This window comes from Indicator indicator, chromosome 6 (genome assembly GCF_027791375.1).
Source record: "Indicator indicator isolate 239-I01 chromosome 6, UM_Iind_1.1, whole genome shotgun sequence".
Lineage (NCBI taxonomy): Eukaryota > Metazoa > Chordata > Aves > Piciformes > Indicatoridae > Indicator > Indicator indicator.
In genome coordinates this window covers 1,837,447-1,980,901 of record NC_072015.1, presented here as the reverse complement: position 1 = coordinate 1,980,901, position 143,455 = coordinate 1,837,447, and the positions used below count along the sequence as shown (strand labels likewise).

The window sequence follows — 143,455 nt, the reverse complement described above, 5'->3', positions numbered from 1 at the left end:
CACCTCCCTGGGCAACCTCTGCCAGTCTCTCACCACCCTCATGGGGAAGAATTTCTTCCTAACATCCAATCTGAATCTACCCATTTCTATTTTTGCTCCATTCCCTCTAGTCCTATCACTCCCTGACACCCTAAAAAGTCCCTCCCCAGCTTTCTTGTAGCTCCCTTCAGATCCTGGAAGGCCACAAGAAGGTCTCCTGAGAGCCTTCTCTTCTCCAGACTGAGCAACCTCAACTCTCTCAGCAACCTCAACTCTCTCAGCCTGTCCTATAAGCACAGTAGCTCCAGCCCTGTGCTCATCCTCATGGCCCTGCTCTGGACACCTACAGATCTTTTTTGTAATAAAGGCTTCAGAACTGGATGCAGTACTCCAGGTGTGGTCTCAGCAGAGTGGAGGAGAGAGGCAGAATCACCTCCCAGGTCCTGCTGACCACACTTCTCTTGCTGCAGCCCAGGCCCTGCTTGGCTTTCTGGGCTGCCATGAGCTTCTCCTCCACCAGCACCCCCAAGTCCTTTTCTTCAGGGCTGCTCTCTCAAGTTGGTCTTGTGGGTATAACGCTTACAAGATTAAGGATGGATAGAGGTGGAAAGGGAAATGAATTTTCAAGATAGTTGTCAGAGATCAATTGTACTATGTCAATGTGTGCTAGTTCTGTCTGTAGATGTTACTTAGCATTAAAGTGACTCCAAGAAATTCACTCTCTGGGCTGAGTTCTATGGGGTTTGATGTTTTTTTGTTAGTTTATTTGGGTTTTTTTGTTTAGTTGGTTGATTAGGGTTTTTTGTTTGATTGGTTGATTTGTTGTGGATTTGTTTGCTTGCTTGTTTGTTTTTTCTTGTTTGCTTGTTTGCTTTTCCCTAGCTCCAAGATCCATTCCTTTTAGTCATGTTCAACAGATATGGGTAACAGACTACCCTCTGTGTTGTTTACACACCCGTTACATATTTAGAAGTTGTAACTTGTTCTCCCCCCTCACACATTTTCCTGCTACAACCTAGTCGCACCAGTTTGTTCACTTGTGTCAGGATAGTCCTAACAATTCCTGTGTTGAGGCATAGGAAGTTGCATAGATAGTTGGGGAAAAACTTTTTCCCTCTGAGGGTCACAGAACCCTGGCACAGGCTGCCCAAGGGGGGTCGTGGAGTCTCCTTCTCTGGAGATATTCAAAACCTACCTGGATCTGTCACTGTGTGATGTGCTCTAGGTGATCCTGCTCTGGCAGGGGGGGTTGGACTGGATGAGCTTTTGAGGTCCCTTCCAACCCCAAACATTCTGTGATTCCTCTTTTAACCTGACTTCTCCACAAGTCTCTTAAGGCGTTGTGTTCCAAAATGGATTTACTATTTTAGCTGAGCCCTTCCCATTGTTGCTTGAGTTAAAGAATAGATTTTATTTTTCTTTATTAATCCTCTTCATACATCAATCTCATTTTTGGACCCAGATGATGCTGTTAAATCATATTCAGTGATCTCTTTGCCTCACTAACAGGGTTGACATTTACTGACTATTTTTCTCTTTGTCCAAAAAGCATGATAATTATTCAATCATCAAAAGAATTTAGAGTGGAATTGGAGTGGAAAATATCTTTTTAACTCAGAGAATGCCTAATTATTCTGAAACTGCTTCAGCCAATGCCTGGTCTATTTCAGCAGTAGATTCATTAAGTGCAGTGCTTTGAGAAACCTGCAATTTGCAGAGAACAGTATGTGGCCCTTGGGCATGCCTGGCTCACATGCTGAGGTGGTTTGATTTTGTCAATGCACGAACGTGCTGCTGCTGGTCTGCTCAGTGTTCTGAAGAAAACTCACATAAGAGTCCCCTAAAATCCCATAAACCCCCCAAGAACAGAGTTGCCTTGCTCGTGACTGAGTTGCCTTGCTCATGACTGAGTTGTATTGCTCATAACTGAGTTGTACTGCTCACAACTTTGTTGTATTGCTCACGACTGAGTTGTATTGCTCACGACTGAGTTGTATTGCTCACAACTGAGTTGTATTGTTCATAACTGAGTTGCCTGGCTTATAACTGAGTTGCCTGGCTTGTAACTGAGTTGCCTTGCTCATGACTGAGTTGTATTGCTCATAACTGAGTTGTACTGCTCAAAACTTTGTTGTATTGCTCATGACTGAGTTGTATTGCTCATAACTGAGTTGTACTGCTCACAACTTTGTTGTATTGTTCATAACTGAGTTGCCTTGCTCATAACTGAGTTGCCTTGCTCATAACTGAGTTGCCTTGCTCATAATTGGGTTTCGTTGCTCATAACTGAGTTGCTTTGCTCATAATTGGGTTGCTTGCTCATAATTGGGTTTCCTTGCTCATAATTGGGTTTCCTTGCTCATAACTGAGTTGCCTTGCTCAAAATTGGGTTGCCTTGCTCATAACTGGGTTGCCTTGCTCATAACTGAGTTGACTTGCTTATAATTGAGTTGCCTTGCTCATCACTGAGTTGCCTTGCTCATCACTGAGTTGCCTTGCTCATAATTGGGTTGCCTTGCTCATAACTGAGTTGCCTTGCTCATAACTGAGTTGCCTTGCTTATAACTGAGTTGCCTTGCTCATAACTGAGTTGCCTTGCTCATAATTGGGTTGCCTTGCTCATAATTGGGTTGCCTTGCTCATAATTGGGTTGCCTTGCTCATAATTGGGTTGCCTTGCTCATAACTGAGTTGTATTGCTCATAACTGAGTTGTATTGCTCATAACTGAGTTGCTTTGCTCATAACTGAGTTGTATTGTTGATAACTGGCTGGTGCTGGTCACTTCTCCCAGGTAATTAGTGATAGAACAAGAGGGAATGGCCTCAAGCTGCCACTGGGTAGGTTTAGACTGGACAGTAGGAAGAAGCTTTTCCCAGCAAGAGTGGTCAAATATTGGAATGTGCTGCCCAGGGAGGTGGTGGAATCACCGTCTCTGGAAGTGTTTAAAATCAGACTGGATGAGGCACTTAGTGCCATGGTTTAATTGATTAGATGGTGTTGGGTGATAGGTTGGACTTAATGATCTCTGAGGTCTTTTCCAACCTGGTTCATTCTGTGATTCTGTGTAATTCACCTTTCTCCTGACTCCCTTTTTTTCTTTTTTTTCCTGTTTAATGCTGATTGATCATATCATCTTGCTCCCCATATTAATTGCATGAGCTACCTGCCTTAAAACGACTTTTAGAAGCACTGCTGCTGAGCAGCAAATCTACTGCCTTCTCCTTCTCCATTCCATCTAGAAAAGCACTATCTCACCACTGATTATTGAAATAAGGTTTTTAACCTTGCTCCCAATGCTCTTACAGAATTATTTCACCTTTGTTGTCTCTGACATCTCATTTTGTTCCTCAGCCTTTAACTCTTTCTTTGCCTCCTCTTCCTTGCTACTCCTATTTAGCAGTGCCATGAATTGATGTTCTTGCTTGCCTGTTTTTTTGAATGAACTGAAAGTAGCTCAGCCAATGTTTTTCCCAGCAAGAGTGGGCAGGCATTGGAATGTGCTGCCCAGGGAGGTGGTTGAGTCACCAACTCTGGCTGTGCTTCAGGGTGGTTTGGATGTGGTGATTGGGGCTATGGTTTAGGGGTGACCCTTGTAGAGTAGGGTTCTGGGTTGGACTTGGGGATCCTGAGGGTCTTTCCCAACCTGAATACTTCTGTGATTCTGTGGTCTGGCTGAGTGCTGGTTGTGGCTTAGTGTGAGGCTTAGCTGGGGGGGGCTGATTCTGACCATGTATAGATATCCTTTCACCTTTGTACCTTTTCTATTTGGGTTGCTTTTGTGAATAGTATTTCTCTTTAACCTCCAATTCTGTGTGAGTGTGGTGATTTGCTCCTTTGGGGTGGGTTCATTCACCCCTCAGTCCAGAGCTGTTTTCAGTTCAAACCAAGAACATTTTTGCAACCCCAAAATGGTAAGGAGAGCGTAGTACAAATAGTTCTGTGATCTTCTGTGGTGCTTCCCTCTGCAAGTGGTTTGAAGAAATGACTTGATGAAAATGTACAGGTCATCTGGTCCTTGTTATCCTGAAATACTACCTTTATTCAAGGTAGTTTTCTGTGAGGATTAGACAAAAAAAAAAAAAAAAAAAAAAAAGATGAATGCCTGGAAGGCAGTTAAGCACCACACAGCTGTTCCTTTACTCCCTTTTCAGTGGGATAAGGGAATGAAAGTGAAGGATAAAAGTGGGAAAACTCACCAGAAAAAAAAAAAAAAAAAAAAAAAAGGAGCTTAATTGAGAAATCAAAAGCTGCACTCAAAAGCTGAGTAAAATAGGGAATTCATTCACAGTTCACACTGGCAGACAACTGTTCAGCTGTTTCCAGGACAGCAGGGCTCCTTCATGTTAGCAGTTCCTTGGGAAGACAAATGCCATGACTTCAAATGTCCCACATCCTCCTCCTCCTTTCCTCAGATTTTATTGCTGAGCACTACTGTGCCCTGGGGAGACCACACCTGGAGTATTGTGCCCAGTTCTGGGCTCTCCAGTTCAAGAGAGGCAGGGTAGTACAAGAGAGACTCCAGTGGAGACACTGAGGATGATGAAGGGACTGGAACTTCTGTCTGATGAGGAAAGGCTGAGAGACGTGGGGCTCTTTAGCCTGGAGAAGGTTGTGAAGGGTTCCTGTTTATGTCTAAAAATATCTGAAGGGTGGGTGTCCAGGAGAAGGAGCAAGGCTCTTTTCAGTGGTGCCCTGTGATAGGATGAGGGAACAAACTGGAGCCTACGAGGTTCCACCTCAACATGAGGAAAAACTTCTTTGCTGTGAGGGTGCCAGAGCCCTGAAGAAGGCTTCCCAGAGAGATTGTGGAGTCTCCTCTGGAGACTTTCCAATGCCACTTGGTTGCTTTCTTGTGTGACCTGCTGTGGTGGATTGAAGTTCCCCACCCCCCCAACTTTAACTTTTCCAGACTAGATCAGTTGGGAAGCAAATGGAGCTATATTTACAAGCAAAACTCCAGTCTAGAATGGAATGCAATGAATCTGTACAAATATGAAGTATTCACAATATTAACAGGGATTTACAACTAACCAAACAGCACAAAGACCACCTCAAACTACCACACCTGCCCTAGCTGATTCCACTTTGACAGGGGGGCTGGACTTGATCTCCAGAGGTGCCTTCCAACCCCTAGCACAGAATCAGATGCCGTGGGATATGTTTTTGGTCAGTTTGGGGTCAGCAGGCACAATTGTGTCCTGTGGTAGTTTTAGGGAGGAACTGAGGCAGCCTAGTTCATTATTTTTCTGCATCTGGTGGGGCTAAGTGTTCAGGTTTCTTTGCTTTTTGCTGTAGCTGAGTGAGTATTTGGAAGCCAATCACATCCTGGGCTGCATCAAGAGAAGTGTGGCCAGCAGGGCCACTCTGCTGAGACCCCACCTGGAATACTGTGTCCTGTTCTGGAGCCTCTATTGCAAGAAGGTTCTGGAGGTGCTGAAATCTGACCAGAGAAGGGCCACAAGGATGAGCAGAGGGCTGGAGCTCCTCTGCTCTGAGGACAGACTGAAAGAGTTGGGACTGTTCAGTCTGAAGAAGAGAGGGCTCTGGGGAGACCTTCTTGTGGCCTTCCAGTATCTGAAGGGGGCTCCAAGAAAGCTGGGGAGGGACTTTTAAGGGTGTCAGGGAGTGATAGGACAAGGGGGAATGGAGCAAAACTACAAGTGGTTAGGTTCAGATTGGATTTTAGGAAGAAATTCTTCCCCATGAGGGTGGTGAGAGACTGGCAGAGGTTGCCCAGGGAGGTGGTGGAAGCCTCATCCCTGGAGGTTTTTGCAGCCAGGCTGGAGGTGGCTGTGAGCAACCTGCTGTGGTGTGAGGTGTCCCTGCCCATGGCAGGGGGGTTGGAACTGGATGAGCCTTGAGGTCCCTTCCAACCCTGACAATTCTGTGATTCTAAGTATTAATTGTTGCCCAGAAATGTTTTGTGCCCATTCAAGCTGTTAGTTTATAGTGTCATAGAATTCTAGCTGTAATACCTTAGTTGTGGACCACAGATATCTCTGTATAGTTCAGATACAAAAGTGTTTGCCTTTAAATATAGGAGAGCTGTCAAATTCCTCTTGTCCTAAGAATAAGAACTTTGCTCAAGGCATCTTTCTCAGGGAATTGAGTGGTATTTACATCATTCCTTTCCCCCTTTATGAGGCTAGGATGGGGTGGAAGTCTGTTTATCACTGCGTAGACACTTTGTTTGAGCACACTGTTGACTCTTGGCATTAGAGATTATTTTTCTGCAGTCTCCTTGTAGTTACCTATTTGTGATCTTTGCAAGAGAGGTTTCTTTTCACTTGCTTTTTCGAGACCTCTGGTAAGTTCAGAGAGAACTATTCTGTAGAGAAACATGTGTACAGTATTGCCTAAGATGGCATCACTCAGTCAGAAGTGATATTTAAATGTTGTATATAATACAGCACAAGGGAGAAGAATAAACCACTGTAAGGAACACCTTTTTCAGGAAAAAAAAAACAAAAAGAAAAACAAACAAAAAACTGTTTTGCACTAGAATTAGAATGGTCCAGGCTGGAAGGGAGCTCCAAAGCTCATCCAGTCCAACCCCCTCTGCACTCAGCAGGGACATCCCCAACCAGATCAGGTTGCCCACAGCCCTGTCCAGCCTCACCTTGAAGATCTCCAGGGATAGAGCCTCAACCACCTCCCTGGGCAACCTGTTCCAGTGTTCCAGCAGCCTCCTGCTGCACAACTTGTTCCTCACATCCAATCTCAATCTGTTCTGCTCTACCTTGAAGCCATTGGCTCCGGTCCTGTCCCTGGAGGACTTTGCAAACAGTCTCACTGCAGCCTTCTTGTAGTCCCTTCAGGTCCTGGCAGGCTGCTCTGAGGTCTCCCTGGAGCCTTCTCTTCTCCAGGCTGCACACCCCCAGCTCCCTCAGCCTGTCCTCAGAGCAGAGCTGCTCCAACCCCCTGAGCATTTTCATGGCCCTCCTCTGGAACTGCTCCATCAGGTCCATGTCCTTCCCGTATAGAAGGCTCCAGACCTGTACACAGTACTTCAGGTGAGGTCTTACCAGAGCAGAGTGAAAAGGCAGAATCACCTCTGTATTCTGTAAGCTTCAAAGACCAATACATCATCATGATAATAGTTTTCCAGTTTGAAATTTATGTTATTGTTTAATTAAATCTCTTCATTATCTGTGCACATGGTGTTGAAACACTCCTTAATTCTAAAGGGAAACATAAAAACCCCAGAGACTAGATAATAATTGACAGGCATAAAGCATTCCAGTAAGCTACAGGTCCTGTACTTCTCTTGTACAACTATTATTTAGGCACATTAAATAGAAATCATAGAATGGCTTAGGTTGGAAGGGACCTTAGAAATCATCTACTCCAACCCCAGCACCACAGGCAGGGACACTTCCCACCAGCCCAGGTTGTTCAAGGCTTCATCCAACCTGGCCTTGAACACCTCCAGGGATGGAGAATCCACAGCCTCCTTGGACAACCTGTTGCAGTGTCTCACCACCATCATTGGCAAGAATTTCTTCCTCATCTCCAGCCTAAATCTCCCCTCCTCAAGCTTCAATTCATTCCCTCTCATCCTATCACTGCAAGTCCTTGTAAAAACTCTCTCCCCAGTTTTCCTTTACCCAACTTCAAGTACTAGAAGTCTCCCTGGAGACTTAGAATCATAGAATTCTTCTCTTCTACCAGGCTGAGAGCAACCTGTTCAGTTGTCCACAAGTTCAGAGCCCTTTAGGTTTGAAGTCTCCAAACAGAGCAAAGAGGTTAGCCTGAACTCACAGGTAACTGGAGCTGCTTTTTTATTTGTTTGTTTGAATCTCAGGACTCAAAAAGATGTTTTCAAAAAGTGTTAGCACCTTGCAAATTATTGCTGAAAACACTGGTTCATTCAGGATTTTTTTTTTTTCAATGTGATATCTAAAGATGCTAATTGGTGTTGCAAGCAGAAAGCAAGAGCAGGGAGAAGTTACCAGAATAAAATATTCTGCCTGCCTTTGAATTTTGTCTCCTCTGAGGCTCACTTGCATGGCTACAGGGCAGCTGTCATTGCTCTCTTACCTTATCCTTTTTTTTTTTTTTTTTCTGTGTCTCAGCTATTAAAAAGACAACAGTGCTGAATACTTCCAGTGTGAGGGGCTGGGAGAAATCCTAGGACCTAGGGATCAAAACACAAAAATCTTCAGGAGAAAGTGGCTTCTGTTGGCATCTCTGCCTGACTTGCTGCCAGCTGTTCTGAATTTGTGAATGAGAAAATATGATGGGGAGAAAAACAAAACCAAAACCAAAACAAAACAACCCCCAAAAAACAAACAAAAAACCCACCAAAAAAACAAAACCAAAACCCAATAACCAATAACAACAAAAGAACCCACACCAACACCCTGTCTATTAACCAAATCCTCCTTTCACAGTCTCACAGTCTATCAGAGGTTGGAAGGGACCTCCAGAGATCATCAGGTCCAACCCCCCTGCCAGAGCAGCATCACCCAGGGCAGTCTGCACAGGAATGCATCCAGGTGGGGTTGGAAAGTCTCCAGAGAAGGAGACTCCACAACCCCCCTGGACAGCCTGCTCCAGGGCTCTGTCACCCTCACTCTAAAGAAGTTTCTCCTCATGGTGAGCTGAAATCTTCTCTGTTCAAGTTTGAACCCATTGTTCCTTGGCTTATCACTGTGAACCACCCAACAGAGCCTGGCCCCCTCCCCTTGACACCCACCCCTCACATATTGACAGACATTGATCAGATCCCTCTCAGCCTTCTCCTCTCCACACTAACCACCCCCAGGGCTCTCAGTCTCTCTTCCCAGGGGAGATGCTCAAGTCCCCAGATCATCCTTCTGGCTCTTTCTTGTGCTACCAAGCTTTAAGTTTGTATTTTCTACACACAGCACCTGGTGGGCTTTAATGCTATGTTGTAGGACAAATTAAGGTCAGGAAAATTTAGTAGCACAACTGTAGCTGAAGCTATTAATTCTTCACTGTGAACCATGCTTAGGCCTTCAGGATACAACCACTCCTGCAGTAACTGCAAAGGGCTTCCTAAATTTGCCTTATACTTCACATTTTTTATGGGCAAGGACTGCTCAAGGCCACACAACTTCGCTCAAGACTTCACCAGACACATAGGTTTCCTCATTTGGGGCAGTAAAGCAGATGGGTTTTGGTCACCTGCACATAGGAAGCATTTACTATTCCAGGGAGTTCAGGAATTTTTCTCTGGAGATCAATCACAGGATATTGGGGGTTGGAAGGGACCTCCAAAGATCTTCCAAACCAACCCCCTGCCAGAGCAGCACCAGAGAATCCAGCACAGGGCACACAGCAACACATCCAGACAGGGCTGCAAAGGCTCCAGACAAGGAGACTCCACAACCTCTCTGGGCAGCCTGCTCCAGGCCTCTGGCACCCTCCCAGGGAAGAAGTTCCTCCTCCTGCTGAGGTGGAACCTCCTGGGCTGCAGTTTCCATCCACTGCCCCTTGTCACAGGGTGCAAGTGAGCAGAGCCTGTCCCCTCCCTCTTAATCCCCAGCCCTCAGATATTTAGAAACATTTATTAAATCCTCTCTCAGCCTTCTCTCCACACTAAGCACCCCCAGGGCTCTCAGCCTCTCCTCCCCAGGCACTGCTCCAGGCCCTTCAGCATCCTTGCAGCCCTCCCTTGGACACTCTCCAGCAGCTCCCTGTCCCTCCTGACCTGGGCAGCCCAGAGCTGGATGCAATATTCCAGAGAGGTCTGAGCAGGGCAGAGCAGAAGGGGGAGGAGATCCTCCCTGGATCTGCTGTCTCTCCTGTACATCTCTTTAGCAGTTCCTTAGATGATTCATTCTCCTACTATTAGTGATCCTTGGCATTTTTGGTTACTAACTTCATCTCTTCATGTGTAGTCTCACAAACCTTAGTAACAGCCAGCAGCAAGGTTTGCATTGCTTTTAGTCATAGAATCATAGAATGGATTAGGTTGGAAGGGACCTTAGAGATCATCTACTCCAATCTGCCCATCATGGGCAGGGACACCTCTCAACTAGTCTTGGCTGCTCAGGGCCTCATCCAACCTGGCCTTGAACACCTCCAGGGAGGAGGCATCCACAGCCATCCTGGGCAACCTCTTCCAGAGTCTCACCATGTTTGAAAGTGACATATGGACATTTCTATACCATGAGGGGAGTGGAACACTGGAACAGGTTGCCTACAGAGGGAGTTGAGACCCCCATGCCTGGAGATCATAGAATCGTAGAATTGTCAGGGTTGGAAGGGACCTCAAGTCTCAGCCAGTTCCAACCCCCCTGCCATGGGCAGGGACACCTCACACCACAGCAGGTTGCTCACAGCCACCTCCAGCCTGGCTGCAAAACCCTCCAGGGATGAGGCTTCCACCACCTCCCTGGGCAACCTCTGCCAGTCTCTCACCACCCTCATGGGGAAGAATTTCTTCTTAATATCCAATCTGAATCTACCCATTTCTAGGTTTTTTCCACTGAGATATTCAAGGAGAGGCTGGACAGGGCTCTGGGCAACCTGATCTAGTTGAGGATGCCCCTTCTGACTGCAGAGGGGGTTGGACTGGGTGACCTTTGGAAGTCCCTTCTATCCTAAACCATTTTATGATTCTTGGTCTGTACATCCTCTCTCATGCTGGACGTGAGGAAGAAGTTCTTCTCCATGAGAGTGGTGAGAGCCTGGAATGGGTTGTGCAGGGAGGTGGTTGAGGCCCCATCCCTGGAGGTGTTTGCAGCCAGGCTGGATGAGGCTGTGGCCAGCCTGATGTAGTGTGAGGTGTCCCTGCCCAAGGCAGGTGGGTTGGAACTGGCTAAGCCTTGTGGTCCCTTCCAACCCTGGCTGATTCTATGATTCTATGTAATGCAGGGAGAAGTCCTGTAGCAGAGTTGGACTAAGGAGCTTCTGCTTGTCCCTCCATTCCCCAGCTGTTCGTCAGTGCACACTCAGTCATGTCACTGCTCCAGTACTTGACTTAGAGAGCTAGAATAATTGCAGTGCATTTATAGCTCTTCAGACCACAGTTTTATCCTTACAGGCAGGAGCTTGCTGGGGTTTGGGTTTTCTTTTTCTTGTCTACCACACACCCCCTCAGCACTGCACAGATGAATGGTTTCACTGATTCAGAGGAAGTTCATCACCACTCATGAATTTGATGGCTTCCCTTGACTAATAAGTAAGTCCATGAGTATTCATGAACTTGATGACCTTCATCAAATAGGCTTGAAACAGGGGACAGAAATGCAGGATACACCACAGAGGCCTCTCTGGAGAGAGGAAGCTAAAGAATATTCAGTACTTTACCTAGAGACTTCAAAAGATGTAAGTTGCCTCCTGGCTCTGCAGTCTCAGGTGATCACTTTGTCTGTGCTCAAGTTTTTTATTCACTCAAGCAAGAAAAACAGAGCAGAATAAGAGAAGAATGGTTTATGATTGTGTTCTGTAGGGTAATGGGAAAGAGGATCTTTCTTCCCTGCATTTTAGATGAAGCAGTAATGGATTCCTGCTACTCTCTGCACCTCTAACCACCCAAGGCCTTAGAGATGAGGCAGAGCTCTCCTACTAAATTTAAAACATTTTACCAACCTGGATGACTGGAAAAAGAAAGCAACCAACCAACCAAAAAAAAAATTCTTTTAAGTGTGGAGGTCTTTTCTGAGATCTGAAATAGAAAACTGGACTTAAAGGCTAAACAAAAGCTTAGCAGAATTTAATTTTGATTAGATAGCTCTCACAGAATGGCTTCATGGAAGGGACCATGAAGATCATCTAGTTCCAACCCCTCAGTTACATGACCTCTGTGAATTAATGCATATAGAGTTGCCACCAGTGAAAGAGAGTTGTATGAAAGGTGATGGAAAGGAAAAACAAACCAAAAAAAAAAAAAAAAAAAAGGAGGCACTTAGCTGTCAAAGGAAAGAGAGAGTTTAAAAGCTGTGGATGTTCAGATATTAGAAGGAAAGGGAGATTAAAAACTTCAGACACTTCATCTGAGTACATTTAGGCTTCCAGCAGAGTTTTGCAGTTCTGTTCCAAGTTTATCTTTGAAAATAAACAAAAAAAAAAAACTCGTGTTTTGTTGGTTTCCCTTGACAATTGGGTGGGAAAGATCAGAGGTGGAATGCCTGCTGTGAAAACAAAGTGGGGTTTGTGGCAGTTGGAGGTTGCCCTTCAGCAGTAACCTGTGCAGGATCATTCCTGTGCAAAGTGCTGATTTCCATCCAGCTATTTATCAGGAAACTTTAGAGCACAGTGTGTGAAACTATGATTATAGACTCATAGAACTGTTACCAAGTGCAGGGTCCTGAGGCTGGGTCAGGGCAATGCCAGGCACTGATACAGGCTGGGCAGGGACTGGCTGCAGAGCAGCCCTGAAGAAAAGGCCTTGGAGGTGCTGGTGGAGGAGAAGCTCAACAGGAGCCAGCAGTGAGCACTTGCAGCCCAGAGAGCCAAGCAGAGCCTGGGCTGCAGCAAGAGAAGTGTGGCCAGCAGGGCCAGGGAGGGGATTCTCCCCCTCTGCTCCACTCTGCTGAGACCACACCTGGAGCTCTGGGTCCAGTTCTGGAGCCTCTGTTCCAGGAAGGATCTGGAGGGGCTGGAAGGTGTCCAGAGAAGGGCCATGAGGATGAGCAGAGGGCTGGAGCTGCTCTGCTCTGGAGACAGCCTGAGAGAGTTGGGGTTGTGCAGGCTGGAGAAGAGAAGGCTCTGAGGTGACCTTTTTGTGGCCTTCCAGGATCTGAAGGGGGCTCCAAGAAATCTGGGGAGGGACTTTTAGAGTGTCAGGTAGGGAGAGGAGCAGGGGGAATGGAACAAAAGTAGAAACTGGTAGATTCAGATTGGATGTTAGGAAGAAAGTTCTGAAGTTCTTCACCGTGAGGGTGGTGAGAGACTGGCAGAGGTTGTCCAGGGAGGTGGTGGAAGCCTCATCCCTGGAGGTTTTTGCAGCCAGGCTGGAGGTGGCTGTGAGCAACCTGCTGTGGTGTGAGGTGTCCCTGCCCATGGCAGGGGGGTTGGAACTGGATGAGCCTTAGGGTCATCTATTTTTCTTAAATTTTATTTTTTATTTCTATTTTTTTTTTCTATTTTTTATTTCTTCTGTTTTTCATTTCTATTTTTTTCCCCAGTCCCTATAGTCCTATCATCACCTGACACCCTAAAAAGTCCCTCACCAGCTTTCTTGTAGGTCTTTATCATTAATCCTGGTGTAAAACTAATTTTGAAAGCTCCTAACTGCACCCTGTTGTGTACTGCTGTAAATCAAGTAGCATTTGGCTAAAAGTGGGAAGTGATCTTCTGATTAGGTCAAATCATCATCATGCATAGGTGGTACCAGTGATGATGGCTCCATATTACATAGACACTATCAGATGTTTGCTGCTTAAACTGAGTTCCTGGTGTACAGTACAATACAGGAAAAAGGTCCTGGAGGTTGACCATGAGCCAGCAATGTGCTCTGGTGGCCAAGAAGGCCAAGGGCAGCTTGGGGTGGATTAGAAGGGCTGTGGTTAGTAGGTCCAGAAATGTTTTTCTCCCCTCTACTCTGCCCTGTTGAGGCTGCATCTGGAATCTTGTGTCCAGTTCTGAGGCCCTCAGTTCAAGAAGGACCTCAGGGAAGTGTTTGAGAGTGTTCAGCACAGAGCCACAAAGATGCTGCAGGCAGTGGAAGATCTTCCTCAGCAGGAGAGCCTGAGGGAGCTGAGGGCTCTGGAGCTTGGAGAGGAGGAGCCTGAGGGGGAGCTCATTGCTGGGGATGAAGCTGTGCAGGGGGAGTGCCCAGAGGCTGGAGCCAGGCTCTGCTGGGGGATGCCCAAGGACAGCACAAGGGGCAGTGGTGGAAGCTGAGGCAGAGGAAGTTCCATGGAAGCAGGAGAAAAACATTTTTTCCCAGGGGGGTTGTGGAGTCTCCCTCTCTGGAGATATTCCAAACCCACCTGGATGTGTTCCTGTCAGTTGATCCAAGCCTCTCACTGAAGGTGAAGAAATGATGATCAGTTGATCCAAGCATCTCAGTAAAGGTGGAGAAATGATGATCAGTTGATCCAAGCATCTCACTGAAGGTGAAGAAATGATGATCAGTTGATCCAACCATAGCAAACCAGACAAGGAAATTATCTTGCCACCTCCTACATTTTTATTTGCTGTCCATAATTTCAGGTCATCCTGGCCCAGCAAACTGCAGCTTTTGCTTTGTTGTATAATGTGAGAACAAGAGTGGGACTTTGATGCTGGGCCCCACGGCATTCTCATGAAAACCAAAAAATGGTTGTCCTAGGCCTGGACAGGCAAAAACTCTGCTGGATCAAACACTGGCTGATGGCTGTGCCCAGGCAGGGGTGGGGAATAGAGTTAACAGCAGCTGGTGGCCAGTCCCAAGTGGTGTTCCCCAGGGCTCAGTGCTGGGGCCTCTCCTGTTTCTTCATCAATGATCTTGATGAGGAGATTGAGAGCACCCTCAGTAAGTTTGCAGATGACACCAAGTGAGGTGGGAGGGTAGGGAGGGACTTGGACAGGCTGGCTGGCTGGGGTGAGGCCAATCCGATGAGCTTTAACAAGGCCAAGTGCCAAGTCCTGCACTTGGGACACCACAACCCCATGAGTTCTCCAGGCTTAGGGCAGAGAGGAGGGAAAGCTTCCTGGCAGAAAAGGACCTGAGAGTGTTGATTGACAGCCAGCTGCACATGAGCCAGCAGTGTCCTCAGGTAGCCAAGAAGGCCCAGAGCTTGGATCAAGAATGGTGTGGCAAGAAGAAGCAGAGAGGTGGTTGACTCACTGTGCTTGGCACTGGTGAGGCTGCACCTTGAGTACTGGCTTCAGTTTGGGGTGCTGCAGCATAAGAGAGACATTGAGGTTCTGGGTGGGGTCCAGAGAAGGCCAATGAAGCTTTTGAAGGGACTGGAGAATAAGTCTTATGAGGAGCAGCTGAGGAAATTTGGGTTGTGTAGTCTGGAGCAAAAGAGGCTGAGGGGAGACCTCATCACTCTCTGTAACTCCCTGGAAGGAGGTCAGAGTGAGGTCTTCTCACAATTCACAACTGACTGGACAAGAGGCAGTGGCATCAAGTTAGCTCAGGGAAGGTTTAGGTTGGACAGTAGGGAAAACTTCTGTACTGAAAGGGTTCTCAAAGCCTGGAAGAGGCTGCCCAGGGAAGTGGTTGAAGGGCCATGCCTGGATGTATTTAAAAGCCATCTAGACTTGGTGCTCAAGGACATGGTGTAGTAGTGGTGGAGTTAGATAATAGTTGGACTTGATCATCCTCAAAGTCTTTGTACCAGTCCATGGTGATGCTGTGACTTTTGTGTAGTAGTGGTGGAGTTAGATAACATTTGGACTTGATCATCTTCAAAGTCTTTTTCTTCCAATCCATGATGATTCTGTGACTTTTGTGTAGTAGTGGTGGAGTTAGGTAATGGTTGGACTTGATCACCTTAAAAGTCTTTGTACCAACCCATGGTGATTGTGTGACTTCTGTGTAGCAGTGGTGGAGTTAGATAATGGTTGGACTTGATCATCTTCAAAGTCTTTATACCAATCCATGCTGATTCTGTGACTTTTGTGTAGTAGTGGTGGAGTTAGGTAATGGTTGGACTTGATCATCAGTGGATGGATTTGCTCATCATTCACCATGAGAGTGGTGAGAGCCTGGAATGGGTTGTCCAGGGAGGTGGTTGGGGCCCCATCCCTGGAGGTGTTTGCAGCCAGGCTGGATGAGGCTGTGGCCAGCCTGCTGTAGTGTGAGGTGTCCCTGCCCATGGCAGGGGGGTTGGAACTGGCTGAGCCTTGTGGTCCCTTCCAACCCTGACAATTCTGTGATGCTATGATTCTATGATTCTATGATCATTGATAGGTTGGACTTGATGAACTCTGAGGTCCTTTCCAACCTGCTTGATTCTGTGATTCTGTGATCTTAAAAGTCTTTTTTTTTTTTCCCCAATCCATGATAATCCTGTGACTTTTTAATGCCCTAAAATAATGACAAGAATTGAACACAGGGTGAAATTCCAAGCACTTTAAGAAACATTTCTAGCCAAAAAAAAAAAAGAATTCCACATGCAGTGCAGTTACCCCTTCTTATCACTCAAGGTGTTTTATTTATGTCAAATACAGCAAGAAAGCTTTTCAAACATGAGGAATTTTTTCCCCCATCATATTTATTAGACTAAAAGTGCCACCATGGAAAAATGCACTTTATTGTTCACAAGGTTTCTTAAAACAAGGATTGTCTCTTACATTTCAGCTAGGAAATTACCCCCCACCCCCAGCATCAAATTGCCAGCCCAGCTCAGTTGGAAAGCAAATGAGGCTGTGTTTACAAGCAAAGCTACAATCTAAAATGTGAAATGTGATGGATATGGACAAAATATACAACATTTACATATCTATGTATCTATACAATTTATAAGCAACACAAGAACACCCCCTGGGCAAAATCAGGGCGTTGCCAACAGCATCTCCCTCCCTGCTCTCTTCCCACCCTGTACATAGGACAAGAGAAAGAGTAGAAATTGGTTTGTTAGTACTTGATTGATGATCTGGAAGAGGAGATTGAGTCCATCATCAGTAAATTTGCAGGTGACACCAAGCTGGGAGCAGGTTTCGATCTGTTGGAGGGTAGGAGGGCTCTGCAGAGGGACCTGAACAGGCTGGGCAGGTGGGCAGAGTCCAAGAGCAGGAGATTTAACACATCTAAGTGCAGGGTTCTACACATTGGCCACAACAACCCCATGCAGTGCTACAGGCTGGGGACAGAGTGGCTGGAGAGCAGCCAGGCAGAGAGGGACCTGGGGGGACTGAGTGACAGCAGCTGAACATGAGCCAGCAGTGTGCCCAGGTAGCCAGGAGAGCCAATGGCATCCTGGCCTGCATCAGCAATAGTGTGGCCAGCAGGAGCAGGGAAGTCATCTTGCCCTGTGCTCAGCACTGTTCAGACCACACCTGGAGTCCTGTGTCCAGTTCTGAGCTCCTCAATTTAAGAAGGACATTGAGAGACTTGAATGTGTCCAGAGAAGGGCAAGGAGGCTGGGGAGGGGTCTGGAGCACAGCCCTGTGAGGAGAGGCTGAGGGAGCTGGGGGTGTTTAGCCTGGAGAAGAGGAGGCTCAGGGCAGACCTCATTGCTGTCTACAACTCCCTGAAGGGAGGTTGTAGCCAGGTGGGGGTTGGGCTCTTCTCCCAGGCAAGCAGCAGCAGAACAAGAGGACACAGTCTCAAGCTGCACCAGGGGAAGTTTAGGCTTGACCTTAGAAAGAAGTTCTTCCCAGAAAGAGAGATTGCCCTTCAGAATGTGCTGCCCAGGGAGGTGGTGGAGTTCCCATCTCTGGAGGTGTTTAAGAAAAGCTTGGATGAGGCACTGAGTGCCATGGTCTAGTTGGTTAGATGGTGTTGGGTGGTTGGTTGGACTTGGTGATCTTGGAGGTCTCTTCCAACCAGGCTGATTCTGTGATCCTTAGCCACAACAAAGCAAAGCCAGCATAAGCCAGAATCTAGTATCTGCTTAGAGCAAGGAAGCTGCAAAGAGAGCAAGTTAGTTCATACACACTAACTTTGTTAGCATTCTGTCCAGTGGGATTATTTAGACCCCGTCATTATTTTCCCTTTTACATCCAGTGGTGATTTCTGTACCTTCTACCACTTTCTGTTCAAGATCTGTGGGAAATCTCCTAGGCACAGCCTACAACTCCCACAGCCTTCCACAAGAAATGGCTGCTCCCTCTCTGCTAAGAATGCAATCCTCCTGCTGCTGCCTAATTAGCAGGAATGGGGTGATCCATGCTGCAGGCACAGGCACTGCCACAAGTTTGAGGAGCCACTGTGTAGACATCAATGAACAGTTTATTAAATCACACAGCTCTCTGAGCAAGCACAGGCTCTCAGTGCCCCAATTATTTATGGTTTAGTGAACTGCCTCTGCTCTCTGAAGCTGTAAGGTTTCAGCCTGAGCTGGAGATGCAAACTCCTGATGAGATTATGGGGAGGCTTTTTAGATATTTGGCACGCTTCTCTGCTTATTCTGCTGCTGCTCTAATCAGGCTTAGTGTTTGCTGGCAGGTGAAAGCATTGGGTAGCAAAGAGGAGATTTAAAATTCCACCTGCCCTGGAGGAGGAGAATGTCTTTCTCCTAACCATTCAGCATTATTCATTACAATTCAGCCTGTTCAGGAAAAGCCTTCAGAGCAGGCAGAAAAAGTATTAAATCCCCAGGTCTAGATATTCATTGGTCTCTCAGCTTTGGCTGAGATAGAATTTTCTGAACCTTTCATTTCCAGAAGAAGCCTGGTCTGTCAAAATGCAATGTGATGAGTTAGAGAAAGAAAAGCAGGTGTTAAAATCTCTCCAGCATATGCTCTTCTCTCTAGTTTACAACACTACAGTGCTGCAAATGGATTTCCTTCCTTCCCTAAATCACTGTTTTCCTCCCATTCTATAGTTTTTCAGGGAAGCAAACAACATTCTGGAACTTGCTGTTTGCTGTTTCCCATCAGAATGCATCTTTGTCCTCCTCTTCACCACTGCTCTCTTAGAATCAGATAATCATATAACGGTCTGGGTTGGAAGGAACCTCCAAAGCTCATCCATTCAAATCCCTCTGCACTCAGCAGGGACATCCCCAACTAGATCGGGTTTCCCAGAGCCCTGTCCAGCCTCACCTTGAATATCTCCAAGGATGGAGCCTCAACCACCTCCCTGGGCAACCTGTTCCAGTGTTCCATCACCCTCATGGTGCAGAACTTGTTCCTCACATCCAATTTCAATCTGCTCTGCTCTAGTTTGAAGCTATTCCTCCTCGTCCTATCACCACAGGCCTTTGCAAACAGACTCTTTCCACCCTTCTTGTAGCCCCATTCAGGTCCTGGCAGGCTGCTGTTAGGTCTCCCCAGAGCCTTCTCTTCTCCAGGCTGCACACCCCCAGCTCCCTCAGCCTGTCATCAGAGCAGAGCTGCTCCAACCCCCTGAGCATTTTGTGGCCCTCCTCTGGACCTGCTCCATCAGGTCCATCTGATTTATTTCTCTATCACACATGTTAAATATCAGAAGAGGGGAAGGTTACAATGGTGAGAAGTGGTTTGTGTGGATTTAGAATTTTGTTTTGGTCTTTTTTTTTTTTGGTGAGTTTTATTTGTTTGTTTTTAACAAAGAAAGGAAAAAGGCAAGTACAATCAAATACTAAATGCTGTAATTGGTTTTGGTTTTGGTTTTCTCTTTAATAGATGATGCAGAGGGCTACCTTTTTGTCAAATAAAAAAAAGTCTGCTAATAATGGAATCTGGATGCCTTAGAAGGCAACATGGCCATGGGCTAAACACAAAGCAGATAATCATTTAGGAAGGAGTACATTGGATTAATTCAAGGTGGAAGAAGGAAAGAGCTACCTTCACTCCATCTGGGAGAACAGAGCAGACAATTTATGGGGTAAATAAAGCTCCAAAATCTGATGGGGAGGTAACTCAGAGGACAAGGACAGACCTTATATGAATGGGAAAGAACAGTGTGGCTAAGTCTGCATCACTTGCATCACTGATGTGGAAAAGCATGTTATGTTGGTTGGCAAGCAAGAGAATTTCAGTTGCTTTCAGCCCACACCAGTCAATCCACAGCTACTTTTGAGGTGAAGTCCTGGAGAAATTGGCTGCTCATGGCTTTGGCAAGTGTAGGCTTTGCTGGATTAAAAACTGGCTGGATAGTCAGGCCCAAAGAAATGTGGTGAATGGAATCCAGTTGGCAGCTGGTGTCTCAATCCTCTTCTATGGAAGGGATTTTTTCTTTTACGGATGCCCCAAATGAAACCAAGAAGGAACTGAGTAGTTGGTTTGGGGAAAACACTTGAATTTACTTTGTTTACATATGCAGGGGGAAGAGTTAGAAATATAGAAGGGGAGGAAGAAAAAAAGCAAGGGGTAGCCAAGCAAAGATAATTATTACCATGGATATCTCACCGAGCCTGAAGGTCTTGATTGGTGGGGAAGCTTCAAACTCTCCCTGTTGCCTCTGGGATTTTATATCTTTTCCAGTCTCTTATAGAATCATAGAATTGTCAGGGTTGGAAGGGACCTCAAGGATCATTCAGTCCCAACCCCCCTGCCATGGGCAGGGACACCTCACACCACAGCAGGTTGCTCACAGCCACCTCCAGCCTGGCTGCAAAAACCTCCAGGGATGAGGCTTCCACCACCTCCCTGGGCAACCTCTCACCACCCTCATGGGGAAGAATTTCTTCCTAACACCCAATCTGAATCTCCCCATTTCTATTTTTCTCCATTTCCCCTGGTCCTATCACTCCCTGACACCCTAAATGTCCCTGCCCAGCTTTCTTGTAGCCCCCTTAAGAACTGGAAGGCCACAAGAAGGTCTCTTGGAGCCTTCTCTTCTCCAGACTGAACAGCCCCAACTCTCTCAGTCTGTCCTCACAGCAGAGCAGCTCCAGCCCTCTGCTCATCCTCATGGCCCTTCTCTGGACACCTTCCAGCACCTCCAGATCCTTCTTGTGATAGAGGCTCCAGAACTGGACACAGTGCTCTAGGTGGGGTCTCAGCAGAGTGGAGTAGAGGGGGAGAATCACCTCCCTCCACCTGCTGGCTACTCACTGTCCCTTTCAGCTGAGCACATCTGAGTGGTGTCAGCACTGGTCCCATGGGTCCTCACCTGTTCCAGCTCCAGTCTCACAGTAACACTCTTGAGAGCAGAACTTGTGGCCTTGTCTGGTTATCAGCTGCTATTGTCACAGAGCTTGTGGAAACTGCTGTGTCAGTCATCTTTGGAGAGTCCTGTCCATGAGAAGGTCCACAAGAACTTGTCCCAGGAAGCCCCAGCATCTGCTGGCTATCAGCACAGAGCTTGTGGTCTTGTAGATAAGCAGGGATCCCTCTGAGGGAATGGTGTGAAGGCAAACATGAGGATGTGCTAGTTTGGATAGAGTCCTGTCCATGAGAAGGTCCACAAGAACTTGTCACAGGGAGCCCAAGCATCAGCAGAGAGCTTGTGGTCTTGTAGATAAGTGGGGATCCCTCTGAGGGAATGGTGTGGAGCACTTTGGGAAGGCAAACAACGCTGAGGCAACTAGAGGAAGACAAACTTACATCTGGACACAAGTGATGTTGTCCAGGGCTTGGTATTGGGGGTGTATTCTCTTTAATATCTGTATCAGAGGTCCAGATGAGGGGACTGAGTGCAACCTCAGAGTGTTTGCAGAGGTGAGATTAAGTTAGGCAGGAGAGTTGGTGTGCTGGAGGGTACAAAGCTCTACAAAGGGATCTGACCAGGCTGGATTGATGAATCAAAGTCATTTGTATGAGGACCCATGAGCTGGGTCCTGCATGTTACAGAATCACAGAAATATTCAGGCTAGAAAAGACCCTCAGGATCACCGAGTCCAACCCAGAACCCTGCTCTACAAGGCTCACCCTTAAACTATAGCCCCAAGCACTACATCCAAAGCACTTTGAAACACAGCCAGGCTTGGGGACTCCACCACCTCCCTGCCCAGCACATTCCAATCCCTGAGCATTCTTGCTGGGAAAAAATTTCTCCTACTGTCCAGTCTAAACCTGCCCAGTGGCAGCTTGATGCCATTGCCTCTTGTTCTGTCACTACTGAGCTGTGAGAAGAGACCAGCACCAAGCTCTCCACAACCTCCTTTCAGGTAGTTGTAGACAGCCAGGAGGTCTCCCCTCAGCCTCCTCTGCTTCACACTAACCATCCCCAACTACTTCAATTTCTCTCCACCAGATTTATTCTCCAGACCTTTCACAGCTTCCTTGTCCTGCTCTGCCCTGGCTCCAGCACCTCCACATCTCTCTGGCATTGAGGTGCCCAAAACTGAACACAGTACTCAAGGTGTGACCTCACCAGAGCTGAGTACAAGGGTCGCAACAACCCCACAAAGGCTCCAAGCTTGGGACAGAATAGCTGGCAACTGCCTGGCAGAAAACCACAGAGGAGTGTTAATGACAGCCACCTGAAAATGAGCCAGCAATGTGCTCAGGAGGCCAAGAAGGCCAACAGCATCCTGGCCAGGATCAGGAGTAGTGTGGCCAGCAGGACTAGAGAAGTGGTCATTCCTCTGTGCTTGGCACTGGTGAGGCTTCATATTGAATGCTGTGTTCGGTTTTGGGCCCCTCACTCCAAGAAGGATACTGAGGTGCTGGAATGTGTCCAGAGAAGGACAATGAAGTGGCAGTGGCTTAGCAGCAGTGGTGGGATTGTGTGCTTTAGGTGGGCACTTGCACTTAATGATCTCAAAGGTGTTTTCCAACCTCAGGATTTCTGTGGTTCTAACAATGAAAATAATACAAAACTCTCCCATTTCCATGAAACAGACAGTTGGGAAATATGAGTAGTATTACAATGTCAGTGGCTTTTTCATTCTGCTCCTGTACTCACCACTGGTTAGGCAGTTGGAATCACCAGACATTGGAATCCATCTCCCAGGGGAAGCAATGGACATTGGACAGAGTGAAGACTCAGCTTGACAGGGTGCTGAGCCACCTCTTTTCAACTCTACTGTTACCTAGAGAGGTTGGACCAGATGATTCTTGGGGTCCTTTCCAGCCTAGCTTTCTATGATTCCTATTTCTATTATATCCTTGAGTCTGTGTCCAGTTCTGGGCTCCTCAGTTCAAGAAGGACATTGAGAGACTTGAATGTGTCCAGAGAGGGGCAAGGAGGCTGGGGAGGGGTCTGGAGCACAGCCCTGTGAGGAGAGGCTGAGGGAGCTGGAGGTGTTTAGCCTGGAGAAGAGGAGGCTCAGGGCAGACCTCATTGCTGTCTACAACTCCCTGAAGGGAGGTTGTAGCCAGGTGGGGGTTGGTCTTTTCTCCCAGGCAAGCAGCAGCAGAACAAGAGGACACAGTCTCAAGCTGCACCAGGGGAGGTTAAGGTTGATCATAGAGGGAAGTTCTTCATGGAGAGCGATTTCTTATGGAAAGGGCTGCCCAGGGAGGTGGTGGAGTTCCCATCCCTGGAGGTGTTTAAGAAAAGCCTGGATGAGGCACTTAGTGCCATGGTCTAGTTGATTAGATGGTGTTGGGTGATTGGTTGGACTTGATGATCTTGGAGGTCTCTTCCAAGCTGGTTGATTCTGTGATTCATTTCAGCATCAAAATATGCTTAGACAACTGGAAATCCTAAGTGGATCAAGGGTTGCAGGACTTCATAAAGAAGACTGAATCCTAAAGTTCAAAGGCACAGATGACTACTTTGTAAATTCCTCTTACAGTTTAATAACTTGCAGTGTGTAAATGTTTTGGTGGAGGCTATGAAATAAGCAGTTTATTGGCAATTTAGCAATTATCTCCTTAGTTCAGAAGTAGGCAATTACATTATGAGCAGCTCCAGGCAACTTCATTAGGCTATAATAGATAAAAGAGAGGATTATAGATCTATAATGCAAGGAGTGCTGCAATTAGTGTCCATTAAGAGCTGCTCATTTGAAAGAGCTCGTTTGTTGGCTTCAAGTGCACCTAAAAGCCTTCATAAAATGAAGTATTGTCTCCTTTTTTTTTCCCTTAAGGGACAACTTAACACCTGAAAGTTACTCATACAGAGGGAAACAATTTCTTGTCTTTTCAATAAGAGGCTCTTGCAAGGTGTCTGTTCTAAGTGCTTGCTGGGGTGGTTGACACACCTGCTGCTATCCAATGAGATCTGGACAGGCTTGAGAGCTGGGCAAAGGTGAACCTCATGAAATCCTATAAGGACAAATGTAGAGTCCTGCACCTGGGGAGAAATAACACCAGGCAAAGATTAGAGGACATCCTGCTGGGAAGCACAAAATCACACAGAATGGCACAGAATCAGCCAGGTTGGAAGAGATCTCCAAGATCATCCAGTCCAACCAATCACCCAACCCTAACTAACCAACTATGCACTGGCATATAACTGGCACTAAGTGCGTCATCCAGGCTTTTCTTCATCACCTCCAGGGATGTTGACCCCACCACCACCCTGGGCAGCCCATTCCAAAGGGCAATCTCTCTTTCTGGGAAGAACTTCTTTCTAAGGTCAAGCTTAAAGCAGCTCCAAAGAGAAAGACCTTGGAGTCCTAGTGGACTCCTCAGCCTCCTCTTCTCCAGACTGAACAACCCCGGCTCCTTCAGATGCTCCTCATAGGCCATGTGTCCCAGGCCCTTCCCAACCTCCTTTCAAACATTTCCTTTTTTCCACTGCTTTTTATTAATTATTTGTTCAGTCTAATTTTATTTTCTTTTTATTATTATTTTTGCTTGCTTATTTTTCACAGGTAAAGGCTATTTTTTCAGTGTAGATTAACTACCAAACTCCTCATGTTTAAAGCAGCAGAAAGCTGAAATCCACCAGGAGTCCCAAAGGAGGGGAAAGACCTTGCTGGTGCACACATCCATTAGGCAGCCCTGCTTACCCAAGCCCATGTGCATTAGCTTCCTTTGGTAACTTCACCAAGTTCCATCTGAGCTTTCTCTCCTTTTGCTGACCTAATTTAACACGAAGGAAATCCAATAACAGCTCCTAATATTTGAAGCCTTATTTCCCAAGAGGAATTTAACACCAGTCCGACATCAAATAATAATGTGTCGACTAATGGAATGTAGGCACTGGTGGCAACAAGAAAGCAAAGAAATGGACAAAAAGACCAAAAAAAACCCCACCCCACTAAACCCCATCAAAACCCTCAAACAAAGGAAAGATACAACAAAGAAAAGATACAACAAAGAACCAAAGAAAAGATACAACAAAGATACAACAAACAAACAAAGATACAACAAACAGAAGAAAGATACAACAAACAGAGGAAATATACAGTAAACAAAGAAAATATAAAACAAACAAAGGAAAGATATGAGAAACAAAGAAAAGATATAAGAAACAAAGGAAAGATACAACAAACAAACAAAGAAAAGATATAACAAACAAAAGATATAACAAAAAAACAAACAAAGGAAAGATACAAGAAACAACCAAACAAAAGATACAACAAACAAAGGAAAGATACAACAAACAAACAAAGGAAAGATACAAACAAACAAAGGAAAGATACAATAAACAAACAAAAAAAATAACCCAGAAAAATATTTGATGTTCTTTAAAACAATCAGCTTTCTGATATTTAGGCAAACTAATTATCCTCAAGAATTAATTTTAAGTTTGAAATGTTGAGAAGAAATTTGCTTAAGTATCTGAGAATAAATCTTAGTCATAGAAGCATAGAATCATAGAATGGTACAAGCTGGAAGGGAACCTCCTAAGCTCATCCAGTCCAACCCCCTCTGCACTCAGCAGGGACATCCCCAACTAGATCAGGTTGCTCAGGACCTCACTGAGCATCACCCTGAATATGTCCAGGGAAGGGGCCCCAACCATCTCCCTGGACTATTTGTTCCAGTATTCCACTACCCTAATAGTAAAGAACTTGTTCCTAACATCCAATCTAAATCTGCTCTTCTCCAGCTTAAAGCCATCATCCCTCATCCTGTCCCTGCAGACATTTGCAAACAGTCTCTCTCCATCCTTCTTGCAGCCCCCTTCAGGTACTGGAAGTCTTCCAAGTACTGGAAGTCTTCCTCTTTGATTCATTAGGCCTTTGTTTCAAAATAAAAGGAATGTGAGTTGTGAATAATAATTTCCTAGGTTGAGGACTATGTAGAATCATTAGAATGGTCTGGGTTGGAAGGGATCTCCAAAGGTCATCCAGTCCAACCTCCTCTGAGTACAGCACACAATATTCAAGATGAGGCCTCACCAGTGTCAAGCACAGGGGCAGAATTCCATCCCTAGTCCTGCTGGCCACACTATTCCTGATACAAGCCAAGATGCCATTGGCCTTCTCTTGATCAATATTATTTTCCATATGACACTTTCACAGGCTCACAGGATGTTAGGGGTTGGGAGGGACCATCAAATCCAACTCCCTTTCCATTGCCTTCTCTTGCAATATCGTTTTCAATAAGGAGATCAATTTCAGTGCTTGCCAAAATCAGTTTTTTCCAGGGTGCTTGTAGAGCAGGCCCTCATTTTTTAAACATCTCCTACATTTTACAGAGTCACAGAATCACCCAGGTTGGAAAAGACCTCAGAGATCACCAAGTCCAGCCTATTACCTAATCCCTAACACCTCCTGACAACTAAACCATGGCTCCAAGTGCCACAGCCAAGCTTTTTTTGAACACTTCCAGGGACAGGGACTCCACCACCTCCCTGGGCAGCACATCCCAATGGCAAATCTCTCTTTCTGGGAAGAACTTTCTCCTCACCTCCAGCCTAAACCTCCCCTGGTGCAGTTTGAGACTGTGTCCTCTTGTTCTGCTGCTGCTTGCCTGGGAGAAGAGCCCAACCCCCACCTGGCTACAACCTCCCTTCAGGGAGTTGTAGACAGCAATGAGGTCTGCCCTGAGCCTCCTCTTCTCCAGGCTGAACACCCCCAGCTCCCTCAGCCTCTCCTCACAGGGCTGTGCTCCAGACCCCTCCCCAGCCTCCCTGCCCTTCTCTGGACACATTCAAGTCTCTCAATGTCCTTCTTAAACTGAGGCTAAGTTTGCATCCCTCCATATTGCAAGATCATCTCAAGAACTTTTTCTGCTTGCGAAGTTTGCTCCTTGTCAGGTTGTATTTCTTCTGATGCATGTGATGTTCTCTTCTGGCATTTTAAGCACACTGGACAGCTGCTGTTTTAACATTTCCTTATTTCTAACACTACTTTGTGTAGGCTTTTCGGTTCTCCTGGTAGTAAGATTAATAAAACACTGGAATTCTTGTAAATCAATCCAGGTGGAAAACATTTGCGGCAAAGGCAGCAATATTTAATGTGCAAGTTGCAGCAATATTAATCCCCTAGTCTGTAGAAAAGAACACTCTTAGAAGTTTCTAAATTGAAGGGGTTTGGTGGGGAAAGAGTTGAGGATCTCAGGCTGCTCTTACTCTGTTGTTTTGACAGCAGCTACCTAACATATTCCCAGCATTCTCCCTACCTGGCTGACCTTTGTATTCCTAACCAGGTGGATTTCTATTCACAGATTGTGTCAGGTTGGAAGAGAGCCTCAAAGGTCACCTTCCATCCAGAGGGACCTGGACAGGCTGCAGAGCTGGGCACAAGGCAACCTCAGGAGGTTCAACAAGACCAAGGGCAAGGTCCTGCAGCTGGGTGGAGGCAATCCCAAGCACAACTCCAGGCTGGGCAGGGACTGGCTGGAGAGCAGCCTTGAGGAGAGGGACTTGGGGGTGCTGGTGGAGGAGAAGCTCACCAGGAGCTGTCAATGTGCACTTGCAGCCCAGAGAGCCAAGCAGAGCCTGGGCTGCATCAGGAGAAGTGTGGCCAGCAGGGCCAGGGAGGGGATTCTCCCCATCTGCTCAGCTCTGCTGAGACCACACCTGGAGTGCTGCATCCAATTCTGGAGCCTCTGTTCCAAGAGGGCTATGGACATACTGGAAGTTGTCCAGAGAAGGGCCACCAGGATGAGCAGAGGGCTGGAGCTGCTCTGCTGTGAGGACAGACTGAGAGAGTTGGTGCTGTTCAGTCTGGAGAAGAGAAGGCTCTGAGGTGACCTTCTTGTGGCCTTCCAGGATCTGAAGGGGGCTCCAAGAAAGCTGGGGAGGGACTTTTTAGGCTCTCAGGTAGTGACAGGACTGAGGGGAATGGAATAAAGCTGGAAGTGGGGAGATTCAGACTGGACGTTAGGAAGAAGTTCTTCCCCATGAGAGTGGTGAGAGCCTGGAATGGGTTGTGCAGGGAGGTGGTTGAGGCCCCATCCCTGGAGGTGTTTGCAGCCAGGCTGGATGAGGCTGTGGCCAGCCTGCTGTAGTGTGAGGTGTCCCTGCCCATGGCAGGGGGGTTGGAACTGGCTGAGCCTTGTGGTCCCTTCCAACCCTGACTGATTCTATGATTCTATTATCTTGTCCCACACCCCTGCAGTGAGCCAGGACACCTCCAACTAGATCAGGCTGCTCATATTGATCTTGAATGTCTCCAGGGATGGGGCCACAACCACATCCCTGGGAAGCCTTTTCTAGTATTTTCCCACTCATTATGAAGAACTTCCTCCTTGAGTCCAATCTAAATCTACCCTGACCCAATCTGAAACCATTGCTCCTAGTCCTACCACTCCATGCCCTTCTAAACAGTTCTTCCCAGCCTTCCTATAAGTCCCTTTCAGACACTAACATGCAGTTATAAGCTCTCCCTGGATCCTTCTCTTCCCCAAGCTGAACAGCACCAACTCTCACAACCTGTCCCTACAGGAGAGGTTGTCAGGCCCTCTGATTATCTTTGTGGGCCCTCTCCAGCAGATCTCTCTCCCTCTTGTGCTGGGGGTCCTATAGCTGGACACAATACTGCAAGCAAGTCTCAGTGCTTTTTATCTGCAGAGTACAGAATCAGAGAATCATAGACTGGTCTGGGTTGGATGGGACCTCCAGAGGTCTTTTTGCCCATCCCCCTCTGCAGTCAGCAGGGAAATCCTCAATTAGATCAGGCTGCCCAGAGCCCTGTCCAGCCTCAGCCTGAATCTAGTGTGAGGTGTCCCTGCCCATGGCAAGGGGGTTGGAACTGGATGATCCTTGAGGTCCTTTCCAATCCTGACAGTTCTGTGATTGTAGGATTCTCTGATTATGGATCTTGGATCTCAGATTGCAATATGGGAGGCTTCCTGTTCCAGTGGCTGGCTCCTGTGTGTGGTCTCTTTTTCTGCAGGCATGGTGGCAGAATGGGTGGCAGTTGGGTAGCTGCTGGCTTGGGCTGTGATGTTTTCTGCTGGGGTTTTCCTGTATTTCACTCTGCTTGATCTGCAAATAGGCTAAGCTGGGGTCATCAAGCACTGTATTATTGTTAGATTATTACACCTGCATTGTATCATTAGATCATTAGATTCATTAGATTGATAGCTAAGGTAATTCCACATTGTGCTCATGACATCTCAAGATCTTGTCTCTTAATCTCAGCCCTGAGTTTTCAGTGTCACTTTTCCCCTCACTTTTGTGCTGGGAGAGCAGACAGATTAGCCCTGGAGCTAAACCATTATACTGCTGAAGCCACACTTGGAGTACTGTGTTCAGTTTTGGGGCCATCACTACAAGAATCTGGTTGATTGGATAGGGCTGGGTGATTGTTGGGCTGGATGATCTTAGAGGTCTCTCCCAACCTGGTTGATTCTATGAATATCTGCAGGGATGGTGCCCCAACCTCCAGAAGCAGGGATGCTGGACACTGGGGAGTGAGTGCATTTCAACTTACATTGCCTTTTTGTTTGCTTTCAGGATTTGGCTATTATGCACACTTCAGAGATGAGCTGCTGGAGACTGCTTGGCTGCCTCAGCAACTAGAGGCATAAAGAGCAAGTCGGGAAAAACAAAACTGTAGACTCCTCCACTGACCAGCTTGGAGAGGATCAGCAGTGGAGAACTATGACTATACAGCAAGTCCTATTACTTCTGCTGCTCTGGATGTGGCTGCCACAGCCTTGCCATACAGAAATGCTGTTCAGAAGGACTCCTGATCTCAGACCCAAAAGCTTTGGAGGACGTTCAACAGGGCATGACGGGAAAACGATTCACCGCCAGAAGCGAGGCTGGATGTGGAACCAGTTCTTTCTTCTGGAGGAATACACAGGATCTGATTATCAGTATGTGGGCAAGGTAAGCTTCTGATGAAGGTTTCTGTGTTGCCATCAGCTTTACTCACAGGATGTTAAGGGAAGAGCTGACACAATAATTCTTCTCTGGCTTATATCCTTGTAAGAGTGTGAGAGCTGAAATCCCCCTCCCACACTGACAACAGCCAGGTTAGCTCAGTCTGGAAGCAAATGAAGCTGTATTCTGCAGGCAAAACTACAATCTGTGATGAAATGCAATGGATATGTACAAATAGACACTATTCACAGCATTTACAAATATGTACAATCCACAGAAAAACACAACCAAGCCCCCTGGCTTCCCCCTTCCCTCAAGGGGCTGTGCTTCTTCCCCAAGGGGTCTCCCCCACCAGCCAGAAGGACTCCCCCCAGACCTCCCTGGCAGAAGGTAGAGAGTCAAGAAGCAGAGAGGCTGTTAGCTTGTCAAGGACAGTAGGTTGTCTTCAGCCAGGAGAGAGAAGCAGCAGGCAGACTGAGAGAAGATGGACTGTGAAAATTCCTGACTGTTCCACCTTGTTTTGAGTGGTGATCCTTAAACATTTCTATCTGTCCAATGGAAGTGTTTGGAATAATCATTAGTTTGCTTTCTTACACCCAATAGTGATTTATTTACATTCTTTCACTTTCTCTGCTCAAACTTTGTGAAGAAAGACAGTCTTAAGATCATCACGATCCTGAGTGCTAGGAGTATTGAAAGTGGGGATTGGGGGGGGGAAAGGAAAATTCCATTCAATAACTGACACAGGCTGCAGCCAGAAAACTTGGTCTGCACTTTATGTACCTGCAGGTCAGGGAAAATGATTGAACAATTGTTTTGGAACAAATTGAACAAGGGTTTTTGCCTTTTGCTCAGCTACATTAGCACAATGGGGTTGTGGTTGAGGTCTCTGCATCACCCCATGGAAACACAGAGCAGGAACAATAAAGGAGCAGAGAGAAGTCATAGGATCATAGGATGTTAGGGATTGGAAGGGACCTTCAAAGACCATGGAGTCCAAACCCCTGACAGAGCAGGACCAGATAATCCAGCACAGGTCACACAGGAACACATCCAGATGGGGCTGGAAACTCTCCAGACAAGGAGACTCCACAACCTCTCTGGGCAGCCTGCTCCAGGCCTCTGGCACCCTCCCAGTGAGGAAGTTCCTCCCCCTGTTGAGGTGGAACCTCCTGGGCTGCAGTTTAACCTGTTCAAGTGTTCCACTCCCCTCATGGTGCAGAATTTGATCCTAACACCCAAAATATTCACCCATAGGTGAGTTTGTTGACTCTTCAAGACTGAGAACAGAGGCTGTCTTGTTTTCATTTCAAAGGTCCAATTCACAGACCTGACAGCAGCCTGAAGTCAGTTTTGGTAGAATACTGAAGAAGGTTTTATTTGATATCTCACTTTTACTTCTTTTTTTTTTTTTTTTTTTTCCTTACACCTTGATACTTGAGTGCAATCCATTTATCAATTTGCTAATGAGACCAAGTGGCCAATACGGTCCTGTTAGTCACTGGGGTAGGTTTCCTGCCACTGCTTTTCTCTGAGAAAACTATTTCAAAATATTTGACTTTACCATTTTTTTCCCCCTCCAATAATCCCAACAGCAGTGATCTGCATGCTGAAACTAATGCCTAACAGAGACAAATCTGCTCTGTGCAAGCACAAAGTGCAATAAGCATCAATCAGTTGCCAGGAAGATTCAGAGGGAAGGCAGTTTGAGTTATGGGCATCCTTCCAGCAGGTGTTAAGCCACCAGTAAGATGCATTTTGCTGCCTTCATGGAGAAAAGTCATGGCTCTTGGGTTGTTTCCAAACTCAGAGTTTGTACCTGATTAGGCATTGTACTCAAATTGGCATCATTCTGCAGAATAACCTGAGACACAGGGGAAGTAGTTTGCTATGAACTCCCCAGTTCCTTTCACTTCAATTTCTCTTTCAAAATTAAAATTCATAGAATTCCACATTGGTTTGAGCTGCAAGGGACCTTAAAGATGATCCAGTTCCAACCCCTGTGCCGTGGGCAGGGACACCTTCCACCAGACCAGGTTGCTCAGGGCCTCATCTAGTGTGGCTTTGAACAACTCCAGGGAGGGAGTATGGAAGTTTCTTGCAAGTTCTTACAGAAGCCACACCAGTAGCCCACTCCCCTGCTCCCAAAATGCCCTCCTGTTTGATACAAATCCAAAGCAAGCTCCTACTTTTCTTCTATTCTTATAAAAACTTCTTAATTCTTTTTATTTTTTTCTTTTTTTCTTTTTTTTTTTTTTTTTTTATGGGACACAGTCTTACATGGGACTTCAGAGAATCATAGAATGGCTTGAGTTGGAAAAGACCTTAGTGATCATAAGACCACAGATGTCAGGGTTTGGAAGGGACCTCCACAGATCATCAAGTCCAACCCCCCTGGCAGAGCAGGACCAGAGAATCCAGCACAGGGCACACAGCAACACAGCCAGACAGGGCTTAGAAAGGCTCCAGAGAAGGAGACTCCACAACCTCTCTGGGCAGCCTGCTCCAGTGCTCTGTCACCCTCCCAGGGAAGAAGTTCCTCCTCCTGTTGAGGTGGAACCTCCTGGGCTGCAGTTTCCATCCATTGCCCCTTGTCCTATCACAGGACACAACTGAGCAGAGCCTGTCCCCTCCTTCTTGACCCCCAGCCCTCAGATATTTAGAAACATTTATTAAATCCCCTCTCAGCCTTCTCCTTTCCACACTAAGCACCCCCAGGACTCTCAGCCTCTCCTCCCCAGGCACTGCTCCAGGCCCTTCAGCATCCTTGCAGCCCTCCCTTGGACTCTCTCCAGCAGCTCCCTGTCCCTCCTGACCTGGGCAGCCCAGAGCTGGATGCAATATTGCAGGGGAGGTGTGAGCAGGGCAGAGCAGAGGGGGAGGAGAAGCTCCCTGGCTCTGCTGGCCACACTCCTCTGAATGCCCCCCAGGACCCCCTTGACCTTCTTGGCCCCCAGGGCACATTACTGTCTCATGAAGAACTTCTTGTCCACCAGCGCTCCCAGCTCCTTCTCCTTGGGGCTGCTCTCCAGCAGATCACCTCTTAATCTTTCCTGCTGCAGTTTATTCTTCCTTCCCAGCTGCAGCACTCTACACTTATCCTTCTTGACCCTCATTTGGTTCCTCTCTGCCCAGCTCTCAGCCTGTCCAAGTCTCACTGAATGGCTGCACAGCCTCCAGGTGTCTCAGCCAAGCCTCCCATCTAGTTCCAACCCCTCTGCCACAGGCAGGGACACCTCCCACTAGCCCAGGTTGCTCAAGGCCTCATCCAACCTGGCCTTTATCATGAAAAAAGAAAAGAGGAAAAAAAAAAAAAAAAAAAGATATTCCAAAAAAGGAAATAACTGTTAAAACTAACCCCATTTATATTCAAAGCCATACCTCAGGGAAATAAAAAAATAAATTCCAGTCCATTACAGTACATTTCTTCACTCCAAGAATTAAAAAACATAATAGAAAAGGGAGCTCTAGAAATGTTTGACCTGCACCTTGTTTGAGATGACAAATGTGTAAACAGCCAATAGTTTCAACAGCAATTCAAAGGCTGATGAGGCTTTTCTTTTTTTTTTTTTTTTCCTTTCTTGATTTTTGTTTTGCTAAATCAGATGCAGATGACCTTTAAAATCTCCTATGCACACAGACAGCAAGGAAGAGCTGGGGGTAATACTGAGGAGAAAAACAAAATACCCATGAGGGAGAGTTCTAAGAAGTTAAAAGTTGCTGCTTACCCTTTTAAAATGTCTTCCTGCTGGAAGATTTTTCTCATTTTTGTAAGAGTGGGTTTGTCTTTGAAGATAATTAAAAATAGGAGGAAATATAAATGGCAAATTCTTTCAGTGCCTTCTGTTTTGAGCCAGTCTGTAGCTATAGAGTTGATGGATCTCAAGTAGCTGGCAGGCAGAGAGTGGGTCCAGAGGGCCATGAAAATGATCAGGGGGTTGGAGCATGTCTGCTATGAGGACAGGCTGAGGGAGCTGGAGAAGAAGTCTCCAGGAAGACCTAATAGCAGCCTGCCAGTACCTGAAGGGGGCTACAAGAAGGATGGAGAGAGACTGTTTGCAAAGGCCTGCAGGGACAGGACAAGAAGCAATGGCTTCAAACTAGAGAAAAGTAGATTTAGACTGGATGTTAGGAACAGGTTCTTTACTATGAGGGTGGTGGAACAATGGAACAGGTTGCCCAGGCAGGTGGGCTCCATCCCTGGAAATAGGTAAGGTGAGGCTCAAGAGTGCTCTGGGCAACCTGATCTGGTTGAGGATGTCCCTGCTGACTGTGGGGGAGGATGTTGGACTGGATGAGCTTTGGAAGTCTCTTCCAAGCCAGACCGTTCCATGATTCCATGATTCTATGATTCCATGATTCTATGATTCCATGATTCTATGATTCTATGATTCTATTATTCTATTATTCTATGATTCCATGATTCTATGATTCTGTGATTCTATGTTTCTATGATTCTGTGATTTGTTTGCAGGACTGAATAGACATCACTGTCCAGCTCCTCAGTGTGGCTTCCTTAAACCAAACTATTTGTGTTTTTGGAATCTTTTAATAGCTGTTTACCTGAGACTGTTAAATGGAGAACTGGATTACAGAGGGTGGGAAAAAAAATCCCTCTAATTGGACAGTATTTTGGTTTGCAGCAATTTTAAATAGAGTCATGGAATCATCATGGAATCATCAAGAAATCATCATAGAATCATTATAGAATCATAGAATCATTATGGAATCATAAAATCCTAAAAGAATCATCATAGAATCATAGAATCATTATGAAATCATCATAAACTCATAGGATCATCATAAAATCATGGAATCATTATACAGTCATAGAATCATCATAGAATCATCAAATCATCATAGAGTCATAGAATCATCATAGAATCATCATAGAATCATCATAGAATCATCATAGAATCATAGAATGGTCTGGGTTGGAAGGCACCTCCAAAGGTCTTCTGGTCCAACCACCTCTGCAGTCAGCAGGGGCAAGAAGTTACCAAAATATTGGCAGTGAAGAAGAAAATTATTATTCTAAACTTTACATCAAAAGGAAACAATATTTTATTCTCTTTTTTCCTTTTTTTTTCCTTTCTTTTTTTTTTTTTTTTTTGTACCTAAAAGGGTTGTCACAGTCTCATAGTGTATCAGAGGTTGGAAGGGACCTCCAGAGATCATCAGGTCCAACCCCCCTGCCAGAGCAGCATCACTTAGGGTAGTCTGCACAGGAATGCATCCAGGTGGGGTTGGAAAGGCTCCAGAGAGGGGAAATCCACAGCCTCTCTGGACAGCCTGTTCCAGGTTCTCACCACCCTCACTGGACAGAATTTTTTTGCAATCTCCATCCTAAATCTCCTCTCCCCAAGATTCAATCCATTCCCTCTCATCCTGTCACCACAAACCCTTATGAAAAAATCCCTCTCTAGCTTTCTCGTAGACCCCTTTCAGGTGCTGGAAGGCTGCTATAAGGTCTCCCTGGACTCCTCTCCAAGCAGAATACTTTGTCTCTGACTTCTCCCAAACCAGCTGGCTAAAGAAGCAACCTACCATTCCCTCCTCATTATGTTATGAAAATAGAATCATTGAACTGTCAGGGTTGGAAGGGAGCTCAAGGCTCAGCCAGTTCCATCCCCCCTGCCATGGGCAGGGACACCTCACACCACAGCAGGTTGCTCACAGCCACCTCCAGCCTGGCTGCAAAAACCTCCAGGGATGAGGCTTCCACCACCTCCCTGGGCAACCTCTGCCAGTCTCTCACCACCCTCATGGGGAAGAATTTCTTCCTAACCTCCAATCTGAATCTACTCATTTCTGTGCTTTTCTGTTTCTTTCTTCCTCAGAAATTTTGATGGTTTGGGGGGTTTGGGTTATTTTTTTTTTATTATATATAATTTAGAAGCAGTGTGCTGGAAGGTCTATTGGAATTGGATCTTTGAAATGAAAACAAGACAGCCTCTGTTCTCAGTCTTGAAGAGTCAACAAACTCACCTATGGGTGAATATTTTGGGTGTTAGGAACAAATTCTGCACCATAAGGGGAGTGGAACACTTGAACAGGTTAAACTGCAGCCCAGGAGGTTCCACCTCAACAGGGGGAGGAACTTCCTCACTGGGAGGGTGCCAGAGGCCTGGAGCAGGCTGCCCAGAGAGGTTGTGGAGTCTCCTTGTCTGGAGAGTTTCCAGCCCCATCTGGATGTGTTCCTGTGTGACCTGTGCTGGATTTTGTATAGTGATTAGCAGAATAAATTGCACTTGATCTGTAGAGGCATGAAGCAGTGTTAACAATTTCTTCCTACTGTATGAAGCAGCTCGTCTTCCCACAAGAACTTTTGCACATCCTTCTTCTGAGGTGTGGCATTTGATGGAAAACAGAAAGTGCAATTTCTGCACCTCCCTCTTTATGATTGCTAATTCCCCTACAGATGTGCTCCTTAGGAAGCAGAAATATTGAAGAAATACTATTTTGGAATGCATATAATAATTAGCAGTTATTACTACCTTGGTAATCATGGTTCTAAATTAGCCAGCTTGGCACTAAGTGAAAAAAAAATGGCATCACTGATATTTTAAATTCTGACTGTGAAAATAAATAAATTAATTAATTAATAAAATGTGGCTGATGCAAATGTGGGAAGAGAAGTAAACAGGGAGGTGGAAAAAAAATGAGAGTTTTATGTAAATTTTATGGTTTAAAGGGCAGGAATTTAAAGAAATGGGATGAAATAATCCATTCTGAGGAATCAAGAGAGAAGATTAAATAATGTAGCATCACAGAATGGTAGGGGTTGGAAGGGACCTCTGGAGATCATCAAGTCCAACCCCCCTGCCAAAGGAGGATCACCCAGGGCAGGTCACATCTGGAAGGCATCCGGATCAGTCATGAAAGTCTTCAGAGAAGGAGACTCCACAACCTCTCTGGGCAGCCTGCTCCAGAGCTCCATCACCCTTACAGTAAAGAACTTTTACCTCATGTTGAGGTGGAACCTTCTGTGTTCCAGTTTGTGTCCCTTGTCCCCTGTCCCACCACAGGACACCCCTGAGAAGAGCCTGGCCCCTTCTTCTTGACACCCACACTTCAGATATCTATAAACATTAACAAGGTCTCCTCTCAGGCTTCTCTTTCCCAGCCCCAGGTCTCTCAGCCTTTCCTCAGCAGACAGATGTTCCACTCCCTTCATCATCCTCATTGTCTCCATTGGACACTCTCCAGTGTACCCCTCACCCTCTTGAACTGGGGAGCCTGGAACTGGACACAATACTCCAGATGTGCTCTCACCAGGGCAGAGTAAAGGGGAAGGAGAACCTCCCTTGATCTGCTGGCCACATTTTTGAGGTGATTTGGGCTCAGTGAAATTTGAGTGGCTGTCAGAGTGGTGCACAGAGGATTTTGTTCCATCCATACACTGATCCACTAGTGACCAATAAGTTTTAAATTGCTTGGTAATTTAATTTTAACAGATTGAAGCCTAATTCTGGCTTTCCTCTGAGAATTTAGGCACAAGACGGCAAAAAGCAGGTTCAGGGTTTTGCATGCAATGTTAGGAATCTAAAGTGTTCCATGTTACTAAAGCTTAGGAAAAGTATCAGTGAAGAGAAGAGAATGGAGAAATGGTAAATTAATGTGAAAAATAGAATATACAGGTTTCAAGAGAGACTAAATAGGCAGAGCAGAAAAATACATCCATGAGGGGACAGAGCCAGGCAAATTGCATCACATTTGTAAATTGGTATTTCTTTCATTGGCTTTCACTTAAAATGTTTCACAGAACTTCCCACTCCTTTTGGAGAGCTTAAAAATATAGAGTCTCCCTTTAAAAATGAATATTTACTTCTTCACTTTGTAGCTAACAGATGTCATTTCTAAATGTTGAGAAAACACACAAAATCCTGTGTGACCATGAGCCAGCAATGTGCTCTGGTGGCCAAGAAGGTCAATGCCATTCTGGGGTGGATTAGAAGGGCTGTGGTTAGGAGGTCAAGAGAGGTTCTCCTCCTCCTCTACTCTGCCCTGTTGAGGCTGCATCTGGAATCTTGTGTCCAGTTCTGGGACCCTCAGGTCAAGAAGGACCTCAGAGAACTGCTTGAGAGAGTCCAGCACGGAGCCACAAAACTGATGAAGGCAGTGGAAGATCTTCCTCAGCAGGAGAGCCTGAGGGAGCTGAGGGCTCTGGAGCTTGGAGAGGAGGAGCCTGAGAGGTGACCTCATTGCTGGGGATAAAGCTGTGCAGGGGGAGTGCCCAGAGGCTGGAGCCAGGCTCTGCTGGGGGATGCCCAAGGACAGCACAAGGGGCAGTGGTGGAAGCTGAGGCAGAGGAAATTCCATAGAAACAGGAGGAAAATATTTTCCCTGTGAGGGTGACAGAACACAGGCACAGGCTGCCCAGGGGGGTTGTGGAGTCTCCTTCTCTGGAGATACTCAAACCTGCCTGGATTCTGCACTGCTGAGGTGACACCTTGAGTATTGTGTCCAGTTTTGGGCACTTCAATACAAGAGAGATACGGAGTTGCTGGAGCCGGGCCAGAGGAGGGCAAGGAAGCTGTGAAAGGTCTGGAGAATAAATCTGATGGAGAGAGACTGAAGTAGTTGGGGATGGTTAGTGTGAAACAGAGGAGGATGAGGGGAGACATCCTGGCTGTCTACAACTACCTGAAAGGATGTGGTGGAGAGCTTGCTGCTGGTCTCTTCTCACAGCTCAGTAGTGATAGAACAAGAGGCAATGGCCTCAAGATGTGACTGGGTAGGTTTAGACTGGACAGTAGGAAAAAGAGTATTCAGGGATTGGAATGTGCTGGACAGGGAGGTGGTGGAGTCCCCAAGCCTGGCTGTGTTTGCAGGTGGTTTGGCTGTGGTGCTTGGGACTGTGGTTCAGGGGTAAGCCTTGCAGAGTAGGGTTCTGGGTTGGACTTGGTGATCCTGAGGCTCTTTTCCAACCTGAATGTTTCTGTACTTCTGTGATTATTTAGTATATTCACAGGGAGAGCAAGCTGACACACAGGACAGGCAGGAAGTCCTCACAGCTCTCCCCCCTGTCCTTGTTGCAGTGATTTCAGATGGAGAGAAAGGCAATTCAGTCTAACGTGTTCTGAAGTGACTTGCAGGAGTAGGTGGGATGAAAAAAATATCACTGCTCTTAATGCTGTTCTGCAATTGTTCCCCAATAAATGAAATGCTTTTTATGTGTAAGGCAATTGTACATTAGGATATCTGAAAACTAATGCTGCCTTAATGGCTCTTTTGTTCATAACAAGGCTGCTTGAAGAAAATATATATAGCCTATAACGAAAAAAAAAAAAATCTAGATAAGAAAAAAGAAATCATACCTACAATTGCTTCTTAATTACCTCTTTGTTTTCATTAATGCAGAGAGCTTGAGGATTGGTGCTGACTTTTCCTTATGAAAAAAACCAAAAGTAAACAAACAGAGCCCAGACTTTCAAATACATAAAAGCTGTTTTGAATTCAGTAAGGGTTGGATTAGCATCTCAGATTTCCTAGGTCATTCCCCACATAGGGGGAATGGAGGAAAACTAGAGGCAGGTAGATTCAGATTGGACATTAGGAAGAAGTTCTTCCCCATGAGGGTGGTGAGAGACTGGCAGAGGTTGCCCAGGGAGGTGGTGGAAGCCTCATCCCTGGAGGGTTTTGCAGCCAGGCTGGATGTGGCTGTGAGCAACCTGCTGTGGTGTGAGGTGTCCCTGCCCATGGCAGGGGGGTTGGGACTGGCTGATCCTTGAGCTCCCTTCCAACCCTGACAATTCTATGATCAGTTTCCCTAACAGTTCTTACTACAAGGATTTGCAGTGATAGGGTGAAGGGCCACGGGTTTAAGCTGCAAGAGGGGAAAATTGCACTGGAGATTTGGAAGAAATTCTTGCCAGGGAGGGTGGGGAGACACTGGAAGAGGTTGCCCAGGGAGGTGGTGGATACACCCTCCCTCAAGGTATTCATTGCCAGGGTTGGATAAGGCCTTGACCAACCTGGTTTAGAGGAAGGTGTCCCTGCCCATGGCAGGGGGGTTGGAACTGGATGGGCTTTAAGGTCCCTTCCAATCCAAACCATTCTCTGACACAATTGTCTACTTTTTCTTTTCACCTGCTGTACAGACTGCATTTATGACACTAAAATTAGAAAACAACTTTCTCTTGCAAGAACTCTTTGGTGTATAAAATTCAATTGGTTCCTAGTTCACGTTAGCTCAATGCTTCTGTGTCCTCTGGAGTGGAAGCTGCCACAGTCTAATGAAGCTGAAACTTTTCTTGTTCTAGCTGTCTGAACATCAGCTAAAGACTTTGGCTTGAGGGGAGGGAGTTTGGTTATTGGCACATTAACTCAGTGTATCTCTGTGGGGTTTCCTGCTGCTCATGTCATGTGTCATAAAACAAGAAACTGCCTTTCTCTCCTGAAATCTTGGAAGATTTTGTCAGTGGTAGGACCATCTACCTTCTTCAGGTTTTGAATTCTCCCTTTAAAGGAGGGAGGCATCTATTCGAGAGAGTCCAAGGGAGGGCTACAAGGATGCTGAAGGGCCTGGAGCATTGCCTGGTGAGGAGAGGCTGAGAGCCCTGGAGGTGTGCAGTCTGGAGAGAAGGCTGAGAGGGATCTGCTCAATGTCTCTCAAGAGCTGAGGGCTGGGGGTCAGGAGGGAGGAGACAGGGGCAGGCTCTGCTCAGCTGCACCCTGGCATAGGACAAGAGGCAATGGATGGAAACTGCAGCCCAGGAGGTTCCACCTCAGCAGGAGGAGGAACTTCTTCCCTGGGAGGGTGCCAGAGGCCTGGAGCAGGCTGCCCAGAGAGGTTGTGGAGTCTCCTTGTCTGGAGCCTTTGCAGCCCTGTCTGGCTGTGTTGCTGTGTGCCCTGTGCTGGATTCTGTGGTCCTGCTCTGGCAGGGGGGTTGGACTGGAAGATCTCCAGAGGTCCCTTCCAACCCCTAACATCTGTGATTAGTTATTAATAGGTATGTGGAGTGCTGGGCTTGTAGCTGTTTTTTGCTTAGGCACAATCCTCATCTATTTGTGCAACTGCCTACAGAACAGCAAGGGCTTGAGCAGCACTGAAGACCTTTACATTTTTGTCCATTAATACATTGTAATTAACATAAACTCCCCTAAAATGGTCCTGCTCTGGCAGGGGGGTTGGAGCTGAAGTTCTCCAGAGGTCTCTTCCAACCCCTAACAACCTCTGATCCTGTGCACCAGCTCCAATAATGGGGAAAAGATGCAAGCCTAGGGATGAAAAAATCCCTTTGCTGTATGCTTAGTCTCTGGAAATTGAGAATCTTGCAGATGATATCACTTAGTGGTGAAGATTGCAGGGAGCTGAGAAAAGAGTATTTCTAATCCTGTGACAGGCATTGCTCCACTAGGGATATGTAAAGGACTCCTAAAAATATTTTTCATTCTCATTTATCTCTTCCCATTTTAAAACACTGGGAGGAACAACCAAAAATCTTGAAGAGCAAGGAAGGGCTGCAATCTGTCTCAACAGGAATAGAAATACCAACAATGATTTTTTTAGCTTTCTTTTGGATAATGAATCAATTCAGAGCAAATTAATGTAATCTGAAAATGCACTGCAGAGCAGAGGTTTTAATTTCTGTTTGTTGCTTCTCCCCAGCAAGCAGAAAGATTTGAGAGCTGTCCTCATCTTGCTTTCCTTGCTCTGCTTGCCTTTTAGGTTGCTCTCCCTTTATCTTAAAATGTTCTTTTTTTGAAGAGTGTCTCTTCCCTTTCCACCTTGTCTCCTTTGGTGAATAACACACAATAGCCCAGGACTGGCAAGGTGACAATACAGCTGAGTGAGAAAATTAAATGTCTGCCGTGTCTCATTAAAACTCCCTGCGAATTCTTGCATCACTGGAGAGGGCTGCTTTAAATCTTACCTGAAGGATAAACTGGAAGGAGTTAATCTCTTTGGTGAGGAAATCTGGCTCAAAGCCATGATAATCAATCTGGCAACTGAGAGAGAACACTACACAGGACATGAGCAGATCTGATAAAGCAAAACCCAAACCAAAGCACCACAACTATCTAGAGTAAGTGCAGCTAATGTTTAACCACTGCAACATTTAATAATTCAGTTTATGAGCCTTAAAATAATATCTCCACAGTGGCAATTTGGTATCAATTACTCTCTGATAGTTTCAGATCCAATCTGCCCACTCTTGTGAGCAAATTGTTTTTTATTCAGATCATTATTTCTCTACAAAGTAGCCAGTGAAGGTGCTAATATATTTTTTTTTTTAAATCTGGTAATAAACATGGAGATGAAAAAAAGAATTATTTTGCATGACAGCTGCAGAAAGTGTTGGAGTTTACTATCAAGGTTTTTGAAATAAGCAGGAAGAGGATCTGTCAAGGATGTAGTTCATTGCTATGCAAACACTGCTCCCAGCAAGCATCCCTGCTATTTATCACTCTTTGCCTCTCAGTTATTTTTAACCTGTTAGAATTCTCTCCTGCCTTGTTAAATCCAGACCATTACACAAATAACTTTCTGTGTGCAGGCATTGGTGAGTCATGCGATCCCAGGGATGCAGGACGACAAGGTCCACGTCTCTGTAGTGTGTCCTGGGAAGAACTGATGATAAATTATGATACAAAAGCTGATGATACAAAAGCACCCCACCTAGAGTGCTGCATCCAGTTCTGGAGCCTCTGTTACAAGAGGGCTATGGACATGCTGGAAGGTGTCCAGAGAAGGGCCACCAGGATGAGCAGAGGGCTGGAGCTGCTCTGCTGTGAGGACAGACTGAGAGAGTTGGGGTTGTGCAGTGTGGAGAAGAGAAGGCTCCCAGGAGAGCTTCTTGTGGCCTTCCAGGATCTGAAGGGGACTCCAAGAAAGCTGGGGAGGGACTTTGTAGGGTCTCAGGTAGGGATAGAACTGGGGGGAATGGAATAAAACTGGAAGTGGGGAGATTGAGACTGGATGTGAGGAAGAAGTTCTTCCCCATGAGAGTGGTGAGAGCCTGGAATGGGTTGTGCAGAGAGGTGGTTGAGGCCCCATCCCTGGAGGTGTTTGCAGCCAGGCTGGATGAGGCTCTGGCCAGCCTGATGTAGTGTGAGGTGTCCCTGCCCATGGCAGGGGGGTTGGAACTGGATGATCCTTGTGACACTGGAAGAATTTGCCGAGGGAGGTGGTGGAAGCCTCATCCCTGGAGGTTTTTGCAGCCAGGCTGGAGGTGGCTGTGAGCAACCTGCTGTGGTGTGAGGTGTCCCTGCCCATGGCAGGGGAGTTGGAAGTGGATGATCCTTGTGATCCCTTCCAACCCTGACTGATTCTATGATTCTATGATAAATCACACCCTTTTTGCAATCACATTAGTTGCATATTGTGGTGCTAGGTCATAGGCTGGGTTTGATGATCTCAGAGGTCTCTTCCAGCCTCATTAATTCTGTGATTCCGTGATGTAGGCACTGTAATCTCACCATGAGTGGAACAGACCCAAGGGGTAACTATATGTGGCATGTTCACAGCTAAGCACCACACAATCACAGAAAACATCAGGTTGGAAGAGAGCTCCAAGCTCATCCAGTCCAACCTTCCACCCAGCACTGAAGGCTCCACACTAACCCATGTCCCTAAGCTCCATCTCCACAGCTGCTTGAACACCTCCAGGCATGGTGACTCCAGCACTGCCCTGGCCAGACCATTCCAATGGCTGAGAGCCCTCTCAGTGCAGAAATATTTCCTAGCATCCAGCCTGAACCTCCCCTGCTGCAGCTCAAAACCATTGCCTCTGCTCCTGTCCCTTGCCACCAAGGAGCAGAGGCTGTCCCCTTCTCCCTCCAACCTCCCTTCAGGGAGCTGCAGACAGCAATGAGGTCTCCCTCAGCCTCCTCTTCTCCAGCCTGAACACCCCCAGTTCCCTTAGCCCCTCCTCACAGTCAGGGGCTCCAGGCCCTTCTCCAGCCTCCTTGCCCTTCTCTGGACAGGCTCCAGCCCCTCAATGTCCTTCCTGCAGTGAGGAGCCCAGAGCTGAACACAGCACTCGAGCTGTGGCCTCAGCAGTGCTGAGCCCAGGGGGATAATCCCCTCCTGGCCCTGCTGCCCACCCTGCTGCTGACCCAAGCCAGGCTGCCAGTGGCTTTCTTGGCCCCCTGGGCACTGCTGACTCAGATTTAATCCACTGCCAACCAGAGCCCCCAGGTCCCTCTCAGATGTTTATTACTAAAAGCCTAAATCAATCTTTAAAAATTAAAGCCCAAACTCATTCTATGAATCTGTGAATTGCACATGCTCTAAAAAACTTAGAGTGAAATTGTGACTGAATGCTACCACAGGTTTGGTTTGTTTTTTTGTTTTTTTTTTTTTTTTTCCTATTGGTGTTACAGTGTTATCATTACTTAGAAAATAACTAACAGGATACAATTTGCTTTTAAATTTGTCCTCAGAGTTCGGGGAAATTTCAGGATTTAGTTGAATAAAACCTCGAAGATGGAATATTTCAGGACTTTACTGAGGTCTCATTATTACAGGGTCCAGAGGAAGGCCATGAAAATGCTCAGGGGGTTGGAGCAACTCTGCTCTGAGGACAGGCTGAGGGAGCTGGGGATGTTCAGCCTGGAGAAAAGAAGGCTCTGGGGAGAGTTAACAGCAACCTTCTAGCACCTGAAGGGGCTACAAGAAGGATGGAGAAAGACTGTTTGCAAAGGCCTGCAGGGACAGGAGAAGGGACAATGGCTTCAAACTAGAGCAGAGCAGATTGAGATTGGATGTGAAGAACAAGTTCTTTACTGTGAGTGTGGTGGAAGACTGGAACAGGTTGCCCAGGGAGGTGGCTGAGTCTCCATCCCTGGAGATATTCAAGGTGAGGCTGGACAGGGCTCTGGGCAACCTGATCTGGTTGGGGATGTCCCTGCTGAGTGCAGAGGGGTTTGGACTGGATGAGCTTTGGAGGTCCCTTCCAACCCAGACCATTCTGTGATTCTATTCTATGATTATTACATTGAAATATTGACAAATACATCATGGAAGAAAGCAGGAGTGAAACGTTGAGTGGATTATGCAAACAGAAAATGAAGGAGGAAGGTAAAAATGTGTTTAAGAGAGGTAACATTGGAATAATTTTTCATTTGGTACAGATTACAAAAAGCTGAAAATCATATTGGAAACTCTCCTATACAGCCTAGAATATGAAAGTGAGAGAAAAAAAAAACAACTCAGCTTGAACAGGATTAATGCCTGCTGCAGGAGCTCCAAATAAAGTCTGGTTTGTTAATAAAGTCACAGATTGGGAATCTGAATCCCAATTGCTGAGAATTCATGGAAGACCCTCTGAATCTGCAATTCAAACAGGAAGAGGGGTGACAAATCTTCAAGTCTTTATCTGGCCTTGCCATAGATTATTTCAAATGCTTGTAGCTGTATGAGAAATGGATCTGACTAACCTAATCTGCTCTCTGTTTTGCACAGGAGCGTCTTCTGGCTTTCTCTTTTGGTTTTCTTTCTGAGTGAAAATAGGACTAACACTTTGTATGCTATGAGGGAAAATAAAGAAAAAGTTCATGACCTTTAGATTCAATTAAGAAATGTCAGAGTCAGGTGGAATTCATGTGGAAGGGTAGAGGGGGATGTGTGTGTAGAAAACCTACACTTCCCTAATGGATGGCTTTGAATCACTTGAAGTCAATTCATTCCCACACTAGGTATTTTTTTAAAAGCAAAATTACTTTATTGAGCTAAAGCCTGCTGAAAGATGTGTTAGGAAGATCTTTTGCATATCTAAGCCAATATTCAGCTGAATTTGCTGGTGGCACCTTTTCATTGGGTCATTTATGGTTGCACTTACCTCAAAGAGCAAGGTATCTTTATATTCACAGCATCACAGCACATGAGAGGTTGGAAAGGACCTCCAGAGATCATCAGGTCCAACCCCACTGCCAAAGCAGAAGCACCCAGGGTAGTCTGCACAGGAATGCATCCAGGTGGGGTTGGAAAGGCTCCAGAGAAGGAGACTCCACAACCCCCCTGGGCAGCCTGTTCCAGGGCTCTGTCACCCTCACTGTTGAGCTGAAATCAAGTTTGAACCCATTGTTCCTTGTCTTGTCACTGTGAACCACCCAACAGAGCCTGGCCCCCTCCACTCGACACCCACCCCTCACATATTGATAGACATTGATCAGATCCCTCTCAGCCTTCTCCTCTCCACACTAACCACCCCCAGGGCTCTCAGTCTCTCTTCACAGGGGAGATGCTCAAGTCCCCAAATCCTCCTTCTGGCTCTCCCTTGGATTATCTCCAGCAGGTCTCTGTCTCTTTTGATCTGGGGAGCCCCAAACTAGAGACAGGATTGCAGCTGTGGTCTCAGCAGGGCAGAGTAGAGCCAGAGAAGAACCTCCCCAGCCCTGCTGGCCACAATTTTCTTGCTGCACCCCAGGATCCCATTGGCTCTAGTTTGATTGCAACTGAAGAAAAAACAAATCCAGCTTTTAAACTCTAGTTTTCATTCTATCTTGGGTTGGTAACTCAATTCTTTTTTCAATTTCTCTCACAGAGAGAGGAAAACAAAATGGAGTGCTAAATACTAATTTCCTTCTGTTTAGCAGTATGATCCTTTTGTCATTTCTGTGAAATCCTTCTCAATTTAAGTTTAGATAGATGAACAAAATGTGCAAAATGGTCTTTCAGAACAACTGCAGTTACTACCCTGAGGAGATGGCCGGGTGGTGGGACCCAGGTTGTGGGGTGGAGGTGGAATCATAGAGTCATAGAATTGTCAGGGTTGGAATGGACCTCAGGGATCATCCAATTCCACCCCCGTGCCACATGGACAGGGACACCTCACACCACAGCAGGTTGCTCACAGCCACATCCAGCCTGGCTGCAAAAACCTCCAGGGATGAGGCTTCCACCACCTCCCTGGACAACCTGTTCCAGTCTCTCACCACTCTCATGGTGTAAAAATTCTTCCTAACATTCAATCTGAATCTCTCCACTTCTTATTTTGCTCCATTCCCCCTGGTCCTATCACTACCTGACGCCCTAATAAAGTCCCTCCCCAGCTTTCTTGTAGCTCCCTTCAGTGTCGAGGGGAACCGCGGTGGAACAAGCAGCCGACTCAATATGAGTAATGAAGCAAGTTCAAAACCTTATTGTAACAACCACAACTTTTATAACCAAACAACAACAACACATGCCTACCTGGGCTCATCCAGTTGGCCACAGCTAAAAAGTTACACTCGACCACTCACCCCACCTGCGGCTCCCGCAACAGACACACCTCCTCCCATACCTGGGTTCAGCTCCGCCCAGGTTAACCTCAAGGACAAGCTGCCCTTGCAAACTTGCCAACATTCAACTCAGGCCCTCACCCAGGCCAAGGGCCCAACTTATGCCAAGGGACTATGCCATGGCTACATGGTCATGACCACCTTCAAAGCCTGGGTTGTACAATGCCTCCATTGATCCATGCCCCCTCTCCTTAAGCCATTCTTCAACACTTCAGATACTGGAAGGCAACAAGGTCTCCTTGTAGCCTTCTCCTCTCCATACTGCACAACCCCAACTCTCTCAGTCTGTCCTCACAGCAAAGCAGCTCCAGCCCTCTGATCATCCTCGTGGCCCTTCTCTGGACACCTTCCAGCCCCTCCAGATCCTTCTTGTAACAGAGGCTCCAGAACTGGGTGTAGTACTCCAGGTGGGATCTCAGCAGAGTGGAGTAGAGGGGGAGAATCACCTCCCTCGACCTGCTGGCTATGCTTCCCTTGATGCAGCCCTCTCTTCTCAGGGAGGCCTGAGAGAGCCTGAAGTGGGTCTCATTTGTGTGTATTTTCCAACTTCTTTTTTTTTTTTTAAACCAGCAGATATCAACAATAGTGTGACCAGCAGGGCTAGGGCAGGGATCATCCCTCTGTACTGAACACTGCTGAAGCCACACCTGCAACACTGGGTTCAGTTTTGGGACCCTCACTGCAAGAAGGACATTGAGTGGCTGGAGCAGCTCCAGAGAAGGGTAACAAAGCTGGGGAAGGGTCTGGAGAACAGGGCTGGAGAGGAGCAGCTGAGGGAGCTGGGGGTGTGCAGTGTGGTGCAGAGGAGGCTGAGAGGAGACCTCATTGCTCTCTACAGCTCCCTGGAAGGAGGTTGCAGTGAAGGTTGTTCTCTTCTTCCACAAAACAAGATAGAGGACAAGAGGAAACATCCTCATGTTGCACCAGGGGAAGTTTAGGTTGGACATTAGGAAAAATTTATTTCCCCAAAGGGCTGTCAAGTCCTGGAACAGGTTGCCCAGGGCAGTGGTTGAATCCCCACTCCTGGAAGGATTTAAAAGCTGTGTAGATGTGGTTCTGAGGGACATAGTTTAGTGGTGACCTGGTGGTACTGAGTTAATGCTTGGACTCCATGATCTGAAAGGTCTCTTCCAAGCAAAACAGCTCTGTGAGTCTGATGAAACAGTTCTATTTAAAACAAAACCAACAAACATTCTGTCCTTCTATAGGGTGAGATGAAAAAAAAAAAAAAAAAAAAAAAAAGTCTGTGAAGTATCCCTAACTCTGACAGCTGGAAAGGGAAGAGTTTCTGTGGAGGAATATCCAGAAATTCCCTGCAAGGAGAATTTGCAAAATACCAGCTGCAGATACAGAAACAAACCCAACATCTTCACAGCTGCTCCCTGGGTGCAGTTGAAATTGCTAAATGAAACAGATGTCTGCTGGTTTCTCAGCTTGGCTGACATGAATCACAGATGCCCATTAGCCAAAGAAAAAACAAAAAGCCAAACCAAACCAAAACAGAACAAATACAACAAACAACCAACCATAGGAGAAACTTTTTAGTAAAAGTTTTGCCGTTTTCCCTTTTTCCTTTTTTTTTCTTTTGCCTGTTTTTTTCTTTTTTACTTTTTTCTTCTATCTTTTTTTCCTTTTTTCTTTTTCCTTTTGCCTGTTTTTTTCTTTTTTACTTTTTTCTTCTCTCTTTTTTCCTTTTTTCTTTTTCTTTTTTTTTTTTCATTTTTCTTTTTCCTTTTTCAATTTTCTTTTTTTCCTTGGCTCTTTTTCTTTTCTTTTTCTTCTGTTTTCCTTTTTTTCTTTTTCTTTTTCTTTTTTCTTTTTTCTTTTTCCTTTGTTTTTTTTTTATTTTTTCTTTTTCTTTTTTCTTTTTCCTTTGTTTTTTTCTTTTTTTTTCTTTTTTCTTTTTCCTTTGTTAGTTTTTCTTTTTTATCTTTTCTTTTTTTCTGTTTTCTCTTTTCTTTTTTTCTTTTTTCTTTTTTTTCTGTTTTCTTTTTTCTTTATTTCTTTTTTCTTTTTTTCTTTTTTCTTTTTTCTAATGCTAAAATAAAAGGGTAAAACTTTGCAGTGCTGGTTGAGGGGATGCCATCTAGAAGGATCTTGGAAGGCTTGAGAAGTAGGCCAATGCAAGCTACTGCATGAGGTTCAACAAGTCAAAAGGCAAGGTCTTGCATTTGGGTCAGACCAACCCCGACCACAAATCCAGGCTGGGTGCAGAGTGGGTGGAAAGTAGCCCTGAAGAAAAAAACCTTGGAGGTGTTAGGTGTCAAAAAGTTCCCCAAGATCCAGCAGTGCCCTCATGCAGCCCAGCACACAGCTAGAGGAGTGTGGGCAGAGGGCAAGAGAGAGGATTCTGCCCTTTGGCTCTGCTCTGCTGAGACCCCACCTCAAATAATGCCTCACTTCTGTTTTCCCCAGCAGAGGAAAGACACAGAGCTGTTAGAGTGAGTCCAGAGGAGGGCCATGAGCATGGTCCAAGGGCTGGAACACCTCTGCTGTGAGGACAGATTGGGGGAGCTGGGGTTATTCAGGCTGGAGAAGACTCTGGGGGGACCTTAGAGCTGTCTTTCAGTACTTGAAGGGATCTTACAGGAATGATGCAGAGGGATTTTTCATGAGGGTGTCTAGAGGCAGGAGAAAGGAGAGTGGTTTTAAACTGAGAGAGAGTTCAGACTGGATCTTAAGAAGAAGTTCTTCAGTACAAGGGTGGTGAGACTCTAGAACAGGTGTCCCTGCCCATGGCAGGGAGGGGTTGGAAGTAGATGATCTTCAAGGTCCCCTCTTACCCAAAACATTGCCTGAATCTATGAATTTTCCATAAAAGCTGAAGAGACAAATGATGGAAGCATATCCAAAAATCAAATGATCCAACAGCATTGTTGTACTGAACAGAGCAACACAACTCTATTTATTTATTATGTTTTGTTATGGATGTGCTGGACTGAGAGCTGGGCCCATGACAACCTCAGGAGGTTCAACAAGACCAAGGGCAAGACCTGCAGCTGGGTGAGGGCAATCCCAGGCACTGATACAGGCTGGGCAGGGACTGGCTGGAGAGCAGCCCTGAGGAGAGGGACTTGGGGGTGCTGGTGGAAGAGAAGCTCAACAGGAGCCAGCAGTGAGCACTTGCAGCCCAGAGAGCCAAGCAGAGCCTGGGCTGCAGCAAGAGAAGCATAGCCAGCAGGTCAAGGGAGGTGATTTTCCCCCTCTGCTCTGCTCTGGTGAGACCACACCTGGAGTACTGTGTCCACTTCTGGAGGCTCTATTAGAGGATGGATCTGGAGGGGCTGGAAGGTGTCCAGAGAAGGGCCACGAGGATGAGCAGAGGGCTGGAGCTGCTCTGCTGTGAGGACAGACTGAGAGAGTTGTGGCTGTTGCATCTGGAGAAGAGAAGGCTCCCAAGAGACCTTCTTGTTGCCTTCCAGAATCTGAAGGGGGCTCCAAGAAAGCTGGGGATGGACCTTTCAGGATGTCAGGTATTGATAGGACCAGGGGGAATAGAACAAAACTAGAAGTGGATAGATTCAGATTGGATGTTAGGAAGAAGTTTTTCCCCATGAGGGTGGTGAGAGACTGGCAGAGGTTGCCCAGGGAGGTGGTGGAAGCCTCATCCCTGGAGGTTTTTGCAGCCAGGCTGGAGGTGGCTGTGAGCAACCTGCTGTGGTGTGAGGTGTCCCTGCCCATGGCAGGAGGGGTGGAATTGGATGAGCCTTGAGGTCCCTTCCAACCCTGACAGTTCTATGATTCTGTGATTCTATGAATTCAGTCAGTGCCACAGGTCATTAAGAGATGAAGTTAAGCTTCATATTACTGACAATGGATATTAAATCAATAGTGACTGTTTAATAAATTGAGTTTCTTTCCTTTAGGCTATTTACATTCGCTGGTGGAATGCAAAATGCTAATTACTTCAGCTGAAACCTTCCCCACTTCAGTAGAAATGTAAATAATATCAAATAAAATCCAACAAAACTCAGGATGACACAGAACCAGTTGTTCCATTTTCCTTAATTGTCATGTATTCTGTCACATTCTTTAGCTCCTTAGTGAATTTACAACTAGCACAGCAGGTTGTGAATTTTTAATAGGATCTTTTCAAGGAAAGGAAAGGTCAATATTAACATAAATATCTTCTTTAAGAATTGGGAGGCAAAGGTTTCTTTGCAGAGAGCAGGTGTTGCTGCAGAGCTAAAATCTGCCACAGCAGTCAAGTGAAAAGATTCTTGGAGTTAGAGTTAGGAAACAAATGCCTCAGGATGACACCAGGGAAGCTGTGGAGGCTTCAAGCCTGGAAGTGTTCAAAGCCAAGCTGGATGGGGCCTTGAGCATACCCAGTCAAGAACTATTATCCGATACAAGAAGTATTAATCCAAGCTACCAGAAAATAAGGGCACATCAGTTTCACTAACAGTTCTCACAGCTTGCAGTGATAGGTGAGGGGCAATGGCTTTAAGCTGGAAGAAGGGAGATTTGCACTGGAGATTAGGAAGATTGATGATCTTGGAGGTCTCTTTCAACCTGGTTGAGTCTTTGATTGTAAGAAATTCTTTGCAGTGAGGGTGGTGAGACACTGGAACAGGTTGCCCAGGGAGGTGGTAGCTGCCCCCTTCTTGGAGGTGTTCAAGGCCAGGGCTGGAAATGACTTTGACCAACTTGGTTTAGGGGAAGGTGTCCCTGCCCATGGCAGGTGGGTTGGAACTGGGTGATCTTTAAGGTCCCTTCTAACCCAAACCATTCAATGATTCTATGAAAAAAGAAACCGACCCCCCCCAAAAAAAAACAACCCAAACCCAAAACAATAACAAGAACAAGAAGAGAAGCCTGGATGAGGCACTTGGTGCCATGGTCTGGTTGATTGGCTAGGACTGGGTGATAGGTTGGACTGGATGATCTTGGAGGTCTCTTCCAACCTGGTTGATTCTATGATTCTATGAAAACCTTAAACACTTAAACACCAAAGTTTGGTTTTTTTTTTCTTTATTATTATTATTATTACCTCTAAATAAAACTTTCTTATCTTTTTTTTTTCTTTCTTTTCAGCTTCATTCTGACCAGGACAAGGGAGATGGCTCCCTCAAATACATTTTGTCAGGAGATGGGGCTGGCACTCTTTTCATCATTGATGAGAAAACAGGAGACATTCACGCCACTCGGAGGATTGACAGGGAAGAAAAAGCCTTTTACACCCTGCGAGCCCAAGCTATTAACAGAAGAACTTTGAGGCCAGTGGAACCTGAATCTGAGTTTGTCATCAAAATCCATGACATCAATGACAATGAGCCAACGTTCCCAGAGAAGATTTACACTGCCACTGTTCCTGAGATGTCAGTTGTGGGTGAGCGCTTTAGGCCAATGCTTGCTTCATGTTACTTGATGAGTAATTGCCTCATCCTCTGAAGTCAGTCAAGCTGTGTGGGGCAGCAGACAGGCTGGAGGGAAGGGATGCCATCCAGAGAGACCTTGACAGGCTGGAGAGGTGGGGCCATGACAGCCTCATGAGGTTCAACAAGACCAAATGCAAGGTCCTGCAGCTGGGTCAGGGCAATCCCAAGCACCAATACAGGCTGGGCAGGGACTGGCTGGAGAGCAGCCCTGAAGAAAAGGCCTTGGGGGTGCTGGTGGAGGAGAAGCTCAACAGGAGCCAGCAGTGAGCAGTTAGAGCCCAGAAAGCCAAGCAGAGCCTGGGCTGCAGCAGGAGAAGTGTGGCCAGCAGGTCAAGGGAGGGGATTCTCCCCCTCTGCTCCACTCTGCTCAGACCACACCTGGAGCTCTGGGTCCAGTTCTGGAGCTTCTGTTAGAGGAAAGATCTGGAGATGCTGGAAGTTGTCCAGAGAAGGGCCATAAGGATGAGCAGAAGGCTGGAGCTGCTCTGCTGTGCAGGCAGACTGAAAGAGTTGTTCAGTCTGGAGAAGAAAAGGCTCTGAGGAGACCTTCTTGTGGCCTTCCAGTATCTGAAGGGGGCTCCAAGAAAGCTAGGGAGAGACTTTTTAGGATGTCAGGTAGGGATAGGAGCAGGGGAGATGGAACAAAACTAGAAATGGGTAGATTCAGGTTGGGTGTTAGGAAAAAATTCTTCCCCATGAGGGTGGTAAGACACTGGCACAGCTTGCCCAGGCAGGTGATGGAAGTGTGACCAGCAGGGCCAGGGAGGTGATTCTCCTCTCTACTCACCAACCCAAAACAATATTCAGGGTCAAACTTGATGAGGTCCTGAGGAACCTGCTGTAGTTGGAGATGCCCTGCTCACTGCAGGGAGGTTGGAGAAGATGACCTTGAAGGTCCCTTCTGACCTGATGCATTCTCTGATTCTAAGATGATTAAAAGAAGCCTTTTGGAAGCTCAGTGAATGTTTCCTTTCCCTTTCCCTGGAGGTCCTCAGTGGTGATGGAATTGCTGTCTCCACTGTCACTCTTTTCCATGGCTGAGGAGAGGTCTGTGTTTAACCCTGTGTTGTTGATGCACTGCCTGGAGGTAGACATGCTCTTTATTCTCTTTGCTTTCAGGTTTGTTTCTTTTTTTTCAGTGTATGGACAAATCCTCTCCTGCTATCAGATCCTCCTTTAACTCACTGAGGAGTGGCAGCTTCATAAATTTTAAACAGCTGTCTGAGTTCATCTTCCTTCCATTTGCAGTGTATTTTCACTTCTTCTAACTACAACGTTATAGCCTTGCATGATGCCAGGTGAACAGATTCATGAACAAGAGCCATTTAGGGAGAGAAGCAATTAATTAGTGGGTTCCATTCTTTAATCCTTTAGGAAGAATTTGGGAATTTAGGGAGAATTTGGGAAATCTTAAAAAATATCTTAAAAAAAAAAAAAAAAGAAGATTCCCTTATTCATTCTTTAACTGTGGGCATAATTCCAGCTTCTAAATATTCAGAAATCACACAATAACTTCAACACCTGTTTTGCTATTATGCCTATTTTAATTGCTACCACAGCCTAACCTAGATCAAAACCTGGTTTAACGTATTCTGATATGTTGACAGTTCTGGATATCCCTCTGCTCCACTCTGCTGAGACCCCATCTGGAGCTCTCTGTCCAGTTCTGGAGCCTCTATGTGGCAGTTTGGGCTGGGTGCCCCCTGCCAGTGCTGCATGAGATACACCTCTGGTGTCCTGGGTGCTCACCCAAGAGGGGTGGACACAGAAACGACGTATTTCTACCCATAAATCCTGTGCCCTATAAGGCCATCTGCAGAGTCATTCTCTTCCTCTTTCTTCCCTCTCTGCTCCCATGGGAGATGTCCTCTCTTATCGGGTAATGCCGGGGGAGTATCTCAGGCCTCTTAGGCCTGTCTAGGCCTAATGCCAGGAGGAGAATGGAGGGGGGGGGCAGTCTCAGACCTGGCCAGCCTGAGAGTTGCCTAGCAGTAGGAGGGGGGAAGAAAGAGCCCTGAGGGATTGGGTAGACCCTCAGGTGGGAAGAAGGGAAGGATTGGAAGCCTCTGGGAATTGTGTAAGGGACTCTGTATGCTTTAGGATGTTCTTTGCCACTATGCTTTGTACTCTTTTGTAGCTTCACCAATTGCTTTTCCATTTAAACTTTCCATCACTCTCCAATCCGTTTGTGTGAGTGTCATTCTTTTGTCCCTCTCGGGGCAAGAGATGTTCTGGCTGGCCTCAAACCAGCACACTCTATTAGAGGAAGGATCTGGAGGTGCTGGAAGGTGTCCAGAGAAGGGCCACAAGGATGAGCAGAGGGCTGGAGCTGCTCTGCCATGAGGACAGACTGAGAGAGTTGGGGCTGTTCAGTCTGGAGAGGAGAAGGCTCCAAGGAGACATTGTGACCTTTCAGGATCTGAAGGGGATACAAGAAAGCTGGGGAGGGACTTTTTAGGGTGTTGGGTAGGGATAGGACCAGGGATAATGGAGCAAAACTAGAAATGGGGAGATGGAGATTGGATGTTAGGAAGAAGTCCTTCCCCATGAGGGTGGTGAGAAGCTGGAACACGTTGCCCAAAGAGGAAGGTGGTGGAAGCCTCATCCCTGGAGGTTTTTGCAGCCAGGCTGGATGTAGCTCTGAACAACCTGCTGTGGTGTGAGGGATCTGCTAGAGAGAATCCAACAGAAAGCCACGAGGATGATTAGAGGACTTGAGCCTCCCCTGTGAAGAGAGACTGAGAGCCCTGGGGCTGTTTAATCTGGAGAGGAGAAGACTGAGAGGGATCTGATCAATGTCTATCAATATGTGAGGGGTGGGTGTCAAGTGGAGGGGGCCAGGCTCTTCTGGGTGGTTCACAGTGATAAGCCAAGGAACAATGGATACAAATCTGAACATGGAAGGTTTCAGCTCAACATGAGGAGAAATTTCTTTACAGTAAGAATGACAGAGCCCTGGAGCAGGCTGCCCAGGGGGTTGTGGAGTCTCCTTCTCTGGAGCCTTTCCAACCCCACCTGGATGCATTCCTGTGCAGACTACCCTGAGTGATGCTGCTCTGGCAGGGGGGTTGGACCTGATGATCTCTGGAGGTCCCTTCCAACCTCTAATGTTCTATGATTCTATGATTCTTATGTGTTCATTTCCAGGTGATTTTCTGTCTCTTATTCAGCTGTGTTAAACAGCTAATTTCAAGGCAGAACATGGGTCATTATTTCCTCCCTTTTTTTTTTTTTTTTTTCTGCTAGAAAGAGCAGAAAATTTCTATTAATTTGACTTGTTATTTGTGTGGATAAGACTTGCTCCAGGTAAATGCCACATACCTCAGCTGGAAGTAAGGGAAGGGGAATATAAATTTCCAATTCAGCTTTGAAAGGGATATTCTGTGGATTTTTTCTCCTAGTTAATTACCTCAGTGATTCTTAGCTGATATGTCTACATCATAGATGCATTACGAGGTTAAAGTCATTATTTCTTGAATGGTGTTTGCTTGCAAGAAACACATTAAAAAGAGGGCCAAATATATTAATTACTACCATTTGAAGGCCAGGCTGGATGTGGCTGTGAGCAACCTGCTCTAGTGTGAGGTGTCCCTGCCCATGGCAGGGGGTTTGGAACTGGATGAGCCTTGAGGTCTCTTCCAACCCTGACAATTCTATGATTCCATGATCATTGTACCATACTCTGGGGAGATTCAAACATTGTAAATTGAAATTATGTTAAAATCTGCCTCCTTAGAGCTGCAATAATCTGACAGATTGCAGTTTATTTCTGGCCCCAGCTCATGACCATAGCATAATAAAATTTACAAGTATACAAGGAGAAAAATTGCAGAATTTTCTGAACAACATAGCTGGGGCCAAATTCTCCAGTAGCTGTCTAAGAATAGTTGGAGTATCACAGTCTCACAGGATATCAGAGGTTGGAAGGGACCCCCAGAGATCATCAGGTCCAACCCCCCTGCCAGAGCAGCATCACTCAGGGTAGTCTGCACAGGAATGCATCCAGATGGGGTTGGAAAGGCTCCAGAGAAGGAGACTCCACAACCCCCCTGGGCAGCCTGTTCCAGGGCTCCAGCACCCTCACACCAAAGAAGTTTCTCCTCATGTTGAGCTGAAATCTTCTATGTTCAAGTTTGAACCCATTGTTCCTTGTCTTATCACTGTGAACCACCCAAAAGAGCCTGGCCCCCTCCCCTTGACACCCACCCCTCACATATTGATAGACATTGATCAGATCCCCTCTCAGCCTTCTCCTCTCCAGACTAAACAGCCCCAGGGCTCTCAGTCTCTCTTCACAGGGGAGATGCTCAAGTCCCCAAATCCTCCTCCTGGCTCTCCCTTGGACTCTCTCCAGCAGGTCTCTGTCTCTCTTGACCTGGGGAGCCCCAAACTGGACACAGGATTGCAGCTGTGGTCTCAGCAGGGCAGAGTAGAGAGGTAGAAGAACTTCCCTAGCCCTGCTGGACACAGCTTCCTTGATCCATCCCAGGATCCCATTGGCTATCTTGGCCACAAGAGCACATTGTTGTTCCGTGCAGACCAACAATGTGTGAGGAGTGTGAGGCCACATCTCAAATGCTGGGTTCAGTTTTAGCTTCTCACTACAAGAAATACATTGAGTGCTGGAGTCCACTATGAGGCTGCTTGAACATTGGAACAGGTTGCCCAGAGAGGTGGTTGAGTCTCCATCCCTGGAGATACACAAAGTGGTGCTCAACAGGGCTCTGGGCAGCCTGATCTATTTGAGGATGTCTGTGCTGACTGCAGAGGGGGTTGGACTGGATGACCTTTGGAGGTCCCTTCCAACCCAGACCATTTTATGATTCTATGACTTTCTGATCCTATGATTCTATGACTATGATTCTATGATTCTACGACTCTGATTCTATGACTCTATGACTCTAGGATTCTAGGATTTCATGACTCTATGATTTTATGACTAAGAAACTCAAGACTCTTCCCACTGAGACCTTAAAGGGAACAGGATCTAATCTACAGGGTTTAGAAGAAGTCTCTGAGAGATTCTAATTGGTCTTTGTGCAGCCATGCTCATTGCAGCAAGAGAGAAGGATGACTCAGACCATTCTCTAATTTTCTGTTTCTCTGATATGATTTCATCAGTTTCATGTTTATGTGTATTAAAATAACATTAATTCATATTTTATTTGTGCATTATGGCACTCAACTGGTGCAGCTATAACTATTAGACACGTGATTACACTGCAAATGGAGTTGGTTTTCATTTATTTTAAAGCTATTACCTCTTCTTCACTTCTCCCCCCCCCAAATTATCTGATTTTGGATGTTGCTTTAACATGAAGTGAAGTCTCATGCAATTGGCCCTCTAATAACTGCTGCTGATAGGAACACACAAAGGAGATGTGAAAATTAGAAACAAGAAATAACTGGAATATGTAATGCTGACAAAATATCACCTTTCAAGGCTTGTAAAATAGTTTTTTTGTTGTTGTTCTTTTTTTTCCTGGCTAATACATTGTGGTGTTATGATAGATGCCTTGATCATGACTGTTCTCTGGGTAGAAAATGGGGGATTTGTGAGTTTTAGAATCAGAATTGTCAGGGTTGGAAAGGAGCTCAAGGATCATCCAGTTCCAACCTCCCTGCCGTGGCCAGGGACACCTCACACCACATGCTCTGAACCACATCCAGCCTGGCTGCAAATACCTCCAGGGATGAGGCTTCCACCACCTCCCTGGGCAACCTCTGCCAGTCTCTCACCACCCTCATGGGGAAGAACTTCACTCCAAAATCTAATCCAAATCTACCCTGCCCATGGCAGCATGGTTGGAACTGGATGATCTTTAGGATCCCTTCCTACTTAAACCATTCTATGGATCTATGAATAAGGAACAGATGAATTTTTTAGGCCATCTCTAACACCCTTACCTTCTTCCATTTTAAGCAAGTCCAGCTTTTCAGTTTCAGCCCCACTCTAGATGATCACAAAAGCAATCATTGGTGCAATGGAAAGGATTTGTGATTTCATCTTATTTTTTATTGCCCCTGAGTAGCAATTTTTTATCTGTTATTAATCTTATCTGGTGTTTGAGGCTTTGCTCTGCTTAATCCACAATCCATCCTGGTTTTAATATCAGTAATAATTTAACCAGGAATTTGCCTGTGGTGCCTATTTTTATGAGGTGCAAATGCTTTCAGGGAATCACTGGAAGAAGAGTTTCTGTTGCAAAGCAATTGAAAACTGAATGAGTTTCTGAGAACTCATTTGTGATGCAGCACTTAGGGATGTGTTCATCCCATTCATATTGGTCCAATTGTTCACATTATTGGACAATGGACTTGTCAAAAGCAGATTTGCCATTTTCTTGTCAAATCCCAAACTGAGGAAGCTTAGCATTTACTTTTATTTGCCTTTCTGTGCATGTTAGCAAAAATATGCAACATTATCAAACCAGGAGAGGGAATAAACACTTGTGCCAAGTGCCTTGGTGATTTATTTCACAATATTCAGCAGTGTTTGGTGGAGGGAAAGGATTGGGATAAATAGAGAATAAACCTGATGAAGAGAGACTGAAGGAGCTGGGGAGGGTTAGTTTGGAAAAGAGGAAGCTGAGGGGAGACCTCTTTGCTGTCTACAATTCCCTGAAAGGAGGTTTTGGAGAGGTTGGTGCTGGTCTCTTCTCACAGGTCAGTAGTGACAGAACAAGAGGGAATGGCCTCATGCTGCCACTGGGTAGCACATTCCAATCCCTGACCACTCTTGCTGGGAAAAGCTTCTTCCTACTGTCCAGTCTAAACCCACCCAGTGGCAGCTTGAGGATATTCCCTCTTGTCCTGTCACTAATGAACTGTGAGAAGAGACCAGCACCACCCTCTCCACAACCTCCCTTTAGGTAGCTATAGAGAGCAATGAGGTCTCCCCTCAGCTTCTTCTTTTTCAAATGAAACAGCCCCAGCTTCCTCAGTCACTCTTCATCAGATTTCTTCTCCAGGCCCTTCCCACCTTCCTTGCCCTCCTCTTCCCTGGCTCCAGCACCTCCACATCTCTCTGGCATTGAGATGCCCAAAGCTGGACACAGCACTGCAGGTGTGGCCTGAGCAGAGCTGAGTGCCAGGGGACAATCCCCTCCCTGCTCCTGCTGGACACAGCATTGCTGATCCCAGCCAGGATGCCTTTGGCTTTCTTGGCCCCCTGGGCACACTGCTGGCTCCCCTTCAGCTGCTTGGCCATCAGCACCCCCAGCTCCCTTTCTGCCAGCAGCTTTCCAGCCACACTGCCCCAAGTCTGGAGCATTGCTTGGGGTTGTTGTGACCCAAATGCAGGACCTGGCACTTGGCCTCCTGTTGAAGCTCCTCCTGTGAATATTGGCCATGGATCCAATCTGTCTAAGTCCCTCTGTAGAGCCTCCCTCCCCTGGTGCAGATCAACACTAGATTTATGTGAAATGAGATCCTGAAAGAGGGAAGATTGTACCTAAAGTTGACTATAAGGTGATAAATATATTTGAAAAGGTCAGACCACCTCACTTGACATTTTCTTTGGGGTCTGCTTGAATGGAAATTGAAGTTCTTGAGCCTCCTTCTAGTGTGATGTGAAACTAAGTTGACTTTGGATGTTTCAGGTACTTCTGTGGTGCAAGTTACAGCTACTGATGCTGATGACCCTTCCTATGGGAACAGTGCCAGAATCATTTACAGCATCCTTCAAGGACAGCCATACTTCTCTGTGGAACCAGAAACAGGTCAGGAAAGTCATATTTTTCCTTTAATTTAAGACAAACTGTGATCTTTTTATTTCCTTTCTCATTATCTGATTCGATTGGTAGCAAATTAAAGCAACTTTTCCCCAAGTTGAGTCTGTTTTGCCCAATTAGTAGTAAATTAAAGCAACTTTTCCCCCAGTTGAGTCTGTTTTGCCCAATTGGTAGTGAATTACACCACCTTTTCCCCATTTTGAGTCTGTTTTGCCCAATTAGTAGTAAATTAAACTAAGTTTTCCCCATGTTCAGTCTGTTTTGCCCAATTGGTAGTAAATTAAACCAACTTCTCCCCAAATTCAGTCTGTTTTGCCCATATTGATAATTGCTGAGTGAGCTCTCCCTGTCCCTACCTTGGCCAGCGAGACTTTTGTTATGGTTTCTCTGTCCAGTTGAGGAGGAGAGTGGCTTTGGTAGGCAGCTGGTGTCCAGCCAGGGCCAACCCACCACAACTGGAAAGGGAGCTGTGATGTGGAACTAAGCTTTGTTCAACCCACAGGCAGCTCGTACTGAAGACTATTTTGAAAGGTTATGAGAGCTTTAAAAATGTTAAATTAAATTAAAAAACATGAAATTAATGCTTTAGAAATCTATTTCACAGCCTGATGCTACAAAAACCGAAAGCAGCAAACTGCTGCACATTCAAAAGAAAGAGGCTGTCAATAATTTTTGTGCTGCTGTTCTTTTTGTTGTTGTTTTTTGTTTTCTTCCCTTTCTTTAAGGCATCATCAGGACTGCCCTGCCAAACATGAACAGAGAAAACAGGGAGCAGTATCAAGTAGTCATCCAGGCAAAGGACATGGGAGGCCAGATGGGTGGATTATCAGGGACCACCACCGTGAACATCACTTTAACTGATGTCAACGACAATCCACCTCGATTTCCCCAGAGTAAGCTGCATTTAATAGTTTCCTTGTACTGCAAGACCTCCAAACTCAAGAGTTAAACAATTACCAGATGGTTTCATTTAGACTAAATCTAGATTACGAGGCACACATGAACAAAAGGCTTAGGTACTGATTTATTTGCTATGATTAAAGCAGAATATTAAATGTCAGAGCATTTGTTTGTTTAGGGAAAGGCTCAAATAGATCTGGAATTCTTTCCAGCAGTGTGGGAGGGGATGGTAGGTGGACTCATCAGAGCATTACAACAATAGTTTGTTTGTGGTTTTTTTTGTTTTGTTTTGTTTTCCCTGATCTACTGCTTAAAACCTACATCCCCTCCCACTGGAACAGAAAACATGTAGTAATTCTGGACAGGCAGAAAGGTTGGAAGTGGAGTCTCTGCTTAAAGGTGTAATCATGGAGGATGTGGGAAAGGAATTACATGAAGGGAATCAAGCAGATTTGTGCTTTTGCCAGTTACAGTGCTACAAAACCTAATAGAGAATGACCAAAAAGCAAAATAAATTGCATTTAACCTCTTTTTCTTTATTTATTGTTGTTTGAGTGATCATTTTACAACTAAATTTTACTAAAGCTTTTTGTAATGCTTTTAAACTTCTGCTACTACACCTGGCAAAAATTAATATACTCAACCTAAATTATAAAAGCATTAGAATCATAGAATCATAGAATTGTCAGGGTTGGAAGGGACCTCAAGGCTCAGCCAGCTCCAACCCCCCTGCCATGGGCAGGGACACCTCACACCACAGCAGGTTGCTCACAGCCACCTCCAGCCTGGCTGCAAAAACCTCCAGGGATGAGGCTTCCACCACCTCCCTGGGCAACCTCTGCCAGTCTCTCACCACCCTCATGGGGAAGAACTTCTTCCTATCAACTAATCCAAATTTACCCTCCTCTAGCTTGGAACCATTCCCCCTGCTCCTATCCCTACCTGATATCCTAAACCCCTCCCCAGCTTTCTTGGAGCCCCCTTCAGATACTGGAAGGCCAAAAAAATGGTCTCCTCAGAGCCTTCTCTTCTCCAGACTGCACAACCCCAACTCTCTCAGGCTGTCCTCAGAGCAGAGCAGCTCCAGCCCTCTGCTCATTCTCGTGGCCCTCAATCTTCCAGCCCCACCAGATCTTTCCTGGAACAGAGGCTCTGGAAGTGCACCCAGAGCTCCAGGTTTGGTCTCAGCAGAGTGGAGCAGAGGGGGAGAATCCCCTCCCTGGCCCTGCTGGCCACACTTCTCTTGCTGCAGCCCAGGCTCTGCTTGGCTCTCTGGGCTGCAAGTGCTCACTGCTGGCTCCTGCTGAGCTTCTCCTCCCCCAGCACCCCCAAAGCCTTTTCTTCAGGGCTGCTCTCCAGCCAGTCCCTGTCCAGCCTATATCAGTGCCTGGGATTGCTCCAACCCAACAGGACCCTAAAAAAAAAGTAAATTAAACTTTATAGCACCAAACTTGTTAAAATTAAGCATTTTAAGCACATTTGAAGCCTTTTGCTTCTACTGACTTTGTAACATTTGAAAGATGGTTTGGATCTGCTTAACAACTAAGGGATTCAGAGTATCCACATCTCCAAAGCTTTTTTCTACATGAATCCAGTAGTTACTGATGATCAGCCTTCAGGTCAACATAACACAGTCAGCTTCAACTGCCTCTGGTTTTAATATGCTCTTTATGGCACAAATGAAGTCCATAATTGTGTTCAATTTAATGTTGTAGTTAATATTGATCTGTTTAGCCAAGATGTTTGTCTCATAAACTGACTCAAAATAGAAAAAGCATCCTGGGCTGCATCCAAAGCAGCATTAGCAGCAGATCCAGAGAGGTGATTCTGCCACTTAGCTCTGCTGAGACCTCACCTGCAGTACTGCATCCAGGTCTGGAGCCTTCAATATAGGAAGGACATGGAGCTGATGGAGCAGGTCCAGAGGAGGGCCATGAAAATGTTTAGGGGTTGGAGTAGCTCTGCTATGAGGACAGGCTGAGGGTGCTGGGGATGTTCAGCCTGGAGAAGAGAAGGCTTTAGAGAGACCTGAGAGCAACCTTCCAATACCTGAGGGAGGCTACAAGAAGGATGGAGGGAGACTGTTTGCAAAGGCCTGCAGAGACAGGACCAGGGCCAATGGCTTCAAACTAGAGCAGAGCAGATTGAGATCGAATGTGAGGAACAAATTCTGCACCATGAAGGTAGTGGAGCACTGGAACAGGTTGCCCAGGGAGGTGGTTGAGGCTCCATCCCTGGAGATCTTCAAGGTGAGGCTGGACAGGGCTCTGAGCAACCTGATCTGGATGGGGATGTCCCTGCTGAGTGCAGAGGGGTTGGACTGGATGAGCTTTGGAGATCCCTTCCAGCCCAGCCTGTTCTATAACTCCACAATTTGATGAACCATTGAGCAGTTACTCTTTGTGATTTTACACACAGACCTTATTCTAGATAGAATTCATTGTTATTTTTGGGGTTTTTGTATTTCCACAACTTTTTTTTTTTTTTTTGAGTTATTATGTTTTCTTGTTCCTACTTGTTCAGAGAAGATTTTGGTAATTGCAGTGATGTGGTGGTGAGGAATGTTATATATATATATTTTTTTTTAATTTATTGTAAATTTATTTTTGAACCTCTTAAGGGAAGACAATTTAAGGAAGTGTCATCTTCAAAGATTTACCTGAAAGCTAATTTCAGCAGTTCAATTCAAGCATCCAACAAGCACCCAAAGAGTGGCTGTCAATGGCTCCATGTCCCAGTGGAGGCCAGGGACAAGTGGAGTCCCTCAGGGATCAGTCCTGGCACCAGGCTTGTTCAACATCTCTGTTGGTGCCATGGACAGAGGCATTGAGTGCACCCTCAGCAGGTTTGCTGCTGACACCAAGCTGTGTGGTGCAGCAGACAGGCTGGAGGGAAGGGATCCATCCAGAGGGACCTGGACAGGCTGGAGAGGTGGACCCAGGACAACCTCAGGAGGGTCAACAAGACCAAGGGCAGGGTCCTGCAGCTGGGTGGAGGATATCCCAAGCACAAGTCCAGGCTGGGCAGGGACTGGCTGGAGAGCAGCCCTGAGGAGAGGGACTTGGGGGTGCTGGGGGAGGAGAAGCTCAGCAGGAGCTGTCAGTGAGCACTTGCAGCCCAGAGAGCCAAGCAGAGCCTGGGCTGCATCAGGAGAAGTGTGGCCAGCAGGGCCAGGGAGGGGATTCTCCCCCTCTGCTCAGCTCTGCTGAGACCACACCTGGAGTACTGCATCCAGTTCTGGAGCCTCTGTTCCAAGAGGGCTATGGACATGCTGGAAGGTGTCCAGACAAGGGCCACCAGGATGAGCAGAGGGCTGGAGCTGCTCTGCTGTGAGGAAAGACTGAGAGAGTTGGGGTTGTGCAGTCTGGAGAAGAGAAGGCTCCAAGGAGACCTTCTTGTGGCCTTCCAGGATCTGAAGGGGGCTCCAAGAAAGCTGGGGAGGGACTTTTTCGGATCTCAGGTATTGACAGGACTGGGAGGAACTGAATAAAGCTGGAAGTGGGGAGATTCAGACTGGATGTGAGGAAGAAGTTGTTCACCATGAGAGTGGTGAGAGCCTGGAATGGGTTGTGCAGGGAGGTGGTTGAGGCCCCATCCCTGGAGGTGTTTGCAGCCAGGCTGGATGAGGCTCTGGCCAGCCTGCTGTAGTGTGAGGTGTCCCTGCCCATGGCAGGGGGATTGGAACTGGCTGAGCCTTGTGGTCCCTTCCAACCCTGGCTGATTCTATGATTCTATGATTCTATGTTTATACCCCTTTTTTTTTTTTTTGTTGTCTATTGTTCTTTAAGCATTTTGTGCTAAATTAATATTAATAAATTAAAGTTTGGACTTAGATGATCCTTGAGGTCCTTTCTGTCCTTGTGTTCTAACGAACCTATGAACATTCAGAATGGTCAAACAAACATCCTGGACCAATTTTACACAATTTATCTGGCAGTCTGACATCATATTTGAGTCAGATAAGATGTAGAAGTATCTCTTCTTTTTTTTTTTTTTTTTTCCTCTTAATGTCATTGTAAATCAGATTTGACCTTTGCTTTAAAGAAGCTTTTCTGATGGGTTGAGGATTTTTCCTTTATTGTTGTTGTTGTTTCAATTTTTTTGTTCTCTCTCTCCTTTCTGTCAGTAGCTTTGATAGGTAAAAGTGTGTGGTTCCCTGAAAATGAAAGATTTTCTAAAGCTGACTGATTTTACCAGACATATACAAATAAAAAATAGCTACTAACTCTGAAAAAAAAAATCTTTATATTTAATCTCAAAATGCAAATAGGCCTTAGAATGATTCTCGTTTAATAGAGATCAATGAGACTGGTGGAATGACTCCTGATTAAATTAAATTATTCTTAGTCTGTTGCATTAATAAAAAAAAAACAGATGTGCATTAGTGGCATTGCCACAATTAGATTCATGAGACGATCATATTCATACCAGACTTATAAATCACCAGGGGAAAAAAAAAAAAAGAATATTAAAAGGTCCATTTATGTTTTCACAGGGCTCAGAAAATTACAGCTACACCTTTCTGTGTTAAGCTTCTCCCAGGAGAAACTCAGAACTCGGGAAAGTTCTACAAAAGAAAGATCCAGAAGGGCCATTAATATTTGGCATTGAAACTGCAGGGCAAGGACTCTGCAGAATATTTTTCTCCTGAAAACCATAGAGATAGCAGTGGCTGCTCTTAGAATCACAGAATTGTCAGGGTTGGAAGGGTCCTCAAGGCTCACCCAGTTCCAACCTCCCATACGAAGGGCAGGAACACCTCACACTACAGCAGGTTGCTCATAGCCACCTCCAGCCTGGCTGCAAAAACCTCCAGGGATGAGGCTTCCACCACCTCCCTGGGCAACCTGTGCCAGTGTCTCACCACCCTCATGGGGAACAATTTCTTCCTAACATCCAATCTGAATCTACATGTTCCTATTTTTGTTCCATCCCCCCTGCTCCTATCCCTACCCAACACCCCAAAATGTCCCTTCCCAGCTTTCTTGTAGCTCCCTTCACATCCTGGAAGGCCACAAGAATGTCTCCTTGGAGCCTTTTCTTCTCCAGACTGAACAGCCCCAACTCTCTCAGCCTGTCTTCCTAGGAGAGAAGCTCCAAAGGTTATCTAGTCCAACTCTCCTGCAGTCAGCAGAGACATCCCCAACTAGATCAGGTTGTCCAGAACCCTGTTGAGCCTCATCTTGTATATCTCTGAGGATGGGACCTCAACTACCTCCCTGGGCAACCTGTTCCAGTGTTCCACCACCCTGTTCCTTTGAGGAAACCTGATAAAATATAAAATGTTATCTAGCTTCTGCACAGAAAGGTCACCAAAGACCTCAGATACTGTATCTTTATTTCATGGTGGAGATCTCTAGAAATAGAGAGGTTAGGTATAAAATCATCTTTCAGCCAACAGGTTTCTGGTTAAGAAAGATGTTGAGTTGCTTGAATATGTCCAGAGAAAGGGAACAAAGCTGGGGAGGGATCTGGAGCACAGCCCTGTGAGGAGAGGCTGAGGGAGCTGGGGGTGTTTAGCCTGGAGAAGAGGAGGCTCAGGGCAGACCTCATTGCCCTCTACAACTCCCTGAAGGGAGGTTGTAGCCAGGTGGGGGTTGGGCTCTTCTCCCAGACAAGCAGCAACAGAAGGAGAGGGCACAGTCTCAAGCTGTGCAGGGGGAAGTTGAGACTTCAGCTTAGAAAGAAGTTCTTCCCAGAAAGAGAAATTGCCCTTTGGAATGGGCTGCCCAGGGAGGTGGTGGGGTCAATTTCCCTGGAGGTGTTTAAGAAAAGCTTGGATGAGGCACTTAGTGCCATGGTCAAGTTGGTTAGATAGGGTTAGGTCATCAGTTGGAATCGATGATCTCAGAGGTCTCTTCCAAGCTGGCTGATTCTGTGATTCCATGATTTCCACTCTCTGTTTCCAATACCTTGTTAGCTATTCAAGAGATGAGCTCTTCCCACTTCACAGACTAAATTACTGAGTTGGCTATTGTAGTGCAAGTCAAAGGAGCATCTACCAGGCATAGCTTGGGGATGTAGTTTCATACACTCTAGGAAAACAATGTGCTCTTGTGGCCAAAGGAGCCAATGGGATCCTGGGATGGATCAAGAAAGCTGTGTCCAGCAGGGACAGGGAAGTTCTTCTACCTCTCTACTCTGCCCTGCTGAGACCACAGCTGCAATCCTGTGTCCAGTTTGGGACTCCCCAGTTCAAGAGAGACAGAGACCTGCTGGAGAGAGGCCAAGGGAGAGCCAGGAGGAGGATTTGGGGACTTGAGCATCTCCCCTGTGAAGAGAGACTGAGAGCCCTGGGGGTGGTTAGTGTGGAGAGGAGAAGGCTGAGAGGGATCTGATCAATGTCTGTCAATAGCTGAGGGGTGGGTGTCAAGGGGAGGGGGCCAGGCTCTTTTGGGTGGTTCACAGTGATAAGCCAAGGAACAATGAGTTCAAACTTGAACAGAGAAGATTTCAGCTGAACATGAGGAGAAACTTCTTTCCAGTGAGGGTGACAGAGTCCTGGAGCAGGCTGCCCAGGGGGGTTGTGGAGTCTCCTTCTCTGGAGCCTTTCCAACCCCACCTGGATGCATTCCTGTGCAGACTACCCTGAGTGATGCTGCTCTGGCAGGGGGGTTGGACCTGATGATCTCTGGAGGTCCCTTCCAACCTCTGATATACTGTGAGACTGTGAAAAAATGGTAATGTGGAGAACAGTTGGAACACTATAAAACTAAATATGTAAATTTTAATAGGGGGAAAAAAATGTTTTTTCACCATAGTCTCACATAGTCCTGAATAAATACTAAATGGGAGCAGAGGTTAGGTTTAATTCTTATTTTTAACCATTAGGAGATTGCAGAGAGATTATAACCTGCCATAACAAAGCAGAAAGGTAATGAAAATGGTAATTAGAGAAAGGTAATGAAAATGTCATTGATAAATCACTTCATTGAAACAGCAAAAATTAACTGAGCCAAAAGTAATTGCTAGGAATCGAAAGCAGAAATGTTTACAGCCATAAAAGTATTCATTCTGATCCTGTCTATCAGCTTCCTATCAAAAGCTACCTAAAACCAAAATCAATGGAGAACTTAAATTTCAACACTTTCCATTCAATATTTCATTACAAGCTGTATCTGAGGTTTGTTTGTTTACAATTTTTACTATAATCGATTTTTCTTTTTATTTATTTATTTATGTGGTTGTACTACTCTTATTTTTCTTATTTTTTCTTATTTATTCTTTATTTAGTTTTTTTAATTATTTTTTATTTTTCTTATTTTATTTTTTGTATTTTTGCTATGATTACATTTTTCTTATTTATTCATTTTTATGGTTTTCTATGTTTTTTTCCTTATTTATTTATTTTTCTGTTTTCACTATGATTTTTTTCCTTCCTTATTTATTTTTTATGGTTTTGTTATTGTTATTTTTTCTTATTTATTTCTTTTTATATTTTTACTACTGTTATTCTTCTTATTTATTTTTGTATTTTTGCTATGATTATTTTTTCTCGTGTATTTATTTATTTTTATGTCTTTTACTAGTACCATTTTTCTCATTTATTTATTTTTATATTTTTACTATGGTTGTTTTTTCTTAGCTGTTTATTTATTTTTATGGTTCTATTATTTTTTCTCATTTATTTATTTTTACATTTTTCCTATGATTACTTTTCTTCTTTATTTATTTTTATGGTATTATTATTAGTAGCTGTGGTATTAGTATTTACTTATTTTTTTCCTACTCTTATTAATTTTTCTTATTTTTTTTACTGTTATTAATTTTTCCTTTTTTTTGTTGACTTTACATTTATTTATTTTTATGGGTTTTCTATGTTATATTTTCTAATTTATTTATATATTTGTATGGCTTTGCTGTTATTATTTTTTCTCATTTATTTATTTGTATGGCTTTGCTTTTATTATTTTTCTCATTTATTTATTTATTTGCATGTCTTTGCTGTTATTATTTTTCCTCATTTATTTATTTATTTTTATGTCTTTGCTATTATTTTTTCCCCCTTACTTATTTATTTTTATATTTTTTACTGTGATTATTATTTATTTATTTAATTATATATAGATTTTTTTTGTACTTTATACACAGTGGAACTGAAAAGAATATTTCTGTAGTAAGAAAGTCTCCCATGTCCCAATGATGAATAGTTTTTTGGGGTTTGATTGTGTTCCATCAGTGCTCCCCAAATCAAAACCAATTCCTTTCTCCCTCTGTAACTGCTTTGCAATAAATTCTGTTAAGAGTCTCAAAATTCTCCCATGACTCTTCTGTGCTTTCTTGAAGGTATGGGAAGCTCATCTTGCAAATGGCCTTTGCACATTGCTCGCTCCCCATGGTTCTTTCCTGATCACCCAAACTCCCTTTCACAGAGCCACAGAATGTAAGGGCTTAGAAGGGACCTTGAAAGCTCACCCAGCCCAACCCCCCTGCCAGAGCAGGATCAGCTAGAGCAGATCACACAGGAACACATCCAGAAGGGTTTGGAATATCTCCAGAGAAGGAGACTCCACAACCTCTCTGGGCAGCCCATTCCAGTGCTCTGTCACTCATACAACACAGAAGTTTTTCCTCATGTCCCTGTGGAGCCTCCTCTGCTCTGGCTTTCACCCACTGCCTGCCCCTAGTCCTGCCACTGGAAATCACTGAGCAGAGCCTGGCTCCATCCCCTCACAGTTTTAGCACCATAAATGAGGGCACCCCTCAGGCTCCTCTTCTCCAAGCTAAAGAGCCTCAAGCTCCCTCAGCCTGTCCTCACAGGGAGATGTTCCACTGCCTTCAGCATCTTTATGGCTCTGTGCTGGACTCTTTCAAGCAGCTCCCTGAGGTCCTTCTTGAACTGAGGGGACATTATGGACTTCTTTCTACTTCTTCTTTGCAAAGAGGAATGTGTATGCTGCCTGTCTTAGGAAGAGGTTTTTCACCATGAGGGTGGTGAGACACTGGCAGAGGTTGCCCAGAGAGGTAGTGGAATCCTCATGCCTGGAAGTTTTTAAGGCCAGGATGGATGTGGTTCTGAGCAACCTGCCCAGGGAGGTGGTGGAAGCCTCATCCCTGGAGGTTTTTGCAGCCAGGCTGGATGTGGCTGTGAGCAACCTGCTGTGGTGTGAGGTGTCCCTGCCCATGGCAGGGGGCTTGGAACTGGATGATCCTTGAGGTCCCTTCCCACCCTGACAATTCTATGATTCTAATGCTTATATATTAATTTTTGCCAGGTATATTAGCAGAAGTTTAAAAGCATTACAAAAAGCTTTAATAAAATTAAGTGGCAAAATGATCAATCAGAAAACAATAAACAGAAAACAAGATAAAAGAGGTTAAACACCATTTATTTTGCCTTTTGTCATTCTCTATTAGGGTTTGTAGCACTGTAACTGGGAAAAACACAAATCTGCTCGATTCCCTTCATGTAATTCCTTTCCCACATCCTCCATGATTACACCTTTAAGCAGAGACTACACTTCCAAATCTGCTTGATTCTCTTGATTCTGTGTTGGGTAACCTGCTCAACCTTTTCCTGTGGTGGCTACCAGCCTTTACCACTTTCCCTTTTGTGTTAGTTTTGGCTGAACTCTGCCCAGGGAGGTGGTGGAAGCCTCATCCCTGGAGGATTTTAGGGCCAGCCTGGAGGTGGCTGTGAGCAACCTGCTGTAGTGTGAGGTGTCCCTGCCCATGGCAGAGGGGTTGGAACTGGCTGAGCCTTGAGGTCCCTTCCAACCCTGACAGTTCTATAATTCTATGATTCCATCAATTCTTGATTTACCTCAGGAGGTCTTAGAGTGAAGCAGAGAATTTTGCGACAACTTAACTAAGGCCTGAAAAGAAAAATGTTTTTCAGTGCAGCTTTGATGACTTGCCTTTCATCTTTGGAATGACAGCTGTATCTGAATTTATTAGCAACTGTTTTTATTTTTTCCTGAGCATTCTTCATAGTGCTTTATGTGTCCCACATGTTTTTTTCTTTTTTTTTTTTTTTTTATTCCCTGCCATATGTTCTGACAGATGGGATCAAAGATCTCAACCTTTATTTACAGTTTTCAGAGAAAGGCTGAGACACAAAGTACTAAAATATATGGTGAGATATTTACTTCACTTTTATTGCAGCAAGTCTGAATGCTGACAGTTTTATTCCTATGTTTCTGTGCCAGCTGTGTGACACAGAAAAAAAAAATGATAAAGCTGAGCTAGGGAATGTAGAAAAACCCCAAACTGCAATGTTCGTAGACCAGACTTGAGTAGGAATTAACAACTTTTATAAGCACAGCCATCCCTTCTACTCCTGGGTTTTCAAAATTCTCTCTCAGTTCCCCTCTGTTCTGCTCTGGTAAGGCCACACCTGGAATGTTGCATCCATTTCTGGGCTTCCCAAGTTCAAAAGGGACAAGGGATCTGTGAGTGAGAGTCCAACAGAGAGCTATGAGGATGCTGAAGGGACTGGAGCACTGCCTGGTGAGGAGAGGCTGAGAGCCCTGGGGCTGGAAAGGAGAAGGCTAGGAGGAGATCTGATCAATGTCTATCAATAGCTGAGGGCTGGGGGTCAGGAAGGAAGGGTCAGGGACAGCCTCTGCTCAGTTGCATCCTGTGATAGGACAAGAAGCAATGGATGGAAGCTCCAACACAGGAGGTTCCACCTCAACATGAGGAGGAACATCTTTCCTGTAAGGGTCACAGAGCATGGGAACAGGCTGCCCAGAGAGGTCTTGGAGTCTCCTTGTCTGGAGCCTTTCCAGCCCTGTCTGGATGTGTTGCTGTGTGCCCTGTGCTGCATTCTCTGGTCCTGCTCTGGCAGGGCGTTGGACTTAAGAGATCTCCAGAGGTTCCTTCCAACCCCTAACATCTTCTGATCCTGTGACCCCTGAATGAAGATGTCATTCAAATTTATTCAGTATGAGTTAGTTTGAAAGCCAAAATGTCAGTCTGTTGCTAGCAGTTGGCCAGCAAACTCAGGAGGTTCTTCTCTTTGTGTTGTTTCCATGAAAAAATAGACAGCAGCACAGAGGAGAGGGACCTGAGAGTCCTGGTGGACAGAAGGATGACTGTGAACCAGCAATGTGCTCTGGTGGCCAAGAAGGCCAAGAGCATCCTGGGGTGGATTAGAAGGGTTCTGGTTAGTAGATCAAGAGAGGTTCTCCTCCCTCTTTACTCTGCCCTGCTGAGGTCACATCTGGAATGTTGTGTCCAGTTCTGGGCCCTTCAGCTCAGGAAGGACCTCAGGGAACTGCATGAAAGAGTCCAACAGAGAACCCCAACACATGATGAAGGGAGTGGAACATCTTCCTTATAAGAAGAGTCTGAGGGAGCTGAGGGCTCTTTATCTTGGAGAAGAGGAGCCTGAGGAGTGACCTCATTGCTGGGGATAAAGATGTGAAGGGCAGTGTCAGGAGGATGGAGCCAGGCTCTGCTGGGTGATGTCCAATTACAGGGCAAGGGGCTAGAAGGGGACAAGCTGGAGCAAAGGAAGTTCCACAGGAACAGAAGGAAAAACTTTTTCACTGTGAGGGTGCTGGAGCCCTGGAGCAGGCTGCCCAGAGAGGTTGTGGAGTCTCCTTCTCTGGAGACATTCAAAACCCACCTGGGTGTCTTCCTGGGTGATCTGCTCTAGGTGATCCTGCTCTGGCAGGGGGGTTGGACTGGATGAGCTTTCAAGGTCCCTTCCAGTCCCTAACATTCTGTGATTCCGTGAAAATGGATCCCAAAGACTCGCCTTAGACATTAGGGACAAAAGGCAGAGGGAAGCCTGAAGAGAACACACAACAGCCTTTCCAGATGTTTCAGGAATGACACAGAGAAGAAAAGTACAGACATAGAGGATTCTTCTTTGAGATAGGAGAATAAAGATCCTTTAGGATCTCACTTTCCCATTACTTACTTTGTTACATGATTTTAGTTGAAACCTTCTGGCTAAAGTTTGCCTCTGCTCAGTTCTCTGCTTCATATTTTGCCCACCTCCACCCCACCATCCTCCCAGGATTAAATATCTAGAATGAAAGTTAGACAGAAATATGTAATCAGCTCTTGTGTGCCACAGTGGTGCTTAGATGGGTTCTGGGACTCACAGAGTCACAGAGTCACAGAAACATTCAGGTTGGAAGAGACCCTCAGGACCACCAAGTCCAACTCAGAACCCTACTCTGCAAGGCTCACCCCTAAACCACAGCCCCAAGCACCACAGCCAAACCACCTTGAGACACATCCAGACTTGGGGACTCCACCACCTCCCTGGGCAGCACATTCAAATCACCTCAAAGTGGTCAGGGATTTCTTGTTATTATTGGGAAATTTATTGTTATTATTGGGAAAACTAAAGAGAACTTTCAAGGTGGAAATGAATGTACCAATTTCCAGGGGCAGAAGAGGATTTTGAGAGTAATTGGCCTGAATGTTTTCATCACAGTGCTGAGAAAAGAGGTGAACCAGTTTGAGAGACTCCCTTTACCCCATTGCCTGAGGATACCTTCCCTGTAGCAGAGTACATCAAAAGGAATTTGGGTTGGAATATCACAGTCTCACAGTCTCACAGTATATCAGAGGTTGGAAGGGACCACAAGAGATCATCAGGTCCAACCCCCCTGCCCAAATCCTCCTCATATGGTTATGTGGTCCTGCTCTGGCAGGGGTGTTGGACTGAATGATCTCTGGAGGTCCCTTCCAACCTCTGCCTTTCCAACCTCTCCTGACTCCTGAGCTTCTCTTTCTGTCTTTGGCAGGTACCATCCACCTCCGCGTTCCTGAGTCTTCCCCCGTTGGGACAGCGATTGGCAGCGTCAAGGCCACAGATGCAGACACTGGGGAGAATGCAGAAGTGGAGTACAGAATTGTAGATGGAGATGGGACAGATATGTTTGATATCATGACCCAGAAGGACACACAGGAAGGCATCATCACTGTGAGGAAGGTACCCACACGAGAGCTTGCACTAAGTGGTGTTTGGTGTCACTGCTATGTTACACATGCTCTGGGCAAAATGAGAAGTGCTTAGGTGGAGGGATGGCATTTTGGTGGCATGTTCTAACTGCTGAACATCCCCCAGCTGGGGAGCATCATGAAGAATGTGTCCAGCAGGACTAGGGAGGTTCTTCTCCCACTCCACTCTCACTTGGCGAGATCACATCTGAAATCCTGTGTCCAGTTTGGGGCTCCCCAGTTCAAGAGAGACAGAGACCTGCTGGAGAGAATCCAAGGGAGAGCCACGAGGAGGATTTGGGGACTTGAGCATCTCCCCTGTGAAGAGAGACTGAGAGCCTTGGGGCTGTTTAGTCTGCAGAAGAGAAGGCTGAGAGGGGATCTGATCAATATCTATCAATCTCTGAGGGGAGGGTGTCAGGATGAAGACACCAGGCTCTTTTCACTGGTGCACAGTGAGAGGACACTGCCCAACATGACCTGGACAGGCTGAGAGCTGGCTGCAGGCAAACCTCATGAAGTTCAACAAGGACAAGTGCAGGGTCCTGCAGCTGGGCAGGAATAACAGCAGGCAGCAGTACAGGTTAGAGGCTGCCCTGCTGGAAAGCAGCTCCACACAGAAAGACCTTGGAGTGCTGGTGGGCAGCAAGTTCTGCATGGAACAACAATGTGCTCTTGTGGTCAAGAAAGCCAATGGCATCCTGGGGGGCAGCAAGAAAATTGTGGCCAGCAGGGCTAGGGAAGTTCTTCTACCTCTCTACTCTGCCCTGCTGAGACCACAGCTGCAATCCTGTGTCCAGTTTGGGGCTCCCCAGGTCAAGAGAGACAGAGACCTGCTGGAGAGAGTCCAAGGGAGAGCCAGGAGAAGGATTTGGTGACTTGAGCATCTCCCCTGTGAAGAGAGACTGAGAGCCCTGGGGGTGGTTAGTGTGGAGAGGAGAAGGCTGAGAGGGATCTGATCAATGTCTATCAATATGTGAGGGGTGGGTGTCAAGGGGAGGGGGCCAGCCTCTTCTGGGTGGTACACAGTGATAGGACAAGGACCAACAGGTTCAAACTTGAGCATAGAAGATTTCAGCTCACCATGAGGAGAAATTTCTTTCCAGTGAGGGTGCTGGAGCACTGGAGCAGGCTGCCCAGAGAGGTTGTGGAGTCTTCTCTGGAGCCTTTCCAACCCCACCTGGATGCATTCCTGTGCAGACTGCCCTGAGTGATGCTGCTTTTGGAGCAGGGTTGGACCTGATGATCTCTTGTGGTCCCTTCCAGCCTCTGATATACTGTGAGACTGTGAGACTGACAAGAACCAAGCTAGAACTCAGGAGGTTCCACCTCAGCATGAGGAGAAACTTCTTTACTGTGAAGGTGCTAGAGCCCTGGAGCAAGCTGCCCAGAGAGGTTTTTAGGAGTCTTCTTCTCTGGAGGCTTTCCAGCTTTCTAATCATCGTTGCTGCCTTCCTGTGGACCTGCTCCATCAGTTCCATGTCCCTCTCATGTTAGGGGCACCAGAATTGGATGTTCTCAAAGAATTTTGGGGCAGTGGGGATGGTGATTCCTTCACTGGACTGCATCTTTGTGCTCTTAAACAGAAAAGTTAAATTTCTGGACTGCCACTCTGGCATCTTTCATGAAGATGAATTTGTATTTAAAAGCAGACAGCTCTTAAAAACAAATCTTTTAACCATTTTGATGAATGGGAATCACCAGTTTGTTATCTCCTTGAGACCTGGTGGAAGTCTTCCTCGTGTCAGAAAAGTAAATTCTCAGCTTGCTCATTTCCTCAGTACTATTAATTAGCTCACAATTCTCATCTATGACAGCCAGAAAAAAAAAAAAAAAAAAAGAAGGAATAGAGGTTCTTTTCCATCCAAAAAATACTTTCTAATTATAGCCTTGAACCTTTCCTCCTTCCATTTTAAAAAAAGAACTGCTGACAAAAATGTCAAAACTATTAGGGAAAAAAAAAAAAAAACACAAAACTAAATACCAAAAACCAACCATAAATCTCTGATGCTAGATTCAGCAAATTAAATGAAAAGGAACAAGATGAAGCTCTTACTGTTTCTCAAGAAAACTTTGACACACACTCACCCTCCTTAAAAGAAACCTAAACTATTCCTTAATGTTAAAGCCAGCTACATTCCTTTGGCAATAAGGATACTCAGACTACTTTGAGCATCCAGGAGTTTATAGGATTTCCTAAGAAATTAAGGACCTTGCTCTGAAATGTCTACACTTCAAATCTGTATTTAAAATGTTTGAAATGTTTTGGCGTTGTTTTTTTTTTTTTTTCTTTTGTGATTGTTTCACATCCCTAATTCTTGTGAAACAGCAGCAAAGATTCACTAAAGAATTGGTGAATTTGCACTGAAAGGTTTTTTTTTTTCCCTTTGTGCGATGGTAATTCAAATAAGGAGTTAGGAAGAGGTCTCACCTCCAATCCTGCCTCCAGTTCTGGTGTCCCCAGCATAAAAAAAGAGAAAAGGAGATAGACCTGTTGGATCAAGTTCAGAGGAGGGCCACAAAGATGAGCCAAGGACTGGAGCACATCTGCTATGAGGATAGCCTGAGGGAGGTTGGGGTTGTTCAACCTGGAGAAGAGAAGGCTCCAGGGGGACCTTAGAACTGCCTTCCAGCATCTGAAGGGATCCTGCAGGAAGGCTGCAGAGGGATTTTTCATGAGGGTGTCTAAAGACAGGCCAAGGGGGAGAGGTTTGAAACTGAAGGAGAGGAGGGTTGGAGTGCAGCTTAGGAAGAAGTTCTTCAGTAGGAGGTGGTGAGACTCTGGAACAGGCTGCCCAGGGAGGCTGTGAGTGATTTCTCCATGGGGTTGTTCAAGGCCAAGCTGGATGAGCCTTGAGAGGCATCACTGCCCCCAGCAGGGAAGTTGGATTAGATGATGGGGGCTACAGGAAAGCTGGGGAGGGACTTTTTAGGATCTCAGGTAGTGACAGGACTCGGGGGAATGGAATAAAGCTGGAAGTGGGGAGATTGAAACTGGACATGAGGAAGAAGTTCTTCCCCATGAGAGTGGTGAGAGCCTGGAATGGGTTGTGCAGGGAGGTGGTTGAGGCCCCATCCCTGGAGGTGTTTGCAGCCAGGCTTGATGAGGCTCTGGCCAGCCTGATGTAGTGTGAGGTGTTCCTGCCCATGGCAGGGGGGTTGGAACTGGCTGAGCCTTGTGGTCCCTTCCAACCCTGACTGATTCTATGATTCTATGATTCTATGGTTCTGTGATTCTATGATACTGTGATTCTATGATTCTATGATTCTGTGATCTCTGGAGTCCCTTCCAGCCTAAGCCATTCTATGAAGACAAATTTCTTTTCCAAACAAAGATCATTTCTTATGAGGGAAAACAAAGCCTGTGCCATGACAAAATTTAACCGTGCTGAGGTTCCTCCAACCCAAGGTCAGATCTGGCAAGGCTCAAGCCCTCTTCACTGTCCATTATGTATCTAGGCCAACATCTGTCCCTGTCTAATGTGATTTAATCAGCTTGGTCCTCATCTTCATGTTTAGCCACTGGACTATGAGACAAGGAGGATTTATACCCTGAAAGTGGAAGCTGAGAACACCCACGTGGATCCACGCTTCTACTACCTTGGGCCTTTCAAAGACACAACCATTGTGAAAATCTCTGTAGAAGACATAGATGAGCCTCCAGTCTTCAGCAGGTCTTCTTACCTCTTTGAGGTGCATGAAGATATCGAGTTGGGGACAATCATAGGAACAGTAATGGCACGGGATCCCGACTCAGCCTCGAGTCCAATCAGGTAAAGAAATCACACATCAGGTGTTAAAGTAATTAGGAGGGTGTAGATGAATTTCCACCTTGTGCACAGGAAGAAGATGCTGATGCTTTTTTTCCTGTCCTTTGTCAGTGTCCCAGGTGCCTGCAGATACCTCAAGGAGCAGCCATGCACACAAGAAACACCAGAAATGTTTTCTAGTACTTTAACTGCCAGAAAACAGGGCCAGTGACATTCTGGGATGGATTAGAAGGGCTGTGGTTAGTAGGTCCAGAGAGGTTCTCCTCTCCTTCCACTCTGCCCTGGTGAGGCTGTATCTGGAATCTTGTGTCCAGTTCTGGGCCCCTCAGGTCAAGAAGGACCTCAGGGAATTCCTTGAAAGAGTCTAGCACAGAGCCACAAAAATGGTTAGGGGAGTGAAACATCTTCCTTATGAGGAGACACTGAGGGAGCTGAGGGCTCTGTAGCTTGGAGAGGAGGAGTCTGAGAGGTGACCTCATTCATGTTGATAAAGATGTGCAGGGTGAGTGCCAGGAGGATGGAGCCAGGCTCTGCTGGGTGATGCCCAATGCCAACACAAGGGGCAGTGATGGAAGTTGAGGCAGAGGAAGTTCCATGGAAACAAGAGGAAAAAAAACTTCACTGGGAGGATTACAGAAGAGGCTGCCCAGGGGGGTTGTGGACTCTCCTTTTCTGGAGATATTCCAAAACCTCTTGGATGTGTTCCTGTGTGATCTGCTCTAGGTGATCGTGCTCTGGCAGGGGGGTTGGACTGGATTAGCTTTGGAGGTCCCTTCCAACCCCTAACATTCTGTGATTTGGTGATTCTGAAAACTCACCCAGCTACATATGGATTTCAAGTACACTTTTCAAGACTCCTGCTTGCTTCACACTGTGAAAACAAAATTCCTGACTGCTGGCTTCCTCTGGTCAGTGTGCAGAGCTGATCTCACCTGCTCTGCTTGGTGCCTCCTGCTCTACACAGTTATCAGAGGAATTGTTGCCAGGATAAAATTATCAAACAGCTGGAGCAGGTCCAGAGGAGGCCAGGAATATGGTCAGAGGGCTGGAGCACCTCTCCTGTGGGGACAGGTTGTGAGAGCTGGAGTTGTTCAGCCTGGAGAGGAGAAGGCTCTGAGGAGACCTTGGAACAGCCTTCCAGTACCTCAAAGAGGCTACAGAAAGACAGAAAGGGACTTTTTACAAGGGCTTGTAGTGCTAGGATAAGAGGCAATCACTTTAAGCTTGAAGAGGGTATATTTAGGATGAAGATTAGGAAGAAATTAATTACAGTGAGGGTGTTGAGATAATGGAACAGGTAGTCCAGGGAATCTGTGGATTGTCCCCTTCCTGGAGGTACTCAAGATCAGGTTGGATGCTGGAAGGTGTCCAGAGAAGGGCCACGAGGATGAGCAGAGGGCTGGAGCTGCTCTGCTGTGAGGACAGCCTGAGAGAGTTGGGGCTGTTCAGTCTGGAGAAGAGAAGGCTCCCAGGAGATCTTCTTGTGGCCTTCCAGGATCTGAAGGGGGCTCCAAGAAAGCTGGGGAGGGACTTTTGAGGGTGTCAGGGAGGGATAGGACTACAGGGAATGGGAAAAAGGAACATGTAGATTCAGATTGGATGTTAGGAAGAAGTTTTACACCATGAGGGTGGTGAGAGACTGGCAGAGGTTGCCCAGGGAGGTGGTGGAAGCCTCATCCCTGGAAGTTTTTGCAGCCAGGCTGGAGGTGGCTGTGAGCAACCTGCTGTGGTGTGAGGTGTCCCTGCCCATGGCAGGGGGCTTGGAACTGGCTGAGCCTTGAGGTCCCTTCCAACCCTGACAGTTCTCTGATTCTATGAAGCTCAGCTTTGCCTGAATTAGAGGAATGATTTTAATCCTCTGGTGTGGATTGATCACCAGGGGACTTAACTTCCCTCACATCTTTCTAGGCCTTGAAAAACCAATTCTAGTGGGCAGCCTGTTCCAATGCCTGAACACTCTTTCAACATAGAATTTTTTTCCTAATCTCCAACCTAACTCTCCCTTGGCACAATTTCAGGCCATTTCCTCTGCTTCTATCACCTAAAACTAGTGGGAAGGGACTGACCCCCACCTCACTACAATCTCCTTTCAAGGAGCTGTAGAGAGAAATGAGGTCTCCCTTCACTACTGTCAGTAAAAAACAAATATTTGAGAAACTGCTTTAAATTACTCATAAAAGCTCATAAAAACATGGACAATTTTCTTCTACAAGTGTACTATCAGCCTTCTTATCTTTTTTTTTTCCTTCAGTTCCACCAGGTAGTTCAATAAATGTTCTGCTTCCACATTTAATTCCACATCAAAGGTTCCACCCTAGCTTTGAAGGCAAATGTTCCATATTATAAAACATGGAGAGCAAAGGAAAAGTTCTGATTCTAGTTTGACATTCTGCCATACTGGGTGAGAATTCAGGTTTGCCTGCAGAAGATCTGCAGCTATAGTGACACAGAAGATCCTTCCACACCAGGATATTTGTCAAATTTCTCCATGTAAACCTCTTTTTATTGAGATTTTATTATTTTTTTATTTTTATTTAACTTGTTCTCTAGTAAATTAATATACCCTGAAGTGTAGAAGCTGAGCTTGTAACAATACTTTTGAAAGGCTCATAAATTAGCTGTCAGTCTCAGTCTGCAGGAGCAGTACATCAAAGACAATTTTCCTTGCAGGATTAAATCAATTCCTTAATTATTATATTGAAATCCTGACTTTATTTTATTGTTAGTTTTTTTTTTTTTGTATACTTCTCATGCATGTCTAGAAAAGCTCAGCTCAAAAAAATCACTGTTGTACTGTATTTCTGACATTCTTAGTCTTTATTCCTTATTCTCTGCAGCTAACCTTGAGAACTGTATAAATGAGGACAGACTGAGAGAGTTGGGGTTGTGCAGTCTGGAGAAGAGGATGCTCTGAGGAGACCTTCTTGTGGCCTTGCAGGATCTGAAGGGGGCTACAAGAAAGCTGGGGAGGGACTTTTTAGGGTATCAGGTAGGGAAAGAAGCAGGGGGAATGGAACAAAACTAGAAGTGGGTAGATTCAGATTGGGTGTTAGGAAGAAAATCCTCCCTAATAGGGTGGTGAGAGACTGGCTGAGGTTGCCCAGGGAGATGGTGGAAGCCTCATCCCTGGAGGTTTTTGCAGCCAGCCTGGAGGTGGCTGTGAGCAACCTGCTGTGGTGTGAGGTGTCCCTGCCCTTGGCAAGAGTTTTGGGCCTGGCTGATCCTTGAGGTCCCTTCCAACCTTAACAATTCTATGATTCCCTGATTCTAATGTTTTTTATAAATCAGTTTGGAGATGTTACATTTTGCCAGGTGGAGTATCAGAAGTTCCAAAGCATTACAAGGCCGGGGGGATTGGAACTGGATGATCCTTGAGGTCCCTTCCAACCCTGACGATTCTGTGACTCTGTTTTCCCTTTTTTCCCCCTTCAGGTTTTCCCTGGATCGTCACACTGACCTTGACAGGATATTTAACATCCATTCTGGCAATGGGTCCATCTACACCTCGAAGCCACTTGACCGTGAGATATCCCAGTGGCACAATCTTAGTGTCATAGCAGCTGAGATCAGTAAGCCGATTTGCTCTCTTTTTCCTTGCAGTTTTGCTTAGCCTGCAAATCTCCAGCTGTGACTTCATGAGGAGAAAGGAAAAAAACCAAACAAACCACCAACAACCTCCCTTCCTTCTCCCCCCACTCTGTATCCCTCTATTTAGATATTCTGGGAAAGTAAATTGGAGGTTGTTAGCAACAGCTGTCTCCTTGCTGCTGCTGCTGCTCACCTGCTTCCACAACTGACTTGCAATGCCCAACTCAAGTTACTCCATTAAATAGTAAGAGTGGAGTAATTCTGCCTTCTTCCTTTTCCTTGATAGCAGTGTCATGATTTTGCTGTTCAAGTAGCAGAGATCACAGGATCACAGGATGTCAGGGGTTGGAGGGACACAAAGAGATCTTCGAGTCCAACCCCCCTGTCAGAGCAGGACCATGCAATTTAGCTCAGGTCACACAGGAACACATCCAGACCGGCCTTGAAAGTCTCCACAGAAGGAGACTCCCAACCTTCCTGGGTAGCCTGTTCCAGTGTTCTGTGACCCTCACAGGCAAGAAGTTCCTTCTTGTGTTGAGGTGGAACCTCCTGTGCTGCAGCTTACATCCATTGCTCCTTGTCCTATCACAGGGAGCAAGTGAGCAGAGCCTGTCCCCTCCATCCTGACCCCCAGCCCTCAGATATTAAGAAACATTTGTTAAATCCCCTCTAAATCTTCTCTTTTCCAGACTGAAAAGCCCCAGGTCCCTCAGCCTCTCCTCCCTAGGCAGTGCTCCAGTCCCCTAATCATCCTCATAGCCCTGTGCTGGATCCTCTCCAGCAGGTCCTGTCCCTCCTAGGCTGGGGAGCCCAAATCTGAACACAGCACTCAAGATGAGGTCTCAGCAGGGCAGAGTGGAGGGGCAGGAGAACCTCCCTGGATCTGCTGGACACACTCTTCCTAATACACCCCAGGATCCCATTGGCCTTCATGGCCACAAGGGCACATTGCTGTCCCATGGATAACTTGTTATCTACCAGCATTCCCAGGTCCCTCTCCACAGGGCTGCTCTCCAGCAGATCCTCTCCCAACCTGTCCTGCTGCAGTTTATTCTTCCTCCCCAGATGCAGGACTCTGCACTTATCCTTGTTGAACCTCATTAGGTTCCTCTGTGCCCAGCTCTCAGTCTGTCCAGGTCTTGCTGAATGGCCTCACAGCCTTCAGGTGTCTCAGCCAAGCCTCCCAGTTTCATGTCATCAGCAAACTTGCTGAGAAGACTCTGTCTGTCTGTCTCATCAATGTCATTGATGAAGATGTTGAACAGCACCAACCCCAGCACTGATCCATGGGGGACTCCACTACTTACAGGCAGGATGGTGATCTATGGTTTTCTCTCCCATTTTCTGTCTTTCCTTAGAAAGACAATTATCACTTCCTATAGCATTTCTGCCTACAGCTCTTGGAATCAATACAAGTTAGGTTCAATTTGGTCCCTAAGCTACAGCTTTTCTTGGAATGCTGATGACACACTTGGAGGAGTGGCTGGCACCCCTGAAAGCTGTGCTAAGATTCAGCAGGACCTAGACAGACTGGAGAGCTGGGCAGGGAGAAATTGAACGCAAGCCAACAAGGCCAAGAGTAGAGTCCTGCATCTGGGAAAAAAAAACAACCCCATGGACCAGTAGAGGTTGGGAACTGACCTATCGGAGAGCAGCATGGAGAACAGGGACCTGGGGGTTCTGGTGGATACAAGGATGCCCATGAGCCAGCAATGTGCCCTTGTGGCCAAGAAGGCAAATGGTATCCTGGGATGGATTAGAAGTGTGGCTACTAGGTTGAGAGAGGTTCTCCTCCCCCTCCACTCTGCCCTGGTGAGGCCACATCTGGAATATTGTGTCCAGTTCTGGGTCCCTCAGTTCAAGAAGGACCTCAGAGAACTGATTAAAAATTGTTTAGCAGAGCCACAAAGATGATTAGGAGAGTGGAACATCTTCCTTACAAGGAGACACTGAGGGAGCTGAGGGCTCTTTAGCTTGGAGAGGAGGAGCCTGAGGGGTGACCTCATTCATGTTGATGAAGCAGTGAAGGGCAGTGTCAGGAGGATGGAGCCAGGCTCTGCTCAGCGATGTCCGATAAATGGACAAGGGGCAAACAGGTTCAAGGTGGAGCAGAGGATTCTCCACAGGAAGATAAGGAAAACCTTTTGCTCTGTGAGGGTGAGAAAACACTGGAACAGGGTGCCCAAAGAGGTTATGAAGTCTTCTCTGGAGGCATTTTAGACCTGCCCGGACATGTTCCTGTGTGACCTGCCCTAGGTGACCCTGCTGTGACAGGGAGGCTGGACTTGACAATCTTCTGAGATCCCTTCCAACCCCTGATGTTCTGTGATTCTGTGAATATTTAAATCATCATTCTGGAGATAATTTCATGTTAAAAATACAAAGAGAAAACCAGAGCCCTTCCTACACCTGCCATTCTATTGAGGTGAATCACCCAACAGAAAGCTTTCTAAGGGACAGAGGTCTCACATTCAAAATCCCTTATGAGGACCATCTGCTTTCAAAGATGTTGGGCTTTTTAGGATTAATCTGTCCCCACAAAAGAAGAACAAAAAAATGCTGATGAGCAGTGAAACTTGGCTGGCAAGAGCTATGCTGCAGAGAACTAAATGGAACATTGTGTCCAGCCAACTGAGCATTGCTTGCCTGCATGTCCTCATTTCTGCTGTCCAGACTCATAGGCTGGTTGCCGTGAGGACTCCCTGTAGCTGTAACTTTTAAAAGGAAAAAAGAAAAATTAAAAACAAAATTCTTTTGTTCTTACATTGTCATAGAATCATAGTCATGGAGTCATAGAATCACGGAGTCAGAGAGTTATAGAATCACAGCCATGGAGTCATAGAATCACAGAGTCTTGGAGTCATAGACTCATAGAGTCATGGAGTCAGTGAATCATGGACTCATAGAGTCATAGAATCACAGAGTTATAGAATCATAGAGTTATAGAATTATAGAGTCATAGAGTCATTGAATCACAGAATCATGGAGTCATGGAGTCATACAGTCAGAGAATCATAGAGTCAGAATTAGAGTTATAGAGTCATTGAATCATAGAATCATAGAGTCATAGAATTATAGAGTCATAGAGTCATTGAGTCACAGAATCATGGAGTCAGAGAATCATGGAGTCATGGAGTCATAGAATCATAGAGTCAGAATCATAGAGTCATAGAGTCATTGAATCATAGAATCATGTAGTCATAGAATTATGGAGTCATGGAGTCATAAAGTCATGGAATCACAGAGTCATGGAGTCACAGAATCATAGAGCCACAGAATCATAGAGCCATAGAATCACAGAGCCATAAAGTCATAGAGTCATAGAATGGTTTGGGTTGGAAGGGACATCAATTATCATCTAGTTCCTCACACTGCTCTCCATTGTTGTAAGATTACTTTTCAGAGTTATTTATTTAATGGATAACCACTCTCCTGGCATGATTTGACCTAAACTCATTTCCTTGTCAGGATCTTTTGAGAACGTTGACTTTCTGGGCCTAGTTCAAGTAGAATTCTCCAAGGTATGCTAGTTTTGGAGAAAGAAGTGAAACGAGATTCAGATCTTTAAATCTTTAAGAGATATCAGCTGTGAATCATGACACAATTCTGAAGCAATATTAAGAACAGATCTTATTTGGCAATTTAGTGCAAAAATTGCAAAAAGCTCTGAAACCCAGAGCTCTAAACCTGCCATTTGAAGCAATTCAGGAGGTCAAAAGAGATTCACATCACCCTCTTTAACAAGAGCCCTACTAATAGCAAGTGAACTTAATGTCACCTACTCCCAAATGTTTACTGCTATATTTGAAGCAGCCTAAAAGAAAAACAAAATGTAAAAGGAAATAAATCAGTAATATTGAATTATCTATATAGTTGCATCCTATTCTGTTAAGGCTGTAAAATCATTTGGCTACCATCCAGCAGAATTCAAAGGATGTGTTTTGCTTTGGTTTGGATTTTTTTACTCCAAGACATTGATTCAGATTCTTAGTATGGCAACTAGATCATAGAATCATAGAATCATAGAATCAGTCAGGGCTGGAAGAGACCACAAGGATCACCTACTTCCAACCCCCCTGCCATGGGCAGGGACACCTCACACTAGATCAGGCTGGCCAGAGCCTCAATCAGTAGATCAGATCAGTAGGTGAGAACAGGGGCTCATATTCCTGTTGATCAACCTACACTAATGAGAGGGCACTGGGGTGTAGTGGGCATGGAGGTATTGGGTAGAAGGTTGGACCTGATGATTACAGAGCTCTTTCCCAACCTTAATGACTCTATGATTCTAAATCATACTAAGATTTTAATGAAAATAATAATAGTAAATAATACTAAGGTCATGCAAGGGTTGAGTAGAAGGTTGGACCTGATGATTGTAGAGGTCTTTTCCAAACTTTATGGCCCTAGTGGTCATGAAGTTGTTGGGTAGAAGGTTGGGCTTGATGATTGTAGAGCTCTTTCCCAACCTTAATGACTCTATGATTCTGTGGTCTAGTGGTGATGAAGGTGTTGGATAGAAGGTTGGACCTGATGCCTGTAGAGGTCTTTTCCAAAGCTAATGACTCTGATTCTAAATAATACTAGGGATTTGATTTAAAATAGATCTAGTAAATAATACTAAAGCCATGGAGGTGTTGGGGAGAAGGTTGGACTTGATTTTAGAGCTCTTTTCTGACCTTAATCGCTCTCTGATCCTAATTAATACTCATGGGCTGGCATTTGACAAGGGGCAGATTACTCTTTTTCTTTCTTAACCTGAGGTCTGAAAAATCTCCACCCACACTTTTAAGGCAATTTATATGTTCAAACTCTGATTGCAATCATATCTTTTTTTTTTTTTCTTTTTAAGGGCTCCTTTCATTGGCTTTGTTAGAATTTCTTCCTCCTTAATAAGGCACAAGACAGGAAAGGCAGGTTTGAAAACTTGTCCAAGACTGTGTCCATAAACTCCTTCTTATTTTTTTTTTTCTGTGTAAAACAACACAGATCACAAGCAATTTAAGAACTCAAGGTCAAAAATCTTGCAGCAGAATATTTTTGAGCTCATCAAATCATCAAATCTGTCATAGTTATGGGCACACTTTTAATATATTTAGATATTTGCATAGATTATTAACAATTGCAACTTTCATTTTAATTTAAAATCCTAATTGCCTATTAGATATCAACACTGAATTATTATTTTTTTATTATCATAAAGAAACTATTTTATTATTTATTATGTATTTTTATTATTTTTAAAACTTTTCTTTTTTTTAACATTTTTTCTTCCTTACACTTTTATTCTAAAGCAAAAATATTTATTCCTGAACAACCTAATCTAGGTGTGGAACAGGCTGCCTAGAGGGATTGTGGAGTCTCCTCTGGAGATATTCCAAACCCACCTGAATGTGTTCCTGTGTGGTCTGCTCTGGCAGGAGGGTTTGGTCCTTTGAGGTCCCTTCCAACCCTGAGAATTGATTTTATTTAGGTTGTTGTTTTTTTTTTTACCTGGTATCAATTATATGCTAAATTTTGACCAGTTTCCTACTTAACATTTCATGAGGATGATCAAAGGGCTGGAGCTTCTCTCCTGTGAGGACAGGCTGACAGAGTTGGGGTTCTTCACTTTGGAGGAGAGAAGCTTCTGAGGAGACCTTCTTTTGACCTTCCAGGATCTGAAGGAGGCTACAAGAAAGCTGGGGAGGGACTTTTTAGGGTGTTGGGTAGGGATAGGAGCAGGAGGAATGGATCCATGCTAGAAGAGGAGAGATTTAGATTAGACATTAGAAGAAGAAGTTCTTCCCCATGAGGGTGGTGAGATACTGGAACAGGTTGCCCAGGGAGGTGGTGGAAGCCTCATCCCTGGAGGTTTTTGCAGCCAGCCTGGATGTGGCTGTGAGCAACCTGCTGTAGTGTGAGGTGTCCCTGCCCAAAAATATTTATTCCTGAACGACCTACTCTAGGTGTGGAACAGGCTGCCCAGAGGGATTGTGGAGTCTCCTTCTCTGGAAATATTCCAAACCCACCTTGATGTGTTCCTCTGTGGTCTGCTCTGGCAGAGGGTTTGGAACTGGCTGATCCTTGAGGTCCCTTCCAACCCTGACAATTCCATGATTCTGTGATGTCTGTTGCTCATACAGTTCGGAATAATCCAGAAGACATTTAGTAGGACACTAACCTCCCTTTCATTCTCTTTCCTGCTGTCAGACAACCCCAAAGACACAACTCGTGTGCCTGTCTACGTTAGGATTTTGGATGTCAACGACAACGCCCCCCAGTTCGCCGTCTTCTACGATACTTTTGTCTGTGAAAATGCAAGAGCTGGGCAGGTATGGCTTGGAGAAACTACATCCCACCCTCCACTTTTCCTACAGCATTCAACAGTAGATGTTTTTTTTCCTGGAGAAACGGTGTTCAAAATAAGGCTTAGAGTAAAAGCTCAGTTTAAAGCAACATCAGCAGGGTGGCAATTACTTTTCTCTACCTAGCCCTGAACTGCTGCTAAATCGTGACTAGGTGTGTCCAAGAGACATAAATAATTCTGCTGTTACCTTCACAAAGATGTTAGAGCTAAAAAGTTGGATTTTTATTTTAAAACAATGCTCAAATAGCAACATTCAGATGTCTTTCAGTCCTTGCTGAGGGCGATTACAGACATCTACATCTGTCTTTACATTCCTTTTTATCTTTTTTCCTTCTTTTTCCTTTTCCTTTTCTTTTTTCTTTTTTTTGTTTTTCTTTTTCTTTTCTTTTTTCTTTTTTCTTTTTTTCTTTTTCTTTCTCATTTCTTTTTAGTTTTTCCTTTCATTTTCCTTTTTTTTTGTTTTTTTTTTTCCTTTTTCCTTCTTCCTTCCTCTTTCCTTCTTTTTCTTTTTCTTTTTCTTTTTCTTTTTCTTTTTCTTTTTCTTTTTCTTTTTCTTTTTCTTTTTCTTTTTCTTTTTCTTTTTCTTTTTCTTTTTCTTTTTCTTTTTCTTTTTCTTTTTCTTTTTCTTTTTCTTTTTTCACTGTCTTTTTCGGGTTTTCTTTTTTGGTCCTTTTTTTTTTTTTTTCTTTGTCCTTTGTTTTCTTTCTTTTAATTTTTTTTTTTTTTGTTTTCCTTTTCTTTTTTTTCTCCTTTTTTATTTCTTTTTCTTTCCTTTTCCTTTTATTTTATTGTTCTTTTTCTTGTTAGTTCTTATTGTTTTTTTCTTTTTCTTTCTTTTAGTCTGTTTTTCTCTTTTCCTTTTTTCTTTCTTTTTCTCTTTCTTTTTCTTTTTTTCTTCCTTTTCTCTTTTTCATTAATTTTTTTCTCCTTCTCCTTCTCCTCTATCCCTCTCTTTCTCTTTCCCTCTCTCTTTCTCTTTCCCTCATTTTTAGACTTACCTTTTTTTTTTTTTTTATCACAGCCAAAACTCTTTAAAAGGAATATACAAAACATGCAATTTTCTAACTGTAGCATAATATTTTGGTTTGCCTTTTTGACACAACAGATTGTGTGCTTCAATTTAAGTGACATAACTGCACTAATCTGCTTGCTAAATGACTGAACTAAAAATCTACTTCCTAATGGCCAGCTGGCTATTAGAACTATTTAAAAACCTGCTTTTCTCTTACAGTGCAGCATGTTCCAGGGCACACACACACAAATCCTTTAAAATGGTAACAGTAGTGCCTCAATGCAACCATTTTAGCTCCTCTAAATAGAATGTGGGTGAAGTCCCAGCTTGCCCTAACTGTTTGTGTCCTACAGGTATGGCATCCAGGTTGCATTACAAAATTTCCACCCAGGTTGCATTACAAATTTTCCACCCAGGTTGCATTACAAATTTCCTATTCAGATTGAGTTACAAATTTCATATCCAGATTCTTCTGGAACTGTTCTTCTGGAAATTTTAACAGAGCATTTAAACCCTAAATTTATAATGCATACAATACCTAAAGTACTGAGCAAGGACGTTTTTTTCTGCTATGAGAGTTATTAGAGAACTCAAGATGTTAGATAAATGCAAATCACTGGCTAAGCACTCAGAATTTTAGACAGTTGTAGTGGCTTCTATATTCTTATATTCTAATATTCTGTTATTCTAATATCCTAATATTCTGATATTCTGTTATTCTAATATTCTGATAGTCTGATGTTTTGATATTCTGGCATTTTAATATTCTGATATCCTAATATTTTAATATTCTGATGTTCTGATATTCTAGTATTCTCATATTCTGGCATTCTAATGTTCTCATATTTTGATATTTAAATATTTTGATAGTCTAATATTCTGATATTCTGGCATTCTAATATTCTGATATTCTAATATTCTGTTATTCTAATATCCTAATATTTTAATATTCTGGCATTCTAATACTCTGATATTCTAATATTCTGATAGTCTAATATTCTGATGTATCAATATTTTGTTATTCTAATATCTTAATATTCTGATATTTTAATATTCTCTTATTCTAATTTCCTAATACTCTGATATTATAATATTCTGATATTCTGATAGTCTAATATTCTAATGTTCTCATATTCTGATATTCTAGTATTTTATACCAGACTATATTCTAATATTAATATTTTATTAATTTTTAACATTAGATATGGATTAAGGAAATAGAATATGGAAAAAAAATAGAGCACTGAATTTTCCTCTTCCAGAGAGGTGGTGGAGTCCCCAAGCCTGGTTGTGTTTGCAGGTGGTTTGGCTGTGGTGCTTAAGGCTATGGTTTAGTGGTGACCCTTGTAGAGTAGGGTTCTGGGTTCGACTTGGTGATCCCAAGGATCTTTTCCAACCTGAGTGTTTCTGTGATTCTCTACAAATCTGACTCCATAGTTCCTGAAGGGAAGAAAGAAGCAAAATGCTTGGACTGCTAGAGTCCTGGACACAAAGTTCAGCTGTCCTCCACCCCTAGATGAGAAGAGACAGGAGCTAGAATCTGGGCAGATGGATTCCCACTGCTTGTGTCAGCTCCCAGCTGCCACACATCTGGCAGCTCAGCAGCCAACCCCTGAAGATCCTCTGATGTAAGAGACAGGGATCAGTGCAGAAAGCAGAAGTCAGTCTAATTTATAGAGATTTCACATGGAAGCTGAGTATATTTTTTTAACATATTCATTTTCCCCATGCTTCTGGTCAGAAGAGAGGCTCTTTTTCTCGCTTTGCAAATGAGCTGCTAAAAGAAAAGAAGGCAGCTAGGTGCCCACCCTGCCACTCCCTCCCTCCTCAACAGGATAAGGGTGGAAAAAAAAATAAGATGCAAGAGAAAATAGATTGAGAGAAAGACAGGGAAATCATTTACCAATCACCATCCCTGGCTCAACACACTCAGCGTGGGGAAAAAAAAAGATTTTTATTTACTGCCAGTTAGGATGAGGGTAGGATGGTGAGATGCTCCACATCTTCTCAACTCATTTGACCCATACAAAAACATTGTTCTTCCCACCACAACCTTGCTTAAGCATAACAAACTTTATTCTCACACTACATACAGCACTCTACCAGCTACCAGGAAGAAAATTAACTCTACTCCAGCTGAAGTTCTTCCCCATGAGGGTGGTGAGAGACTGGAACAGGTTGCCTAGGGAGGTGGTGGAAGCCTCATCCCTGAATGTCTTTAAGGCCAGGCTGGATGTGGTTCTGGGCAACCTGATCTAGTGTGACGTGTGCCTGCCCATGGCAGGGGGTTTGGAACTAGATGATCCTTGAGGTCCCTGGTAGTTGAGGCCCCCATCCCTGGAGATACTCAAGGTGAGGCTCAACAAAGCTCTGGGCCATCTGATCTACTTGAGGGTGTCTCTGCTTACTGCAGAGGATGTTGGACTGGATGAGCTTTGGAGGTTTCTTCTGACCCTAACCATTCTATGATTAATTTATGAGAACTGGAAGAGGAAAACCAAACAGGGTTAAACAAGGATGCCCCAGAGAAGGAGTAGTGTCAAAAAATCAGAAGCCATTTATGCTTGAAGACTCATTGAAGTTTAAAATGATAGATCAGAAACGAAGAATAGAAAATGACCTAGCCTAAAGATTAACCTAGTTTTGGATTTTAAACTGAAAACATAACTGAATAAATAGAAAGTGAGAATATAACTGACCTGGACCTGAGCAAAGCATCTGACACTGTCCGACACCACATCCTGGTCTCCAAGCTGGTGACACATGGGTTTGATGGGTGGACCATTCAGTGGATAAAGAACTGGCTTGCTGGCTGCACCCAAAGAGTGGCTGCCAATGGCTCCATGTCCCAGTGGAGGCCAGGGACAAGTGGAGTCCCTCAGGGCTCAGTCCTGGCACCAGGCTTGTTCAACATCTCTGTTGGTGCCATGGACAGAGGCATTGAGTGCACCCTCAGCAGGTTTGCTGCTGACACCAAGCTGTGTGGTGCAGCAGACAGGCTGGAGGGAAGGGATCCATCCAGAGGGACCTGGACAGGCTGGAGAGCTGGGCACAAGGCAACCTCAGGAGGGTCAACAAGACCAAGGGCAAGGTCCTACAGCTGGGTGGAGGCAATCCCAAGCACAAGTCCAGGCTGGGCAGGGACTGGCTGGAGAGCAGCCCTGAGGAGAGGGACTTGGGGGTGCTGGGGGAGGAGAAGCTCACCAGGAGCAGGCAGTGAGCACTTGCAGCCCAGAGAGCCAAGCAGAGCCTGGGCTGCAGCAGGAGAAGTGTGGCCAGCAGGGCCAGGGAGGGGATTCTCCCCCTCTGCTCAGATCTGGTGAGACCCCACCTGGAGTACTGCATCCAGTTCTGGAGCCTCTGTTCCAAGAGGGCTATGGACATGCTGGAAGGTGTCCAGAGAAGGGCCATGAGGATGAGCAGAGGGCTGGAGCTGCTCTGCTGTGAGGACAGACTGAGAGAGTTGGGGTTGTGCAGTCTGGAGAAGAGAAGGCTCTGAGGTGACTTTCTTGTGGCCTTCCAGGATCTGAAGGGGGCTCCAAGAAAGCTGGGGAGGGACTTTTTAGGCTATCAGGGAGTGACAGGACTGGGAGGAATGGAATAAAGCTGGAAGTGGGGAGATTCAGACTGGACATGAGGAAGAAGTTCATTCCCCATGAGAGTGGTGAGAGCCTGGAATGGGTTGTGCAGGGAGGTGGTTGAGGCCCCATCCCTGGAGGTGTTTGCAGCCAGGCTGGATGAGGCTCTGGCCAGCCTGATGTAGTGTGAGGTGTCCCTGCCCATGGCAGGGGGGTTGGAACTGGCTGAGCCTTGTGGTCCCTTCCAACCCTGGCTGATTCTATGATTCTATGAATTATGAAGTGGGAATTCAACTGAATAAATATAAACTGAAAATAAACTGGAAATCCAACTGAACCTTCATGAATATATGGTCAAAAAAAAAAAAATAAAAGCAGTTCTAGGTGTAGTATTTAATTCTATGGTAGAAAACAAAACCTCACTCTGAACTAAAGCAAGAAATAAATCAAACCCCACTGCATTTAATTTGGGAATTGACATTTTTGCATCACTTAGGTATAAAAACCTCAGTCAAAAGCAGCCACCCATTCATTTATCTGACAGACAAGCTGATGTTGGCAAAGGGCTTGCTCTAACTTTACCCCATAATACACAAAAGTTTTGTAGGCATTGCAGAAAACACTCAAAGAATTCAACCAACCCTGATTTGCTTTTCTCTGAGAACTGAGACACCAAATTCTCATCCAGCTCTGAGGTGCTGCACCTGTGAAGAATGCTACAATGGTTTGCAAGAGTTGGAAATCAGTATTCTATATATTCTGTTTAATCTAAGTGCCATTTTCCCCCTCAGGAATATTAATTGTTATCCACTAACAAGCAGAAAAACCTTGGATTAGGAAGAGACTGATCCATTTTTATTTTGGTTTTCATTCTTAGTTTTGAAAGAGTTTTATTTCCAAATGGAATTTGAAATGTGGACTTCCCTTTCAGAAATATCTTTTTGATAAAATGGCATTTTTATCACAACAAAAAAAAAAAACATAAAACAACCTCTGAATTTGTGTCTTAGATATTCTCTGGATTCTTGTCTTAGATGATCTGTGGATTCCTGTCATGGATGTTCTCTAAATTCCTGTCTTAGATGATTTGTGGATTCCTGTCTTAGAAGATCTCTGAATTCCTGTCTTAGATGATCTCTGGATTCCTGTCTTAGCTGTTCTCTGAATTCCTGTCTTGAATTATCTCTAAATTTCTAGTTTAGTCATCCTCTCCATTTCTGTCCTAAGTGTACTTTGAACTCCTGTCTTAGATATCTCAATTTCTGTTTTAAGGTGATCTCTGAATTCCTATCTTAGCTGTTCTCTGAATCTCTGTCTTTGATGACCTCTGAATTCCTGCCTTTAGATCTCTGAGTTTCTGTCCTAGCTGTTCTCTAATTCCTGTCCTAGATCTCTGAAGTTCTGTCTTAGATGTCTGAATTCCTATCTTAGGTGCTCTCTGAATTCCTGTCTTAGATGATCTCTGAATTTCTGTCTTAGATCTCTAAATTCCTGTCTTAGATAGCCTCTGAATTCCTATCTTATTCCTTAGTTGTTCTCTGAATTCCTGTTTTAAGACTTCTCTAAATTCCTGTCTTAGCTATTGATTTAATTTTAAACCAATGGATCAGAGATGAAGACTTGAACCAAGCTAGACTACAGATAAACCTACTTTTGGCATGTTTTGGCTTTTATGTATTTATAAAAAGTTGTAAGTATGTATGGTTAAAAAAAGATATGGAAGAGGACTAAGGTGAAAACTCTCCATTTTGGGATGCTGGGAGTTGTATGCCTACATTTACCACCACATAAAACATACGAATGCTCTTGTCAGAGAAGCTTATATGATATATTTGTTAACTTATGCTACAAATTAAGTCCTAAGTCAATGTCTTTATAGATTGAATCTGAAGTACTCTTAGCACTTCCAATGTTCTAGACAATTGTATAGAAACTGGAAAACTGTAGCAGAAACCAAGGTGCATTTGAGGGTTTTTGTTGTTTGTTTTCTTGTTTTGTTTTGTTTTATTTTGTTTTGTTTTTTACCTGCAGCTTATTCAAACCATCAGTGCAGTGGACAAAGACGACCCTCTTGGTGGACAGAAGTTTTTCTTCAGTTTAGCTGCTGTTAACCCTAACTTCACTGTTCAGGATAATGAAGGTAAAATTTAAGCCTGTTGTAGGGAAAGAGTTTAATTTTGGTTTAAGGAGCAAGACAGGTGTTACGGTGTGAGTCTTTAAAACCATCACAACAGGCTCTCCAACCCTTCTCAAAGGAGTTAAAGAAAACACTCTACATGAGGACTGGAGAGAAATTGGCAAGTTTAGATGGGAATTCTATTCTTATCTACATACTGCAGTGTCAAGCAGATGAAATACAAAGAAATCCATAGGCCACAGTTCTTCAAAACCTCCTTAGGCCAAAGCTTCCACAAGCCTCCCTCCAACCAGGCCAAAATCCCAGCCTCCAATGCCCTCCCCTGCTATGCCTCTCTGCACCCCCCATACTCGTGTGACTAATTCAAACTGCAAGCTCCAGGGCGAGCCAGGCTGCTCCAAGCCCAAATTGGCAGCATGAGTAAGGCTGAGCCAGGTCTCACTACCCACCACCAACCTGAGATAAGGCTCTGTGCATCCACCCAGGAGCAGAGAGGGAGGAAAAAAGGGGAAGAGACTACCTGTTTTATACTGGAGATGCAGGCATTGTGGGAATGAAATAACAAAAGATTACACTTTCCTGTCTCCCCCCTGCACCTGTCTAGCCTCTGGAGGTCTATAATTTTGTGGTTCTTAAAGGCACCCAGCCTCAAACCATGACATGGGCATACATCCCTCACCTGCATTTGGCTTTGGTGTCTGTCAATATGTTGCAAAGCCATTAAGCCTCCTCCTAGCAAGGATAATAATTGTATCTGAATGTTTGTTGTTTAAGACTTTTCTGTGTGTGTTCTATACCAAAGGCTACAAAACTGAGCATGGTAAACATGGGATAAAAGTAATAATAAAGAAAATCAGGAAAAGGGTTGGTTTGGGGTGAGGAGCCAGATGAAATGTTTCACTGAAAGAGGAAAAAAGATTTCAGCCGTGGTTTCATCTGGCAAGTTCAGATTTTTCACTGTAGCCTCCTGTCACAGAGTTCTGATTTCCCTGCTCTGCTTTTGCCTATTTCTCACCATTAATACAAATAATGGTTCTGAGTGCTCAGCCACTTTGGCTTTGCTTTTGATCCTTTGTCAATCAGAGAAAATGTTCAGCAGATTCTTTTGGGGAAATGGGAACTATGAACCAATTTTGGCCTTCATTGATCTGTGTGACTGATGGAGAGGGCTCTAGATTACAGAAGAAATAAATGAGGGGGAGCATGGCACCAAACTTCAAATGTGTTAAAGGCATAAAGACAATGGGAATAATCCTCTTTTCCTGAGGAAGATTTCAGGAAGTAGTAAACTACTAATAACAGCAGGGAAAAAAGAAATCTAATAATAGGAAAAGTGAAGAATTTACATCAAATAGTTTGGGGTACTAGCAGCAGAGGTACTTAACAGATCTGTCAGGCACATGATATTTGATGTTGAGTGAAAATAAAGCATTCAGATGTCCCAAACCAATGAAGGCATGCAATTAAAAAAAAGTAATAATAATAAATAATATAAATATTATGTCGTGACAGCCTGGTCCTGAGTGTATAGAGTTATGGACCTTGCTACTTGTTTTCTGTCTGTGGTTTCTTTCTTTTGGCACATGGATTATTTCAATTCAGTCTGAACTTGGCTGTCACTTACTTCAAAAGGTCCACAGGTATGAAAATCACATTTTCCTTCTAATGGAGACTAAATCTGGATTCTCTCTCTATTGTTATTAGAAATTTATCAACTCTAGTGTTGGTTCATACTTCAGGATTGTAGCCCTAACAACAGGAGTAATCCCTCCCTGTTATTCATTCCTTCTCTTCCTCTTTTCTCTTTGGCCACTCAGTGATCTGCTTTTGATGATGCAGCATACTGCAGACAGCTACAATTTGCTAGTTGTATGCTGCTACAAGTACAGATTAGTAAATTCACTTCTCAAAGCTTTTTAGGAATATCTACCATTTTCATATTTTCTGAATCCCCAAGTCCAATTTTTTTTTTACCCCCCCCCCCCCCCCAAAAAAAAAAATCCTACCCCATGTGCTAAAGTAAAGAATTCCTTATTCTACAGTATGTTGAACGTGATTTGGTGTGGAACATCACCTACAGATAGCATTCCTGTGGGTGTTGCCACAGAAGATCCACAGAAATAATCTTTCAGAAGAGAATGCTTGGTGGAATAAAAGGTCATTTTGTTCTTTTTTATCAGTTGACTGCTTCATTTCAGGGATTCAACCCTGAACTTGAGCTGTGTTATGCACTACCTGCATTAATCTGTAAAAGATTTTAAGCTTTCAGGATTTTTTGGTTTTGGTTTTTTTTTTTTTGTTTGTTTGTTTGTTTGTTTGTTTTTCAAATCATACTCAAAAGTGGTGCAGAGGCCCACAGGAGAGGCTCAGATGTACAGAAAAATATATAGAGAAATAGCTTTCTAATCAAAAGCTTCAGCATAAGAAAATGAGACTCATGGAGAAGATGTTAATGATCTGATAGATGGAACTGCATACAGGCACTGGGATGGATGGCCAAGGGAGGTGGTGGAGTCCTCATCACTGGAGGTCTTCAAGAGGAGATTGGCTGTGGCTCCTGGTGGCATGGTTTAGCTGATGTCATGGTGTCAGGTCATAGGCTGGACTTGGTGATCTCAGAGGTCTTTTCCAGCTTCAATAATTCTGTGATTAATATGCATATCATTAGGAAAAGAGATGTCACCATGACAACAGGAGCAACTTCAAATGCTACAAGGATGGTTTGCACCTACTGTAAATGATTTAGGACAAGCAGGTCCTGCCTGACCAACCTGATCTCTTTTAATGACCAGGAGATCTCCTGGTGGATGTGGGGCAGGCTGTGGATGTAGTCTGCCTGGACATCAGCAGGATCTTTGACACCAATCTCCACAGCAAACTCCTGGCCAAGCTGTCAGCCTGTGGCTTGGCCAGGAACTTTCTGTGCTGGGTTAGGAACTGACTGGAGGGCCGAGCCCAGAGAGTGGTGGTGAATGGTGCCACATCCAGCTGGCAGCCTGTCACTAGTGGTGTCCCCCAGGGATCAGTGCTGGGCCCCATCCTGTTCAATATCTTTATTGTTGAACTGGTTGAGGAGGTAGAGTCCACCATTAGTAAGTTTGCAGGTGACACCAAGTTTGGGGCAGGAGTCAATATATTGGAGGCTAGGAGGGCTTTGCAGAGGGACCTTGACAGGCTGGTCAGATGGGCAGAGTCCAACAGGATGGCATTCAACAAATCCAAGTGCTGGGTGCTGCACTTTGGCCACAACAACCCCATGCAGTGCTACAGGCTGGGGACAGAGTGGCTGGAGAGCAGCCAGGCAGAGAGGGACCTGGGGGGACTGAGTGACAGCAGCTGAACATGAGCCAGCAGTGTGCCCAGGTGGCCAAGAGAGCCAATGGCATCCTGGCCTGCATCAGCAATAGTGTGGCCAGCAGGAGCAGGGAAGTCATCCTGCCCTGGACTCAGCACGGATTAGGCCACACCTTGAGTCCTGTGTCCAGTTCTGGGCTCTTCAAGTCAAGAGAGATGTTGAGGTACTGGAACATGTCCAGAGAAGGGCAATGAAGCTGGGGAGGGGTCTGTAGCACAAACCTGTGAGGAGAGGCTGAGGAAGCTGGAGGAGTTTAGCCTGGAGGAGACTCAGGGCAGACCTCATTGCTGTCTACAACTCCCTGAAGGGAGGTTGTAGCCAGGTGGGGGTTGCTCTCTTCTCCCAGGCAATCAGTGACAAAACAGGAGGAGACAGTCTGAAGCTGCAGCAGGGGAAGTTTAGGCTGGAGGTGAGGAGAAAGTTCTTCCCAGAAAGAATAATTGGCCATGGGATGTGCTGCCCTGGGAGGTGGTGGAGTCACCATCCCTGGAGATGTTCAAAAACAGATTTGCTGTGGCACTTGGAGCCATGGTTTAGTTGTCAGGAGGTGTTAGGGATTAGGTAATGGGTTGGACTTGATGACGTCTGAGCTCTTTTCCAACCTGGTTGACTCTGTGAGTCTGTGATCCCTCTCGTCCCATGCTCTAAATCAGCATCTTCTCATCCACCCAGACAACACTGCCAGGATCCTGACGAGGAGGAACGGCTTCAGTCGGCACGAAATCAGCACTTACCTTCTGCCAGTGGTGATCTCAGACAACGACTACCCCATCCAGAGCAGCACTGGCACCTTGACCATCCGCGTGTGCGCCTGCGACAGCCGCGGCAACATGCAGTCCTGCAACGCCGAAGCCTTGCTACTCCCTGCTGGCCTCAGCACGGGGGCACTGGTGGCCATTCTCCTTTGCATCGTTATCCTGCTGGGTAAGACAAAGAAACTCACCTTTACCACTAGCAAGAAATGCTTCAGGCCCAAGCAGGTCGGTAAAAATAACGAGACCCCTTGTCGGAGAGTGTCCGGAGGAGGCCGCAGAGGGAATCAGAAGGCTGGAGGACCTCTCCTGTGAGGACAGGAATTGGCAGAGTTAGGGCTGTTCAGCCTGGAGAAGGGTCTGGAGAGATCTAATAGCAGCCTTCCAGTACCTGAAGGGGGATAAAAACATGGAGAGGTACTTTTTATAAGGGCTTGTGGTGAGAAGACAAGGGGCAATGATTTGAAACTAGAGTAGGGGAGATTTATATTGGATGTTAGGAAGAAGATCTTTACCATGAGGGTCATGATACACTTGGGGTGGCTTAGCCTGGAGAAGTATCAAAGGAGACCTTGGAGTAGCCTTCTAGTACCTGAAAGGGGCTACAGTAAAGCTGGGGAGGGACATTTTATAAGGTCTTGTAGTGATAGGAAGAGAAGTAACTATTTGAAACTAGAGTAGGTTAGATTTAGATTGGACATTAGGAAGAAGGTGTTCACTATGAAGGTGGTGAGACACTGGAACAGGTTGCACAGACAAATTGTGGACACCTCCCTGGAGGTTTTTGAGAGACTTGAACATGTCCAGATGTGCTGGTTTGAGGCCAGCAAGAACATCTCTTGCCCCGAAAGGGACAAAAGAATGACACTCACACAAACAGATTGGGGAGTGATGGAAAGTTTAAATGGAAAAGCAATTGGTGAAACTACAGAAAAACTACACAGCATAGTGGCAAAAAACATCCTAAAGCATAGAGAGTCCCTTACATAGTACCCAGAGGCTTCCAATCCTTCCCTTCTCCCACCTGAGGGTCTACCCCTCAGGGCTCTTTCTTCCCCCTCCCGCTGCTAGGCAAGTCTCAGGCTGGCCAGGTCTGAGACTGCCCGCCCCCCCTCCATTCTCCTCCTGGCTTTAGGCCTAGTCAGGCCCAAGAGGCCTGAGATACTCCCCCGGCATTACCCGATAAGAGAGGACATCTCCCATGGGAGCAGAGAGGGAAGAAAGAGGAAGAGGATGACTCTGCAGATGGCTTTATAGGGCGCAGGATTTATGGGTAGAAATACGCCGTTTCCTGTGTCCACCATCACACCAGAGAAGGGCAAAAAAGCTGGGAAGGGATCTGGAGCACAGCCCTGAGAGGAGAGACTGAGGGAGCTGGGGGTGTTTAGCCTGGAGAAGAGGAGGCTCAGGGCAGACCTCATTGCCCTCTACAACTCCCTGAAGGGAGGTTGTAGCCAGGTGGGGGTTGGTCTCTTCCCCCAGGCAACCAGTGACAGAAGGAGAGGACACAGTCTCAAGCTGTGCCAAGGGAAGTTTAAGCTTGATCTTAGAAAAGTTCTTCACAGAAAGAGATTGCCCTTTGGAATGGGCTGCCCAGGGAGTTGGTGGGGTCAGTGTCCCTGGAGGTGTTTAAGAATAGACTGGATGAGGCACTTAGTGCCATCGTCTGGTTGATTAGATAGGGTTGGGTGATTGGTTGGACTTGATCTTAGAGGTCTCTTCCAAGCTGGTTGATTCTGTGATTCTGTGAACTCTCCTGATACAGGGAGCTGCAGGATTATGGGATGGGATAACACATTTTCCTGTGTGCACCCCCTGGGGATGGACCATTTGGCCCCTCAAACTCTCTGGTACTTCTGGAGGAATTTCTCTCTGTCCCTCAACTTATAACAAACAGAGCCTGAGATGTTTATCCATTTATCAGACAGAAATGAATTGCTGAAAAGTAGCCAGAATAAAGCTTTCACCCTGGATGGATTTGCTGCTCAGAAATTGTTTAAGCAGAGCTCTTTATCCCTCCCTTCCTTTCTTCTCTTGAAGTGATCGTGGTGCTGTTTGCCGCTCTGAAGAGGCAGCGCAAGAAGGAGCCTTTGATCCTCTCTAAGGAAGACATCAGAGACAACATCGTGAGCTACAATGACGAAGGGGGCGGCGAGGAAGACACCCAAGCCTTCGACATCGGCACGCTGAGGAATCCTGCAGCCATTGAAGACAAGAAGCTCCGACGAGACATCCTCCCCGAAACCTTCTTTGTGCCACGGAGGACTCCCCCAGCCCCTGACAACACGGACGTCCGGGATTTCATTAACCAAAGGCTAAAGGAGCACGACACGGATCCCTCCGCCCCACCCTACGACTCCCTGGCCACCTATGCTTACGAAGGGAATGATTCCATAGCGGAATCCTTGAGCTCCTTGGAGTCAGGCACCACTGAGGGAGACCAAAACTATGATTACCTCCGCGAGTGGGGGCCTCGGTTCAACAAGCTGGCCGAAATGTATGGCGGAGGAGAAAGCGACAAGGACGCTTCGTAACCCGCGCTGGGGCCACCCTCTAAAGGAATTTTTTTTTTTTTTCCAGACACCTTCTGCACTCAACAGTATTTAACATTCAGGAGGATTTGTGGGTTTGTTTGGGTTTGGTTTTATTTTTCCTCCCCCTGCCACTCAGCACAACGGTTTCCTTTTCCCATTTAATTTGTCCGTTGCTGTCGTTCGTTCTTTCTAGTAGGATGCCACTGGGAATATAGGCAGAGCTTGATTGAGTCCCTCTCCAAGAGCCAAAAACTATGGGAATTCAGTGTTGTCCATTCTATTTTAGGAAGGAAAAGAAACAATGACACCTTTCCCTTCAGAAATTGGAATAGGGTGAGAAGCTCCCTTCAGCCACCTCATGTCCCAGCCGCTTCTGTTAGGTACACGTCCCCCAGCCTTGCAAGTGCAGCTTTTAAGATGGCAAAGAAGAAAAATAAAAATAAAATGAATCAATAAGAATAAACAAATAAACTCCAATATGTCCTGTTCTGTACATGAAAACGAAAACAAAACTGTACACGTGGTGTTAATCAGTGTAATATGCAGCTGGTTTAAAACAAAACAAAACACACAAAAAAAGGAAAAAAAAAAAAAGAACCAAGTTTGTGCAAGTTCATTTCATCAGATTCTATCTGCCAATGTTTTATATTTATATTTTTGTATTTATTTTTAAGAAATAAACCAGGTTTTACAACTATGCTGACTCTTGCCTGCCTGTTCTGCTCATCAATTCCAGGCTTGAATCAGAGAATCATAGAATCAGGGAATCAGAGAATCAGAGAATCAGGGAATCAGAGAATCAGAGAATCAGGGAATCAGAGAATCAGAATCAGAGAATCAAGGAATCAGAATCAGGGAATCAGAGAATCAGAATCAGAGAATCAGAGAATCAGGGAATCAGAGAATCAGGGAATCAGAGAATCAGAATCACAGAATCAGAGAATCAGGGAATCAGAGCATCAGAGAATCAGGATCAGAATCAGGGAATCAGAGACTCAGAAAACCAGAGAATCAGGGAATCAGGGAATCAGAGAATCAGAACCAGAGAACCAGAGAACCAGAGAATCAGGGAATCAGAGAATCAGAGAACCAGAAAATCAGAGAATCAGAGAACCAGAGAATCAGGGAATCAGAGAATCAGAGAATCAGGGAATCAGGGAATCAGAGAATTAGAGAATCAGGGAACCAGAGAATCAGAGAATCAGACTCACAGAATAGTCCGAGTCATCCTTCTCTCTTGCTGCAACGAGCATGGCTGCAAAAAGACCAAATAAAGTCTCTCACAGACTTCTAAAACCTGTGGATTTGATCCTGTTCCCTTTAATGTCTCAGTGGGAGGAGTCTTCGGTGTCTTAGTCATACAATCATAGAATCATGGAATCACAGAATGGTCTGGGTTGGAAGGGAACCTCCAAAGCTCATCCAGTCCAATCCCCTCTGCACTCAGCAGGGACATCCTCAACTAGATCAGGTTGCCAAAAGCCCTGTTGAGCCTCACCTTGAATATCTCCAGGGATGGAGCCTCAACCACCTCCCTGGGCAACCTGTTCCAGTGTTCCACTACTCTCATAGTAAAGAACCTCTTCCTCACATCTAATCTAAATCTGTCTTTCTCTAGTTTGAAGCCACTGTCACCACAGACCTTTGCAAATAATCTCTCTCCATCCTTCTTGTAGCCCCCTTCAGGTGCTGGCAGGCTGTTATTAGGAAGAGGGGATGGAATTGTCACAGTCAGCCACTAGCACTTCCCTGCTGCGGAGTTCTCCACACATCTCTTCTCTACAGCTCCCTGAAGGGAGGTTGGACGGAGGAGGGGAGAGCCTCTGCTCCTTGGTGGCAAGGGACAGGAGCAGAGGCAATGGTTTTGAGCTGCAGCAGGAGAGGTTCAGGCTGGATGCTAGGAAATATTTCTGCACTGAGAGAGCTCTCAGCCATTGGAATGGTCTGGCCAGGGCAGTGCTGGAGTCACCATCCCTGGAGGTGTTTAAGCAGCTGTGGAGATGGAGTTTGGGGCCATGGGTTAGGATTGACTCTAAACTGGGTCAAAGGTTGGCCTGGATGAGCTTTGAGGTCTCACCCAGCCAGATGTTTTCTGTGATTTCATAGTCATCTGAAGTGCTCCTGCTCACAGGGAGAAGATCAAGTTCCAGACCTTTTTGCTTGCTTAGAAGTGCTACTTCCAACAGTTGTTTTAGAGAAATGTTGGCTTATTTTGGGGGTGGATTAGTGATACTGCATGGATGTGGTGTTAGGGACATGGTTTAGCACCAGACTTGGTAGCTGAGAAATAGTTAGACTTGAAGATCCTTTCCAAAAGAACCAATTGCATGATTCTAGTCTGTTCTAGAAAGATGAACTACTGTTCTGTCTATAAACTTGAATCCCACAACTCATCCACCTAAAACACAAAGCAAACGGGATTTATTTCTTCTATATTTCTCCATTTTGACTCCTAATTGCATCAGCAGAGATGCATCCAGCTGATAAAGGGAGGTTTTCCTCCCCCTCTACTCTGCCCTAGTGGGCTCCTCATATTCAGCCTAAATCTGCTCTGCTCCAGTTTCAAACCATTGCCCCTCATCCCATCACTCTATGCCCTTCTAATCAGTCCCTCTCCAGCTTTCCTGTAGGTCTCCTTCAGATATTGCAATACAAATATGAGGGCTCCCTGGAGCCTTCTCTTCTGCAGGTTAAACATTCAGTTCCAACCCCCTTTCCATGAGCAGGGACACCTCCAACCATGCCAGGTTGCTCAAGACCTCATCCAACCTGACCTGGAGCACCTCCAAGGAGGGGGCAACCACAGCCTCCCTGGGCAACCTGTTCCAGGGTCTCACTATCTTCACTGGGAAGAATCTCTTCCTAATCTCCAGTCTCAATCTCCCCTCTTAAGCTTCAATCCATTCCCTCTCATCCCATCACAGAATCACAGAATTGTCAGGTTTAGAAGGGACCTCAAGGATCATCCAGTTCCAACCTCTTCTGTGTTGCAAGTGCCCATTGCTAGCTCATGTCCAGCATAGAATCATAGAACTGTTAAGATTGGAAGGGACCTCAAGGATCATCCAGTTCCAACACTTCTGGGTTGCAAGTGCCCATTGCTGGCTCAAGTCCAGCATAGAATCATAGAATTATTAGGATTTGAAGGGACTTGAAGGATCATCAAGTTTCAACCCCCCTGGCAGGGACACCTCACACTAGATCAGGTTGCCCAGAGCCACATCCAGCCTGGCCTTAAAAACCTCCAGGAATGGGGGTTTTAAGGTCATCCACCAACATCTCATCCATCAGCACCCCCAAGGCCTTCTCCGCAGGGCTGCTCTCAATGTCATCATCCCCCAGCCTGGCTTGATATCAAGGATTGCCCCAACCTAGGTGCAGGAGCTTGCACTTAGACTTATTGAACCTCCTGAGATTGTCCTCAGGTCATATCTCCAGCCTGTCCAGGCCCTTCTGGATGGCACCCATCCCATCCTTCAGTTTTACCAACTGCACCAATGAGCTTATATATATATATATATATATATATGAATATAAATATATAGACACACATCATTTACCTGTCCAAATATCTGAGCCTTCTAAAAACTATTTAGACACAGGGACATGCAGTGACCTGTGCAGACAAATCATTAAAAGAAGACCTTGGAAAGGACATCATTGATTGTAAAAAAATTGCCCTGAGACCAAACTAAACAGAGATCAAATAAATTCATTCTGCATTGCAAGTAGAATCTCTGAAAACTCACAAGCCAGATCTCAGGGATGTTTAAAAGGTCAGAAACTATTGCAAAAACCATTTGCAACCCAAAAATCTCTTGTAGAATTCATGTCCCTGCTGGACCCCCAGGAAACAGTGAGTTCATAAAATCTGTTGCAGGAAATTGATGAATTTCATTTCATAGAATCATAGAATCATGGAATCATAGAATTGTTAGGTTTAGAAGGGACCTCAAGCTTCCACCACCTCCCTGGGCAACCTCTGCCAGTGTCTCACCACCCTCATGGTGGAAAACTTCTTCCTAACATCCAATCTGAATCTACCTACTTCTAGTTTTGCTCCATTCCCCCTGGTCCCATTCACTAACTGACACCCTAAAAAGTCCCTCCCCAGCTTTCTTGGAGCCCCCTTCAGATCCTGGAAGGCCACAAGAAGCTCTCCTCATAGCCTTCTCCTCTCCAGACTGAATGGCCCCATTTCTTTCAATCTGTCCTCATAGGAGAGGTGCTCCAGCCCTCTGCTCATCCTCGTGGCCTTTCTCTGGACACCTTCCAGCATGTCCATAGCCCTCTTGGAACAGAGGCTCCAGAACTGGATGCAGTACTCCAGGTGGGGTCTCAGCAGAGCTGAGCAGAGGGGGAGAATCCCCTCCCTGGCCCTGCTGGCCACACTTCTCCTGATGCAGCCCAGGCTCTGCTTGGCTCTCTGGGCTGCAAGTGCACATTGACAGCTCCTGCTGAGCTTCTCCTCCCCCAGCACCCCCAAGTCCCTCTCCTCAGGGCTGCTCTCCAGCCAGTCCCTGCCCAGCCTGGACTTGTGCTTGGGATTGCCTCCACCCAGCTGCAGGACCTTGCCCTTGGTCTTGTTGACCCTCCTGAGGTTGCCTTGTGCCCACCTCTCCAGCCTGTCCAGGTCCCTCTGGATGGATCCCTTCCCTCCAGCCTGTCTGCTGCACCACACAGCTTGGTGTCAGCAGCAAACCTGCTGAGGGTGCACTCAATGCCTCTGTCCATGGCACCAACAGAGATGTTGAACAAGCCTGGTGCCAGGACTGAGCCCTGAGGGACTCCACTTGTCCCTGGCCTCCACTGGGACATGGAGCCATTGGCAGCCACTCTTTGGGTGCAGCCATCAAGCCAGTTCTTTATCCACTGAATGGTCCACCCATCAAACCCATGCGTCACCAGCTTGGAGACCAGGATGTGGTGTGGGACAGTGTTGAAGGTTGTGCTCAGTTCCAGGTCAATGATGTCAATTGCTCAGCCTTCATCTCTTCATGTTGTGACCTGTTCATAGAAGGCCACCAGGTTTGTCAGGCATTTTTCATTACTTAAAAAAAAAAAAAGAAAGGAGGTTATGAAGAAGGTGTGGACAAGATCTCATGTGAACAACACCAACAAAAATAGGAATATTTCATCACAGCTTCAGGGAAGTGGTTGATGTCATGAACTGCCTGAGCAGACTCAAAAACAACCCAGAGAGTAAACCAAGCACCTAAATCCAAAGGATCCTCCCATTGCACACCACCAGCTGCCAGATCTCTAGATGCAGAGGTTTTTCACTCTTGCACTGCTACAAGTTGCCACAATTCCACCATTTCTCCTTCAGCCCCATGGAATACCATCCTAAATCTAAACTATTTATCAATTCTGTTAATTGTAGGTCTAGGGAGGTTCTTCTCCTCCTCTATTCTGCCCTGCTGAGACCACAGCTGCAATCCTGTGTCCAGTTTGGGGCTCCCCATCTCAAGAGAGACAGAGACCTGCTGGAGAGAGGCCAAGGGAGAGCCAGGAGGAGGATTTGGGGACTTGAGCATCTCCCCTGTGAAGAGAGACTGAGAGCCCTGGGGGTGTTTAGTGTGGAGAGGAGAAGGCTGAGAGGGATCTGATCAATATCTGTCAATAGCTGAGGGGTGGGTGTGGGCCTCCTTTTTGTTTCTTTCTTTTTCTCTTTCTTTCTTTCTTTCTTTCTTTTTCTCTTTCTTTCTTTCTTTCTCTCTTTCTTTCTTTCTTTTCTCTTTCTTTCTTTCTTTCTTTCTTTCTTCTTTCTTTCTTTCTTTCTTTCTTTCTTTCTTTCTTTCTTTCTTTCTTTCTTTCTTTCTTTCTTTCTTTCTTTTTCTTTCTTTCTTTCTCTCTCTCTTTCTTTCTTTCTTTCTCTCTCCCTTTCTTTCTCATTTTCTTTCTTTCCCCTCCTTTGTCTTTCCCCTCCTTTCATTCTTTCCCCTCCTTTCTTTCTTTCCCCTTCTTTCTTTCCCCTTTCCCCCATCTTTTATTCCTGTTTGCTATTTGTCTCCCATCTCTGTTTCACTTAGTTACAAGACATTTAATTAGAACACAAAGGCTTCCAACATCTACTCCAAGCATAGAATTGACACAGCTTTCTTGATCCATCCCAGGATCCCATTGGCTCTCTTGGCCACCAGAGCACATTGTTGTCCCATGCAGAACTTGCTGCCCACCAGCACTCCAGGGTTTTTCTCCATGGAGCTGCTCTCCAGCAGGGCAGCCTCTAACCTGTCCTGGTGCCTGTTGTTATTTCTCCCCAGCTGCAGGACCCTGACTTTGTCCTGACTGAACTCCATGAGGTTTGCCTGCAGGCAGCTCTCAGCCTGTCCAGGTCATGTTGGATGGCAGCACAGCCTGAGGGGTGTAACTTTGGCCTTGGACGTTTTTTAACTCTAGAAAAGGACTGCTGAGAAGACTTCAGCACTCCTTCAGGTATCTGGCATAACTTTAGCAGCTTCTGTAGCTCCAAGCCCTGCTGTACAGGCAGTGCCAGGTGATTTTGCACATGGACACTCAATCCAAAGAATCTTTTGGTATGTAAAGTTTGGGAACATGGGAGAAACAAGAAGAGGAATATCCCATACAGAGGAGTAATGAATAACATGTTGGCCTGACTTCACTTCTCCTGCTTCTTCAGGCTGACAGAAGACAAAGATGCATTGAAAAGTGCTTGCAAGCAATCCAGAGCTACCTGATAGTGGTGGGGAGACTGAGCCAGGGAATGTTGGCTTTGGACCTGAAATATTCCTTTTGTAATAATACCTGGGAACCTGCAATTTGCCCACTCCTATCTACCAATATTCTGACATTTGCAAGCTCTAGGAAGAAGATAATAAATGAAGCCAATTTTAATGAGATGCTGAGAAGATCCCAAGTAAGGTACAAGCTTAGCCTACTTTATTTTTTTCCCCTTTTTCTGCTCTCACATTTTACTTGAATGCTTTTTGCTAGCTAATCAACTGATATTAATCATGCAGGTACCTTGGAATACATGCAGGCCCTAGGGGTGGTGGTGTCACATTTATCTTATGGTGACAGAACTGGTGCAGAACTGCCTTAAGATATCTGCAGTCCTTCAGTGTGTGGAAAGTCAGCTGGAGCTACCCCAGGAACACGTGGCAGGGCTAATCAATTCTGGGAGCATGCTCCTTCTCTGCTAAGCTGGGGCAGAGAGGGCAGAATGGAAGAGAGGAGAAATTAAGACCTTAACTCTAAAGCAAATGTGCTTGCAAGAGAGGAAAAACCTGAGGATCTCTTCCATTTATTTTGGGACTGTCATATCTATACCCTAGCTCATACATTAAAAACTAGTGCCTCTCCCTCCCTCTCCCTCTCCCTCCTCCTCTCCTCTCCTCTCCTCTCCTCTCCTCTCCTCTCCTCTCCTCTCCTCTCCTCTCCTCTCCTCTCCTCTCCTCTCCTCTCCTCTCCTCTCCTCTCCTCTCCTCTCCTCTCCTCTCCTCTCCTCTCCTCTCCTCTCCTCTCCTCTCCTCTCCTCTCCTCTCCTCTCCTCTCCTCTCCTCTCCTCTCCTCTCCTCTCCTCCTCTCCTCTCCTCTCCTCTCCTCTCCTCTCCTCTCCTCTCCTCTCCTCTCCTCTCCTCTCCTCTCCTCTCCCCTCCCCTCCCCTCCCCTCCCCTCCCTCCCCTCCCCTCCCCTCCCTCCCCTCCCCTCCCCTCCCCTCCCCTCCCCTCCCCTCCCCTCCCCTCCCCTCCCTCCCCTCCCCTCCCCTCCCCTCCCTCCTCTCCTCTCCTCTCCTCTCCTCTCCTCTCCTCTCCTCTCCTCTCCTCTCCTCTCCTCTCCTCTCCTCTCCTCTCCTCTCCTCTCCTCTCCTCTCCTCTCCTCTCCTCTCCTCTCCTCTCCTCTCCTCTCCTCTCCTCTCCTCTCCTCTCCTCTCCTCTCCTCTCCTCTCCTCTCCTCTCCTCTCCTCTCCTCTCCTCTCCTCTCCTCTCCTCTCCTCTCCTCTCCTCTCCTCTCCTCTCCTCTTTCTTTTCATAACCCCTTTAAAGAAGCATTAAAGGAGGAGCCAGGGATTTGCTGACCTCATCTCTATGCCTGGGAAGATCATGGAACAAATCTTTCTAGAAGACATCCTAAAACTCAGTCATAATGAAGTGGCAAAAACTTCTCAGTTGCCACATGAGAACTGTTCTTACCCCTTCCAGTGTCTTTAAATAGGATCTCATTCCACACAAGTATTTGGTGTTTTTTTTTTTTTTCCCCTTCACAACACAGGAGAAATTGTTAAATGTTTAAGACATTTGTATTACTCTATTAAAATTCAGTAGTTGAGTTCATGATTTGGGAGAACCTCATGAATTAAAGAAGCAACATTAAAGATTCCTTCCTGCCCTACCCTTAGCACAACATTGAAATCTTTTTGATGCATTTAGGCCACAACATTAGGGAGATCACAGTCTCACAGTCTCACAGTATATCAGAGCTTGGAAGGAACCTCAAGAGATCATCAGGTCCAACCCTGGGAATGTGCTGCCCAGGGAGGTGGTGGAGTCCCCAAGCCTGGCTGTGTTTCAAGGTGGTTTGGATGTGGTGCTTGGGGCTATGGTTTAGAGGTGAGCCTTGTAGGCTTCTGGGTTGGATTTGGTGGTCCTGAGGGTCTCTTCCAACCTGAATGTTTCTGTGATTCTGTGATCATCTTGATGGCCCTTCTCTGGGGACACCTTCCAGCACCTCCAGATCTTTCTTCTAACAGGGGCTCCCGAAGTGGACACAGTTCTGCATGTGACAGATGACACAACCTGTGTGTGACAGATGATACAAGCTCTGTGTGACAGATGACAAAACCTGAATGTGGTAGATGACAGAGATCTGATAGATGAACACAACCAGAACAACCTCAGCCACAGCAGGAAAGCCACTGAACTAATTGCCAGCCTGGTTTACACAAGAAGTTGCCAAGAGCATGTGGGTCACTGTGCAGAAGAGTGATGGCCAACAGATGTTTCTAGCAATGTGGCCATCTGCCCTGCCTGGATCTACCCCCCTGTGAAGCAGTGGGTGGCAATGGCTACAAGAGACAGAAAATCTCTCCCAAAATACAACTGTCACCAACACACAACGAATTGCTCGCTGAGATATTGCTGACTTATGTTCAGAAAACTGCAGGAGAGTATCCAGAGATGATTGAACCAAGCTGGTGAGTAGTGGCCAAGCTACTTTCAGGAGTCTAAATCGTATTTTCAAGTGGACTTTTGACATTTTAATTAAATCCTGATTAACTGGCTGCTCTCCAGTGTCTGAAGGGATCCTACAGGAAGGCTGCAGAGGGACTTCTCCTGAGGGTTTCTAGAGACAGAACAAGGGGAAATGGTTTGGAGCTGAGGGAGAGCAGGGCTGGACTGGAGCTGAGGGAGAAGCTCTTCAGTAGGAGGGTGGTGAGACTCTGGAATAGGCTACCCAGGGAGGCTGTGGATGCCTTCTCCCTGGCGGTATTAAAGGCCAAGTTGGATGAGGCAATGAGCAGCTGAGTCTAGTTGAGAGGTGTCCCTGCCTGTGGTGGCGAGGTTGGAGCAGATGATCTCTGAGGTCCCTTCCAACCTAAGCCATTCTAGGATTCTATGATTTCAGGAACTGACTAAAAAATGCATAGCAAGTAGCTGCTTACTATCCCTAACAACTCTTTCACTCTAAACTACCTTTAAAAACAAATAAACCAGGAAAAAAATAATTTTCATGTGGCCAACCTTTCTCTTTTCAGAAGGACAAATTTATGCTTCTCTCCACATTAAGTGTTCTTTATAATTATGCAGATCTTGGTTAAAAAACATCAAGCTCCTACTCTGTCTTACATATATATATATATTTCAAAATACAATTAGCTTCCTGAGCAATTTGCATGTTATCTGATTGGCAAATAATACCCAGCAAGGTCAAATGGGAGCATAACACACCCTGGAAAATAAAATATAAAGTTTTGAATCTATCTATCCTCACCCTGCATTGCAAAGCACGCAGCAAGGATATGATTAATACCCTCAAAATAAAATGTGCACAAAATTACTGAAGAGTTTGCTTGGAAGGAGCAAACAATTTGCAGGTTTTCCCACTAGATTTTGCTTTCTTTAAAGAACGGTTTCAGTTGGAAGAGACCTTTGAGACCATTGAGTTCAACCTTCCACCTAATACCACCATACCACCATGGCCTGCAATGCCATGGCCATATGTTACTTGAACACCTCCAGGGATGGTGGTTCCACCACTTCCCTGGGCAGCCTATTCCAATACTTGACTACTCTTTCCATAAAGAATCTTTTTTTACTGATCATAGAATCACTGAATAATTGTCAGGGTTGGAAAGGACCTCAAGACTCATCCTGTTCCAACCCCCTGCCATGGGCAGGGACACCTCACACCACAGCAGGTTGCTCACAGCCACCTCCAGCCTGGCTGCAAAAACCTCCAGGGATGAGGCTTCCACCACCTCCCTGGGTAACCTCTGCCAGTCTCTCACCACCCTCATGGGGAAGAATTTGTTCCTAACATCCAATCTGTATCTACCCATTTCTAGCTTTGCTCCATTCCCCCTGCTCCTATCACTCCCAGATATCCTAAAAAGTCCCTCCCCAGCTTTCTTGGAGCCCCCCTCACTTACTGGAAGGCCACAAGAAGGTCTCCTTGGATCCTTCTCTTCTCCAGACTGCACAACCCCAACTCTTTCAGTCTGTCCTCATAGAAGAGCAGCTCCAGCCCTCTGCTCATCCTCTTGGCCCTTCTCTGGCCATGCTCCAGCAACTCAATATCTTTCCTGTAGTGAGGGCCCCAAAACTGAACTCAGTATTTGAGGTGTAGCCTCACCAGGGTCGTGTACAGGGGCACTATCACTTCTCCACTCCTGCTGGTCACACCAGTCCTGATACAGCCCAGGATAATATTTGCCTTCTTGGTCACCTCATGAAGCTGCCTTTGTCTCAACCTTTTTTTTTTTTTTTTTTTTTTTCCCTATCCTATGGAAAATAGGAGTGAGCAAGAGGAAGGGGGGGTGTTGGGCCACAAGCCAGGGTCAACTCACTAAAACCAGAATAGAATCAGGAAAAAGTTAGAACTTAAATTTATATTCTCTATTTTTTTTTATCTGTCTTCAGCTGCCAGGTTTGTGGAGGTTTGCCTGTTAAATCTACAACAAGATACTGGTGGACAGCAGCTGAACATGAGCCAGCAGTGTGCCCAGGTGGCCAAGAAGGCCAATGGCATCCTGGCCTGCATCAGGCATAGTGTGGCCAGCAGGAGCAGGGAAGTCATCCTGCCCTGTGCTCAGCACTGCTTAGACCACACCTTGAGTGCTGTGTCCTGTTCTGGGCTCCTCAATTTAAGAAGGACAATGAGAGACTTGAATGTGTCCCTGGAGGTGTTCAAAAGAAACACTTGGAGCCATGGTTTAGCTGTCAGGAGGTGTAAGGGATTAGGTAATAGGTTGGACTTGATGATCTCTGAGGCCTTTTCCAAGCTGGGTGATGATTCTGTGATTCTGTGATTCTGTGATTCTGTGAGGGCAGTTGCCTTTGAGAACACCACTGAGTTACGGACCTCCAGAAGCTGTAAGGGCTGCTGCTCTAAACTACCACAGTGGTCAAATGCAGAATGATTCTCAGCACTTCTGTAGTTAACTGTGTGTGGGTTTGTGGTTTGGTTGGGGTCTTTCTTGCTACTTGTTTTGTAAAGAGTAGGATTTACTTCCTTCCCTTGACAGGAGCCAGAGTCCAGTTAGCTCACACTCATTGTCTTAAGTCTTTGCTTAGAATTATTTAAAGTCTGTGGGACATGAGGGAGAAGTTATTAAAAAAAACCCAAACAACCAAAATCAACCAAAGAAACTAAACCAACTAAACCAGAACAAAAATAAAGCAAAAATAAAACAAAACACAACAAAACCCAACCTAATCCAACCCAAAAAAACCAAACAAAACAACCCCCCCAAACAATCCAAAACTCAAAATCCTCCAAACAAACAATAAAGCAAAGCAAAACAAAACCGAAACAAACCAAAACCCCAACCCAACCCCCCAAAAAAACAACACTAAAACCCCCAAACAATCCAAAACCCCTCAAATGAAAAACAAAACAAAACAAAAATGAAACAAAACAAAACCCCAACCCAGCCCCAAAAACCCCCAACACTAAAACCCCCAAACAATCCTAAACCCCACAAAAAAAACCCCAAACCAAAACAAAAATTAAACAAACCAAAACCCCAACCCAATAAAACCCAAAACCAAAACCCTTAAACAATCCAAAACCCAAAACCCCACAAACAAAAACCAAACCAAAACAAAAATGTAACAAAACAAAACTCCAACCCAAAAAGCAAACAAAACAATCCAAAACCCAAAACCCCACAAACAAAAACCAAAAGAAAACAAAAATGAAAGAAAACAAAACAAAAATGAAAGAAAACAGAACTCCAACCCAAAAGACAAACAAGCAAAGAAAGCAAAACCCCCAACAAAAATCCAAATCCCCACAAACAAACAAAAAAACATAAATAAACCAAAAATGAAACAAAACAAACCCCCAACCCAAAACCCAAACACTAAAAACTCCTCCCAAAGTACTCCAAAAACCAAAACCCCACTAACAAAACCCAAAAGGAACAAAAACCCAACCCAAAAAGTAAACAAGAAAAACAAAACCCCCAGAAAAACCCAAAACGCCACAAAGCCTAAAATGAACAAACAAAACCTAACCCAAACCAAAATAAAATAAAAAAAGAAAGAAAGAAACAAACAAAAAAAATCCCAAACCACAAAGGAGAAAAAAAAAACAAACAAGGAGAAGAAACTCCCCCAAAAATAAAAATAACAAAACACAAACAAAAAATAAGAAGGAAAAAAGACCATAAATACATACATACATACATAAATAAACAAAAAAGAAGTATAAAAAAACCAACCCCCACCCTCAAAATCATGAAGGTTGCAAGTGTTAAAAAAGCAGAGGTTAGAATCATTGTAGAAAATCACAGGGGGGAGAGGAAAGGAAGAGAATTGAGGAGAAAAAAATAAAAGTAAGAGTGGGATGGTTTGAGTGGAGAGAAAAGAGAAGTGGAGAAGGAAAACAAAAGTGTTTAGGGAGAGGAAAAAGAGAGTAGAAATTATTTAGAGAGGGAAAGCTGATGTTTAACAGAAGTGGATAAGCAGAAATGTGGCAGAGGAGAAAGAAGCAACAGAAATATGGCTGGAGGTGAAGTAGCCCGGGAGAAATGTCTGGAGGGAAAAAGGTGTTCATGGTGTTGGGACACAGCATGGCTCTGTCAGGCTGCACAGTGGGAGAGAAAGAAAGGAAAATGGATTTGTACCAGAGGAGTTGGGAAATGCAGTGTGGGAGCTTTTAGAGTGACAAAGAAATCTCTTCCACAATGAACTCAGAAAAATTATTTTTCCCTGACATTTTTTGTTTTGGATTACGTGACCTAGTGAGTGCTCTTCTCGGGATTCTGATCCTTCCATGCTTATAAAAGAACTAAAAGGATAACAACATTCCCTAAACCATAGAATCATGGAATTGTCAGGGTTGGAAGGGACCTCAAGGCTCAGTCAGTTCCAACCCCCCTGCCATGGACAGGGACACCTCACACCACAGCAGGTTGCTCACAGCCACCTCCAGCCTGGCTGCAAAACCCTCCAGGGATGAGGCTTCCACCACCTCCCTGGGCATCCAGTTCTAGACTCTCACCACCCTCATGGGGAAGAATTTGTTCCTAACATCCAATCTGTATCTACCCATTTCTAGCTTTGCTCCATTCCCCCTGCTCCTATCCCTACCTGACACCCTAAAAAGTCCCTCCCCAGCTTTCTTGGAGCCCCCTTCAGATCCTGGAGGCCACAAGAAGATCTCCTTGGATCCTTCTTTACTCCAGACTGAATAGCCCCAACTCTTTCAGTCTGTCCTCAGAGCAGAGCAGCTCCAGCCCTCTGCTCATCCTCGTGGCCCTGCTCTGGACACCTTCCAGCCCCTCCAGATCCTTCTTGCAATAGGGGCATTGTATCATTGTGGATTGATGACACTGAATGTATTTGGAACATCTTTTTCCGTGTACTTGGAACTTATTTTTCTAGATTGCCACATCCTATCGCATTGCTTTCACACAACTTCTGCTGGCCTGCTGCTTGTGCACACCCTTTTTACTCTTGAGAGCTGAGCCATTCCAAATGCATTTTGAAGCTGGCTGACCATGGGATGCAATTTCACATTCACTCAGGCTTCTCTAGATGTGTGCACTTAAAGCAGCCATTATTTGGAGCCACTGCCTCGAATCACCGGAGTCAGTCATCTATAGGAAGCTTTAACATGGCATTACTGCACAGCTACAGAAATCCATACATTGCTCTCCTTAGGTCAATCTGGGGAACTGAACATCCCAAACTGCACAAGAAATGCCACTCTGCTTGCAGACAGCAGTGCTGCTCTTGTGGTAACTTCATTTAGTCAGAGCTGTCTTATTTGGAGCAGGCTGCCCAGAGAGGTTGTGGAGAATCCTTCTCTGGAGACTTTCAAGTCCCACCTGGATGTGTTCCTGTGTGAGCTGTGCTGGATGAAGGGACTGGAGAACTGCCTGATAACAAAAGGCCCTGGGGCTTTTTAGTCTGGAGAGAAGTCCTCTGAGATGGAATCTAATCAATATCTAAATATCTGAGTGCTGGGGATAAGGAAAGAAGGGACAGGGACAGGCTCTGCTCAGCTGCAGCCTGGCATAGGACAAGAGGCAATGGATGGAAACTGCAGCCCAGGAGGTTCCACCTCAAAAAGAGGAGGAACTTCTGCACAGGGAGGGTGCCAGAGGCCTGGAGCAGGCTGCCCAGAGAGGTTGTGGAGTCTCCTTGTGTGGAGCCTTTGCAGCCCTGTCTGGATGTGTTGCTGTGTGCCCTGTGCTGGATTCTCTGGTCCTGCTCTGGCAGTGGGGTGGGACTGGAAGATCTCCAGAGGTGCCTTCCAACCCCTAACATCCTGTGAGCCTGTGAGGAAGAATCATTTGGCTTTGCCATACTCTTTAGAGAACATCAAGAAGAAACAGGAAGAGTACAACAGTGATTTGTTTTTGTTTTTGTTTTTTTTTTTCCTAATGCTATCTGTAGGTGAAAACAAATGCCCTTAATTGCTGAAATTCAGTATGTAAACCTCAACTCTGACACCAGGAACAAAAAAATTCATAGGGTTAGCTGAGAAACACTGCCACAGGAATAAGAATAATTGAATAATTTGCAGTCTCTGTCAAGAATGAAATCTGTTATAGGAGAATGGAATGGCAAAACCTTAAATGCAATGAGTTATGAAAATGAAATTCATCTCTGTGTCCTGCTCATATCAATTCAAAATAATATTAAGGCTGGAAAAGAGAATGTTCCAGGGTTTGAACTTGAAATATGATAAACACTGCAGGAAGAAAGGTGGTAGGGAAATGGACTGATGGCAGAAGCTTTTTCCTAGGGGCAGTGTACAGAAAGAGTTTAAAGCATGGCTTTGCATGGCTTCACAGTGTTGGATCTGATAAAATTGGAAGCTTCTAGAGCCTCAAGGGACATTTCTGATGAATGCTCTCCCTTTTTTTTTTTAATAGCAATTTTAAATGGGTTTCAGAAAGCAGTCTGAAGGCTACTCTTGCCTGTTCCCATCTTAAGTGCTTAATGTAGACCTATTTAAAACAGCCAAGTGTGTGTCTCAGAGATCGTTTTGCAGAAGCAAATAAAGACATTTTCATTCACTTTCAGACAGTTGGAATGTGCAGGAAAAAATCTTTGTTCTGATAAATCCATTCTATCCTTCAAGGTGGTGATAGAGAGAGATCATTTTTCTTGGCTATAAACATCCTTTTGATTGTTTATGTTGAAACACTGATATTAGAGGGGGGGGTTGGAAGAAGGGTCAAAGCTTTGTGGGGTTCAAGCCATATTCTGTATGCAGCAATGTGTTCTGGTGGCCAAGAAGGCCAATGCCATCCTGGGGTGGATCAGAATGGCTGTGGTTAGTAGGTCCAGTGAGATTCTCCTCCCCCTCTGCTCTGCCCTGCTAAGGCTGCATCTGGAATCTTGTGTCCAGTTCTGGGCCCCCTGAGGTCAAGAAGGACCTCAGGGAACTGCTTGCAAGAGTCCAGCACAGAGCCACAAAAGTGATGAAGGCAGTGGAAGATCTTCCTCATGAGGAGAGCCTGAGGGAGCTGAGGGCTCTGGAGCTTGGAGAGGAGGAGCCTGAGAGGTGACCTCATTGCTGGGGATGAAGCTGTGCAGGGGGAGTGCCCAGAGGCTGGAGCCAGGCTCTGCTGGGGGATGCCCAAGGACAGCACAAGGGGCAGTGGTGGAAGCTGAGGCAGAGGAAGTTCCATGGAAACAGGAGGACAAAAAATTCACTTTGAGGATGAGGGAAGAATGGAACAGGCTGCCCAGGAGTCTCCCTCTCTGGAGATATTCCAAACCTACATGGATGTGTTCCTGTGTGATCTGCTCTAGGTGATCCTGCTCTGGCAAGGGGGTTAGACTGGATGAGTTTTAGAGGTCCTTTCCAACCTCTAACATTCTGTGATTCTGTGAAATTGTTTAATCTAAATAGTTATTTCATCCAGTCTCAGGAATAAAATGTTAAGTAAAATTAAAAAAGATCCCCTGTATATTCACAGAATCTCAGAATCAGCCAGCTTGGAAAAGACTTCAGAGACCATCAAGTCCAACCTATTACCTAATCCCTAACACCTCCTGACAACTAAACCATGGCTCCAAGTGCCACAGCCAAGCTTTTGTTGAACACCTCCAGGGATGGGGAATCCCCCACCTCCCTGGGCAGCACATCCCAATGGCCAATTACTCTTTCTGGGAAGAACTTTCTCCTCACCTCCAGCCTAAACTTCCCCTGGCACAGCTTGAGACTGTGTCCTCTTGTTCTGGTGCTGGTTGCCTGGGAGCAGAGCCCAACCCCCACCTGGCTACAACCTCCCTTCAGGGAGTTGTAGAGAGCAATGAGGTCTGCCCTGAGCCTCCTCTTCTCCAGGCTAAACACCCCCAGCTCCCTCAGCCTCTCCTCACAGGGCTGTGCTCCAGACCCCTCCCCAGCCTCATTGCCCTTCTCTGGACACATTCAAGTCTCTCAATGTCCTTCTTGAACTGAGGGGCCCAGAACTGGACACAGCACCTAAGGTGTGGTCTAAGCAGTGCTGAGCACAGGGCAGGATGACTTCCCTGCTCCTGCTGGCCACACTATTCCTGATGCAGGCCAGGATGCCATTGGCTCTCTTGGCCACCTGGGCATACTGCTGCCTCATGTTCAGCTGCTGTCACCCAGTCCCCCCAGGTCCCTCTCTGCCTGGCTGCTCTCCAGCCACTCTGTCCCCAGCCTGCCAAACTGCCACAGCCATAGATACAACTGCAGGGAAGTCAATGTAAGAAAAGAGGAGAAATCTTCCATTTTCTTCCATATAATTGTATCTATGCTCTAATGCAGAATGGTCCTCATCCGTTCTATAGTTTCTCTTATTTACTTTTTTTTTTTTAAGAGGGGAAAAAAGAAACATTTAAAATGGCACTGTAGAAAATGAAGACTGACAAATGCTAAGCAGCAAATATTTCTGCAATAATTCCACCATTAAGAACCCCACAGCCAAACAAAAAAAAACCCAGAAGTGTTTTGTCTCATGCTGCAAAGGCAGACAAACCCAAGAAATTATCATTTCAGATGCTCTGAAAAGGAGTCAGCTGCCATAAGCAATTTTTTTTTTCAGGATCTGCAGCTGTTCATTCAGAGATTTAAGCATCTAATCCTTTGTACTGTGCTGTGTTTTCTATTTTCCATCATTGAATTTGCATCTTTTTGGTGTTTTGCTTTTTTTTTTTTTTTTCTCTTTTGAGGGGAGATTGATGGATTTATCAAAACAACTGACCTTAATTATAAACCCTGGATTACAACTGAGGAAACTTTTCACCTGGAAGCTACAGCTAAGTCAGATGAAACCAGGCACTAATATAATTTTGGGGGGTTTCCTATACAAGTCACTGAAACTGAAGCAACAAGAAAAACTACAGGAACAGGTTGCCCAGGGAAGACACTGGGGTCCCATCCCTGGAGATATCCAGTGTGAGGCTGGAAAGGGCTCTGATCAACCTGATCTAGTTGAAGATGTCTCTGCTAACTGCAGAGGGGGTTGGACTGGATGACCTTTGGAGGTCCCTTCCAATCCAGACCATTTATGACTCTATGATTCTATGACTCTATGACTCTATGATTCTATGACTCTATGACTCTATGATTCTATGACTCTATGACTCTATGACTCTATGACTCTATGATTCTATGACTCTATGACTCTATGACTCTATGACTCTATGACTCTATGATTCTATGATTCTATGACTCTATGTTTCTATGAATCTATGATTCTATGACTCTATGTCTCTATGACTCTATGATTCTATGATTCTATGACTCTATGACTCTATGTTTCTATGAATCTATGATTCTATGACTCTATGACTCTATGATTCTATGACTCTATGATTCTATGACTCTATGACTCTATGACTCTATGTTTCTATGAATCTATGATTCTATGACTCTATGACTCTATGATTCTATGACTCTATGATTCTATGACTCTATGACTCTATGATTCTATGATTCTATGACTCTATGATTCTATGACTCTATGACTCTATGATTCTATGACTCTATGACTCTAGGATTCTATGACTCTATGACTCTATGATTCTATGATTCTATGACTCTATGACTCTATGACTCTATGATTCTATGACTCTATGACTCTATGATTCTATGACTCTATGATTCTATGACTCTATGACTCTATGATTCTATGACTCTATGATTCTATGACTCTATGATTCTATGACTCTATGATTCTGTGACTCTATGACTCTGACTCTATGATTCTATGACTCTGATTCTATGACTCTCTGACTCTATGATTCTGTGACTCTGATTCTATGACTCTATGATCCTATGATTCTGTGACTCTATGACTCTATGGTTCTATGGCTCTATGATTCTATGATTCTGTGACTCTATGATTCTGTGACTCTATGATTCTGTGACTCTATGACTCTATGGTTCTATGACTCTATGACTTTATGACTCTATGACTTTATGACTCTATGACTCTATGACTCCATGACTTTATGACTCCATGATTCTTTGATTTTATGACTCCATGATTCTACAACTCTATGACTCTACAACTCTCTGATTCTGATTAAATTCATTAGGCCTTTTTTTGTGCATGCTCAAATTGTGTATTCTACATCTTAAAATCATAGAATCATAGAATGGTTTGGATTGGAAGGGATCTTAAAGATCATCTGGTTCAAACCCTGACACCATAGACAGGGACACCTTCCACTTGACCAGGTTGCTCAAGGCTCTGTACCATCTGCCCTTGAACACTTCCAGAGAGAGGCAACCACAACCAGTTCCAGTGCCTCACCACCCTCATTGCAAAGAATTTCTTCCTAATCTCCAGCCTAAATCTCCCCTTCTCAAGCTTCAATCCATTTCCCCTCATCCTATCTCTACAAACCCTTGTCAAAAGTACCTTCCCAACTTTCTTGTAGCCCCGTTCAGGTACTGGAAGGCTTCTACAAGGTATCCCTGAAGCCTTCACTTCTCCAGGCTGAACAGCCCCAACTATCACAGCCTGTCCCCACAGGGGAGGTTCTCCAGCCTTGTGATCCTCTTTGTGACCTTCTCTGGACCTGCTCCAACAGATCCTTCTTGTGTTGGGGGTCCCAGAGCTGGATGTAGTTGTCCATGTAGGGTCTCATGAGAGCAGAGCAGAGGGGGAGAACCACCTCCCTTGTCCTGGTGGTCAGAGAAAGCTCCTTTGAATGACTATGGCCAAAAAAAAGGTCCAGGTACCTGTACAGGAACATGAATCCTGCCTTATAAAGTTCCACTCAGTGAAAATGTAATTATTTTTCTTTTGTATCTTCAATTTACTACCAAATGTCTTGCTGCTTATCAGTATTCAGGGCCACATTTCACTCTCTGTGGAAGAACAGAAAAATCTACCCAGAGATGGAGCAGCAATCAGAGGAAAAAAAATATTTTTCATTCTATTCTAGACAGAGCTCTTTCCACCCCACCCCCTCCTTCCTCTCCTGTAATTACCATATTTCAATAACATTTTAACAACAGGTGCAAATAAACTCCTGACAACAACAATTATTGCTTCTTTCTAGCAATATCCACCTGCACAGGCTTTAGACAGCATTCCAGTTTCAAGAAGTTCAGAAAGCAGCTACTCCAAGGTTATTCATAGGTGCAGGGCTGCTGGCATTCTGCAAGGTGGCTATGTGAGGGGAAAAACAACCCCAAAGTAAAGTGGGATTTGGTGCCAGTGTTGAGACACAGAGATGCTGAGATTCCATGGGCAGGGGCATCAGCTGCACATCAGAGAGGCTCCTAACCATGGAAAGTCTTAGGCTTTAATTTCCATTTATAAGATCTTCTCCTTTAATTTCCTAAAACTGGGGGTGATTCTGACAAATCTAAGGGTTGGAAGATGCACTACTATCACCTTGCAGCTCAGTGCCTCACCAAACCCCTGAGGTTACAGAATCACAGAGTTATTGAGGCTGGACAAGACCTCTGAGATCATCAAGCCCAGCCTGTGACCTACCACCACATCAGCTAAACCCTGCCACCAAGTGCCACATCCAAGCTGTCTTAAACACCTCCAGTGATGGAGACTCCACCACCTCCCTGGGCAGTCCATCCCAGTGCCTAATTCTTCCTTCCATCAAGAAGTGCTTCCTAACATCCAACCTAACCCTCCCCTGGTACAGCTTCAGGCCATGCCCTCTCATTTTGTCACAAGTTGCCTGGGAGAAGAGCCTGACCCCCACCTGACTACCACTTCCTTTTAGGTAGTTGTAGAGAGTGTTAAGGTCCCCTCTAGGTCTCCTTTTCTCCAGGCTGAAATCCAACAGTTGTGTTTGTACCACTCTTAGCAGTTCCAGTTTTGAAACTTCAGCCAATTGCCTTCTTGTTCTTATTGCAGAACATTCCACATCCTGACTGCTACAATTGTTGCTTCTTTTTGCAGAGCAGGAGATATTTTTTTCTTTAGTTTCCTGTAAGGCTCTTGGAAACTTCTTTGCTTGACAGTTGAGGTTTCAAAGAAGACAAATAATAATTAAGAAACAAAAACAAAAGGAAAAGTAAAACTAAAACCAAAGTTCTTCCTATCATAGAACCATAGAATCATAGAATCAACCAGGCTGGAAGAGACCTCCAAGACCATCCAGTCCAACCTATCACCCAGCCCTAGCCAATCAACCAGACCATGGCTCCAAGTGCCTCATCCAGGCTTCTCTTGAACATCTCCAGGGACAGCAACTCCACCACCCTCCTGGGCAGCACATCCCAATGGCAAATCTCTCTCTATGTGAAGAACTTCCTCCTAACACCCAGCCTAGACCTCCCCTGGCACAGCTTGAGACTGTGTTCGCTCTTCTGCTGCTGCTGGTTGCCTGGGAGAAGAGCCCAACCCCCACCTGGCTACAACCTCCCTTCAGGGAGTTGTAGACAGCAATGAGGTCTGCCCTGAGCCTCCTCTTCTCCAGGCTAAACACCCCCAGCTCCCTCAGCCTCTCCTCACAGGGATGTGCTCCAGACCCCTCCCCAGCCTCCTTGCCCTTCTCTGGACACATTCAAGTCTCTCAATGTCCTTCTTAAACTGAGGAGCTCAGAACTGGACACAACACTCAAGGTGTGGTCTAAGCAGTGCTGAGCACAGGGCAGGATGACTTCCCTGCTCCTGCTGGCCACACTATGCCTGATGCAGGCCAGGATGCCATTGGCCTTCTTGGCCACCTGGGCACACTGCTGCCTCATGTTCAGCTGCTGTCACCCAGCACCCCCAGGTCCCTCTCTGCCTGGCTGCTCTCCAACCACTCTGTCCCCAGCCTGCAGCACTGCTTGGGGTTGTTGTGGCCAAAGTGTAGAACCCTGCCCTTAGCCTTGTTCAATCTCATCCCATTGGCCTCTGCCCACCCATCCAGCCTGGCAAGGTCCCTCTGCAGAGCCCTCCTACCCTCCAACAGATCAACACCTGCTCCTAACTTGGTGTCATCTGCAAACTTACTGATGATGGACTCATGACGGATGATGCTCAGAGAACCTCAAAATCATTGAGTTCTAAAGATGAAAAAAAAAAGTTCCTATTTTCAGAGAACCCAAAATCATTGAGGTCTAAAAATGAAAAATAAAGAATTATTCTTATGTTCAGAGAACCTCAAAATCATTGAGTTTTAAAAATGAAAAATAAAGAATTATTCTTATGTTTAGAAAACCTCAAAATCATTGAGTACTACATTAAAAAGTTCTTATGTTAAGAAGCCTCAAAATCATTGAGTTCTGAAAATGAAAAAAAAAAAAAAGTTCTTATGTTCAGAAAACTTCAATTTCTATTCATAGTGGTTGCAAAGGAACCCTATAAAAGCATGAAATAAGGAACTGTTACTGCTGCAACTGCTGTCAAAGCTGAAAAAGCAGCCCTGGAAGCCTCACATGTGTTCAGTGTTTATAGGAACTGTGATTTGGCTTGCACCTAAGAAATAAAAGTCTGCAAAGAGCATCACAGAACCTTAGTGATTCTTCAGCTGCTCTGGACTCGACCCCTCCCTGAGAGCAGAAATTCATGGGATAGGAATTTTCTTCCTCTGCTCTTGGCAGGGGGCAGGACCAGGCAGCCTCTCCACCTAGGGGTACCAAGTCCTGTCTCCAGCCAACAAAGGACTCAAATATTAAGTGGAATTGGCCATGCAGCTAAACAGGTTTCTATGGGAACTGAAGAATCAGGGAAGAGAAAAACCCAAGCAAATAGCACCTGCCAGAGGGGGATGAGGTAATGAGGCAACTGCTGTGACCACACAAAGATTGAGCCCAGGGACAGAGAGTCCAGGAAGGAGCAGGGAGGGGAGCAAGGCTGAGGAAACATCCATGTTCAAATAGTCTGTGCCAAGAAACCATAAAATATGCCAGGGCATGAAGAGGAATTACTGAAATTAGTGGAACTGTGGAAAGCAGAGGCTGGACAGAAAAGCTATTTACTTAAAGAAGATGTTAATTGCAAGTTAGGATGTGTGGCCTGGGAGCAGCTCAGGAGAGATGTGGAGGTGCTGGAAGGTGTCCAGAGAAGGGCCATGAGGATGAACAGAGGGCTGGAGCTCCTCTGCTGTGAGGACAGACTGAGAGAATCAGAGAATCACAGAATCAGAATCAGAGAATCAGAGAAACATAGAATCAAAGAATCAGAATCAGAGAATCAAAGAATCAGAGAATCACAGAATGGTCTGAATGGGAAGGGAGCTCCAAAGGTCACCCAGTCCAACCCTCTCTGCAGTCAGCAGGCACATCCTCAACTACATCAGGTTTCCCAGAGTCCTGTCCAGCCTCACTTTCAAACTATCCTACTATTATTGTGTATTTTAAAAGAGCAATGTCCAAAGAAAAAGCAAAACAAGAAAAAATGAAGTTGTTGCATTTTTAGTTCTTTACCAGTCAGATTCCCTCTCATAAAATTGAAGAAGAAATCAGAGAAACATCAAAGGTTTCTGTAAGCTGTTTATTTTGTTATTTTATATTCAAGGATGTCTCTCAAAAGAAGAGTCTGAAAAAAAAAAGAAGAAGGTGACATCTCCAGCATAAGACAAAAAAAAAGTACGACCTGGCAGAGTCTAGCTTTTGAGAAAGGAAATAATTGCAACTGTGGTAGTGAAAGAAAGATGGCATATGAATATTAAAACTTGAGTGTAACCACTTGAGTGTAATTTCTTTACACTGATATAGAATCATAGAATTGTCAGGGTTAGAAGGGACCTCAAGTCTCAGCCAGTCCCAACCCCCCTGCCATGGGCAGGGACACCTCACACCACAGCAGGTTGCTCACAGCCACCTCCAGCCTGGCTGCAAAAACCTCCAGGGATGAGGCTTCCACCACCTCCCTGGGCAACCTCTGCCAGTCTCTCACCACCCTCATGGGGAAGAACTTCTTCCTAACATCCGACTTTAATCTACCCATTTCTAGTTTTTTTTTTTTTTCCATTCCCCCTGCTCCTATCACTACCTGACACCCTCAAAAGTCCCTCCCCAGCTTTCTTGTAGCCCCCTCCAGATCCTGGAAGGCCACAAGAAGGTCTCCTGGGAGCCGTCTCTTCTCCAGACTGAACAGCCCCAACTCTCTCAGGCTGTCCTCACAGCAGAGCAGCTCCAGCCCTCTGCTCATCCTCATGGCCCTGCTGGACACCTTCCAGCACCTCCAGATCCTTTCTCTAATAGTGGCTCCAGAACTGGACCCAGAGCTCCAGGTGTGGTCTGAGCAGAGTGGAGCAGAGGGGCAGAATCCCCTCCCTGGCCCTGCTGGCCACACTTCTCTTGCTGCAGCCCAGGCTCTGCTTGGCTCTCTGGGCTGCAAGTGCTCACTGCTGGCTCCTGCTGAGCTTCTCCCCCAGCACCCCCAAGGCCTTTTCTTCAGGGCTGCTCTTCAGCCAGTCCCTGCCCAGCCTGTATTGGTGTTTATGATTGCCCCAACCCAGCTGCAGGACCTTGCACTTGGTCTTGTTGAACCTCTTATATAGGAGGGGTTATGAAAAGAACTTTTACAATGGGGAGGGCTGGGGAAGAGTGGGGAGTAGGGGGAAGCCAAAGTGATTACTCTGAAAGGAACCACATGGACCAGAAGTTTAGTAATAGTATCTGGAACCTTTCACTTCAAGGTCTTGACTTGAAATGGAGCCCAATTTAGAACTGGCCAAAAGTTAATAGGAAGCAAATGCCCTCTGTGCCTTGTGTGGGAAATGGTAGAACCATATCATATTGCTTGCTGCTGGGTGAGTAGCTACACTTCAAAACAACCTTCAACAAGAACAACAACAAAACCACCACAGTGAAAAAATCCAAAATAAATCACAGAATCATAGAATGGTCTGGATTGAAAAAACAATGTGCTCTGGTGGCCAAGAGAGCCGATGGGATCCTGGGGAGCAGCAAGAAAAATGTGTCCAGCAGGGCTAGGGAAATTCTTCAACCTCTCTACTCTGCCCTGCTGAGACCACAGCTGCAATCCTATGTCCAGTTTGGGGCTCCCCAGCTCAAGAGAGACAGAGACCTGCTGGAGAGAGTCCAAGGGAGAGCCAGGAGGAGGATTTGGGGACTTGAGCATCTCCCCTGTGAAGAGAGACAGAGCCTGGGGCTGTTTAGTGTGGAGAAGAGAAGGCTGAGAGGGATCTGATCAATGTCTGTCAATATGTGAGGGGTGGGTGTCAAGGGGAGGGGGCCAGGCTCTTTTGGGTGGTTCACAGTGATAAACCAAGGAACAATGAGTTCAAACTTGAACACAGAAGATTTCAGCTCACCATGAGGAGAAATTCTTTCCAGTGAGGGTGACAGAGCCCTGGAGCAGGCTGCCCAGGGGGGTTGTGGAGTCTCCTTCTCTGGAGCCTTTCCAACCCCACCTGGATGCATTCCTGTGCAGACTACCCTAAGTGATGCTGCTCTGGCAGGGGGGTTGGAGCTGATGATCTCTGGAGGTCCCTTCCAACCTCTGATATACTGTGAGACTGTGAAAGGGAATTCAGAAGGTCATCCAGTCCAACCCCCTCTGCAGTCAGCAGGAGCATCCTCCCTTTTTGAGGGGGTGCATGTTTGGGTTAGCTTAATGAGTTGTGCAGCAGCAGATTCCCAAACCTGCAGTTTCATTGTGTTGGGAGGACTGCCAAGGAATTACAACAAATTCAGGTTTTCAGATGGCTTTTGCTCTCTGTTTTGTGGGGGCCTCAGCTTAACCCAAAAAGCTTAGTGTGGGCCAAGGGGACTGCAGGTTTGAATAATAGAATTATAGAATGGTCTGGATTGGAAGTGACTTCCAAAGGTCATCCAGTGCAACCCCATGCAGTCAACAGGGACATCCTCAACTACAGGCTGCCCAGAGCCCTGTCCAGCCTCACCTTGAAGGTCTCCAGGGATGGATGGAGCCTCAACCACCTCCCTGGGCAACCTGTTCCCAGTTTACCCTCAGGGTAAGAAAACTGTTCCTAACATCCAACCTAAATCTGCTCTTCTCTAGTTTGAATCTGTTCTTCTGTAGTTTGACACACAGCAAGAAACCCAAACCAAACTGAAAACAAACAAACAAAAAAACCCAAGCACTTGAGCCTTTCCTTGTGAACTGCTTAAAAAGAAAACCCAAAAACAAAGAAACAAACAAAAAAATCCCAAAAACCAACTCAGAAGGAACCTACACCTTAAATTATCAACATGGTTTTCACTCAAGCTGTCAGCTGTGGATCTCTTCTCTTTAATAAGTTGTCTAAAGTATCTTGCAGGCTGCGTTCTTCCTCTTTGATGTTGCCTCAAGTGAGGAAGATGAAAGCCTAGCTCGAATCTATCACCACTGACAGGTCTGTGACTTTGGTCCATCAATCCTCTCTGATGGGGAGATGCCAGAACAAAGTCATCCCAAATCATGGGATTGTCAGTCCACCTAAGCCACGCTGCCAAATCAGCTGCTGGAGCATAGTGTTGTGAAGTTTCTGTCCCTCCACAGGGTGCATTTATAGCTCCATGCCTTTGATTTATAATTCTCCTGAGATGCTGATATTCAGAAGGGGCAAATCATTTTGGAGTGATCTCTGTGATATCCTGAGCCTGCAATACACTGAATAACCTCAATTTCAGAAGTATAAAGCACCTGGGCAAGAAAAATAAACTGCAGCAGGACAGGTTGGGAGGGGATCTGCTGGAGAGCAGCCCCAAGGAGAAGGAGCTGGGAGTGCTGGTGGGCAGCAAGTTCTGCATGGCACAGCAATGTGCCCTGGGGGCCAAGAAGGCCAAGGGGGTCCTGGGGGGCATTCAGAGGAGTGTGGCCAGCAGAGCCAGGGAGCTTCTCCTCCCCCTCTGCTCTGCCCTGCTCACACCTCCCCTGCAATATTGCATCCAGCTCTGGGCTGCCCAGGTCAGGAGGGACAGGGAGCTGCTGGAGAGAGTCCAAGGGAGGGCTGCAAGGATGCTGAAGGGCCTGGAGCAGTGCCTGGGGAGGAGAGGCTGAGAGCCCTGGGGGTGCTTAGTGTGGAGAGGAGAAGGCTGAGAGGGATCTGCTCAATGTCTCTCAAGAGCTGAGGGCTGGGGGTCAGGAGGGAGGGGACAGGGACAGGCTCTGCTCAGCTGCAGCCTGGCATAGGACAAGAGGCAATGGATGGAAACTGCAGCCCAGGAGGTTCCACCTCAGCAGGAGGAGGAACTTCTTCCCTGGGAGGGTGCCAGAGGCCTGGAGCAGGCTGCCCAGAGAGGTTGTGGAGTCTCCTTGTCTGGAGCCTTTGCAGCCCTGTCTGGATGTGTTGCTGTGTGCCCTGTGCTGGATTCTCTGGTCCTCCTCTGGCTTGGGAGTTGGACTGGAAAATCTCCAGAGGTCCCTTCCAACCCCTAACATCCTGTGAGCTGTGATAATTCCCCTCTTTGGTCTCCCAGGTTTTGTTAATAAGTTGTAGAAACAGGGAGGATTTCAACAGGAATTAAGGAATGACTATTTTATGTTTGCACACTTTATGGGCATTCAGTTCAAATTTTAGTTACCACTTACTAAGAGTCCTTTAAGATCATCAAATTCAACCTAACACCACCATGGCCATTAAACCAAGTCCCCAAGTGCCCTCTCCACACCTTTCTTGAACACCTCCAGGGATGGGGACTCCACCACCACCCTGGTCAGCCTCTTGCAATCCCTGGCTGCTCTTGCAACAAAGAAATTTTTCCTCATCTCCAACCTGAAAGTTCTCTGGTACAGTTTCAGGCTATTTCCTGTCCTTCTATCATCTTATAGGGAGGAGAGACCAACTCCTACCTCACTGCAACCTCCCTTCAGGGAACTTTAGAGAGCAATGAGGTCTCCCCTCTGCCTCTTCTCCAGATTAAAAAAGATTCCAGGTCCTTCAGTTGATCCTCACCAATCCTTCAGACCCTTCACCAGCTTTGTTGGTCTCTTCTAGACATGCTCCACCACCTCAATGTCCTTGTAGCAGTGAGGAGCCCAAAACTGATCTCAGTATTTGAGGTGCCACCTCACCAGTGGGGAAGTATTGGGTCCTTTCTTTTCCAAGAAATTCTGGAAGACACAACAGGAGGGATGGGGGTGCTGGTGGAGGAGAAGCTCAGCAGGAGCTGTCAATGTGCACTTGCAGCCCAGAGAGCCAAGCAGAGCCTGGGCTGCAGCAGGAGAAGTGTGGCCAGCAGGGCCAGGGAGGGGATTCTCCCCCTCTGCTCAGCTCTGCTGAGACCCCACCTGGAGTACTGCATCCAGTTCTGGAGCCTCTGTTGCAAGAGGGATCTGGACATGCTGGAAGGTGTCCAGAGCAGGGCCACCAGGATGAGCAGAGGGCTGGAGCACCTCTGCTATGAGGACAGATTGAGAGAGTTGGTGCTGTTCAGTCTGGAGAAGAGAAGGCTCCCAGGAGACCTTCTTGTGGCCTTCCAGGATCTGAAGGGGGCTCCAAGAAAGCTGGGGAGGGACTTTTTAGGGTGTCAGGGCGTGACAGGACTGGGGGGAATGGAATAAAGCTGGAAGTGGGGAGATTGAGACTGGATGTGAGGAAGAAGTTGTTCCTCATGAGAGTGGTGAGAGCCTGGAATGGGTTGTGCAGGGAGGTGGTTGAGGCCCCATCCCTGGAGGTGTTTGCAGCCAGGCTGGATGAGGCTGTGGCCAGCCTGCTGTAGTGTGAGGTGTCCCTGGGCATGGCAGGGGGGTTGGAACTGGCTGAGCCTTGTGGTCCCTTCCAACCCTGACTGATTCTATGAAAACGAGCAATCAAATTGTCAGAGTCTCTCCACTGGCAAGCTTCAGTGGATGACTAACTGCTGCCTTCTGCTCATTACTTCCCCTCCAAAGATGAATTGAGGTCCTTGGTGTTCTCTGGTAACTGAAGTTTCCGTTTTGCCTCTTTCCTGTTTTGAAGAAGTGGTTACCAGGAGAAGAGAAAAATCTGCTGCAGGAATAGAGCCATGTCAGGAAATATCCTCCTCAGCTGCTCCTCAAACAAACAAACAAACAAAACCCATTTGAAAGGCCTTCTAATAGAATGCTGCTTGCCCTCAGAACATTTGTAAGTCAGTGTGCTTCAGATGCAAATTTCCTCATGATGCTGAATTGCATTAATTTGGAGAAGTACTCTGCTGCCACACACCCCCCTGGAAACAAAATCAAGTGGCACAAAGCCATGCACCCAGCAGATAATACCTGAAAATGGCTTTCCAAACATATTTCATCAATGGTTTAGTTTTAGTGGGCAGCTGATGGCTTCAGTCCCTCAGCTGCAATGAACTAGAAGCATCCTCAGAGCTGGGAAGTTTATTAGTTTGATTATTATGCCAAAGATGATGAGCACACAGAGATTTAGGAAACAAGGGGAGGAAGAAAAAAGTTACAGTCCATTGGCTTTGCCCTTTTTCAGCCTTTCAAGGCACTAACTAGAAGGACATCTCAGCAGTTCTCTTCCCAGGGATGAGGAATTTTTTTGGTAGCATATAATGATAAGCAGATAGTTTCTGACAATGGCAAAGTATCAAACTTGGGCTGGGACAAGAAGAACAAAAAAAAAAATAGGCTGAAATCATTCCTGTTCCTTAAAAATTCTTCTACACCCTACTTGAAAAATCAGAAGGCTTAGAATGGGATGGCAAGATCCCAGTCACCCTGCTTGTATGGCTTAGGGACTGAGCTGTTGGAGAGCAGGGAATGGGAAAAGGACCTGGTGGATGGGAGGTTGACCATGAGCCAGCAATGTGCTCTGGTGGCCAAGAAGGCTAAAGGCAGCCTGGGGTGGATCAGAAGGGCTGTGGTGAGTAGGTCCAGAAAGGTTCTCCTCCCTCTCTACTCTGCCCTGACCACATCTGGAATCTTGTGTCCAGTTCTTGGCCTCTCAGTTCAAGAAGGACCTCAGGGAACTGCTTGAGAGAGTCCAGCACAGAGCCACAAAGCTGCTGCAGGCAGTGGAAGATCTTCCTCATGAGGAGAGCCTGAGGGAGCTGAGGGCTCTGGAGCTTGGAGAGGAGGAGCCTGAGGGGGAGCTCCTTGCTGGGGATGAAGCTGTGCAGGGGGAGTGCCCAGAGGCTGGAGCCAGGCTCTGCTGGGTGATGCCCAAGGACAGCACAAGGGGCAGTGGTGGAAGCTGAGGCAGAGGAAGTTCCATGGAAACAGGAGGATTATTTTTTTTCCCCTGTGAGGGTGACAGAACCCTGGCATAGGCTGCCCAGGGGGGTTGTGGAGTCTCCCTCTCTGGAGATATTCCAAACCCACCTGGATGTGTTCCTGTGTGGTCTGCTCTGGGTCATGCTTCTCTGGCAAGTGGGTTGGACTGGATGAGCTTTGGAGGTCCCTTTCCAATCCCTAACATTCTGTGATTCCATCCTAGTTATCTAAACTCACAAGCAGATAAAGTGATCTTCATTGATTCTTTGGAGCTACAGTTCTGCCCAACTTTTCATGCCAGCAACTGAACTGCACATTTCACACTACACTATGTAAGGCCAGTCAGAAATAAATTCATTAAATTTAATTCTAGGCAACATTTAGCTCTGAGAGAATCCTTCACAACCTCATTGCATTCAAATTTAAACCTGGTGCTCAATTCAGCCAGCTAACCTTTGCATGGAAAATCATCACCTCTGAAATGAAATTCAATAAGGACAAGGTCAGGGTCCTGCAGCTGGGGAGAAATAACAACAGGCACCAGGACAAGTTAGAAGTTGCCCTGCTGGAAAGGAGCTCCACACAGAAAGACCTTGGAGTGCTGGTGGGCAGCAAGTTCTGCATGGGACAGCAAAGTGCTCTGGTGGCCAAGAGAGCCAATGGGATCCTGGGGGGCAGTAAGAAAAGTGTGGCCAGCAGGGCTGGGGAGGTTCTGCTCCCCCTCTGCTCTGCCCTGCTGAGACCACAGCTGCAATCCTGTGTCCAGTTTGGGGCTCCCCAGTTCAAGAGAGACAGAGACCTGCTGGAGAGAATCCAAGGGAGAGCCACGAGGAGGATTTGGGGACTTGAGCATCTCCCCTGTGAAGAGAGACTGAGAGCCCTGGGGGTGGTTAGTGTGGAGAAGAGAAGGCTGAGAGGGATCTGATCAATGTCTATCAATATGTGAGGGGTGGGGGTCAGGAGGAGGGGGGCAGGCTCTTTTCAGTGGTGAACACTAATAAGACAAGAAACAGAAGGTTTAAGCTTGAGCATAGAAGAATTCACCTCACCATGAGAATAAACTTCTTTGGTGTGAGGGTGACAGACTCCTGGAGCAGGCTGCCCAGAGAGGTTGTGGAATCTCCTTCTCTGGAGACCTTCCAAACCCACCTGGATGCATTCCTGTGTGGCCAGCCCTGGGTGATCCTGCTTTGTCAGGGTGGTAGGACTGGATGTTCTCTGGAGGTCCCTTCCAACCCCTAATGTACTGTGAGTCTGTGATACTGCGATGTACAAGTGATGTCATAGCAGGAGGATTTATTTTGATGAGCAAATGGAGTTAAGAAGTTGTTAATGAAGAAGTCTCCTGGATTAGAATTTGTCCATTCGTGATAGGTAACAAAAGGATAACAACAGCAAAGAGCTTTTGTGAGGCATTCAAGTATTGTTGCACAAAAGAAGGTCAAAGTGTTGCTCCTTGACAGCACAGAAGTAGAGAATCACAAACCAGAAGGAGTCAAAACATTCAGATTACTCCATGGCCTCGGGTTTTAAGGAGGGTTCACTGTGAGGGTGACAAAGCCTTGGAACAGGCTGCCCCGAGAGGTTGTGAAGTCTCCTTCTCTGGAGACTTTCCAAACCCCACCTGGATGTGCTCCTGTGAGATCTGCCCTGGGTGATGCTGCTCTGGCAGGGGGGTTGGACTGGATGAGCTTTCAAGGTGCCTTCCAACCCCTAACATTCTGTCAGTCTCTCTCTGCTGCCTCCCAGACCCTGATCAGGTGTGCCTTTGTAGACAGTCTCTCTCCATCCTTCTTGCAGCATCCTTAATAATATTAGAGAATAACCTAAGATAGAATTTTATATTTGAAAGTTGTGACAATTCATTAGTAAAAGCTGAAGTGTCCAAACCTGTTGTTTCACCCTGCTTTCACCTTGTCTTCACCTTGTCCTCACCTTGTCCTCACCCTGTCATCCTTTGGGATGCAATTGAATCATAGAATCAGAGAATCAGTCAGGGTTGGAAGGCACCACAAAGGCTCAGCCAGTTCCAACCCCCCTGCCATGGGCAGGGACACCTCACACTACAGCAGGCTGGCCACAGCCTCATCCAGCCTGGCCTTAAAGACCTCCAGGGATGGAGCCTCAACCACCTCCCTGCACAACCCATTCCAGGCTCTCACCACTCTCATGAGGAACAACTTCTTCCTCATGTCCAGTCTGAATCTCCCCACTTCCAGCTTGATTCCATTCCCCCCAGTCCTGTCACTCCCTGAGATCCTAAAAAATCCCTCCCCAGCTTTCTTGGAGCCTCCTTCAGATGCTGGAAGGCCACAAGAAGGAGGTCATCTCAGAGCCTTCTCCTCTCCAGACTGCACAACCCCAACTCTCTCAGTCTGTCCTCATAGCAGAGCAGCTCCAGCCCTCTGCTCCTCCTCGTGGCCCTTCTCTGGACACCTTCCAGCATGTCCATAGCTCTCTTGGAACAGAAGCTCCAGAATTGGATGCAGTACTCCAGGTGTGGTCTCAGCAGAGCTGAGCAGAGGGGGAGAATCCCCTCCCTGGCCCTGCTGGCCACACTTCTCCTGCTGCAGCCCAGACTCTGCTTGGCTCTCTGGGCTGCAAGTGCACATTGACAGCTCCTGGTGAGCTTCTCCTCCACCAGCACCCCCAAGTCCCTCTCCTCAGGGCTGCTCTCCAGCCAGTCCCTGCCCAGCCTGGACTTGTGCTTGGGATTGCCTCCACCCAGCTGCAGGACCTTGCCCTTGGTCTTGTTGAACCTCCTGAGGTTGGCTTGTGGTTCAATTGCTACAAACTGCTTTGTTAACAGAATCATAGAATGGGTTGGGTTGGAAGGGACCCAAAAATCATCCAGTTCCAACCCTCTGCCATGTGCAGGAACATCTTCCACTAGCCCAAGTTGCTCAAGACCTCATCCAACGTGGCCTGAAACACCTCCTGGAAGGGAGAATCTACAACCTGCCTGGGCAACATGTTCCAGGTTCTCACCATCCTCTCTGTAAAGAATTTCTTCCTAGTCTCCATTCTACATCTGCTCTCCTCAAGCTTCAATCCATTCCCTGTCATCCTGCCACTACAAGGCCTTGCAAAAAGTCCCTCCCCGTCTCTCCTGTAGCCCCCTTCAGGTACTGAGAAGCCACTAGGGAGACCTTTTTGGGGGAACACTTTTCTTAGGAGTAATTTTTCTGTCAAGTTATTCTGATTTGAAAATTGGGATATATGAGTGAGGTACCTGTCAAATGTTAAGAAGCAGCTGAACAGCCTCAGAGTCATGGAAAACTGGGATATGCTTCCATGATCTCCTCTGACTTTCCCTGTAGCTATATGATCCATTCATTTTAAAAATAAAACTTGATATTCCTGAACTTTTTGAACTAAATAATATCTTTGAAGAGGCTTCTAAGATCTTTGCTTATAAGAAGTTCAATTCCTACCTCATCTACTATCTAGGAGGAAGTTCTTCCCCGTGAGGGTAGTGGAACACTGCAAATAGTGTGCCCAGGAAGGTGGTTGAGACTCCATCCTTGGAGATCTTCAAGGTGAGGCTGGGCAGGTCTCTGGGCAACCTGATCTAGTTGGGGATATCCCTGCTGACTGAAGAGGGACTGGAGTGGATGAGCTTTGGAGGTCCCTTCCAACACAGACCATTCTATGGTTCTATGGTTCTATGACTCTGTGATTCTAGGATTCTGTGATCCTATCATTTGATCGTTATTCTATTATTCTGTGATTCAGTGATTCTATGATTCTGTGATTCTGTGATTTTCTGTTTCTCTGATTCTGTGTTTCTCTGATTCTTTGATTCTGTGATTCTCTGATTCTGTGATTCTCTGATTCTCTGATTCTATGATTCTGTGATTCTGTGATTTTGTGATTCTGTGATTCTGTGATTCTATTTATTGCTGGAGCATGTCCAGAGAAGGGCAACGAGGCTGGGGAGAGGCCTTGAGCACAAGCCCTATGAGGAGAGGCTGAGGGAGCTGGGACTGTTTAGCCTGGAGAAGAGGAGGCTCAGGGCAGACCTCATTGCTGTCTACAACTACCTGAAGGGAGGTTGTAGCCAGGTGGGTGTTGGGCTCTTCTCCCAGGCAACCAGCACCAGAACAAGAGGACACAGTCTCAAGCTGTGCCAGGGGAAGTTTAGGCTGGAGGTGAGGAGAAAGTTCTTCCCAGAGAGAGTGGTTGGCCATTGGAATGTGCTGCCCAGGGAGGTGGTGGAGTCACCATCCCTGGAGGTGTTCAAGAGGGGATTGGACGTGGCACTTGGTGCCATGGTTTAGATAGGCATGAGGTGTAGGGTGACAGGTTGGACTCGATGATCTTGGAAGTCCTTTCCAGCCTTCTTGATTCTTGATATGGTTTTTCTTGATATTCTTGATATGATTCTGTGATTCTGTGATTTTGTGTTTCTCTGATTCTGTGATTCTATGATTCTGTGATTCTATGATTCTGTGATTCTGTGATTCTGTGATTTTGTGTTTCTCTGATTCTGTGATTCTATGATTCTGTGATTCTGTGATTCTGTGATTCTATGATTCTGTGATTCTGTGATTCTCTAATTCTCTGATTCTCTGATTCTGTGATTCTGTGATTCTGTGATTCGATGATCCTGTGATTTTGTGTTTCTCTGATTCTGTGATTCTGTGATTTTATGATCCTCTGATTCTCTGATTCTGTTTCTCTGATTCTCTGATTCTCTGATTCTCTGATCCTATGATTCTGTGATTCTATGATTCTATGTTTCTATGATTCTGTGATTCTCTGATTCAGTGATCCTATGATTCTGTCATTTTATGTATCTATGATTCTCTGACTCTGTAATCCTGTGATCCTATGATTCTATAATTCTACATCTGTAGTTTGGGGTCCAGAAGGTAATGGGAACTGGTGTGGTCTCAAGACCATTCTCCTTATACAGAAGGGTTTTAGACACACACACATACACAGACACACACACAGACACACAGCCCTGGGCTGGTGGGAGAAGGCAGCAGGCTGAAGCTAGTGCTTAAGATGAGCAATTTATCCTGACAGACTCTTTATTTACTTTGATGTCTGCATCAAAGCTTGCCAAAAGCTGCCATCTAGAGGAAACCGATCCCAGCCTTCTCCCATCCCTTTAAGGCTTACTCCAATCCTGCTTTCTGTGTTTCAGTTCAATGAACCTTGTTATCCTCTGCAACACTTTTAAGGAGTGGCTGAGGAAGCAGGCAGGGGAACATCCCAGGAGGATCAAATCTAACAAGCAGGGAGGCAGTTTGGTTAAAGCTAATCCTGGAATACAGGAGACAACCATGAGAGTTCTGGAAGAGAGAAGGCACTGTCCCAAGGTGGGCAAGGGATTTTAAATGGACAGGACTTAGACACGTGGAAAAGGAAAAGGAGTAAAGGGTTAAAAGTGTGTGTGTGGGGGGGGGGGGGGGGGGAGGGGGTTAGAATAGAAGAAGGGGGAAAAGGGTTAAAAGGAGAAAAGGATAAAAGGGGAAAAGGGAAAAAGGGAAAAAGAAAGAGGAAAAAGGGGGAAAAGGGGGGAAAGGGAAGAAAGGGGAGAAGGGGAAATGGGGAAAGGGGGAAAAGGGAATGAGGAAAAAAGGGAAAAGGGGGAAAAAGGGAAGAAATGGGGAAAGGGGGAAAAGGGAATGAGGAAAAAAGAGAAAAGGGGGGAAAAGGGAAAAAGTGAGGAAAGGGGAAAATGGGAAAAGAGGGAAAAGGAAATAAGGGGAAAAGGGAGAAAGGGGGGGAAAGGGAGAAAAGAGAAAAAGGGGGAAAAGGGAGAAGAGGGAGAGGAAGGGGAGAGGGGGAAGGAGGGGGAGGAGGGGGAAGAAAAGGGAAGAAGGGGGAAGAAGAGGAAAGAAAGGAGAAAAAGAGGAAAGAAAGGAGAAGAAGAGGAAAGAAAGGAGAAGAAGGGGAAAGAAAGAAAGAAGGAAAAAAGGGAAAAAGGAAAAAAGGGGAAAAGGGGAAGGGGGGGGGGGGAACAGAAAGAAAAAGGAGAAAAATGGAGAGACTTCAAATGTTTCTGCAGTTCAAGCAGCACCTACTCCAGCTTGTCTTTGGCAAAAGAGAGGAGAGAAGCTGCCCTGGCAGAAGGAGTTCATAAGCTGTATCTTGTCCCCACGAGAAGCACATCCTGAATCCTTTCACCTGCAGTTTAGCTGCCTGCCTCTCAGAGCATGAGAGACACCTAGGAACAGACGTTCACATGGCCAAGATTAAATGCAAATGCAAAATGCCTGAGTGTTGTCAGCTTGCCACAGACTGGCAGTTGCATCACCCTGCTCCTGAGACACAGCCTTCCACACAGCAGAAATAGCTTCTGAGCACAAAGAAAGAGAATGGACCTGAGACACATTGTGGCCAACAGTTTGAAGTAAACAGGACATGCCTAGCCAAAGAGGTTGGTTTTAAACTTGGCCAGGTTTTTGCTTTGCTAGCACATAAAGTCAGGCTTTATTCATGGAATCCTAGAGTGGTAAGGAGTTGGAAGGGACCTCTGGGGATCAGCAAGTCCAAGCCCCCTACCCAAGAAGTATCACCTGGGGTGTCATAGAAACATAGAATTGTCAGGATTGGAAGGGACCTCAAGGATCATCCAGTTCCAACCCCCCTGCCATGGGCAGGGACACCTCACACCACAGCAGGTTGCTCACAGCCACCTCCAGCCTGGCTGCAAAAACCTCCAGGGATGAGGCTTCCACCACCTCCCTGGGCATCCAGTTCCAGGCTCTCACCACTCTCATGGGGAAAAATCTCTTCCTAGCATCCAGTCTGAATCTACCCACTTCTAGTCTTGCTCCATTCCCCCTGGTCCTATCCCTACCTGACACCCTCAAAAGTCCCTCCCCAGCTTTCTTGGATCCCCCTTCAGATCCTGGAAGGCCACAGGAAGGTATCCTGAGAGTCTTCTCGTCTCCAGACTGCACAACCCCAACTCTCTCAGTCTCTCCTCATAGGAGAGGTGCTCCAGCCCTCTGCTCATCCTGGTGGCCCTTCTCTGGACACCTTCCAGCATGTGGATAAGTGGCACAGGGATGTGTCCAAGCAGGTTTTGAAAGTCCCTAGAGAAGGAGACTCCACAACAGCAGAACAAACATTGTGCATCACTCACAACAGCAGAAGAAACCTTTTATGTCACTTCTTCTTCGTTTTACCTGGTGGACAGACATGAAACAAATCCTTCTGGAGTTTTTCCTCCTCCCTGACAAGTGGAAGTTGCAGTTTCTGCAGTGAGAGCACCTGCCAGCACAGACAACCTCTCCTATCGATTCTGCCAGAGCATGCAAGAAGGGAGGTCATAGAACCATAGAATGGTCTGGGTTGGAAGGGACCTCCAAAGCTCATCCAGTCCAAGCCCCTCTGCACTCAGCAGGGACATCCCCAACCAGATCAGGTTGCCCAGGGCCCTGTCCAGCCTCACCTTCAATATCTCCAGGGATGGAGCCACAACCACCTCCCTGGGCAACCTATTTCAGTGTTCCACCACTATTTTTGTTCTCTTTTTTAATCTGACAGCCAAATACAGGCTCACAGGATGTTAGGGGTTGGAAGGGACCTCTGGAGATTTTCCAGTCCAACCCCCCCTGCCAGAGCAGGACCAGAGAATCCAGCACAGGGCACACAGCAACACATCCAGACAGGGCTGCAAAGGCTCCAGACAAGGAGACTCCACAACCTCTCTGGGCAGCCTGCTCCAGGCCTCTGGCACCCTCCCAGGGAAGAATTTACTCCTCCTGTTGAGGTGGAACCTCCTGGGCTGCAGTTTCCATCCATTGCCTCTTGTCCTATGCCAGGCTGCAGCTGAGCAGAGCCTGTCCCTGTCCCCTCCCTCCTGACCCCCAGCCCTCAGATATTGCTAAACATTCAATCCCCTCTCAGTCTTCTCTTCTCCAGACTCAAAAGCCACAGACTGCTTTATTCTCTTCACCTGGAGACATCCAGGCAGATAGGACTTCAGGAGTCGTTTCCAGTATGAATGATTACTGCATCTTCTTTTTCTTTCTTTTTCTTTTTTTTAAATATTTTTTGTTTTTAATAGATGCTACAAATTCAAATTGGTTTTTGAGATGGTATCTGGGCCCCCCAAACATGCATTTGGTTATGTGCAGCAGATCCTGCTCAGCTTCCAAACAATTAATTGAGAATCTCTTAGCCCTAGCCATTAAACAAATTACTCAGCCTGACAGGCAATTACATAGCTACATAGTTCTCTCCAGCTGAATGCTTTCAAATGTGGAAGTTTTTGACAGATGCTGCAGGACTGAGCTTAAGGAAATGAAATCTCTGTGCTAATACTGAGCTACCTCTTTGCAACCTCTTGGAAAGGTTTCTGCTCCTTGGCTCTCTGCATATCACAGTCTCACAGTACATCAGAGGAAAGGGACCTCCAGAGATCATCCAGTCCAAACTCCCTGCCAAAAGCAGGATCACCCAGGGTGGTCTGCACAGGAATGCATTCAGGTGGGGTTGGAAAGGCTCCAGAGCAGGAGACTGCACAATCCCTCTGGGCAGCCTGCTCCAGGGCTCTGTAACCCTCACTGGAAAGAAGTTTCTCCTCATCTTGAACTGAAATCTTCTATATCAAGTTGGAACCTTTTGTTCCTTGTCTTGTCACTGTGAACCTGTGAGCCTGGCCCCCTCCTCTTCCCACCCACCCCTCACATATTGATAGACATTGATCAGATCCCCTCTCAGTCTTCTCTTCTCCAGACTAAACACCCCCAGGGCTCTCAGTCTCTCTTCCCAGGGGAGATGCTCAAGTCCCCAAATCCTCCTCCTGGCTCTCCCTTGGACTCTCTCCAGCAGGTCTCTGTCTCTCTTGACCTGGGGAGCCCCAAACTGGACACAGGATTGCAGCTGTGGTCTCAGCAGGGCAGAGCAGAGGAGGAGCAGAACCTCCCCAGCCCTGCTGGCCACACTGTCCTTGCTGCCCCCCAGGATCCCATTGGCTCTCTTGGCATCCAGGGCACTTTGCTGTCCCACGCAGAACTTGCTGCCCACCAGCACTCCAAGGTCTCTCTCTGTGAAGCTGTTTTATATCACAGTACTTACTTTTTCGTGGGGCTTGTTTAGGTCTGGAGAAGAGGCTGAGGGGAGCCTTCATTGCTCTCTACAACTCCTCACAGGATTTTAATGCCCTGTGGTGCTGAACGTTGTAGGTTGATGCAAGAAAATGATGAAAACTTGCCAGAGAAAGGAGAACTAAGTGACTCTGTGTCCTCTGAGTGCCATGCCACCAGAAGATGGTGGGAAATCTGCATGCAGGCTGAAAGACTTTGGATAAGTTACTCAAATGTATTTATATGTCATAATTTGATATTTAAATCCTATCATTTCCTGGGTTGTTTGGGGCTCCTCACTCCAAGAAGGGCATTGAGGTGCTGGAGTGTGTCCAGAGAAGGACAACAGAGCTGATCTAAAGGTTGAGGCTAATTTGAAAGGGAAGCAAGTCTGACAAAGTGCACAAAGGGCTATTCTCTTGTCGCTTAAAAATACTACTTTCCACAAGTGTTTGTGTTTTCTTTTACTGCTTTAGTTCTCAGCTCAACCAGCAGTGCTGAACACATGGAGACAAAACAAGGAATCTTATCCCAACTCCCTGTTTTAGAATCATAGAATCACAGAATGGCCTGGATTGGAAGGGAGCTCCAAAGCTCATCCAGTCCAAGCCCTCTGCACTCAGCAGGGACATCCCCAACCAGATCAGGTTGCCCACAGCCCTGTCCAGCCTCACCTTGAATATCTCCAGGGATGGAGCCTCAACTACCACCCTGGACAACCTGTTGCAGTGTTCCACTACCCTCCTTGTGCAGAACTTGTTCCTCACATCCAATCTCAATCTGCTCTGCTCTAGTTTGAAGCCATTGCCCCTGGTCCTGTCCCTGCAGGACTTTGCAAACAGTCTCTCTCCATCCTTCCCCCTTCAGGTCCTGGCAGGCTGCTCTGAGGTCTCCCTGCAGTCTTCTCTTCTCCAGGCTGAACACCCCCAGCTCCCTCAGCCTGTCCTCAGAGCAGAGCTGCTCCAACCCCCTGATCACTTTTGTGACCCTCCTCTGGACCCTCTCCACCAGGTCCATTTCCTTCCTGTGTTGAGGGCTCCAGCCGTGCACACAGCACTGCAGGTGAGGTCTCCCCAGAGCAAAGTGTCAGAATCACCTCTCTGGCTCTGCTGGCAGTGCTGCTTTGGATGCAGCCCAGGCTGCCCTTGGCCTTCTGTGCTGCAAGCTCACACTGCCTTGCTCCTGTCCCAGTTTGCTACTTTGCTACTTTTCCTCATGAATGTTCTCCTGTTACCGATCTTCCCTCATTCTTCTTACCCATTTTTTTTTTTTTTTTGGTTCAATTTCTGTGCAGGTTGCCCAAATGTGATACTACATAAAGGGATCTCTGCTACATCTCCTTTACAAATCACTAACCAGCATTTTTGTTGTTGTTGTTCCCTACAGAACTGTCTGCACTGGTTCCTCACTCAAAGATCCTACATTCAAGGTCTTTGTATGGACACCCAAAGCAAAATATGTTTTGTATCTCAGCTGTTCAAAAGTGCCTTTGTCCTCTTCTTGCTATTTCTTTGTTCCACTGAATAACAGAATGTGAGGGCAAACATTTCATCTCATCTGTGAGAGAAAGAAAGTTTCCCTGAGAAATGAGCCAAAGAAGCAGAGCCCAGCACAAAGGGCAGCCCTCACTCAGCCCCGCTTCAAAACAAAGTAGGAAGCCTGCATCCATTCAATTCAGATGCAGCTCCTCATCTCTATACTTCCACTGTCACTGCAGAGAATGTTCTTCCTGGCTTCAAAGTGGTTTGCTTTCTTGTCTTCACTTTGAAGAACAGAGATGGAACGGCAAAATCAGGACAAGAGAGGGAATGATGCAATCAGGACAAAAAAGGGAATGGTGAAATCAGGACAAGATAGGGAATGATGCAATCAGGACAAGATAGAGCATGGTGAAAACAGGACAAGATAGAGAATGGTGAAATCAGGACAAGATAGAGAATGATGAAATCAGGATAAGAATGATGTAATCAAGACAAGACAGAGAATGATGAAATCAGGACAAGATAGAGAGAAATTAAATCAGGACAAGATAGAGAATGGTGAAATTAGGACAAGATAGAGAGAAATTAAATCAGGACAAGATAAAGAGAAATTAAATCAGGACAAAATGGAGAATGATGAAATCACGACAAGATAGAGAATGATGCAGTCAAGACAAGATAGAAAATGATGAAATCAGTACAAGACAGAGAACGATGAAATCAGGACAGATAGAGAATGATGAAATCTGGGCTACTCTCATAGGAATAAAATTATTGAAATCTTGCATTAAAAAAGAGAAAATCACACACAAAAAAAGAAGTGGACTTGTGGAACCTTTCTGAAATACAGGAGGTCAACTGAATATTCAATGTATAAAATAGTCCAGAGCACGAACCAACTGCTCCAGAGGAAAGCTGCATCCATAAATCACTGTCAGGGTTACAGACATCCACACCACCAAGAGATTTCTCATCTGGAAAGACAGAGCCTAGCAGATATTGCTCAGCATTGTCAGGCTGAGTTCCAGACAAACTTCTTGATCAAATTCATGGAACAAAACATTTTCTTTTCCTGGAGATCAGATCATTCTTTGGGCTGGAGAGAGCAGAAAAGTTGACAAGAAGGGATAGGCTGCATAAAAATTCAGATTAATTACATGACTTCATTTCAGAGAGTGCATTCCACAGCCTCTGCAACCTGCTTGAATTCTTGCTACAATTATCATCAGATCTGAAAACAGTTCAGCTGAAATGAGGGTTAGCTGGTGCTATAGTTATGTCCAAGTGATCACAGCTCACAGGATGTCAGGGGTTGGAAGGGAACCTCTGAAAGCTTCCAGTCCAACCCCCCTGCCAGAGCAGGACCAGAGAATCCAGCACAGGGCACACAGCAACACATCCAGACAGGGCTGCAAAGGCTCCAGACAAGGAGACTCCACAACCTCTCTGGGCAGCCTGCTCCAGGCCTCTGGCACCCTCCCAGGGAAGAAGTTCCTCCTCCTGCTGAGGTGGAACCTCCTGGGCTGCAGTTTCCATCCATTGCCTCTTGTCCTATGCCAGGCTGCAGCTGAGCAGAGCCTGTCCCTGTCCCCTCCCTCCTGACCCCCAGCCCTCAGCTCTTGAGAGACATTGAGCAGATCCCTCTCAGCCTTCTCCTCTCCACACTAAGCACCCCCAGGGCTCTCAGCCTCTCCTCCCCAGGCACTGCTCCAGGCCCTTCAGCATCCTTGCAGCCCTCCCTTGGACTCTCTCCAGCAGCTCCCTGTCCCTCCTGACCTGGGCAGCCCAGAGCTGGATGCAATATTGCAGGGGAGGTGTGAGCAGGGCAGAGCAGAGGGGGAGGAGAAGCTCCCTGCCTCTGCTGGCCACACTCCTCTGAATGCCCCCCAGGACCCCCTTGGCCTTCTTAGCAGGACTGATGGAGGCTGTTTTAAAGCAGTAGATCTATTTCAGCCCTTGACAATTCTCAA

General features: G+C 45.8%; 1 protein-coding gene across 1 annotated transcript; it reads left to right on the top strand.

The window, feature by feature from the left end:
* Window positions 1-29,315: 29,315 nt before the first annotated feature.
* Window positions 29,316-100,761, top strand: LOC128967591 (cadherin-10). The gene is made up of 11 exons (XM_054381758.1): window positions 29,316-29,546; window positions 51,807-52,101; window positions 59,752-59,871; window positions 60,609-60,776; window positions 73,491-73,678; window positions 77,206-77,459; window positions 80,889-81,025; window positions 87,237-87,358; window positions 94,015-94,123; window positions 98,148-98,399; window positions 100,268-100,761. The coding sequence occupies exons 1-11, from the start codon at window positions 29,316-29,318 to the stop codon at window positions 100,759-100,761; spliced, it is 2,370 nt and encodes a 789-aa protein (XP_054237733.1).
* The last annotated feature ends 42,694 nt before the right edge of the window (window positions 100,762-143,455 follow it).

Excerpts from the sequence above, each read along its gene's own strand:
- LOC128967591 (XM_054381758.1), top strand. The coding sequence starts at position 29,316 with ATGACTATACAGCAAGTCCTATTACTTCTGCTGCTCTGGATGTGGCTG. Across the intron at positions 59,872-60,608 it reads CTCTGTGGAACCAGAAACAG|GCATCATCAGGACTGCCCTG; the intron begins GTCAGGAAAGTC and ends CCTTTCTTTAAG. Across the intron at positions 87,359-94,014 it reads AAAATGCAAGAGCTGGGCAG|CTTATTCAAACCATCAGTGC; the intron begins GTATGGCTTGGA and ends TTTTACCTGCAG.